Source organism: Lontra canadensis, unplaced genomic scaffold, assembly GCF_010015895.1.
Source record: "Lontra canadensis isolate GAN:19392208 unplaced genomic scaffold, GSC_riverotter_1.0 scaffold4, whole genome shotgun sequence".
Lineage (NCBI taxonomy): Eukaryota > Metazoa > Chordata > Mammalia > Carnivora > Mustelidae > Lontra > Lontra canadensis.
The window spans coordinates 29733886-29878064 of NW_022630998.1; the positions used below are offsets into that span (position 1 = coordinate 29733886).

Here is a 144179-nt window from a genome sequence, read left to right on the forward strand (position 1 = left end):
TCTCCTTTGGAGTAACCAAAATGTCAAAAAATAAAAACAGAAACTTGACTCTCTGTGAAACCTGAACATCTACCATTCACAAGTTCTCATTGTATCCACTAGTTCTGAGACACTTACATGACTGAATACCTGCAAACTTACCCCCATAAATGGTTAAGAGATTTAAATTTCAGAAGGAAATGCACCTCTCCCTACACCTAAGAAGTCTGCCATCTATCTTAATACTGAAAATTCATTCAATATGTGAGTCGACAGAAATTTTAATTTTTTTTAAAAGATTTTATTTATTTATTTGACAGAGATCACAAGTAGACAGAGAGGCAGGCAGAGAGAGAGAGAGGAAGGGAAGCAGGCTCCCTGCCGAGCAGAGCCCGACATGGGGCTCGATCCCAGGACCCTGGGATCATGACCTAAGCTGAAGGCAGAGGCTTAACCCACTGAGCCACCCAGGTGCCCCACGACGGAAATTTTAGAACAAGTTTTGAAATCTTGTTTGCGCTTTTTAAAAATTATTAATTTGTCAGTCAGAGAGACAGACAGCACAAGCAGGCAGCCCTGAAGGCAGAGGCAGAGAGAGAAGCAGGCTCCGCACTGAGCAAGGAGCCTGATGCGGGACTCGATCCCAGGACCCTGGGATCTTGACCTGAGCCAAAGGCAGCGGCTTAACCGACTGAGCCACCCAGGCATCCCAGAAACCTTCTTGCTTGGGAAGAATTCCTATACTTGTTTTTATCTCAACCAAAGGGATATGCTTAGTGGTCCATGAATATTTACCAAACAATAAGATTTCACTAAATGTCTCAGACAACAGAGAAGCAGCGTTCCCACATTCCAGTTATTGATGCCATCCAAGCAAAGACCTCTTACTAACTAGGTCATCAAAACTGGCCCTGAGAACCGGCCCCTGCTCAGCCTCTGGAAGTGCAAATGAGGAAGATCCAGCTCAGGAGAGGATGGCGATCCAAATCCAGCGATTTTTGCAGCTGCTCCCATCAAAAGGTATTAGATTACATTAACTATTTGCACCACAGAAACCAGAATTTATAACCAGTGCAAGCAAACACTGATAGAGGTAAAAAAAAGCAATTTCTACAGAACACTGTCATTTGCCAAGGTTAAGATCAGCAAGTGTTCTTCAAAACTGTCTCCACAAAAACAGAGGGTATGTGCTAGAATCTGCTGGGTTATATCCGTCCTGCAAAAATGATTCCCTCATTTCAGGACACATGAAAACCTCTCGGGAAGAAAACGGTTAGCGTAACTTGGAGTCAGAGCCCACGGCCATCTTGACATCTTAAGTCACTTACTGGTCCCAAGATTCCCCAAGCTATTCTCAGGGTCATTACAGGACTGTGGCTCTGGAAGCAGAGAGATTTGTATTCAAACCCTGGGCCTGCCACCAATCAGCCGTGAATTTTAGGTGAAGCCAGGTAACTTCTTCTGTACAGAATGGGAAAGGAATCCTGGAATTCTTTTGACTGGGAATGTCAAAAACCCTACTGAAGTTGGTTTAAGTAAAGAACAACAATGAATGGACTACCCTAAATTATTACCTCTGCTTTTTGGGGGGTTGGCTTCATTTACAGGAAGATTCTTCCCATGGAGCAGCAAAGGTGGGTCCTTATCCTTTAAAGTATACATATCCAATAGTAAAAAACCCAGATAAAATGGCAAGATGTCTCTGCCCTAAGAGCCACTTGAATGGATTTTAGATGACTCTTTTTTTTCTTTTCTTTCTTTTTTTTTTTTTTTTTTTTTTGGTGGGGGGGAGTTCTGTTCTTACCCTTGGGTAAAAACTGAGATTAGTGCAAACCGGCATATTTGATCTACATTACATAGAAATGATGGCACAATTACACCTGCACCCTCACCATTAAAACAGAAGCCATTTAAAATTGCAGAAGTCCCCAGCACAGCCTATGCGTACCTATTTTACAGAATCACCCTGACAAATACACAAGGCGACTTCAGCAGAGACACTGACACAATGACTCTCAGCAATTCTTGATTAAGAACCACATATAAGTCAGGTCCATCCAGGAGTTTCACTCACTTCCTTCAAAGTTAGGTTTTTGCCTTTTGCTCAGAAGTCTCTCGTAATCATCTAATCAGATGCTGTTTCTTTCATTTCTAAGCATGCTAAACACGATTAATTAAAGCTAGGACCCTCAAGGAAATAACCAAAAGTTCTTACTTCAAAAACAAAGTCTAAAAACCTTCGCCATCAAAATACAGATCGCAAGCAATACTGAAAGTCACACACTGCCAAAAAACCAGAGAGTTGCCCCACTTGGGACTAGGGAGCACCACTGAAGCAGTCAACTTTAACCTCCGCTTGAACTGGCTGAGACAAGAGGCCATCAACAGCCCTAGAAATGACTGCAGATTTGGTGTGCAGTAAAAATGCTGAATGGAGTCCTGAAAATGAAATCTAGAGGTTAAGAACTGCATGTTCTTGCTCTTTCAGCAAATATCATCAAATCCAAAAATTAGAGACGCTAATATTTTTTTCTAAGGTCACCATTCCAACTGCAAACATGGTTTGTACACCCGCTGCTTTAACCCCTTCAAGGTTCCCTCCTTGGTTAGTTGTAAGATGATGTTTAACAGGCAGCCACACAACTGTGTGTGATAGAATTTAGGTTGAACTTGGATCCGTATTTGTCTGCTACAAGATGCGGGTCATTAGGTCTACCATAACGAATTTAGGATTGGGTTGTTTACATACAGCAATCCTTCAGGATTTCTGATGGAAAGATAATGAGAACTGAGATTCAGAGGTGGGCAATTACACCAAGTGAACATTTAGTAGTTCAGTTTGCCTAGAAAAGAAATGCAAAACAGAGGCCATGGAAAATATTCATGGCATATTTTAATGAATGCCTGTTGGAAAGCAGTTTACACAAAATTGGATTCTAATATTTCTGCTTATAGATGAATCAATAAAAATGATTTCAGAGAGAGGATTCTATAGATCTTTGCAACTCTAGGAAGACTATCTCAATGCTGCTTTCAATATATAAGAAAGTCAAAATTACTTGCCATCTGAGAACAAAGGACTCTCTCTCTCTCCTGCAGCCACCGCATCATTTTCTGGTCAAGCTCTCCTACACTTTTTTCAAAAGAGTAAGTACTGCAAATTATGTGAACTGCTTTTTCGAAAACGAATTCCATGTATTTAAAATATTTTTATTTCATGCTGAAATTTAAGCAATGTGGCTTTTTTTTTTTTATTAGACAGTTGCTTTAATTGTACTGGTTTTCTTACTGCCAACTACCAACCTTTGCTTTCAGAAGCTGAAAAGGAGCCCACTGTGAGCTTAACTGTCAGCACACAACACGGAGTGGAAAGGGAGATCATTTCCCCTGACCAAGAAGACCACGCTGTCTTTCTGGGAAAAGTCTTTCATTGGTTTTTTTGGCCCCCAACTTGATCATGTGTAACTTTTAGCCTTGGAAAGGTCTTTGCTTTTACGGATTGTGATGGAAAAACCTTCTTAAGGGCCAGTCCTGAGTCCTTACATAGCTTAAACCCAGCAATTTTGCCTGTGGTTATACAATGAAGAAATTTGTTTTGCTAATTTCCTGAGACTGACTTTTTTGTGCACAACGATATTACTTACCAAGGACACATAGAGCCCTAGAGCTCTGACTACCCCAAGAGTTCCCCAAGAGTGGAAGAAAATAATGAGAGACTAAAACCCACATTGGCATTCACGTGGGGAAAAAACTAAGCACATATATCATCAGGAAAAACTCAACCCTTATTTTGTAGGTAGCTATTCTGAATAATAACTTTCAGAATTACGACTCATGGCAAGAAGGGAGATGAAAGGTGTTTATAATAGATGACATAATCTCCAGAGAGCAATCAGTAAACTGATTGGTTGTGCCTTACTATTAACTATGGAAAATACAAATCATCTCCTTGCCCGCATGTAGTTTATAATCTAAAACTAGAGATAAAATGTATTAAAAGATAAAGCTACCAAGCATCATAAAACCAATAACCAAAAACGTTACAGAACATGATTGAGTTTAAAAGGCAGCACATATCATTTCATGTTGAGTGAAGCTCATGAGAGGGGCTGAACTTTTCAGTTAGACCTTAGAGAAAGGTGAGATTTTGCTAAAGGATCATATTCAAGATCTCAGCATAGGGAGAACTGTGTGAACAAAGGCATGGCGGGGGGCGGGGGGAAAACAATGTTAAAGGAATTGGATTGGAATGGAAGGTTTGTGTGAGAAACCTAGATTAGCTCCAAAGGTATATAAAGGGTAAACTGTGCAAGCCTTCAGATGCAGTATAAAGAGATTTAGTCCCAAAGGCAAGGGAGATTAACCTTAAAGAAGATTGATATATGCAGGGAGAACTAGACCAGGGAAAGGCTAAAAACGCTGTGAGCATAAGCTAATCTTTGTGTGGCCTTTCAGATTCAGTCCAACTGATCTCGGGGCGGATGGAGCCTGCGTGGTATCAGTGGGAATGGAAAGGAAAGGATGGATGCAGGAGATACAGCAAAGGAATGTCTGATTAGAGGAAAGGCTATCAGACTTTCTGCGTCTGGATGACTAGAGAAGCGTGATACAGGACCAAAAATGTGACATCAAAGGAATGGTTTGGATAGGGGGAAAGAGAATGAGTTTGGTTTAAAAAAATGAGTTTTAGTACTGATGTCCAGTGAGGAATCCAGAGCCAGAGCTAGAGAAAAACATTTGCTGTCTGCCTTCATAACTAAGGACAGCCACAAGCCTAACAACAGCCCCCGAAGGGAGGGAGTACAAGGAAGAATATGGACCATCAGGAATAGCCAAGCTTCAGATTTGTAAGTTAGAGGAAGACACAGCAACGAAGAAAGAAACTAGATGGACAAAGATGGACAGAGGGGTGAGGAACAAGAAGTGAGCTGCTACAGAACAGAAATCAAGTGCAGACGGCCATGGGCACAGCTTTTAGAAGGGCAGAGCTCCCCTTGGGGTCACATGTCCTCCGGACACAGAGCATCCTCTGCTCTCCACTGTGGACGCTTGCAGGTACAAACTGCCCTCCAGGCTCGTCTGTACCGGCATCCACGTGCATAAGTCATTCGAGGGAGTATTCGAGGCCTCCTGGGATGCCCAGACAAAGCCACCATTTCCCAACATCCTTGTCTACAGCAGCAACATTTTAATCTCAGTAACTGAGAAGGAAAAGAGGAAAGGAAAGGAGACAGAGAGAAAGAAGAAAATGTTACATAAAGTAAGATGCTATAGAAAAGTTAAATAGGAGGGTTGTTACCTGAAAAAAAAAGGAACAAATTTTCTGAGAGGGCATCTGAGCAAGAGAAACACTGTATTCCTTAATGTGGTTTTGATAGTTGAGAAGTCTCCCATCTTCACTATAATAGTTCAGAAAAGAAGAACTTGAAAATTTCCTATAAACCAATATATTGATTCTAGTTTTGCAGATTTCACTAACTGTTATGGGGCCCTTAAAATTTATGTCACAAGATACACATCCACAGCCAAAAAGTTACATAGTTTTTGCGGCATTGATTTCGTGTAAGTAGAAATTAAGGGAATATTAATCTGTACTTTACCAGAAGTTTTCTTTTTACGAATTTGGAAGTGCTGCAATGACTAGAGTGGCCAATTTTTTTGCCCAGTGAAAGCAAATAAGCAAACAGCAACAGCTTCCTAATTGAACAGGCACACTGTTGTATTTTTAAATGTTCACCTAAAAATTTCTCGGGCTTGGAATTGAGCTACTCAGTGTCTCTTTCTTCCATATGTCCAGTAATAATTAAAACCTCAATTCCATTTTGAGGAACATTTAACACCATCTTTCTTGCTTTCTTCAAATAATAAATGTGGCTGCTAAATCAACCATAGACTCATAAAGCTAAAAGAAATCTCAGGGTCATCAAGTCTTAGAATCAGAAGAAAGAATATTACCTAAGCAGTTTAATCAGAGACATTTATTTCTATAGTTTTTAAAATAACTTTAGATTTTCAGTATCTATAGGCTTTGCAGTGGTTACCAAGACAGTGATTACAATACAGTTTCATTCCTACTGTTTCCCTAATAACACAGTTTCTGTGCTCATAATAAAGGGACTGACGTTTTTCTAAAACCTATTTTTAAATATTAAGTAAATGCATTGGTACCTAACATAAACCAGCAAGTATGGCTATGCCAAAATTAGGTTGGGCTCTAACAACTGAATCCTGAAGGAACAGTGCCTTAATTAAACAAGCATTTTGTTGTTCTTAACCTGAAACTCAAGGGATGAGCAGTACATAGGATTAGGCTTCTCTGCTCCCTACTTCTTTCTGCCCTGCTCCCTTCCTCCAACTTTTGTTTCACTTTATAGGGCCTCCATTTGCAAGATTTCCTCATGTTCCAAAATGCCTGCCTCAAATTACCTTTGCCCAAATAAATGGTTTCTCATATTATATTCTGTATTAGAAATAACTCTATAATGAATTCATTTAAACATAAACCTTGTTGCTATCTCCCACTTACCCTGAGTGAATTCTTAGAGCCAGAATACTATTCAGAAAGGGTATAACAGATTCTAAGCATACCAGCAGCCTCTAACAACAGTATCCTCTTTGCCAACACACGCCCTTGACCAAATTGAGGGTGTCATTTCCTCAATTACTTGATAGGTAAAAATGTTTTCTGGTAATTTTAATTTGTATTTCTTTGGTCATAAGTGACCTTGAATAATTTTTGTGAATATTAACTACTCATACTTATTCTCTTGTAAATTGTCCTGATACCACGGTAATTTGTTTGAAGCTGGATTGAGAAGGTTGTATGAAAACACTTTACATATTGGAAGATGCTCTATAAATATGAGATGCTTTTAGAGTCTGATGAATAATAAGAACATCTTCCCTTTCTTCTTTGGGATTATTGTTCAGATCATGTAAAATATATGTCACAATGCTTAAAATATTTTATACCTAAAATGTACTTGGATACACTCAGAAATTCTTTGGTTTATGATTAATTGGCACAGATAAAAGATGCAGGAAAGGAGCGTGTGCCGTTTTTCCCATGGTCGTCACTTTACTCATGACCTATCTGCACAGTGATATGGGTCTAGGAGCATGGAAAAAGTATGTTCTTCCAGTAAGTTCCTTCCAAAATCAGCATTAACAGGAGGGAAATCAGACTGGGAGGAGAGGGGGTTGGAAAGGAAAACACTAAAATCTGGAAAAGAAATGGGACTACTTTCCAGACTTCTAAGAAGGAATTACCACTATGGGTTTGGAACCGACCTCACCCTTCTTTTAAGAGCAAACAGAACAGGAATGATACAAGAATTACCTTAAAATCCCTCCGCTCTAGTTAAGTTACCTAATCTACACCCATCATTGTTTGCTTGCCTTAGGATCAGAGATGTTCCTCTATACATTTTTCCACGCAGGCTCGTTTATGGACAAGGCTGAAACTAATCTGTAGATTTTGGTCTCAAATGATACTTCCAGCTAATTCTCACCACAGGCCAGCTAACCCACACTTCCTTCAAACAAAAACTAAATCCATCACTATATTTTTTCATTCAGTGTCCCTTAAGCAAACACATTACTAACACTTTGCCAAATTCAAAACCTCTTTTCTGTGCATGACAATAAACTTTTCAAACACATATAATTTATGTTAATAGGATATGTAGATTTGGGACACAAAGAAAAGCAGTGATGGCAGTATTATCTTCCTCTACCTTATTTCTAAATTTTTATATGTTGTGATTATGCTGTTTGTTTCAAAGCAGTATATGATTTTAACAGAATTTAAATTAATCTGTTCGACTTACACTACTATTATTATTACACGTGTTTTATTTTTCTCTATCCCTCAACTCCTCACAGTTGCTGGTTATTTTGTGGGTTTTGTAAGATATTAATGCAAAAGAAATAAGAGGGGAAAAGACAGTTACTAAACAATCCCAATATTAAGTATGCTTCACAGGAAATGAACAAGTATTTCCAAAAATGAATATTCTCGAATAAATCATAATTATTTTTCTGGAGAACAGTCAAACCTAACTAAGCCCTGGCTACTGAAAATTCTATGTCCCTGTCAAGGAGCAATGAAATGTTTCCTGAATGGCAGAGCCCAGTAACTGCAGGAAGAATGGCTCTTTATGCAGTTGGGGAAAATCAGCATAATGATTCAAGTGCCATCTATAGGAAATGTTTAAGTACGGTAAGAAAGCTTGCAGAGTTGATTGGTAAGTAACCTCTAGAGAATGAAGCTCTTATGCAAAATATGTTAAGCCTTTAGGTCTTAATTCTGAAATGATTAAAACTTTCTCATGCAAGGCAAACTGGACTTCAGTTTTGACCTCTCCGGCAATTACTAGTGTTGGCTTTGTCTTAGACGGTCTCCGCTCTGGATCCGTCCCAGTGACTGAGTGTGGCTCGTTGTCTGATGCATCAGGAGCAATCCTCTTCATGCGGAGGATGTGTTCTGAGTGCTGCTGCTAACAGCTGTGACGGTTGTTTGTAATTATCTCTATTTTCCTCATAGGGGGTCTCTTGCTGCTGCGACAGCTCCTGAGCAATCATCACCACTGTTGATGTCTCAAAGCTGAGATACTTAGGACAGATCTGCCTCCCCCTTTACCCATCCCCATTAGAAAAAAGCCCTAATGCTTAATGACTACAAATATCAAATGTGTATTGCTTGAAGCTGCTGTCAGGCGCTATGTGAAATGGAAAATGTTAGTTACTACCTAGATATTGAAATGAAATCAACGTTGGATATTAAACTTATCTTGACTATATCTTGACTGAAACTTCTGATTTTCTTTGACTCTGTAATCTAACCAAAGCAGAAAGCAGTTACTGACTCATTAGCCGTGTCTACCTCAGTGCATGGGTGGCAATTCAAATCCATTCATTTGGGTGAAGGCATTCCAGATAAATCTGATTGTCATCAAGAGTTATTTTAGTATCTGTGTAGAAAATGACTTTTAAAATCCATCAGTAAGTAGGTCTTGTATGCTGGTATAGATCAGTTTTAACACTCAAGGCAGGGGCATTCAGTTACCATCTGAAAGATTACAGAAGAATCCACACTCAGGAAGTACACTTAAGCACTTCAAGTATTTTATCAAAATCTTTACAAGTTTTGTTGATCACAGAGAAATCTTAGCAGTAAATTTTTATTGCTAAAATGAATGGTTTCTGAAATACATGGTTGGCTAGAGGGGACAAGAGACTTAAGGAAGAGGGCCTCAACATTCAACAAACCCAAACTGGGAAGCACTTGAGACCCAAGACCCTGAAGGCCTTGGCCCATTCCATCTCGGGGACAACTCTCCTTTGACCCCAGTAAGTGCTGGCTGACGTGGCCTTCAAAATAGTCTTGCATTGGCCTCAGGCTAAATCAGGTCAGCTACCTCTCAGAGTTGCTGAGGACAGAGAGAGATGAATGTTCCAGAGGAAACAAGAACTGATTCTATGACTGTTTATTTCAGTTCACTAATAAATGTACATTAGGAACAAATAGGGTTTAACTAAGACTTGCTTTCATCATAAAACATCACCTGGTAACAGGAAGGCAGCACATCTATTTCTGTGACCTGACATTGTTGACCAGCCAGATTGCCTTAGATTAGTTCACAAAAGTGGTTACGCTCTTGTTGGAGACCGTTATCCCAGCTCCCTACCTTTCTTTGTTCCATTTTTCCCCCTCAAATACATTTTATGTGTAATGTTTTGTTGCAAATTATCTTCTCTTCTACCATCCTTCTCTGTACTTACTCCTTGCTGCTTTTTACCCATAGCATTTAATGAGGCATTTTTTAGTAGAAATTTCAAATGGAATAACAAATTCGCTCACAAGTTTAAACTCATAGGACTTACAGTTACCAAACTCTGCATTTAAGTGTCTCGATATGCTAAAGGAATACCCGTTCTTTGTTTGTAGGCCATAAGACCAGGCATCTATTCGTTGGGTAGCTAAGCCACTTGAGGAAGAACAAAAGACAACATGGGTTCTAAAACCAGGTTTTTCAAGACCAATTTTGAGCCACTGCCAACTCCAGAACACCATTGGTCACACAAAGGAAATGGCAGCTTCAGCCTAAGTCAATAGCTTTGCTGGCCGCACAACAAAATTTTAACCATGTTACTTTATCGGTATCATGCAAGACACGTATGAATTCTGCATTTAAATCTTCCACCTTAGCCTATTAAAGAAGACATTATTTGTTGTTGGGTAATGATCTATGATGTCTTTACGTGCACTCAGCCCTCTCCTTATATTTTTCAAGAGCTTCTGGTCCAACTAAACTTTGGACAAATTATTTATCAACTTTTTGAAAGCAATGGAGAGGGACCAAAACCAGGCAGAAACTGAGGGAAGGAACTGCTCTGTGGGATATCGATCTTTCCATGGCTTTTACTCTAAAGGAGATTCTCACCAGCTTATGACAGCCAGGAAGAAGCTGAGCAGAAAGAGGCAGGTCTCAGCTGAGGACGAGGGGACACAGGGCAGCATTCAGTTAAAAGTCACACTATTTTGTGTAGTTATTAAGAAAATTAAAGGCATTTATAAGTTTGTCATATTAACTGGAGATATTTACTATGCAAAAAGTCATCATTTTTTTATTTTGGAGAGGTCTTTCCTTTTGGACAAGTGAAATCTTTAAGAACCATATTGAATATATAGTATTTATTCTATAAATTTAGCCAAGTATATTTGAAGGTGAAATGGTGCCAAATACTATTCCCAAAATATCTTAAAATGATGGTTCCAAGGTGCTAGACTTAAAAATTCTAATAGGGAAATTTATAAGCTAAAGATAGAAACTCACTCTGCAAGTACTAAGTTTTTGAACCTATAACTTTAATAAATGGAATTCTAATTATTGGAACCAAAATTTAATGCCTAGATAGTGATTCTATGAAACAAAAGAAGAATCCTCAAAAATGCTGAAGACCTTACACAGAGACAGGAGCTTAACTACTGCAAGAAGGTGCCAACGGAGGTTCAAAGTTCAGGCAAATGGGCATGACAGGGGATCTGTGGAGCCAGAGGGAAGAATGCAGGAAGACACCAAATACAGCAACAACAGGAAGGCTCTTGATGCCACCGAGTCACCCTTTGTTTCAGTCAGGAAATGTGTGTGTGTGTATTAGATACAGATACTCAAAGAAAAACAAAAACAAAAACAAAAAAAAAAACACACAAAAAACTGTGCAGTAGCCAGCCCTTTCTTCCTTTTTAGGAAGCCAGAACACGTGGGATACTCCAATCACCCAGCTGTAGGGGAACACTTAGGGCTACAAGGAAAACCTACACCAGGGTAAATTAACGAACCCTACAGATCCATCATTATTTATTCGTAGAAATCAACTATTTCTGTTCTCCAGCAGAACGTTAACTGGAGTTTGGACAAAAACATGGAGAGCAAAGTGGTAAAGTGAGTTATCCCGTCAAGGAGATCTATGCAAGCTATTCAACTCTATGTCCCTTAAAATAGTAAGGCACCCAGAGCCGACGCCACATGCACTCGTACAGACTATCTTATCTCTGGTGAGCACAACAGCTCCTTTTCCTTTACCATGTGATTTCTCACTTCACTTTTTATCCTTAATGCTCCCACACAGAGGAATATACGTAAGAACCTATCACAATGAGGTACTTGTTTTAAAACCCACCTTAAGTTATGTTGGGGAGAGTAAGATTTCTTTGCAAAATTAAATAGTACAACAGAGTCCTGCCTGAAAATATTTCCATCTCAACTTTAAAGTTTTCTTCACATTAACATTTTTTTCTCCAAGATGTATTGGACTATTTTTGCTAAGTATGATGGAAACTCCATGAAAACAAACTCTGATTCACTTTTTTGGATTTACTCATACCTGTCAGTATGGCTGAAGATCCAAAAACATTGTTGTTGGAGCAATTATGTTTGTGCATAGTCTCCTACATGTGTCATCAAGTAAGCGGAACTTACAGGCTAGAGAGTCATTCAGGCCCATCAGTATTAGTTGTAATAAAATAAATAAATAAATAAAAACTAATGCTATTAACCAGTGGTTCTCAGACATTCTCCTTCCCAGCACTCCAGAGGTATGTGATGCCTCCCCATCAGTAGCAGTAGCAGGGGGTCACTATGGCTACACTAAGGGTAGGGGTCAGGAAGGATGAATTCTTAAAAAAGCCTAGATGAATTTTTATTATTACCCTTCACCCCCATTACCCTGGGAATAACTTGGACAAAGGGTAGCTTCGTGTTCAAAAAAAAAACCACAACAAAAACTTCATGCAATTTAGAAAAATAAAACTTTAAAGAAGCACAAGATGATCCTATTTCACAAACTGTTCTTTTAGCATAATGAGTAAGAGCTTGGGCTCCTGAGTCAGAACGATGTGTTCAAAGATGCCACCACTCACTTTATCCGGGACCTTGAGCAAATTCCTCAAACTCCTGCACCTCCGTTTCCTCATTTTGTAATGCAGGATAAACAATAACGTGAGTACCGGCTTAATGGCCCTGTGAGATTAGATGGGTTGATACTAGCAGAGAAACTTAGACTGCGCCTGCCCAAAAAAGATGAAGAAGCAACAGGAACAGAATTCTGCAAGTGTAAGCGGTTACTGTTTTGATAGTGGTTAAAAAAATAATTGGCCTGTTTTTAATTATTTTATGTGCTTGAAAGTACTAAAATGCATCATTTTAGAATATACATACATTAATCTGCTCAGGCTGCCCTAACAAAATTCCTCAAACTGAGTGCTTAAACAACAATTTATTTTCTCACAGTTCTGGCATGACTAAGATCAAGGCATCACAAATTGGATTCTGGTGAGGACATGCCTCTTGGGTCTTTCTTCTGTGGGCACAGAGGGGGAGGGTTCCGGGTGAGGAGGGCAGGAAGAGGGCAAGTGGGATAGTGGAGCTATCCTGCCCCCCCCCCGCTTTTTTTTAAAGATTTTATTTATTTATTTGACAGAGTGAGAGACAGTGAGAGAGGGAACACAAGCAGAGGGAGTGGGAAAGGGAGAAGCAGGCTTCCCCACCGAGCAGGGGGGCCCAGTGCGGGATCTGTCCCAGGACCCTGAGATCATGACCTGAGCTGAAGGCAGACGCTTAATGACTAAGCCTCCCAGGTGCCCCTATCCTGCTCTTCTTATAAGGAGACCATTCTTACCAAGTTAGGGTCCCTCCTTATGACTTCACCTAAGTTTAATTACCACTCTAAAGGCCTTATTCTCAAATACAAACCCACACATAGGTTTAAGGCTTCAGATTGTGAAGGGGGTAGGGGACACAATTCAGTCCTTAACAACATGTAATTCAGGTATTTCTCATTTTTAACCAGTCTCACCACAATATTCCTCCCCACTAATTAGCCCACATTACTTTAGCTGAATTACTCAGGAGAAAAATGTAATGATGCTTTGTAAAACTAAATTCCTAGTTCCTAACATCCTCTAAAAATAGCATTTTCTGTAGAACTGAATTAATCCTAACTCTAATCCAGCATTTACCTATGTCCTGCCTACATATTTCATAAGGGAGGGTGGATTGGGCAAAGAAATGGGGAGCAGCCCATAGATGGTGTAATAAGTCAGTCAGAATTATCTTGAGGAACTTCCTCAAAATATACCTTTCTCACTAACCTCCTCCTCTAAAAGAAATTTATGTGGCTATCTTTAGATACCGTGCTGAGAACTCCCCCAGATTTCTCCCATGCCTTTTTTCTCTTCAGAAAATTATACAACAAATATTTCCCTGCCAGACCCACTGGCTGCCAGAGCACATCAGCCCCCACTTCTCGGTGAATATCCAGCACAGTTATTTAAGAGTTTTCTAGCAATTGAGCCAGATGTACCTCCTTATCCTCCAAGTCTAGGAAACAAATTACTTTTCAGAAGAGAAATTTAAAAAAGAATCAGATGGTATCTGACATATTGATGCCACTTAGTTTTAGAAATATTTTTTTAGGGGTGCGTGGGTGGCTCAGTGGGTTAAGCCTCTGCCTTAGGCCCAGATCACGGTCTCCAAGTCCTGGGATCAAGTACTTGGGCTCTCTGCTCAGTGGGAAGCCTGTTCCTGCCCCCGTGCCTGCCTCTCTTCCTACTCCCTCTCTCCGTCAAAAAAATAAATAAAATAGGGGCGCCTGGGTGGCTCAGTGGGTTAAGCCTCTGCCTTAGGCTCAGGTCATGATCCCAGGGTCCTGAAATCGAGCCCCACATCGGGCTCTCTGCTCAGCAGGGAGCCTGTTTCCCTTCCTCTCTCTCTGCCTGCCTCTCTGCCTACTTGTGATCTCTCTTTCAAAATGAATAAATAAAAAATCTTTTAAATAAATAAATAAAATCTTAAAAAAAAAAAAAAAAGAAATACTTTTTTTAAAAATACCCTTAACTTCATCTAGTACTCATTGTTAGTTTTTCACCACTATTATAAAGGTCTCTTTGTTCCTTTTCAAAAGTGCACTGAAGATGCAGAATTCCAGAAAAGCAATCGAAATGAAAAGTGTACTGGCCATGTTAGCTTATCAAAATCATAATGATACACAATGAGCAGCAAAAGGGGACAAAAATACATGGGAATATGAATGCTGTCAGGGACATGGAGAAGAAACTACGTACTGTCCAATATAATAAGTAAATTACAAAGTTAACTTTGAAATCACAGATATAAATACAGTGGAGCTGGCTGATACTTGTTCGTAAGAATTGACTTATTACAATTTCAAGAACTTTGCTAGCGGTTGTTAACTCACTGGTAGCTTAAAACTGATGAACGTGGAAGTACTTATACCACACAAATCAGCAATGCTGTACAAATGCTATACAAATCAGGACTTTTTTCCCCCAAAAAGCTAGTGGTTCCACCTTTCCCAGCATACCACCCTAATGTTCAGTGCAATTTATCTATGCACATGTATCACTTTTTTTATTTTTATTTTTTTATTTGACAGAGAGAGAGAGATCACAAGTAGGCAGAGAGAAGGGGAAGCAGGCTCCCCACTGAGCAGGAGCCCGATGCGGGGCTCGATCCCAGAACCTTGAGATCATGACCTGAGCCGAAGGCAGAGGCTTAACCCACTGAGCCTCCCAGGTACCCCTCACATTTATCACTTTAGATATAGGCAGGCCACTATGTAAATACCAGATTTTTCCCCCTTCTTTCTCCTCTATCTGCTCTTATTTCGAAATAGCAGTGTATCTCTGTAGTCTTTGCCTAAAGAGGTATCTGCTTACCATGGAATATCTGCATGTTAAGTTTATGTCCGCACCTCCTTTGTGAAAACAGATCTAAATATTCTCCTCTCGGCACTATCGAGAGTAGACGATACTCTCTAATCAAGGATTCTGACTACTCGGGCTCATTCTAAGAACAGATTCTTTGGTTTCACCCTCAGAGATACCAATGCTGTACATGCAGGGTAGGACCTAGTAAGCAGACATCACACAGAACCCCAGGCGTGCAGACAACCATGCCACAAGGGGTCCTCAGCTGGCACCTGTCAAGTGCTAACATAAGGTGGTGTAGACGGTGATGGGAAAGTATCTGCAGGATTTTGGTCACCATGCCAAAAATTACTTTGAACCAGCCCACTCTAAGGAGAAGTATTCGTTCAATCTCTCTAGGTCATGCTTCCATGTCAATAACCATCTCTTCCAGGAGACGGGATCAAATTATCTCACCCTCCAATTGTCCGGATAGTTCTACACCAGCACATTTCTTCTCTGAAATATCTATTTTACTTGCCAGTTGATTGCTACTAAACAGATACTGCTGGGTTTCTTTTTTTTTTTTTTTTTAAAAACATAAAATGTATTATTAGCCCCAGGGGCACAGGTCTGTAAATCATCAGGCTTACACACTTCACAGCACTCACCGTAGCACATACCCTCCTCAGTGTTCATAACCCAATCACTACTGCTGGGTTTCTTGGCTAAGGATCAGACTTTTGTGTCCCACTTTTAAGTAGAAGTAAGACTGCTGGGTTGGGACTTCCCGAAGATCACACGACTTCTGTTCAAAGTCAGGCTTCCCAGTTTGCAACCTTTTCCTTGGAGCTCCTTAGAGATGCCTAGTAAGAAATTTAAAGGCTCAAACTCAGGACCCCGAGATCAAGAGTCGCATGCTCTACTGACTTAGCCGGCCAAGGGCCTCAAAGTCTTTTGAATACTCTTAAGGCTCCTCTGGTCTCCCTCAAGGAGTAGAACAGAAATTTAAACTACTATCAATTCTTCATTATCTATGGGGTTAATATTTGCCTAACCACTTCAAAGATAGTGACTGACCAAGCTTATCTCTTTATGATTGGAGTTCTGATATTCTGTTGCACACTGTTCATTACCAGTACTACAGACCTATTTCTGAGAGACTGAGTTTCACTGAATTAAGGGTTCAGATAAAACAAGGGACTATATGGACTGGCCACCATCCTAAGTACTTCTAAAACATTCTTTTGAAAGTGATTTCCAGCATATACACATGTGGCAATATAGTGTTTCCCGATTTTAATCTGTTTTTCCCTATATACACACACCTTCTCCGAACTTACTTCTCTGAACCTTTCCACTTGTTTCCCCCAGGGACATCTTCCCTCTCCCAAGGCTGCAGAGGGTCAGAGAGATGAGAATCAGCCACTGCAGAAACATAAACAAAGCCCAATAACAACGGAAAACAAAGATTTGGAGCTATGGCACAGGAAGTTTTGCACGGGTAGAGTCTCTAGAAGCAACCCAACGGGAGGAAGGCATACACCATGTAGAAAGGAGAAGAAAGTGGGGAGACCTCAAGTCCCTGGAAGCCGACTTTTCTGGAGACTAATTGTACAGCTGTTGCCTTTTGAGAACCACTGCCTTGACTGGTCACCCAGTTGCCTAAGTTTCCTTCAGTTTGTTACTGACTTGGATCTAGACCACAGGTAGCCTGGAGTGCAGACCTACCCTCTCCATCCACTTCTCAATCTGCTAGCTCTTGGCCACCTATGGGCAGAAAGTTCAGGATAGTTGGAGGCTTCTAGAAGAGAAAGTAAGGGATAGTAGATGCTTAGAAAATTTGAGTTAGAGATGATATGAAGAGAAGACCTCACCCTCTGATCAACAGTGCAAGGCAAAAGCACAGTAGCATTGTATATATTGCTTAATTTATACAAATAACTTGTATAAATGTATAAGTGCCCCTTCTAAGTGAACAAATACAAAAAGGAACCATTTTCAGTAGAGAGAGGACAGAAAGGTGCCTCCTCTAGGCAGATGAATTATAAAACAGCCTAAGAGAGCAAGTCAGAACATCACAGGCTAGGCTGCAGCACACAGCCCGCACACCTGCACTCAACATACTGGCCATGGCGGGACTTGGGAAAAAAAAAAAAAAAACAGATTGAAATTGCTCCCTCGTTCCAGGTGCAAGGACTGGCTCTATGACTCGCTTTTATCTTGAAAGATTGAGTTCAAACATTACCACACCTTACCAGATGGGGTCAATACTCTGTTCCCCAAAATGTTTGTAATGCTTCTGCCTCAATACCAACTTAAAAATTATATGAGATGAACTGCCTGTGGGTCTGTTCCTCTCTCTACACTATAAATTCATCAGAGACGGAAACCACAAAATATTGATCTTGGGCCCTCGGGCACCTACTCTAGGGATCCTTACATAGTGGGATCTTCGTAATGTTTAATGCTCTATCCCTTGCAAAGTCCTGGCATATTTACAGTAGCATTTGCTTCTCAGTTAAACACTTCTAAACAGAAGGGGAAAGCTAATGGTGCAGAGAGTTTAGTAACATACAGACACTCCACTCCACAGATTCAGTGAAGAGCTTTTTATAATTAGGCAAGTATAAACGGTAGCGTTTTGAATTATTAATGCACACGGTCTCTCCTTTAACCCAAGCACATATTCAGGTAGAGTCTTCAAAATAAACTAACCTTAACCCATTCTGCAAAGTCATGTGTTTCAGTATAATTTTCGGAAATACTATGAAAGTTACTAAGAAGCTAAAAGTGATTTTAATGTCTGTATTTACATTGTACACACAGAGCCTCTGACGATTTTTTTTTTTATTAAGTACCCAAAATACCATCATGACAATGGGGTGCGATTGTACTACAATGAGAGGAACAAGAATGTGCCTATTAAATTTGTAGGTTTATAATTTATAATACAATATTCGGGAAATGAAATAGTTGAAAGAGTATCACGTACTGTTCCAAAAAGTTAGGGGTTTCGAATTCCTAACAATAGCCTACCCTGAAACCTCACGATCTGCTAGAGTCTATAAAGCCAGGGAGGTGTAGAACCCAGGACGATTCTGAGATTTTCATGGGGTTTTCAGTTTTTCTAAGTAGTCATTTATGTCAAAAAGTCATGAAGCATCAAAGCAGAGCTGTGTGACAAGAGTTTCGCAAACCTGCCTCAACAATGAAATTAGTCAGATACCGCACTGTTTGATAGCGTATCTTTTTCAGTTGTTATCTAACTACAACTTTCAAAACCTCAGGGGAACAAAAGGCAGTTACATTTTAATTTTATGGGTGAACTACGGTAGGTTTAGTATCCATTAATTGAAATTCCTGTATGCTTGGTCAAGCTGATAGCCAATGATTACCCAGGCTTAAATTTTTTTTTAAACTTTTCTTCGTTTTTCTTTCATCAAGTTAAGGAAGAATGAGAAAAGAATTTATGGAAGTAAAACTATGTAAGAGTAATCATCAGAATATCACTTGAATAAGAAAAATGGAAGATATCCTGCATGTCCTAGAATAGGACATGTGTTACATAAGTAATGGTACAGGTTTGCAATGGAAAATATTATGCGTCCCTACAACAAATGCTGCAAAATATGTTTATTATCTTAAAGGGTGTAGATTTTTTGTTGCTCGGCGTAAAAGGCCAGTTTAACAATGTGTACACTATAAACCCTGAGAACGTAAAAAGTAGTAATATGCCTGACAAAAGTAGTATGAAGTTGTTTGATAAAAGTGGAAAATGTGTGTGCAATTGATTTCCTAATCATTTACAGCAGGCTTTTAATTGATACCATCTAAAGTTAACATTTTCTAAATGGCATTCTTTAAAAGATAACTCATTTTATCTTGGGAGCCGTGGGCAAAATTATGCAGGGACAAACTGCACAAAAACTCCTTTTATAAATGCCTCTTTGAAATATTGCCTATTTTTATACTCAAACTTTTTAAAATTGTATTTTCTTCTGATTATTTTTTTAACACTGGACTGATATGCTAATATACAGGCCGCCAAAGCTTTGGTCATAATGCAATCAAACAGACCAAAAGATAAAGTAGTTAAATCAATTGATTGCAATCATGTGCAAAACAGAGGGAGCTCCGAACTGCACATGAAGGCGATTTAAAGGAAATGGCAGAACTTGAAATCCTGAAAAATGTATAGGGTAAGGACAGAGAGAGATTTGAAGGTTATTTAAATAAAGGATGGGAGAACAAGAAAGAGCTCTGCTAACAGGGACCAAATGCTTTTACCTTTCTCTCAAGTAAGTAATGTCTTGATTCATTGATTCTGCTCTGGTTTGGGAAGGAGGGGGGAAAAGTCAGCAGGGTGCCAATGAGAGAGCAGAGATAAAGGAGAAGCAAATCCAGAAAATAAACGTAAATGGTTGAAAAACTCTCCACGTCCTATGCAATCCAAGGACAACTGAATGAAACGGGTTGACTGGCGCCAAACATTAATGACAGAGTAGAAAAAAGGACTATACAAGGAGAGGGGAGCTAGGATACAAAACAGCAAAGGCAATGACAGATAACAAGTATAAATAATTTTAACAAGTAAGAATAACTTCTGGTGTTTAAGCTAGACTTTGGAAAGATTTTAGTGGTGCAAAATCGACAAGAAGTACAGAAGAGGGAGGGGAGAAACAACCTCCCTTAACAGCCTACTCCAATTTGGGCACGATTGTCAACAGCTTCTTTTAGTACCTGCAGCAACCCCAAGAGGCTTACTAGAGTTTTCACATTACAGATGAGGAATTAGGGCTCACTGATGTTAAGTAACATGCTTGTTCAAGGTTGGGAAGAAAGGAGGATCTTTGGATACTGTTTAGGAGACAGGTTTCTGGAATGGTGGGATAAAGATCTCCTCCACAAAAGTAATGGAAACACGAACAAAACCAATTTACCAGAGTTCTACAAATTAATGAATGCTTGCCAGAATCCAGGGGTGTTTACTTAAGAAAAATAGGTAGGTTTTGGTAAGGACAGTGAACTTTGTGGCTAATTACACTAAACATTAAAAAAAAAAAAAAGAGTCTACCTATTATTCTCAAACTATTCCCAAAAAAATAGAAAAGGAAGGGAAACTTTCAAATTCATTCTATGAAGCCAGCAGAGTCTGACACCAAAACCAAATAAAGACCATTACAAAAGAGAAAGATAAGCCAATATCCCTAATGAATATGGATGCAAAAATCTTGCAAAAATACCAGCAAACCAAATCTAATAGTACATTAAAAAAAGCATTCACCACCAAGTGGAATTTATTCCTAGTTTTAAAGGGTGGTTCAATATTTGCAAATCAATCAGCGTGTTTTACCACATTAATAGAAGAAGGGCTAAGAACCATATGATTCTCTCAATGCACAAAGAGCATCTGACAAAGTCCAACATTCATTCATGATAAAAACCCTCAACAAAGTTGGTTTAGTTTACCTTTTTCTATTTTCTGCTTTCTGTCTGTGAAAGGTGATGTCTTCTCCAGTAGCTACCAGGCAAAAATCAGGAAAAAAGAAAGAACAATAATAGATCAATTCATCTCATAAATATTCAGGCTCCTATATCATTACAAATTTGAGTCAATTTTCACTTGTTTTCTTAAGCCAACTTTTTCTCCACTGAATAAATCGATGACATACCGATAGAGGAGAAGCCAAAGAATGAACCAGCCTTAGTTGGCTCATTTACTATTTATACTCAAATCTGAGCATGGCCTCTCGCTAGCAGTTCCCAAACAGGTTAACCTTTGTAAGTAGGTGATGGAGATGAAAGAATGCACGTGTTGTGATGAGCACCAGCTGCTGTATTTAAGTGCTGAATCGCTATATCGCACACCTGAAACTAATATGACACTGTGTGTTACTAAATGGAATTTAAATAAAAACTATACCCCAATAATGTAACAGCAGAAAGAGAAATTAAGGAATCAATCCCATTTACAGTTGCGCCCAAAACAGTAAGATACTTAGGAAAAAACCTAACCAAAACCTACACAAAGAAATGGAAAAACATTCCATGCTCATGGATTGGAACAACAAATACTGTTACAATGTCAGTACTACCCAAAGCAACCTACATATTCAATGCAATCCCTATCAAGATACCAACTGCATTTTTCACAGAGCTAGAACAAACAATCCTAAAATTTGTATGGAACCACAAGAGACGGCAAATAACCAAAGCAATCTTGAAAAACAAAGTTAAAAATATAAAAAGCATCACAATTTCGGATTTCAAGTTATATTACAGAGCTGTAGAATCAAAACAGTATGGTACTGGCACAAAACTAAGACCCATAGGTCAATGTGCATAGAAATGCAACCAATTCCTAGACGTTGATTTTATATCCTGCAACTTTACTGAATTCATGTATCAGTTCTATCAATTTTTTGGTGGAGTCTTTCAGGTTTTTCTACTCAAACAAGGAAGTCAGTAAATAGCAAAAACTCAGTTCAGTCTACTGGGGTAAGATTTCTGGTTTCTTTTTTCTCACACTACTGCCAGACTCACACAGAGCACTTCACTTCTAGTCACCCAGTGTGTGAAGGCTTTTCCCATACCACCAAACAGCACTCAATTCCAATAGGTGTGGGGGGGGGGGGGGGGGGGGGTCCCCCCCCCAAGCAAAGCTCAGAAGACCACATGACTGTCCTATAATTCAACTCAATTCTGACATTTTCTACCTGGAGAAAGCATTAGCTCCCACTAGTTTAAGAGTTCAATGTTGGCCCCTCCTTAACCCCCAACTTCAGATAACAGTCTCAAGGGCAGGTTGGTACCTGTGCTCTGACAACTGCCTATAAATCAGAGAGAGGTTCTCCCATCTCCCTCCTTGAGTTTGATTAATTTGCTAGAGCAGTTCACAGAACTGGGAAATATTTTACTTACCCAATCACCTGCTTATTTAAAAAATTTTTTTAAGTTTTTATTTAAATTCCAACTAACATACAGTGTAATACTAGTTTCTGGTGTGCTATATAGTGGCTCAACACTTCTTTGCAACAGCTGGTCCATATCACAGCAAGTGCCCTCCTTAATCCCCAACACCTATTTCACCCAACCTCCCACCACCACCCCTCTGGTAATTATCAGTTCAGTGGGTATTAAGGAGGGCACGTATTGGATGGAGCATTGGGTGTGGTGCATAAACAATGAATCCTTGAACACTGAAAAAAAAATAAAATTAAGATGTTAAAAAAAATTCTCTTTATAAAGGACAGAATGGAGAATATTTCCATCTGCTATCTTGGAAAAAAGGAGAATGAAAATATTTTAAAAAGAAAAAAGAAAACTAAAATGCTCCTCCTGGAGACACTTTAATGACAACAACACATGACTCCAATGATGGGAATTCCAAATACTGCGGTAGCCAGGTGGGGGTTATTTGTGAACAGACAGACCTCTCTCTAGCTGGCCCTCAAATTATACCACTAACACTGCCTCCCTCTCTGTTTATAAGTGGGATCACCCCAGCTCAAACGAATTCAATACCATTTCTTATTGACGGATTTGGAAAAAAAGATTTGTAAAGAAGAACAAGTAAATTAAGGTAGGAAAACATTTTTCTCTCAACTGTCAATGTCAAATAAAGATTCCATTAAGGACACTGTGGACATGAAATCTAATTTAGTTATGGGGTTTTTGCTCTTTTTTATTTTTATTTTTTACTTTTAAAATAAACTTCGTTTTTTAAATATTTGTCAGATATTTGTAAATAATATGCCACATGCTAGTCACTGAAGATAAAGTGGTAAACAAAATGGACTTAGGTGTTGCCCTAGCATAGCTTAAGCTAGGAAAGACAAGTATCAAACAACCCATAAAATTATAATGTAAAAGGGTTTAGGAAGCTACGGAAGTATATGACAAGAAAACTGAAACTATCATTCTGTGTGTGTGTGTGTGCGCACTTTGGTTCCAAAATTTATTGGTATCTACAAAATTTATTGTTATCCACAAAATTTATTGGTACCTACAAAATTTATTGGTATCCACAGCACTTTGGTTCCAAAATTTATTGGTATCCACACAGTGTATCACATTCAACTGAAAATTTTCTAAGCCACAATCCCTACAGAAATATTAATAAGCATAATAATTATAGGTAATGAAAGTATAATTCCTTTTTTTTTTAAAGATTTTATATATTTATTTAACAGGTCACAAGTAGGCAGAGAGGCAGGCAGAGAAGGGAAGCAGGCTCCCCGCCGGGCAGAGAGCCCGATGCGGGGCTCGATCCCAGGACTCTAGGATCATGACCTGAGCCAAAGGCAAAGGCTTTAACCCACTGAGCCACCCAGGCGCACCTATAATTCTTTTTTTAAAGACTACATTTATTTATTTGAGAGAGAGAGAGAGCACAAGCAAGAGAGTTGCAGGCAGAGAAAGAGGGAGAAGGTTCCCTGCTGAACAGAAAGCCCAATGTGGGGCTCGATCCCAGGACCCTGGGATCTTGACGTGAGCTGAAGACAGATACTTAACCTGTTGAGCCACCCAGGCACCCCAATAAAGCTATAATTCTTAAGAGGAAAAATATAGATATCAGTTACTTCCAAATCTATTACAGTGTCCACAGTTTATCATTCCTGACATGAAAAATACCATAAGAAAATAAAAGTAAAAGAGGACCTTTTTGAGAACCTGATTGAGGTCCTTTTCAGATTCCTGTTCTTTTAATTTCTAAAAAGGGTTAGAATGTGGTAGGTAGTAATCTTATATAGTCTAACCATGACAATTTAATACAGTTTGAAGTATAATTTTATAGAGATTGAAATTCAAAGACAGCATAGACAGAAGTCTTCCAGTGTTTTGACACATCAAATGGGTGGTTTTCCCCCAAAATTATTCCTCAAGTACAAATAAAAGTAGAAGTGATTACAGTCCCTTCTACCAGTACACCTGTAAACACTTAGAAAAATCATACAATGTCTCTGAGAAAAACCAACAGAAATTTATCTGGCAAGGCAATTGGGGTTCTAAAATTACTTCCTCTTACAACTTTTCCAAACACCAAATATTCACAGGTATAAACTTCTTCCTGACAGAACATGTGTTCTGTTGAATAGGAGAACACAAAGGCTTCTATAGAGAATGATTTTACCAATATATAAAATAGACGTCCCTCTAAGCATGTGGCCTCAAAATTATATGGAGGTACTGTAATGCTCACTTGTCTAAGATACATAAATACATATATATATATATATAGATACACACACACACATATATATATGTGTATATATATATGTGTGTGTGTGTATCTTTTATTCTATGAATTATTATAATTTTCATTGCATGAATAATCCAAACAGCCTGAACAATTGCTGATGAATATTTTGACACAAGAACACAAGCTAAATGACTCAAAGCATAAAGAACAGATTATTGTTACTTAATTTTATTGATCAGTCAGTTAATGTCATTGCTCAATCCATGGTTTGGGGTAAAATCTGCTTCCATTTCAAAATGAAAACAACAAAAATCTTAACCAACATAGTCATTGATTCAAAACAACAAAGACGGATTGTATCAAATTACCCCCTTCCTAGAGGTCAAGTAAAGAATGGAAATAACAGCCAGGGGTCTATTATTTTTCTAATTATTTGATAATACCAGCATACATAATATCAGAAAGATTACAGGCATTAAAATTAAGCATTTTATTATTTAAGAGTCATCTTTTTTCTCTAAACCCTAAGGAAAAAAACATATCTTTTGACAACCAGAACTTCGAAGAATCACTGAGACAAAATCTGCTTCAAATTCAATTATTTTTGAAAACAGTAGAAAGAAATCATTTTCACAGTTAACTTTTAAAAGAGTACTCACAAAATGACATACATATTTTACACTGAAATGAAAATAAGGCTATGAACCTTAATTTTACCGTCAAGAATATAGTTGATTAAAAAAAAACTTCATGATTTTTAACAGCAAAATTATAAAACAGAAAATAATACCACCACAAATAGAGTCAAAGGTTAATTATTGAATTAATTATCAGGAGTAGTGAAGGAGACTTCATGACAGCCCACTAGGTAGAAAGAAACTTTACTCTTATTAAAGGGCCAGGAACATAATTGTACTGCACTGATTTTACCTAAAAACTTTTGTTTATCCTCTCCTATATAGAAGCTAGACAATAATAGGAAATATTTTGAAATAAATTACATGTTTTCTAACCTCCCAAATGCGTGCTTTATTGTGTTTTCTAAGTAGTTGCTAGGACTATACATTCTCATTCAGGATGGGATCACATAGGCGCTCACTGCCAGCTTCTTCAATTATCTAGAAGCACCAAAAATGGAAACTCAGTCAGTGACTGCCAGGGGTTAGGTGGAAGGAGAGATGAATAAGTGGACCACAGAGGATTTTTAGGGCAGTGAAAATAGTATGAGTGATACTATAATAGTAGATACAAATCGTTATACTTTTATCCAAACCCGCAGAATGTCCACCACCAGGGGTGACGAAGGACTCTGGAGGACTTTGGTGTCAGTGTCATGGACTCAGCATTTGTAATCAGTGACTTACTACAGCAGGGTGTTGATAATGGGGGAGACGATGCATGTGTGTGGGAAAGGAGTATTTGGGGAATATCCATACCTTCTTAATTTTGCTGTGAACCTAAAACTGCTCTAAAAAAAAAAAAAATTTTTAATAGAGTCAAGAAGGCCACATACAGCTTTTTTGTTTTTTTCTTACAGATATTCCAGTTGAGGCTGGTAGCTTCTGAACTCTCTATATATTGTTCTAATAGTGATATTCAAGTAATAGCTCAAGACTGTAACAGTCACCAGGAAATCCACAAAGGCACCAAACCGTAATACAAAATGATCAAGTATACTTAGTGATCTATAAATATTTCTCAATTATTTTGGGTTTAGACACACAAAAATGGAGCCTAGTGATGGTCTATGAAATGGGAGAACAAAATTCCATTCAGCAGTGACCTATTTGTTTCATTTTCATGCATAGTAATTTAGGTAATCAAAAAACATATTTGGAGTTGCCAGAGTTGAATGAACAATTATATTCACTCAACTTTATCCAAAGATAGTTTCTACTTCCTCCAAACAACTTAATTAATTCAGAGAGTCAAGAATGCCACACTCAGGCCAAGTATTGTAAAGCAATGTAGATTTTAGCATTTAGGTCACAAAACCAAATGCACATGCCAGATTTTTAGAGCTTAGCTATCCAGCAAGCTTTGTCAAAAAGGTTTTGATGGAGGCAGTGCTATTTTCAGACCTTTGAGAGAGGGAAATAGTATTACGGGCACGTAGAAATGAACTCCCGAAGAGACCTAAGAGTCAAGGAAGGCAACCAGGATGCTACTTCAAGAGTAGGGTTCAAATAAAAAAGGGATATTCAAAATGAAAAAGAGGTGGCAGGTGTGAGAAACACCTCGGACTTCCTGCTAGAGGCAACAGGATCCTGACATGGTAATTTCCAACTCATAAGACCGATCAAATATTTGTGCCATAAGACACTCAGATGCTGAAGGGAGAACTTAGGAGGGAAGAGGCCAAAAAATGAGTCAAGTTGAGCCCCAAATCAAATCCTATTGTTACTGTTTTATATAGAAAATAAACCTGATTGATGCCTGGGTGGCTCAGTGGGTTAAGCCACTGCCTGCAGCTCAGGTCATGATCTCAGGGTCCTAGGATTGAGCCCCGCATTGGGCTCTCTGCTCAGTGGGGAGCCTGCCTCTCTGCCTACTTGTGATCTCTCTCTGCCAAATAAATAAAATCTGTTAAAAAACAAAAAACAAAACTTGGCTAGTCTTTTATTTTATTTGACAGATAGAGATCACAAGTAGGCAGAAAGGCAAGCAGAGAGAGAGAGAGGAGGAAGCAGGCTCTCCGCAGAGCAGAGAGCCCGGTGCAGGGCTCGATCCCAGGATGCTGGAATCATGACCTGAGCCTAAGGCAGAGGCTTTAACCCACTGAGCCACCCAGGCGCCCCTAGCTAGTCTTTTAAATACTGCATAGTGCCTGCCTAAAACTTGGATGTAAGGAGAGAATTAATTAATTCTGTATTTCTGGTGATATTAGGAAAAAAGAAGATTTTTACCTTTCAAGTTTAGCACAGACTTGTATATAAAATTTCAAAACATTTTGATGTTTATTCCAAACCAAGCTTAACTCAAAATTTACTAAGAAGCATATTGTCCCAAGTACTTATGTTAATATTCTCTTCTAGCCTTCTGTAGAAATGTCCCTCAGCTTGGCTTTAACTAACCTCTCCTTTTTAAAATTCTTCATAGACTTTGATACAATATAATCCTTTCTCTCCATCTTCCTGACAATTCTAGACCATTTCCTTCACTTTCAAATAATCAAAGCCCTACACTTCAGTTTCACTCTATGCCAACCTTGGTGCATTAGCTAATTCACCTAAGAATCAGCCCAGTTAAGGGCACCTGGGTGGCTCAGTGGGTTAAGCCGCTGCCTTCGGCTCAGGTCATGATCTCAGGGTCCTGGGATCGAGCCCTGCATTGGGCTCTCTGCTCAGCGGGAAACCTGCTTCCCTTCCTCTCTCTCTGCCTGCCTCTCTGCCTACTTGTGATCTCTCTCTGTCAAATAAATAAATAAAATCTTAAAAAAAAAAAAAAAATCAGCCCAGCTAGACTTGACATCCTTTTCTTTGAAGGTTATAAGAAAATACAATAAGGACTACATTTACTGATAGTTATAATTGGCTTAACTTTAAAATAACTATATAAATGCAAGCAAAAAATTAATATTCAAGGGTCTGATACTATAATTCTAAGACAATAAGCTTATTTGTCACTAACCTCAACCTAGTTCTTTAAAAGAGTAAAACAGTTTACCTTTGTTTGCTTTCATTTATACAATCACTCATCGGCCAAGCATGGAAGAAAAAAATATGTATTATGTTTCTTTTAATTTTGTGAGATCAACAGAAATGATACAAATTATTTTTTAAGATTTATTTATTTATTTGAAAGAGAGAGAGATAGCGAGAGAAAGCACAAGGGCGGAGGGAGGAGGAAGCAGGATTCCTGCTGAGCAAGGATGCCCATGCAGGACTCGATCCTAGGACCCTGGGATCATGACCTGAGCCAAAGGCAGATGCTTAACCAACTGAATCACAAATTATGAATCAACCTTTGATGATTTACTTTTTATGCCATTGGCTACTACTAGATACAATATACCCTGAACTAGCTTGTTCAAGAACTAGCTTTCCTTGTTTGTTTTTACTTTCTCTCCTGCATATAGAGAATCTCCTCATTATCTTCAACAATAACAATAAACGTTTTTTGATCAGCTTCTAACAGCAAGGCTGTGTGCTAGAAACTGAATATGCAAAGACATACATACTATTGTCTCTCAGAAAGTTTACGATATAGCTCATTTAAAAAAAACTGTATGAAAATACAAATAAAACGTTAAGGCAGCCTACAAGTAGCTCGTGGGTGATCTTAACAGTAACCGGGGATTGTGAAGGAGGAAGTTTCCTGATATTAGGACCATCAAAGACAACATGACAAAGGTCCTGAGATTGAATCTGGGCCTCGCTGCAAAATGAGTAAAGTCTGGTTAATAAAGACATAGACAGCCACTTACTGGGGAAAAAAAAATGAACAGTTTTGGGCATTCCGGACAAAAGAAACACATTGAGAGAACAATAGGTTACAAGAAAGGTGCTTTGAAACCAAAACCAGTCCAACAGGCAAGGAGGGGAACGTGGAGGCTCTTCTCAAGATATTTATCACTTGCTATGATACTCATATGGCCTCACTAGTTTCTGGAACAGCTCTGTTCTTAACATCTGAACAATTTATTGCCTAATTATTTCGTTTGCCCTTTTGAAGAGTCTCCCTGCAGCACACTTTGTGAGGGTGAGAGCACAAAAAGTGGGCCCTTGGAAAGCTACTCTTCCCCCATTGCATTAAAAGCAAAATAACCTTTTATCAAATGCTTTGTGACCATTTCGAATACTGAATTTGTATTTTAATCATGGAGTTCAACAGGAATATAGCCAGTGGGAAGGACTTAATTACAAATGATGTCCTTCTCATGGTTATGCCCGCAATCCCAGGGGCTGCTTTAATGAAGTTCTGAGCCCTCGGACAGGAAAGGTCAAATGGCTTTCCTCCCCCAATGCCTCAAAGTGCACAGAGCTGCACCTTTATCCTCACAGATGTTCAGCCAGGTATCATATTAGCCTGAGGCAAAAATTCCAGGAAACATGACTCACAGGGTAGGAGATCTTTGGAATTCAGTGGATAATAGAGCAGCCTCTTTCAGAGTTTGGAGAACAGATGAATTTAGATAATCACCATTTGAATTCAAATCTCTATTTCATTAGACATATAATATGCCAGGAGGAATACCATTCTGCTTGCAGACTTATCACATATTAAAGATTCATGATACTTTAGATTGATATTTTTTACATGCTGATAATGTGTCTGCTATGTTTATGCTATGCACATGTTTAAGTCTTATTAGGTTAAGCCAGTTAAAATTGCCTTTTTTGGTAGGTCAACAATGGTTGAATATTCCATTTTACTTGGTTCAACCTGATTACACAGGTTTTCTTACAATTGGCAAAAGAATGGAAAGTCACATTTTATAACACTATCCTGACCTAATTTTCATTTTAAAAAAATATTTTTGCATTATGGCTCAGCAAGATCTTTTCAAAATGTGCTGATAGATAGATATCCATTAGCTCTAAATTTGTGTTCAGTTTTCCTTGCACTGGCCTTGATTTTCAACTTCGATTTTTAGGTTTTGAATCTCTAGCACTAGTGAGAGAATTAAAGGTAGAATCTGACGTACATTTTAAGCACATAAGTCATTTTAAGAATTAATATTGAAGAAAATATTTGGTTTTTCTTAAAACTTAAAAAAGCTGGTTACCCTGCCTTCCCCAAAACAAAACTACTGCATATGCCATGAAAGACATGACTGTCCACATGTATTACTGATATTCATAATTAGAGGAATCTTCATATACAGAATACAGATATTTGGGTCTTCGCATTTTTTTTACAACTTACACCTTTATAAAATATTTGGTCATGAAATATATTTGTATTTATTTAGTTAATTACTTCATTAGGTTTTTTAACCAAAGCGTATTATTATGCATATTATTGTAATAATTGTATAATTATAATGCATTATTGTAACAACTGATCCAAGTAACGTCTACTTCTATAAAACATCATTTAGGTGAACATGAATTAATATAACCATTAAAAAAATGTTAAGACTCTTAAAGCTGATTCCACAATGAACTTTAAATAATTACTAAAGCATATGAAACTAAAAATGAGGGGTACATGGGTGGCTCAGTTGGTCAAGCGTCTGCCTTCCGCTCAGGTAATGATCTCAGGTCCTGAGATCAAGTCATACATCGGGCTCCTTGCTCAACAGGGAGCCTCCTTCTCCTTCTGCCTGCTGCTCCCCATGCTTGTGTCCTCAGTCTCTCTCTCTCTCTCTGACAAATAAATAAATAAATAAATAAATAAATAAATAAAATCTTTAAAAAGAAGTTGAAAATGAATGGAAACATAAATCATGTCAATTAAATTAAGGCTGAATAACACTTAAAACACACACTATTGGGGCACCTGGATGGCCCAGTGGGTTAAAGCCTCGGCCTTTGGCTCAGGTCATGATCCCAGGGTCCTGGAATCGAGCCCCACATTGGGCTCTCTGCTCAGCCTGCCTCTCCCCCTACTTGAGATCTCTGTCTGTCAAATAAATAAATAAAATCTTAAACACACACACACACACACACACACACACACACACACACATACACACACTGTTGGTAGGTTAAGTACTTGACAAAAACTAGTAACTAGGTACCTGGGAAAGGGAGCCAGGAAATAGGGGTAGGAAAGGACTAACAAGATAACTCTTGTCTGGAGCATCAATGGTAAGTACCTGTCATTGTTTCTGGAAGCTAATCTCAGTTGATGGGGTTATACCTGAAATTGAAATAAACAAAAATTCTAGAGTAACTCACTGTGGTCCAACAGAATTGTGAAACAGATGTCTTGTGTGGCTAACAATTTCTGAAGAGAAGGCAGTACATTCTCTTAATGCTCCGTTGGAATAAATGTATGGAGCAGACCACAAAATAAAGGGAACAAGTGCCATCCATGGGCCAGCTGATCTGATGTGCTCCCCGGGCCGCTCTCAGAAATTGGGTTTTTAAGTTGAAAGAACAAGAGTAGTGTTTAACCTGTGTTTATGCGACTTTATAACCGCGTACTACCAGCCTCGCCACCTTCAGGAAGCTTCGATAGGAAAATTGTAGGACATTTGTTTTTAACTCTAATTCCTTTATGTCCCTCAAAACACGTATCATTCTGAACATTTACAAGAAATAACATAAACACTCTTCTCATGGCTGAAAAGCTGCGATGTATCTTATTTTTACTGGCAGGTAATGTGGGGGCCTACAGTGTAACAGCTGTCTCAATAGCCATGAAATTAACGACAGAACATTGCAAACCCTTCAGCGGCTTGTTTTCTGCGGGGGAGAAACAGAAAAAATGACGAAAGAGGCGCCTTGCCCAGGTTTTGGAATGACTCCACAAGAAAGGTGTTGAACTGACTGCTGGAGGATTCATTCCTGATTCTCCCAGTTTGAATATAACTGTCTTCCTTTAGTCAGGATTTGTGGGTGTTGGGTTTGTTTTCGTTCCAAAACCTTTTCCAAGACGCACGTGTTAATTCACCACACGCCGGAATGGCAGGCACGACGCGTCTGGGGGCAAGAACCAGTGAAATACGGCAAGGCACAGCGGGGGAAGAATTTTTTGTTTGTTTCTTCATTTATTTGAAGATCTCTTTCCCGCCTCTCTCCAAAGGGGAAGCCACCACCGGGGGGTGAGGCTCAGGCTTTATCTCTAAGACAATAGCGCCTCTCGCCGCCTCAGGCACAGCTCTGAGCTCGCGCCCTGCCCTGCCCGAGCCCCCGTCCTACCTGTCCCCCTGCCCAGCCAGCTCATCTGCCCCACGAGTCACCTGCCCCACGGACGTCCCCGCGTCTCACCTGCGCCTCTGTCCCGCGGGCGCCCCTACTCCACTAGCTCGTCTGCGCTCCAGTCCCCCGGCCGCACCAGTCCCTCTGCTCATCAGTCCTCTGGCCCGCCCGACCCCGTGTCCCCCAGTCCCCCGGCCCCAGCAGCGCCCCGGTGAAGCGGAGGCGGCGGTCGCGCGGAGCCTGCGGTCCTTCCTGGGCACACTCCCCCCCCCCCCGCCCCAACCACCCCGCGCCCTCGGGCGGGCACAGGAGCGTTGCCGCAAGCCACTGGCCCTCTCCCAGCGCCCCGCGCCCGAGGAGCCCCGCACCCCCGGCTCTCAGGCTCGCCAGCCCGCGTCTCGCCTCCTCCTTGGCTCGGGGGCCCTCGGGCTTGTTTGCTTGTCCTCATCCCCGGGCCAGCCCCGCTCCCTCCCGGCTGCTTCAACAGCCGTTTGCTTCCTGCGGTGTGTTTCTTTTTTTCCCCTCCTAGGCTCCATCAAAGGTGGCTCTGTTATTGAAATATGAAGCCATTTCCTCTCCAAAACCCTTGGTTACTCAAGGCGGGAATCAATGGACCTATATACTCTCCCAGAAGTTATAAATAAACGTCTATTTGTTCAGGAGGCGTTTTCCCGCGTGTCCCAGCATCTTCCCCAGTGGTTATTTTAGGGTGTGTGTGTGTGTGTGTGTGTCGATGTGTGTGTGCGCACCCGCGCGCGCACCCTGTGCCCATCTGGTTCTAATCCTGGGTATGGATCCATAAGCCAACCCCACCCATCTCGTCTGCCCCTCGCATTCCTCACTCTATAAATAAATCCAGGTTCTTTGAGCTCTGTCACACCCGGGTACAATAGCAGTTGTTAGCCAAGATTCAAACCCAACATTGAGTCCAGTACACAAGAAAATACACTTCTTGCAATTTGGAAGTGTGGAAGTGGAAGGGCACCTCCAGTTTAGGAAACTTTGTCTGCTGTTGTCCTGTCTCTCCACCAAGTCACCCTGGATCTACTGGGGAAAGGGAGACCTCTCCCACCTTTGGATTTTCCTCTGAACGAAGGCTAAAAAACAAAGCACGAATGTACTGTCCTCCCGTTTCTGCCTCACACTGCTGCCCCATAGAGGATTCTGCTGACCCGTTGCCCCAGCATCTCTGTACAGACCCAGGAGTGGTGAGGGTGCAGGAGGTATGGTGTGAGTGGGGGTTTGTGGCTGTAGCTGCTGCTTTCCCTGAACCCCTGAGCTGGATGCTCCGGGATCTGAGCAGAGTGGAAAGTCATCTAAGAAGCTGCTGTTTCACAAGATCTGGGCACAGAGCTGCCCCTCCCTTCCTCCCTGAAGTTTGCATGAAGTGCACGTTAGGCTGTAATTAGGGGATCTGGGAGGAGAACTTTCCTGGTGACGCTTTGCTTTTCTTCTGCTCTTGGTGAGAAAGTGCCTCCTTCTTCCCAGGACCAGGACTTCTGCCATCCAGCGCCACAAAGAGACATTCTGCGCACTCACACACACACACACACCACACACACACTCTCTCTCTCTCTCTCACACACACACACACACACACACACACACACTTGCCCAGAGACAAACTTAAGGTGAGGAGAAAGAGCGCTAGCTTCACTTGATCTTCAGGCTCCAACCTCAACAGGACTTGAGAGCATCTGAACTTCTGGATTTCAGGACAAGGTAAAACTTCCATAAATTTTTCACTCTTCCTCTCAAACCTTAGTGCCTTGAAGATTTCAGAGAGCAATACATATTATGATGTATATATACATTAAAACAAATTTTCTTATTTTCTTCCATTTTGAGTTTAACATGACATCTCAACTCTTTTTTTTTTGAAGAATCATATTGTCAGGTAAAATCCTGGATTGCAATAAAAAAGCTCAGTCTAGATTGGGCTAAGGATTAACTCTAATATCCTGGCTTTTGCTCCTGGTACTATAAATCTGGCAGGCGCGTGGTTTCCAAGTGGTGGCTTTTCCATCTGTATTTCAACAAGCATTTTTATAGCACCTGAGATGAGAAATAGGATAGTATAGGTTGAAGGAAATGCTGAGGAATGGGAATGTCCATTCCAGATTTTTGAGTTTTGTTTTAGGGAATGTATAGGTTTGTGTGGAAAAGAAAGTTACTGTAATCATAGATAATACCAGTTAGATGGATAATCTTTGAGATGTTACGAATTTTGGTCCGCACGCCTCCAGTTAATTGTGAAATTAAAATTTTAGAGTTACGATGCCTTTCCTACATTGAATGATGTTGATAATTAATTTTAAGGTACTGAAAAATATTTTAAAGTCATAGTTTTTGAGATTACTATTAAAAGTTGCTTAAAGGATTTATGTGATGAGACTGTTTACCACTCTAAGCAAATCTGAACATTTAGGGCTTAAATGAAGTTGTTTTCTTCCACCGAATTTGACTGTTGTGTTGAAAATGAGATGGTTTATTATTTTGAAAATATGTTACTTTATTTTCATTTATCCCTGGAAAAACACACCGAGTGGCCAGTACATTTGGGAATTTTTAGGGTGGAAAGTGTTCCTGTACATGTTCCAATGTGATGTCATAAAATCAAACATACTGGCTGGCATCTTGGAAGCTAACGGTTTTTAAGAAATAAAGCCTATGAGTTAATTTCTAAGTGAAATGTAATATTTATTCATTACAAATGTAGTTTCTGGTAACATTCTATTTGATTATTTCAGTGTACTGAATTGCAGTAATTTTATACACACTTCTGTGACTTCAATATTTCAATGCAATCATAAAGTGGGAACATTTTTCTATCAAAAATGTATCATAGTAGTTCTCTCTGGTAACTTTTACAGTGATAATTCTTACATCAGTGTTTACCTTCATTTCCATTTATTTCTACTAATAAAGAAGGTTTTTATTCCATTCAGTAAAATAAAACATATGCCAGAGGTTTATTGAGCATTTATTAGTCTTCAGTCATTTGGTGGCTATCTGTTCTCAATAATTTAATTGTTTAAGCTGGGAGAATGATGTTACATTTTAGGTAACCTCTTCACAAAATTGGAAACAGCTTTTAAAATGGGAAAACTAGATAAGTAGAAGTAATTTTCCTTAAACTTAATTAAATGAGCAAGAGAAAACCAACAACCTCAAAAGATTGCTGGCCCCCAGGGAGAAGGTACCCAGAGGCCAGTGTTCCAGAGGTGTCCTGGGGGTCTGAGCTTTCTATGAGAAACAAAAAAGAGAAGACCGTCATGTTCTTATAAAGTGAGCCATTTATTTATTGTCAGCAGGCCCTGTCTCTCAGAGGAATGACTGACACTGTAATTTAGAAGTACTGAAGAGACTTTCACAAAGAAGAATCAATTCATTATATCCCTAGTGGTTTCACTTCCTCTTCCTTCCTTTGGGAGCAAGTAACACATCCAGGATAAATACATTTGGCAGAATATGCAGAAAGATACTCTATGAGTAGATAGTTCACCAAAGTCCTGCATTTTAACATCTTGGTTGCAGAACACTGTTATTTTCTGAAGAGTCGAAGAAGTTTCTGGAAAAGTGAACACAAATCCTTTTTCAGGAAATAACTCCCTTTTCCAGAAAACACTAGTGTTAGTTTTTCTTTTCATTTCCTTTTGCTTGTTTTCCATGCATGTTTTATTTTCCAGATTACTTTTTTTTAAGATAATGATATTCCACCAATTAAAATTCCAACAAAACGCAAAGCAAATTTGAAAATAACTTTTACATCAGAGTCTTCCGTTGCCTTTGGTTAATTTTCCAACACCCTGGATTCATTATTAGTAACCATGGTACTTGGTCTGTGTTATTTAAATGTACTTAGTCTTTATTTAAAGGTGACAAAATATTGTTGGAGGAAAATAGGGAGGGATGAAACCCGAATATACTTGGGATTTTAATCAATAGTGGTTAAGGGGAATTAAAGGAAACAGCTGGTTAAACAAATATTAGGTGTAGAGTGGTCGTGATGGCATAAATTAATAATGCAGCTCTTTATTTACACCATGAAAGGTAGGGTCTGTGAGGGTTCACTGTGTGAAGCACAGTCCCTGTGTGCCACCTAGTGGTTGAGTCAGAGAAGCCTTTCTCTCCAGCCTCCCACTAAAAACTTCTGAGACTTCTACTCTGTTGACATTGAACACTAGCTGCGTGCCAGACGTTGGGGTGGGAGCTCACAGCAGAAAATACAGCAAGTGACTTTTATATAATTTAAAAATCAAGGCACCACTTAACTGTTGATTAAGTTCCCGGTGGTTGCATTTAAAATCAGTTTACTCTTTCCTGGGTAATTTACCATCAACTCTCTACCCCCATGAAGATATAGTTTAATAACTGTAACTCACTTCTAATAGACAATGTGTTTTTTTTTACAGAGATGTCATGACCTAGTTCAAGAAAGGATGGGGAGACTTTGAATCTTGAATCACTGTTTCTCATATGGAAATACATTTCTGTAAAGTTCAGTGTTGCTGAGTTTAAATGGGTAAATAATTACTAGCTTAAAAGGCTAGCACACAGATACTCACATATATTATATATTCTCTAGATTTTTTTTTCTTTCAATATATAAGGATAATAGTAAAATTTGTTTGAGGTTACTAAAGGCATTGCCCTAAACATCAAAAATCAGCATAGAGAACAACTTTTTCAATACCTGTTGTTTGCATGCAGCTTTGAAGCAGCAACACTGCTTTCATTAAATTGACATGATAGTTAAAAAAAAAAAAAAATCCTAGAAAAGAACTATTCGGAAGAAAGCCACTGTTTGAAAGAAGTATCAGGATATCCTAGATTAATCCATCAGAATATTGCACTGAGAATTTTGAAAAACTTTTCTTCAGGAGGTATGTGAATTATTATTCCAAGGGGCTTTTTGCAAGATCTATGACTTAATGGCAACAGTGCTCAGCACATCAGCATTAATCAAGACAAGTTCTGAAATTCACATTAGAAGGTAAAATGCCTCCATAAGAAAAACAAAAATGATTAAATGATTAATGTATTACTTGCTGAGTGAGCTCTAGCGGTGTAATCCACAAATTGAGTTGGGCCTGTTGGTGTGGGATGGAAGCGTCCTAGTTAGGGCACTTCGGTTTTGTGTATGGCAGTGAAACCTACATGGCGAAAGAAGGAAACCCTCTCATTAAGTCCTTTTTCATTAATGCCACAAAATTATAGCCTGAGTCGATCAGAGGTGGTGGCTGGAAACACTATCAATCATGTAAAAGAAAGCATATTATCTTAATTCGTATTTCCAACAAGTTGTTATCCACCAGAAACAAACCATCCTGTTGACAATTTCATCAGACCATCCTTGTGATTTAGAATGAATCCCATACTTGTACTTCGAGGACCTGTCAGAGGCCGTGAAAGTAGAACTTGAGACGTGGTTTGGAAATGTGTCATTCATGGTTTCAGATGGCCTAGTGATACTAGACAAGAACAAATTTGTGAATAAGAACCCACCAAGCTCTCCAAAATGGTCGGCTGCTACTGGGCTCTCAGTGATAGAGTAGGGGCACCTGATGGCTTCTCCCAGCAATGGGGACCCGGAGGGGGCTGCTGGTGGTGAAGAGTTCTTAGCCACATGCAGATCCAGCCAGGATTTGTTTAAAATAGCAAATGGCGCTGGACTATTTTGAGCATCTATTCATTGTTTCAGTTTAACAGGGGAGTAAGAGAATGATGCCTGAGATGGGGGATGGGGGGTGGTGAGAAGGCCAGAAGGCTATTTGCAAAACAAGGCAAAGCAAAAACAAACAAAACAAACTCCCAAATGAAAGTCACGGAACATTGACTACCTTCAGTTCAGGTGTTGGTTCTCAGACTGGTAAGGGCAACAGAAATATCCCCTTTTGTCCAAACTACCTTAACCCAGAGAGAACACAAATCACTTGATTTGTTATTAAATTCCAATTATGGTACTCCAGTTACATTTACTGTATTAAATACAATCCAGTTAAGTTAAATAACATTCACATTATTTTTGTGGTAAATCTGGATTTTCCTAACTTTCCATACAGTTTCATGGATAATATCCTGGATCAGTCCCCACCTATACTATGTGATTTTCTCATTTTGACTCTCTTATTTTGAATTGGGGATACCTCATTTGATCATTCATGCACTCATTTGTTCATTCAAGAAAAATTTATGAAATACTTGCTATTTGCCAGGCACTGTACTAGCACTATGTGCCAGGACCCTCACTTTATACCATGAAAATTCATTCTGAAAAATTCAGAACATCAAAATTGATTGTAATAAGGAAACTAAAAGGCTACAAGATCCTGAGGTACACAGAAACAAGCAAAAAGTTCTAGCCTTACAGTTTTTGTATTAAGAGAATTTTGAGCATGCACCTTTAAAATCATTTTCCTTGTTTGTGTCTTGTTGAGTGGATAAGAACTTTGGTTTTTGGTTGTGTGGGCACAGATGGGCCTGGGAGGGCGGCTCTGATGCTGCAGACCTCCAGGAGGACAAAGCTTCCAATAATCTGTCTGCTTGGATGGACAGGAAAAGCAAAACTTCATTTGCACATAGTTGCTGTCTGCCAGTTTGCATCTAAAATTCAGATTGCACACAGAATGATTTAGTGCCTACCATTTGCACCAGGCACCATGCTAGGTGTTGCAGAGTAATTGGCTCAAGGACTCCACAAGCTAGTGGAGAAGACAGATGGATGCCCATCATGAATCACTAGTAAAATTTGCCACGTAGGTGAAGTTTGCCTTCCTAGTCTCCTGGGTCTCTTTTCTTTGCCTTTATCCAAACTTTCCACCCTGCCTCTGTCTCCGAAGTAATACTCCTGCTCTCCACCCCCACGCCCAGAGGATCTGATACTTCTCTGGTTTATTGATTTCTTGACTGACTGATTACACTTCAGTGTGAATGAGTTTCACTCATGCATTTACATTTCAAGCCTTTTATGTCTCTAAAGTAAATGTTTTGTTTTCTGTGAAAAGAATTTCAAACATTCAGGGGCCTTCCTATCCTTACACCAAAGGGTGTAATTAAGCTGATTTAGTCCTCCATGGTCTTCAATCTCTCACCCCACTCCGTATGTGAGGTTAGAGGGACTCCCTCAAGGCCCGTTCCTGGAAACCTGAAGGATCTTGGGTACTGTTAATGACTGGCTCCTTTTTGCCGAGCCTGATCAACCTGTCCTTTCACACTCTTCCCAGAGCTGTGCCCAGACCAGGTTTCTCCTCTCGCACCTGGAAAGCCCATCCGTTTGAACCCTTCCATTTACTTTGCCAAAACCTGCTCTGAAGTCCTCCCAGCCCTTCGTCCCCATGCTTGGGTTTCTGCTCCTGGACAGAGAGAGCACCTAGAGCTTTTTATATTCCACTGACTGAGCCCTTGGGCCACCCTAAGTGTCCAGGTCTAGAGGGAGGGATCAACAGGAAGCCACATATTTGGTCCAAGGTCTCCTCTAAATGAAGGAGCTGAGGGAGGAAGATGAAATATGCATAGGGTAAGCGTAGGAATTAGATACCATGTTGAAAAGTCAAATAAATAAAAGGGGACTTCACTACAATTGGTTACTGAGGAATTTTGACATTGATGTTGATTATAAATGCTAGAAAACTAACTATGGGGAGGGGGAATGAAGATCTGCTTTGCCTTTATATAAAGAACGAAATCAGAGCCATTTGTGTAATTCCTTCCCATTTTATGTTTGATTAACATATGGCATAACGAAAGCCATATCTTATTAGTTGTTTCAGATTTGTGTTCTCATTGATTGTGCCACCATAGTTTGGTACTCCTGCAAGGTACTGATCTGTTCTTACATGAAGATATGCTCACCACTTTTTAAAGCCAGGACCAATAACCCAGATTTAGAGACTTTCCTTACCCTTCTTCCCTGCGACCTAGAGGAAAGGGATCGTTGGTATGTATTATTCACCTAGCTGGGAGATCTAGATGCTGGAAATTTAATAGGTGCCCTACCAATGCTTACTATTGTTGTCAGTGCCCAGTACAGGGCAGAACATGGGGTTTTCAGGGTCTCCTGAGTGCCTATATCCCAGACGTCGGAACACTTCCCAACCTTAGGCCATTCCCGGACTCAGCCTTTGTTTCCTTTTTAGTCTTCTGATTTTTCATTGTTGTTAAATGCATAAAATCGTCCCAGATTCAGATAATAATAATTGGTATAAAATGAATAATGTAAATAGAATTGATAATTAAAAAAAAAAATCTCTAAATTTAAGGAAAGCAAGACTAGAGGCTGGAAATGAGTTGAGAGAGACCTTGGACCAGTGGGACAGCCAAGAACTTGTGTGAGCTGAGTGTATATCTTTATCACAGGGGAAAAGTTGTGGCTGAAAACAGAGCTCTGGAAGTCTTTGGTATTAAAATGGCAGTTGAAAATCATACAGAAGAGGGAAAGAGTTCACTCAGGAAAGAACAAAGGAGAAAACAGCTGACCATGAACTGAAACCCAGGAAAAAACTGATAAAAATTAGTTTTGCCATTGTTTGTGCACAATCTTAACTTGTGTTTTATCAACTATAAATGCCCACTGAGTTGGATAACACCAGTGTTATTAATCTTTATATCTCAGAGTCTTAGTCAGTCCTCTGCATATAGAAGGTGCCAGACATGTTTGTTGAATTAAATGAAATTAAAATGGCATTTCTGAACCTTGATACTCTAATGACTGATTTTCATAATGATAAGTCTGAACCTGGGTAAGACCCCAAAATGCCTGAATTGTAGTTATTTATTCAATTTTGCCCAATACGGAGCTGGCTTTAAATATATGTTGTTGCATTTTGTTGTTTAAAAATCAGTAATCAATGTGTGGTGTAGATGGTAATTCACCAGAGTACTGATTAACCTTAGCCCGTGTTGTTTAGTTTAGCATACAAATGAGCTCGCCACAGAATGCAGCCTAGTTCAGGTCCATTTATAATTCTTTTCCTAGTTCCTTGATCTTGAAGACCTCCGAATCTTATAGCAAATTTGGAGCCCAGAAACCTGGATTTCTCTGGTTTTCCCAGCAACTTGTTTTTTTCCCCCAGTTTTCCTTCCTTTCACTCCCCATACTAAAGCTGCCATATAAAATCCAAAGGATAATTGAATAATGTTTAGTATAAGTATGTCTCAGATATTTCATGGTGCATACTTATGCCAATGAAACTATTTGTTGTTCGTCTAAGTTCAAATTTAGCTGGGTGTCCTGTATTTTTTATTGGCTAAATGGGATATAACTCTACCCTACACTTGAAGTTACTATTACAGAATACGGCAAAGAAGAATTTCCCCATGAAACTTCTGAACACTCTCCCAAAAGTCAACAAATGAAGTTATTGAATCGATCTTCACTAGTTAAATGTATTGAAAAGATAATCAAAATAAAATTACCTATGATATACCAATCAATGCAAATGTATCAAACATCTATAACAATAGTGTTTTATATATATAACCTGTATACTAATGACTATATTAAGAATGCCATGAATGTATATTAGTGATCATATATTTTAGTTTATCTAAAATGTTTTAAAATAATATACATATTAGGAGCACCTGGGTGACTCAGTGGGTTGGGCCTCTGCCCTTAGCTCAGGTCATGATCTCAGGTCCTGGGATCAAGCCCTATAGCGGGCTCTCTGCTTGGCAGAGAGCCTGCTTCCCCCCCCGCCCCCGCTTGCCTCTCTGCCTACTTCTGATCTCTGTCAAATAAATAAACAAAAAATCTTTTAAAAAAATAATGCACATATTAAAAAATTAAACTTTTTAATTTTCACCTTTTCAAGTTGCAATAATAATAAAACAAGCAATTATTTTTAAATGAAAAAAACTTCCATTCATACATACATGTACAATGGGTATAAACTCCCAAATATTCTAACTGCAGAAATATCTGAAGGGGAGCCTTACCCTTGTTAATTATGTCAGACTGTAGTTATACTGCCACCTGGTGATGTGTTGAGGGATAATTCAACCTCACCAGTCCATCAACATGTTTTTGCAGATTGACCAAAGTTAAAATTATTCCTCAGGTGATTAATATTTTTCACTTTACCAAATAATGCCATACATTTTATACTTAGGACTCTCAAGTATTTAATTCACATATTTCCTAGAAGTTTCATGTATTGTCTGCAAATAAGTAAATGATTTGTAAGATAATAAATTATAAGTCATTTAGTACTGCTTTATGTTTTATGACTGAATTTCGATTGTATCTGCATGTATATTAACTTCACTTGACCTTTCAACCTGAATTTCTCATAAATACTGGAACTTAACATGTCCAAAACTGAACTTATTATAGTCTGTCTACCAAGCCTGGTCTATGGCATCTCTATATAGATACCAAGGCCATATAATTTATTAGCTGAAACAGAACACTTTGAAAATGAAATGGGGCATCTGACTAATTATTCCAGAAAAGTGATAGAGACCAAGACTCTGTCAACCAAACTGGGGGCCTTGTTATATAAAATAAAAATCATCATAGTCCCAGTCATCCAAACTAGAATACTTGGATTTACGGACTACTGGTCCATCAAAATCACCTGGAACTGCCATCCCTGACTTCTTTTCTTCCTTCTCCCTGTTTACTCCCTTTTACTTTCACTTTCTCCTCCACTGTCCATCAGCTTTCCCACATTCTCACTGCCTTTGTCCTATTGTCTGCAGAGGAACCCACCAGCCCCAAATCCTTTTTCAGGAAAGTCTAATTGCCCCACTTCTTCCACACTTTCTCTAAATTGCTGGGAACTGCTAAGAAAAACCCATATCACCCTGCAGAATGGGGCCACTAGATAACCACAGTATCTGACTTCAGCTGAATCTTTAATGCTGTGTGGCAGTTCTACCATATTTCTTAAAAGTTTTGTTTCTTGAACCCCCTGTAGCAGATGTCCAGGCCTCCCTAATTCATTCTGAAAACAGAAGCCACCTAGAAAGAATCCGGTCACTGTCCTGCCACCAAACAAGTCCTTGACCACCAGCACCCCCATATATTCTTTTTTCCCTTCTACTAGGAGAAAAAGATACTCTTTACCTCTAAGAGCCTAAAGCAGATATTACACCCTGAGCTGTAGATCTGATGTCCCCCAGTCTTCTCAGAGATAGTCCCTATTAATTAAGCTTTTTCTCTCTTACATCTTCAACCTCTCCCACTCTGGTTATTTCTTCCTAATGGCATTTAATTATGGTCATATCTTTTTGTCTTAAAAATATATAATTCTCTGGATGGGTCTGGAGGTGATTATGCTGAGTGAAATAAGTCAAGCAGAGAAAGTCAATTATCATATGGTTTCACTTACTTGTGGAGCATAAGGAAAAACATGTTGATGGACTAGGAAAGGAAAAGTAAATTGGGGGAAATTGGAAGGAGAGATGAACCATGAGAGACTACGGACTCTGAGAAACAAACTGAGGGTTTTGGAGGGAAGGGGGTAGGGGGTTGCGTGAGCCTGGTGGTGGGTATTAAGATGGGCACGTATTATGTGGAGCACTGGGTATGGTGCATAAACAATGAATCTTAGAACACTGAAAAAAATTAAATTTAAAAAAAAATATATATATACATATATATATATAATTCTCCCTAATCTCATATACCTTCTACCAATCTTTCTCCTTCCCATCAGAGCCACACTTCATGAATTACCTCTGGTCATTCTGTACCTCTTCACCCCATCCACCCCTCAATTCACAGCAATGTGCTCTCTCCCGCAATGATTCCAATGGAATGCTCCATCATTAGGATCACTGATGATTTGTTTTCAATGTTTTCTTTCTCTTAAATGTGAACTTCTCCCGGTTTTATCTACTGTAGTAAATGACACCATTTTCTCTCCACTCTGTTTCCAAAACCACAAAGAAGGGTGTCACCGTGTTGATTTTTTCTCATCGATATCTCTTGAATACATACATCCTTTTCTATCTCCATTAGTGTAAACCTTACCCTCTGTGACCATCCTCTCTTGCCCGAATTCCTGCAAACCTTACAGATTGGTTTCTGCCTCTCCTATCTTCTTGCTTTCTGATGCATTCCTCCACACTGAAGCTAGAGTAATGTTTCTCAAGATCAGGGAGAATTATATATTTTTTAAGACAAAAAGATATGAAACCTGAAAATTGTTGCCTGCTTACGCCCTTCAACACCTATCTACTGCTGTGAAAATTAACTTCAAACTATTTAATATCATTTGCAAGGTTCTCAGTGACCAGTAGCTTACATTTCCAGTTTCACCTCCCCTCACCTAAAATTACCCAGCACACCAGGTGACAGGACCAAGAGGATCAAATAAACACACAAACAAACAAAAATCAAGATACTAAATAGAAAATAGAGACAGATCAATAGGAGATCTAAATATCAAAGTTACCAGATACAGATTTTGTGTGAGTAATATGTTTAAGAAATTAGACTCTAAGAGGGGCGCCTGGGTGGCTCAGTGGGTTAAAACCTCTGCCTTCGGCTCAGGTCATGATCACAGGGTCCTGGGATCGAGCCCCCACATCGGGCTCTCTGCTCAGCAGGGAACCTGCTTCCTCCTCTCTCTGATTGCTTCTCTGCCTACTTGTAATCTCTGTCTGTCAAATAAATAAATAAAATCTTAAAAAAAAAAAAGAAAGAAACCAGACTCTAAGAGATTTTACCAATTAATAGAAAACTACAAAAAAAGGACTTAAATGGAAATTCTAAAACTAAGAAATTGTAATAACTAAAACGAAGAACTCAATACATGAGTTTATAAAACATTAAGACACACTGAAGAGATAATTAGTAAATGGAAAATAGGTCTGAAAAACAATAACAACAACAGTAACAACAGTAACAAAAAGCAGACTGAAACCTAAGAGGGAAAGGGAGGAAGGTACTGGGGTGTGGGGTGCACAGAGAGAGGGGAGTAAAAGATTTATGGGGTACAGACATTGCGATCTCAGATGGAGAAACAGTAAATGGGGCAGAAACAATTTTTTAAGAAATAACAGCTTGTGACTGTCCATGTCACAGATTCAAGCACCACAAAGCCACAACAGGATAGGTACCAGAATAAAAATAAAGCACCTACACCCAGGCATGGCATGGAGAATCTGCTGACAAAAACGAAGAGAGACTATCAATAGCTTCTAGCAACAAAAGACTTCAGGTAGATGAACAGGTAGCAAAATTAGCTAGTTGGAAATCTGGCTTTTCTTTCCCCATTAGAAAATGCCCAAAGTCAGTAGGTGGGCTTGCCTGGATTCTGGATAGCTCTTATCCTCTTGGCCTACTTTCTCTGAGAGAGTAGAGTCTTCGAGCCCACAGGGCTCTTAGTGTCCCTTGTTCCCTGAAGCAGCTGGACTGATCCATTGTCATGGTGACTCAGCTCCTGCAATCTATTTCCAGATGTTGTACAGTCCTACTGCTGTCTAGGAAAAATTCTGGACAAGAGTTTGGGAAGTTTGTAGCCATCTGTATCACTGTCTCATGGTATCTATGCATTTATTTTGATTATCTGGAATACCCCATTGTTGAAGAAGTGGAAAGTGCAGACACCAGTTGCCCAGAAAAAATTCTGAAGAGAATAACTGAAGGATGGAACTCAGTAGAGAGTCACGCGAAACACAAACTGTCACCTGCATTTTACAGTCACTTGCACTGAATCATGGACCCAATGGATCTTGTGAGCAAACCCAAACTAAGTATATGACTTAAAACATCATTTCTCTCTTTTTTTTTTTTTTCCCCTTGTGAGGGAAGAAGCTTCCTAACTTTGTAACTTTATCACTATGGAAAGTTACTTTAAACTGCAGAGAGGAAATCAATGTAATGATCACAAACTTACGATTTCTATAGGATATTTTACAATGTTATAACTATTTGCTTAACCCAGGAAAGGCAGGTCTTGGTAAATGCAAGTGCATTTACCAAATTTACTAAAGCAAATGCCAATTTATCATAAAGATGATGATAATTAAAGGCTCCAGATTACCTATCCTCTCTTTCCAAACTTTCTTTTTCTTTCTTTCTTTTTTTTTTTTTTTTCAAACCCACTTCGTACTTGTGTTCAAAGCTGGAAGCTAGTTGAGTCTGGCATTTTTTTTTTTTTAAGATTTTATTTATTTATTTATCTGACACAGAGAGAGAGACACAGTTAGAGAAGGAACACAAGCAGGGGGAGAGGGAAAAGCAGGCTTCCCAATGAGTAAGGAGCAGGATGGGGGGGCTCTATCCCAGGAAGCCCGGATCATGACCTGAGCAGAAGGCAGACGCCCAACAACTGAGCCACCCAGGTGCCCCTCTTTCCAATCTTCCTCTCAGTTTTGCTCTAATTCTTTGTGCATTCACTTCTCTCTGGAGGAATCCATCATACTTGAACCCTCCTACCTAAACTATGGCTCCTCCCAGGATCATTAATAGAAAACACTTCCTCCGGGCAAACTTACTTTGTACTGCTGACCGAAATAAGTCACTTTTTTCTCAGTTACCTCCTAATATTTTATTTGCACCACCATTACTCTACTTGGCACACTTTTCTATTAAATAAATTATAATTAACCGTTGATGCATCTTTCACGAATTTAGAGCCTCCTTCTTACTAGATCATTTTATCCATCTGACTCCTTAAGAGTTTTGACCTCAAAATGCTAGATTTGAATCAGATTCAAAGGACCCGATCTGTTCCAGCGTTCCACCCGTTCCAGGAATCCCTAGCATGACAGAAAGTGTTGATCTGCTTCAACACCTGCAGTGGCAAGAGCACTAGGTCTTCCTCAGGGCAACTCTTTCCACTTCTAGAGGACTTCCCAAAAAGTTCTTCCTGATATTGTGCAAAATGGAGTCCCTTAACTCTCATCCATTTGTTCTAGTCTGGTCCAGTGAAGCTACCTTGGGTAAGTTTATGATCTTCCTAGTTCATATCTGGGCAATTCACTTCTAAATGCAAACCAGTATGTTTTGTTCTATAAAAGTTTGTTTTGGGGGGCACATCACTTCAAACTCTGCAGATCACTTCATTTCCCCTAGCCTCCAAGTCACATTGCAATTATTCTTGGTATTATCTTTACAGGAGTCTTGAAACTCTATGACTAAAAGGAGAAACCTAATATTAACCAGACTTGAAAGCAAACCTCCTGACCGGTAGTTCTCACAGAATTATAAAAATGAAAAAGATAATGTTCTTGTCACTGGAAAGGTCTCCTTTTATTAAACAAACAGCTGGTGCATCAGAGAAATGGAAAATAAATGCCAATGCAGAGTTGAAAAACTTTATTTTCGAAATAGAAGGCATTGATCTTCTACACTCCCTTATTGTGACTTCCTCATTACGTGTTGTTACTATTTCAAATTAATCTTCAGACAGCAGAAGGAGAAGAGCAATGTATCATCATTTAAATATCTGCATCCATGAAATGTTAGGTCATATCAAAAGTTGACATGTAGCATGGTCTAATAGTTACCATTAATGGTAGCGCATGAATTCCCCAAAGGTAAACCAAAATGGTACAAGGAGTTTGAGATCTAAATGTTAAAGGGAAATACCGATTTACTATAATTGGTAAAAAGCAAAATGTGTTCTTAATTTGCATTACTATATGTTCTCTGAAAAAAAAAAAAAATGCACTGTCTCCCCTCATCCCTCTTTGCCTGCACCAGCATGAAAATAGCCATGCTAAGGATAAAAAGTAAATAATCTATGACTCCTAGAAAACAATTATTCTATGGCTTTTCTCTGGGCCAGTAACTGCCACCTCAAATGGATAGGAGGAGAAAAGTTCCCTCAAGGATGAGACAGCTGCAGTACCTGGAACACCAGAGTCCCCACTTTTTAAAAATCCTGGTTTCTATTCAGCAGAGTAGATCATTGTAGTTATATTTTATTCATTCATTCATTCATTTGGGGGGGGCGCAGAGGGAGATGGAGAAAGAGAATCTTAGGTAGGCTCCACCCCCAGTGTGGAGCCCTCCACGGGGCTTGATTTTAAGACACTGAGATCATGACCTGAGCCGAATTAGGAGTCAGATGCTAACAAATGAGCCACCCAGGCACCCCAATAAATGTAGTTTTAAATAGAGCATGTGTTGTTGCCTACCAGCAGAGGGAATTCTTGGGTTCTGCTCCTAACGTTAAAGTAGAAGTGTAGCTTGAACTATGCTCCCGTTATTATCAGCATTTTAACCAGTTGCTGATTAAGCCTATTATCCTAAAGTATGGAACGGGATTGATTTACTATTAAATATAAGAAGGATCTGTTCTTTTTTTGTTTATACATTTCATTTATGTATCAGAATGCTCTCATGAATTGCAAATCCAAATTTTTAGTGCATGGGTGAACACTACAGGAAATTCAAGTTTGAATGGACTATGTAAAAACATTTCCCTTTATCTGTGCCCTGATATACAATTGAAAATTATTTAAGCATACACAAAACGTCTTACAGTGTACTGACTGCCTGTGAAGTTGAGATTTTTATATAATTGCATTAGTGCTCTGTGTAATGCTGACAATCCTTTGATTGAGGAATAAAGTTCTGGAGTGGAGCAACTTTCTACACAGCCCATAGCATCACTCTTGAGATAAAACAAGGGCAACCTGGACCTTGGTAATTTACAGTTTGAACTATAGATTTGTTCCTTAAGGACAACCGTAGGGTATCATTCAGCACGAGCAGGCTCTATATAAGTTACCCTAACAATAGTGGTCATCGTATAAATTCACCTAAAATATCTTGGACACATTTGACAAAAAAATAATAATAATAAACTCCTTCAAGATTCTCTGCTCTTGGCAAACTACTAACTGGTTAAACAGCCAATTGAAAAGGGAAGGGAGATGAAAACAGACTGGATCTTTATTTATAAGGCCAGGTCTTCACCTTTGAATGCTGTAAAGCCTTTGCGTATGGACTGAGATACAAAGTGCAACAAGGATTGGAAGCTTCTTTCAAGGGGCAGTATGGAAGGAGATGGAGAACAGGAGGAATAAATTCTACCAAAAAAACCCCAAACCAAAAAATAAACAAACAAAAAAACCCTTCAGTAGTTTACTGATGGTAAGCTACACCACACTGAATATTTTACATGTGTTGGTTACTTCATGGTTCTTTCTGCATCGCCCATAGGATTTCTCTTTGAGGTAAACCAACGGCATCCTGGGCCTTGACAATTTGCAACTTGAACTGTGTATTTGAAAACCTCAACTCTATTTTATATATTCTGACAAAGTTTACATTTTACTGACTTAGCATTCTATTTTTAATCATTTATTGATAATTTACACGCAACAGTGAATTTGATTTTTCTTATCCAACATATTACATGGGAATTTATTTAACCTGTTTTTAAAGATTAAAATAGCATATTCTGTACTAAAATATATAATACTTTCACTTAATCGAAAGATTCTGATCCTTAAATAAAACTGAAGATCATGGATTAGAAAAGTTAGAATAGTTTGGGGGAAACTTTTATATCCACGCTGACAAAGCTCCAATTTAAGGTATCTTAGTTATTTGGGAACTTGTCCTATTGATTCAGGTAGACCTGCATTAAATTCCAACTCAGATTTTACCATGTACTTGCTGCTGCATGCCTTGTGCAAATCATTCAAGCCTTGAGTTTCATTATCCATTTTAAAATAGAATGATTGATAGCATTTTTCTCATAGTGTTTGTAGTTATGAGAATCTACCAAAAAAGTACATGTTAAGTACCATATAAAATAATAAAAAGTTGATAGCTATTTATAGTATTTTCATAAACTACTACTGGAGGGACATATAAGTGAATATTTGGCCAAGAGTGGCAGAACAAATCATTTGGGAAAATACTAATATATTTAGTTAACATAAATGGTTATAATTCTATTCATAAAAAACACTAGAGATCCAAATGAAGGGAAAAGGCTTTCAATATGCATTGAAGACAAAAGGAGCAGTACCTTAATATGCAAAAAGTTTTTAAAAATCAATAGCACAGTTTCAACAAGACTGTCAAGACAATTCAATGGAGAAAGTATATTCTTTTCCACAAATGATGCTGAGACAACTAAATAGCCACATAAAAAGAATTAAGTTGGACCTCTACCTCATACCATACACAAAACTAATTTAATATAGATCAAACACCTAAATGTCAGAGATAAAACTATAAAACTCATAGAAGAAAACAAAGGAATGGGTATTCATGATCTTGGGTTAGGCAATGGTTTCTGAGATATGACAGTAAAAGCATAAGCAACCAAAGAAAAAATAGAAAAATTTTGCTTCATCAAAATTGAAAATATTTGTGCTCTAAAGGACAATGTTAAGAAAATGAAAAGAGGAAGGTATGTACTATGGTGAGTGCTGTGAAGTGTGTAAAACTGGCAATTCACAGACCTGTACCCCTGGGGCTAATGATACATTATATGTTAATAAAAAAGAAAAAATGAAAAGACAATGCATAGATTGGAAGAAATATTTTCAAATCATATATCTATTAAATGGTATCTAAAATATATGAAGAACACTTACAACTCAACAACAAAAAGACAACTTAATTTAAAAATGGGCAAAGAATTTAAATAGACATTTCTCCCAAGAAGCTATACAACTGAGCAATAAACACATGAAAAGTTGCTCAACATCATGAATCACTGGGAAAGTGAAAAAAAAAAAAAAATGAGGGGTGCCTGAAGGTTCAGTCAGTTGGGTGACAGACTCTTGGTTTCAGCTCAGGTCATGATCTCAGGATCAAACCCCATGTTGAGAGGGATCAGTGTGGCATCTGCCTCTTCCTCTCCCCCCCACCACCCTACTCCTCCCCCGTCCACACAGGTGCTCTCTCTCTCAAATAAAAAAATAAAATCTTAAAAAATAAATTAAAAAAATGAGATCCTACTCACATGAGACACATAATAATTTGTTTAATTAAAACATGTCCTAGTGAGGACATGGAGAAATTGGAACCCTTGTGCATTGTTTGTGGGAATGTTAAATGGGTGAAGAACAATTCCATTACTAGTTCATATCAGCATTATTCATCAGAGGCAAAAAGTGAAAAAATAACCCTAATATCCACCAACTTCTAAATGGATAAGCAAAATGATACATATTCATACAAAGGACTATGAAAAAGAATGAAGTACTTACATATGTTACAGAATGGATGAACCTTGATGGATGAATCGTGAACCATGATGCTAAATGAAGGAAGCCAGTCATAAAAGGACCACATACTGTATTATTCCACTTATATGAAAAGGCTAGAATAGGTAATTCATACAGACATAAAATAGATTTGTGGTTGTAGAAGAACAGAGAATGATCATCATGGGTATAAAATTTCTTTTAGAAGTAACAAAATGTTCCAGAAGTAGGTAGCTGTAAAGGTTGCACAATTTTGTGGATGTATATCTTTAACTTAGTAATTTCACATTGTAGAATTGAGAAAATAAATTGACTCCTAAAAACTTACCTATAGTTATCACAATGTCTTATGAAAAACAATAAAAATATATTTAAATATCCAAAAATAGGTAATTGCTTAAAATATCTTTAGCATATATATTTTATACACATAAAGTTTTGGCATCCATGTAAAAGAAGATTCAATGAAATGGAAAGGTGCCCATCATATATTCAATTTTTAAAAATCACTTTTTAAAAATTCATTTTTATTAACATATAAGGTATTATTTGTTTCAGGGATACAGGTCTGTGAATCATCAGTCTTACACAATTCACAGCACTCACCATAGCACATACCCTCCCCAGTGTCCATTACCCAGCCACCCTATCCCTCCTCACCCCCCACCCTGCCCATTCCCCTGGAAACCCTCAGATTGTTTCCTGAAATTAAGATAATGTCTCTTATGGTTTGTCTCTCTCCCTGGTCCCATTTTGTTTCATATTTCCCTCCCTTCTTCCCACGACCCCCTGCCTCTCAAATTCCTCATATCAGAGAGATCATATGATAATTGTCTTTCTGTGACTGACTTATTTCACTTAGCATAATACCCTCTAGTTCCATCCACATCGTTGCAAATGGCAAGATTATAGCTTTTTGATAAGTGCATAATATTCCATTATATATATATCTATATATATATATCTGCTTATGTCCATCAGCAGATGAATGGATAAAGAAGTTGTGGTGTATATACCATACACCATACCATACACCACAACTTCTTTATCCATTCATCTGCTGATGGACATCTAGGCTCTTTCCATAGTTTGGTTATTGTGGACATTCTGCTATAAACATTTGGTGCGGGACGCCTGGGTGGCTCAGTTGGTTGGACGACTGTCTTTGGCTCAGGTCATGATCCTGGAGTCCCAGTATCGAGTCCCACATCAGGCTCCCAGCTCCACAGGGAGTCTGCTTCTCTCTCTGACCTTCTCACTCATGCTCTCTCTCACTGTCTCTCTCTCAAATAAATAAATAAAATCTTTTAAAAAAATTAAAAAATAAAAACATTTGGTGCACGTGCTCCTTTAGATTACTACCTTTGTATTTTTAGGGTAAATACTCAGTAGTGCAATTGCTGGATAGTAGGGTACCTCAATTTTCAACTTTTTGAGGAACCTCCATACTGTTTTCCAGAGTGGCTTCACCAGCTTGCATTCCCACCAACAATGTAGGAGGGCTCCCCTTTCTCCACATCCTTGCCAACACCTGTCATCTCCTAACTGGTTTATTTTAGCCATTCTGACTGGTGTGAGGTGGTATCTCACTGTGGTTTTGACTTGTATTTCTAAAAATCACTTTTTGAAATACCATACAATTTGGTTTTATTTCAGTAAAAATAAAAGGAGCATTTGTATTTGGCTAAAACATTTGGATAGGAATCCAATAAATATCCTGGTTATTGTAAATAATGCCTCAATATGTGGTGGTATTCATTTTGGGTTAGTATTTTTGTTTTCTTTGGGTAAACACTGACTAGTGGAATTACTGAATTATAGAGTTTTATTTTTAATTTTTGGAGGAATGTCCATACTGTTTTCCACAGTGAATGCAACAATTTACATTACCACCAACAGTGCACAAGTGTTCCCTTTTCTCCACATCCTTATGAAAACTTTTATTTCTGGTCTTTTTGACACTAGCCATTCTGACCAGTATGAGATGGTATCTCATTGTTGTTCTGATTCACATTTTCCTGATGATTAGTGATTTTGAGCATCTGTATGTCTTCTTTGGAAAATGGTCTATTCCAGATCATCTGCCCACTTTTAATCAGATTATTTGGGGTTTTTTGGTGTTATGCTGTATAAGTTCTTCATCTATTTTGGATATCAACCCCTCATCAGATATATCATTTGCAAATCTCTCTGCATATTCAGTAGGTTGCATTTTCATTTTATTGATAGTTTCTTTTGCTTTGCAAAAGCTTTTAATTTTGATGTAGTCCCAATCAATTTTTTTTTCTATTGTTTCCCTTCACTGGGGAGATATACCCATAAATATGTTGCTAAGGGTAATGTCCAAGAGCTTACTGCCCATACTTTCTTTTAGAAATTTTATGTTTTCAGGTCTAACATTTAGGTCATTAATCCATTTTGAGTGAATTCATACATATTTTATAAGAAAGTGATCCAGTTTCTTTCCTTCTTCCTTCCTTCTTCCTGCCTTCCTTTCTTCACATGTAGATGTCCAGGTTTCCCTATACATTTAATTGAAAAGACTCTCTTTTCTCCATTATATATTCTTACATCATTTGTTATAAATTAATTAACCATATAAGTTTGGGTTTATTTCTGGACTCTCTATCCTGTTCCATTGATCTATGTATCCATCTCTCCTTTTGCTATTGATTTCTAACTTAATTCTACTCTGGTCAGGAGTATATTTTGCATGAGTTGGATCCTTTTACATTTATGGAGAATTATTTTATGGCCTAGAATGTAATATCTTGTAGAATCCTGGTACATGCCTGATATACACTTGAAAGGAATGTATATTCTGCTGTTATTGAAAGAATGTTGTATACTATCAATGAGATCAAGTTGATTTATAGTTTCCAAGTCTTTTACATGTTTACTGATTTTTCTGACTACTTATTCTACAAATTATTGATAAAGAGATATTCTAATCTCTCCTTACAGTTGTATCAGGTTAAAATCTTCATGTTATTAGGGATATGCATTTTTAAGACTATAATGCTTTACTAAAGATTTTATCACTTTATCATTATGAAATGATGCTCTTTTCCTTGCTGATATTTTTTCTATAATCTACTTTGATTTTCATATAGTCTCCCCACCTTCCTTTTTATTAACATTAGCATGTTATATGGTTTTGTATCCTCTTATTTTTAATACATTTTTGTCCTTTAAAATGAATATCTTTTAGGAAATACACAGTTAAATCTTTCTTTTAAAGTCAATTGACAATCTCTGCCGTTTAATAGTTTTTCTTGGATCATTTACATTTAACATAAATATTGATATGGTTAGTTCTGAATCTGTCAGCTTGCTAATTTTTCTATTTGCCTCTTCTAGTTTTCATTCCCTCCCCTCTTTTTTCTTTTCCTTTTTGGATTAATTTTAGCATTAAAAATTTTTTCAGTGTGCCTGGTTGACTTAGCCTGTAGAGCATGTGACTTTTTTTTTTTTTTTTTAGATTTTATTTATTTATTTGACAGACAGAGATCACAGAGAAGCAGGCAGAGAGAGGAGGAAGCAGGTTCCCTGCTGAGCAGAGAGCCCATTGTGGAGCTTGATCCCAGGACCCTGGTATCATGGCCTGAGCCGAAGGCAGAGGCTTTAACTCACTGAACTACCCAGGTGCCCCCAGAAACAGAAGTTCTATATGGTTTTATTTTCATATTTTTGCTCTTCCTCATTTTTGTAGTTTTCTAAAATAATACACACATATGTTGGAACTTATAATAAGAAAAATATGTGACTTATTTCCATAAAGGTAACAGGATAGTATTAAAGGATTTATTTGGTAATTAATCATTTTAACATGTTTGAATATATAACAAATAATTATATAGTTTTCAACTTTTTTACCAACATCTGAATTATATCGGATAGCTTTTCCCTGAGAGGAGAAAATTAAAGGCACACAAATATCATAATTTAAGAAAGAAAAATTGGGGGAAAAAACTATAAAAAAAGACTTGTGGCTCTTTAGATATGTAAAACTCATATTTAAAAACCCTAAAATGCTACAATGGTACTTAAGAAAATAGCATTAACTTGGTTCTAAATATAAATTACCCAACATTTTTCTTATTCTAGGTTTCAATGTGTTCCCTCAATATTTTTTCATAAAGCCTTTTAGTCCTCATTTACAGATGTTTCTCTCATGACCAAACAGCTAATGAGAATTCCATGGCCTAAATACTCTACTTTGAATAACATCTTGCACTTTCCCCCAAACTCAGATTCATCACACTACTAAAAACCTGTTTCTACATCTGTGACTTTGGCTTTTATGATCTCCTTGGGTGGCTCGTTTATTCCTAGCATTTCTAAACCTCAAATTATGAAACAATTTCTCTGAAAAAAGCATCCGAGATTCTTAACTAAGGGTGCTTTGGGGTTTTAAGGGCAAAAAGAAAAGACCAAGGTATTTTCAAAATGATTATCCTTTGCATTATATCCAAATAGATATGAGAGAGAACTAGTGCCAGGAATGTGTCCCATGCAATCTTTCCTCTTAAGTAAGCTGAAGATTGCTTCCTCAATTAGTTCAAACTTCTGGGTGGTCTTTAAAAAAAAAAAAAAAATAGCTCTTTGAAGAAAATAGTGAACTAATAATACTATAAATATAAAATTGTATTAGTTCTTTAACTTTGAAGCAAACAAAGAATGAATTGTAATTTAGTGGGTTTTTTTGTTTATTAATACAGAATTTCCTACCTCTGTCTTTTAAAAGGGGAAAATTCTACACAAATCCAATGGAACAAAAAAATACTTTCTTAAAGATGTGTATATATTTGGGCTTAGAATTAGCTGAGTTTAATTGTGTGTGTGTGTGTTTGTGTAAAGCACTTGTGACAATTCAAGAAAACTTTGTCTTTTTAATTGAAAGCAGACTAAAATACTTTTCCAAAGATTTCCCTTCACAAACCTTCTAAAACTTTCCTTCGTACCAAGCCATTTTTCTCCAAACAACCAGTCTCATTTAGGACAAAATTACTTTCTTTTACTTTCATCAAAAATATATTCCCATTCCTTAGATCTTTCTTACACATACAGACTTGCTTCCCTTATTTCCATTGGACTTAATTACATTTAGCAGAATTTTGCACTTAGAAACCTTAGTCTCCAGTGAAAATAAGTAGTAACCAATTGTGAACTGTTACACCAGAATTCTTTAGACAGCAATTTTATGAATAAGTTAAGCACAAACATTTTTACCAATAGACCCAAATATCCTTAGTTTCTTTGCGACAGGAAGTCAAAAGCCCAAACCTATATCCACTAATCAATGCTTTAGCACTTTATCCTATTTTGGAAAGACCTAGATGTCCAATGAATTTTATCCCATTTATCACCCAAGCAAACTTTACAGTTTCAGTTTACCAAAGACTGAAAGCTTTCTTAACAATTACCCATGAAAACTCCAATACCAATGAGCTTAACCATCATTTTAAGTCATCTTTTTGCTAACAAATTGCAAGAGATAACACAAGCTTATCTTTCAACAAACGTAGATATAATAAGTTTGATGTTTAAAGCCACTAACTCCAAAGATATACCTATTTCAATTAACAACAAATTTCATTTAAATACTGAATTATGTTCTACCTGAGACCACTTAAAAGTCAGTCAATTGGGGGTTGCCTGGGTGGCTCAGTCAGTTAAGTGTCTGCCTTTGGCTCAGGTCATGATCCAGTTCTGGGGTCCTGGGATCAAGCCCCACAAAGGGCTCCTTGCTCAGCAGGGAGTCTGTTTCTTCTCCGTCTGCCTCTCCCCCAATCATGCTCTCTTTCTTGCTTGCTTTCTCTCAAATAAATAAATAAAATCTTAGGGTAAAAAAAAAAACAAAACCCAATCAATATGATCATGACCTGAGCCCAAAGCAGCCGCTTAACCAACTGAACCACCAGGCACCCAGGGATAGAGTAAATTTCTAAGGAATTTTGGAAGCAAGTTTTCCAGGAGCTTGAGGGGGCCAGCTATAAAAGTTCACTTATTACTATCTAATAAAACCTTAGGCATGAAACCCAGCTGTATATCAGTGGGCCATATGCTTAGGGGATGATTGCCAACATATACCTTGCATGGTAGAGATACAAGAAATTTCCAAAGGAATTTTTACATGTTAAAGTAGACTTATGGGATCCTGGGGGTCAGGCTAAGGTTCCTTTTTGGCCTTAGCAAAGTATTAAGGGTTTTTTGCCCTTAGCAAATTATCCTAAAGGAATGTCACACTGCCTATTTCAAGGACTTGTCATTGGGCTGTAGATAGTAAGGAAATTTAATGTTTCTGTTTCCCACATATCTTGGTTCACTTTTACATGTAAATAGATGCCTACACACACATTGCTTTCTATATAAAAGTCAATGTATGATAAATCAAAATATCTAAGGATATGTAGTAAATAGAGAACTCCTTCCACTTCTGAGAAAATTGTCCATTACTTGGTCTTCGTCTGCAAATTTGATTCCACTTTCAAGACTGAAATCAGCCAGATATTAACCACCCTCACACCTTGCCAGTTATAGCCTTCCAGAGGCAAATGCTAAATTAGTTAAAGTTGTTTTGGTCAGCACTCCATTCCTCCAAAGAGTCCTTTTTCCTTTTTACACTTCTTGTCTGGTCGGTGAAAAACAATTGTATTTCAGTTGCAAGGCCATTTATTGCCCGGAAAAAATAACCATTTAGGCAGCTATCCCCTCCAGAGAAACATAGGACAAGCTGACATTATTAGTTATCCTCACGACTCAAATACCCGTAACTGTGGTTGTCGTTACTACACTGGCTGTGTCTACCAAAGAGCTGGACAGTGAAACAGTCACCATTTAGGCTCAGAATGTTCAGTTTGGGCCTTGGCTAACTCCAGTGACTCCAAACCCTCCCTGCCATCCACCCCAGACAGGAAGGATGGTTAAGTTAATTTCATCAGGAAAAAAGAAAATCTACAAACAGGGACAGAATAGTTGGGATGATTGGCTAATGGACTGAGCAAATTTAAATAAAGTAGACCACGTACCCATTGTAGATTTTGCAAATCCTCCAAGCAAGCTCATTCTAAATGGCAGTTTGGGCTGTACTAATGCAACATCTGTACTAAGAATTGTACATAAGCCTGAATAAGTTCCCCACGGTGCTGCTAAGCTTCAACAGCTATTGGCCAAATGGACACTGGTTGGCAAAGGAATATTGCTGTGACCTTCAGCTTAGTTTTCTTGGGTTTATGGCTTTATTGGTGGAATTACTAGTCCCTACTTCTCACTGTAGATAAGTAGAAAGTGATAGAAGTTTTCTGCCTCTATCCATCATTGTCCTGAATGCATCACTTTCCAGTGTTATTGTCTCCCCAGTCTATATGAATGTTTCCATTTAAATAAGCTTTCCTCAAATATGCATTAGCCAAAGTTAAAAGGAAAAAAAAAAAAAAAAGACTCAAAGCTACCTGCATTTGGCAAATACTATCCCAGGAAATTATCCACAATCGTGGGTGCCCACTAAAGAGGTCAACAACCATTTGTTTTTCATTTGCATTTAGTAATTGGAGAGAATTTGCTTTGCCAAATTATGGTAGTATTTTGAAGCAACTTCATTTTACAGTTGAGAATGAGGGCTTCCTCAAGTGGGGATTCTGCCAGTGATTTCATGCCAGATCCACTGTGGATATGGAAAAGTTTAACTTGTGAAGAGAACCAAATAAAGAATGGCAGGAACTACTCTGTTACACGGGCATAAACATAGCCTGTGCCTCAGAACAGGCAGCCAAGGTGGACGGTGTGACTGAGTGGTCACTGGGTGACTTCTTGAGGGAAATGTTTGTCCCATTGCCTAAAACCTTCACTATGGGAGATAAAAATCAAAGGCATTGTTAGAGAAGCAAGAGACCAACAGAAGACAAAAGATGAAACACTGGTTTCAAGGGCAGAGGGGGTCAGAAAGGAGCTTTCCCCTGGGTAGGGAGAGCACGTCTGAAGAGAAAGCCTGGAAGGGTAGATCCATGAGTAGCTAAAATGTCCCAGACATCAGGGTGTTCTAATGAGAGAAAGAAGAAAGAATGGAAACAAAAGAAGGAATAGAAGAATACAAGAGCAAAATATTTTTTCGTCCCATTTGACCTATTTTGGGATTTAGAAATTCTTGTCTCTCCGGTATTTGTACCTTAATGAAAACTAATGGGGTAAAATCAGCCTTTTGATGTGTCAGTTGAAGAGCAGGAACTGGAAATGTTCTCATAAATGCATTTCCATAATTTAGATATTGGAACACCAAAGAACACAAAGAAAAAGTTAATCAATTCTTCTGATACTTTCTTTTTTAATTCCATTATCCAGATTAATGAATAAGATGTTCTAAAACATTAAAATTGACAGATAAGTTGAAAAATAGTATGAGGGCATTCTTCCAGCCTTCACGCTGGAGATTCGAGGACAGATACCCACTCTGGGCAAGGCAGTTGCATTCTAATGGTGGGGGGGGGGATGATAATCTAATCACATTACTATGACATCAAATGCAATCCAATGGGATTTAAAGAGGTCATTCCTGGTTTGGATTCCATAATCCTGAGAGATATTTGGAGATAGGGATTGCACTTTACATACTTGTCTCTGAAATATCGTTGAATAAAAGCTTTGAATATGATGCCAGTAAGTGGAGACTTATACAGTCTATGCAGATGACTAAACAAAATTTATGCTTTTGCTGAATGGGTTATTTCACAAAGACCTGCCTAAACTATCACTAAAAATGCAAATTGCAGTCAAAAGTTCCTTAACTGAGGACCATGCTATTCCTCTCCCTGGGAGAAATAGCAGATGGCTCCTCAGGCCATTCACTACATACTGAGAGAATATTTGCCAATTTTACAGTTTTTAAAAATTGATTTTGACTTGACAAGATCATTGAGGTTAATGATTCAATGAGATCATTGTCTTTGTCTCTTTTCCTGTGTTTTTTAAAAAATTCTTTTTAATAACCAGTTGCCCTTTCTATACCAGTTATGTTGTAGGCCTTTCATTGTTTTTAAGTACACTTCCTCTTTTGTATATATTTTAAAATGCCTTTCACCTTAACTACCTTAACTTACAAACAACCTACTTAAGCTATTAACTTTTCCCTCCCAATGGCATTTTTACAGAATGAAATTTTTCCCTTGAAATTCAGGAATGAAAAAAAAAAAAAACAACCACACACACACACACACACAAAATAAAACAACACACCCTTCCAGATGTGGAGAAAATAAGCCTTATCCTGCTTTGAATTTCTTGAAATGTAATGACCTTCTTTTGTTTTGTGTCACTTTGCATCCCACCTGCTTTACTTTCTTCTCTCACCCTTTGGCCCCGCAACATGGATTCAAAGCCTCTCCTAAATTCATTTGCTGAGTCTCTAAAATGGCCGGGTGCGGTGGGGGATGGGGCATGTGTCTGTGTTGGCATCGGATTTGCACTATCCCATTTTCAGTCAGCATTAGGAGAATGAACAGGTGACATGGTGGCCTCATAATTCATTGCTAGAAATTACCACCTGAAGTCCAATGATACTGAGCCTTTTCATTTGCTTGCTGCTCTTGATCTTACCAACTCAGTTAAGAATTCAAATCTGAGGATTTCACTGTCTTTGCCTCTCATTCAAGCCAAGGGAGGTTTCTAGAAGCTGTGTAGGAAGAGACAAGCCAAGTTCAGAAAGCCTCACTAAGGTGATTATATTAGACAGACTTGTCCTGTTCCCTCTTCTACCTTTTCACCACAAGTAGCAACTGCATCTCTGGCCTGTCACTGCCTTTCCCTTTTTAAGACAGAGGTTGGATCATCATGCAAGGAGTGGATCAAAGGGCACGATCCTTAAGTAAATATTAAATTAGCAGCTAGGAGGAAATGAGATAGACAATTTGGTCACAAATTCTTGTTCTTTCCTTCTCTCCCCCAACCCAATATTTGACTACATTTTAATCCCTAATCTTTGCTTGACACTGCCATTGGTGGTAGTACAACTTCAGACACTCCAGAGTACCAGGGTGAAGGCATACAATGGTATATACTGATGAAGTGTCAACCCACTCACGCTAAGCCTTCAGTGGCTTATGCTACACTTCTTTTCCATCAGCGTGAGAATATTCTCTCAATAAGATGGGCTAGAGATTGGCTCTGGAGGTAGAGGTCATGGACAGTTAGCAACGAGAGCCCCTATCAATGCCTTAATCACCTTTATGCTTTATGTTCTCCCACAAACAGACTACAAAAACATGTGCAGACATATTTGTGGGAAAGTATAGGCAGATGTATGCCCTTGGCCAAAAGCGTCTTTTTATGTTAGAGGAGATGAGGCATTTCAGATGAGCAGCAAATGTGCAAAATTTGCTCATGGCAGGCTAGGTTGGGGCAGGCTGGAAAGGATCAGATCAATCTAGTTAATTCTGGCTCTCCCTTGTATCAGCTATGCTTAGAATGGCAGAGATGCCAATCTCCTTTATTCCTTCATTGTACACTCACTGAAAACTCACTAGATGCTAGGAGTATCTTTATAAAATATCATAACTCATAAAAGATGGTTTTCATCCTCAGTCAGGTGTAAACTTTTGTAACATTACCATGGAATCACTTTGAGGTGTTTCATTAATCATTTGAAAATTATATGAGTGTTTCCTTCATTCATGTGAAATGTGATGATTTGTTCAAGAGGTAACTTTTGTGTCATATGTCAAATATGTAGAGGGCTACAGCATAGGGTTGCACAGATTGCATACTGTACAACACCAGGGGTTACCGTTCACTCTGCAGTGCACGGCACAAAACCAATTTCCTGAGCTCCTAGTGGGTCCCAGAGGATATCGTGGTACATAGATTCTACCTTTTGGAACCTGTATTCCAGTAGTTATGCACCCACGTCAGGGCTTGGTTTCTGCTCTTGAATCCCATACAATATTCCTAGAACTACTTTAAACTAGTTGGCAGTCTTTTCACAGAGCCCAATATGAAAATGTACTAAATTTTTGGTGTGTTCTGTGATTACAGTGATGCTGAACATACAGCAATATCTATTTAATCTGGCATTTCTGAAGAGTAAGTGAAAATCCAAAATTAAAAGTGAGCCTGATATATTTTGAAATTTTTACATTTTACTTTTGTAAAACATTGGCCGTCTTCCTTACTAAATAGAGTATACATGACACGATTAAGACAATCCTTCTTTGTAATGGGTTCTCAGTTATATTTTTAGGGTATTATTTTGAGATACGTAAAGATAAGGTAAACAACTGATGGTGGTGGTGATGAAGCGTTGTTTAAAAGACCTGCTAGCATCAGAAAAAGTGCAAAGGAGCGCGACGCGCAAGGCCTTCTGGTCCCTGGACTAGCTGCCTGTCTAACTCGGCCCCAGCTTTTCACGTCATCATCGTGAGTCTCCTCCTCCTTGGCAGTCACGTGGAGCTGTGTGCCGCCACACAGTCGCCCAGGGCCTCCCCGGCTCATTTCCTTGGCACATGCTATCCTGATAGACAACGGTATCTGTTGCCCTCTTCTCTATCTCCTTGTCTTGCCCATCCAGCTGAGCCATCATCTCCTTTGTAAAACCATTCCCATCCCCTCCCAGGCTGGTCGAGGTGCCTGCCAAGGCTGCTGCAATGCACAACCTCGGAGGGTACCATTCGCATGGCGTACTGGGGAGGCCCTCCCCCTTCTCCAGCGGTCTCCAGAGTATGTCTCCATGCACTTAGCATTCCGCTCTGTTCTACTCCTTCGCAGCCACCCTGAAGGGTGACTGCTTTGGGATCTGAAGCCTTATTTCTACTTGCATAAGTGGTGCTCAGTGGATAATTACTTGAATTGTGGCTAAATGTGGTACAGGACGTAATTCGGGGGCCCTTAAGCTGCATAAGGCTGGGTTTTCCCTCCCCGAAGCCGCTCAGATTGTTCACTTTGCCTATCTGGGGTGGGTTTTTCTTTGTTGTGATTTCTGTCGTTCAAGTCATTTCTCCCATTTCCAGGGACTGTTGCTGCTGGCTGCCTTTTTAGGTGTCCATTAGCACAAAGGGACACTCCTTCTGCTCTTCCCAGCTGCCGTGTTTTCCTTCCCCCTTCTCCTCCCATCCTCCCCCCTCCTCCTACCCCTCTCTTTCCTCTTTTTCTCTCTCTCTCACCCAGTTCCCCCATGCCTCTCTTGCTCCTCCTGGGCTTTGTTCTCTCCTTTTCTCTTCTGAGTGCTTCTCAGCAGTAGGGGCTTTTGCCCTTTTGCATGTTTTTTTAGAAGCCAGTCTCTGAACCAGCCAGTGACATTTTATTTCCCATGACGTTCGTATCTTTAGTGGCTCTCTTGGTATATGCTACAAATTATTTTCACTACAAATTATTTTTAGGTGTGCAGTTATTACCAGTGTCTGACTGCAGTGTCTGAGAGCTGTGTGTGAGAGGTGTATGTGCGGTTTTTGGATAGCAGTTTCTTTTTTGAAGAGTTGTGCAATACAACCATTTCTCTTGCTTTCTAGGTACTATACTCTCAGAATTACATTTCATCACCAGGTATAAAAACATCTGCGTACCTGCTAAAGTTCATAAGGTGAAAGAGAATATTCAAAGGTCATTACTACACAAATCATCCTCAACTCTACCTTGCTCAGCAGTGATGAAAATTTGGATCTTTTATGTTCATGGAATAATCATTGCTTTCTATGAAAATTATGGAAGAAAAGGTAGTTTTTATTGTTGCTCCTTTCCTTTGAACTTTGACAGAACGCAACCAGGAGCAATGGTACCTCTACACTGCTCTCACTAGTATGGACTTGAGACTCTCTTGAAAATTTACAAAGCCATGGTCACATTTGAATGGAAAAGACTTTGGCGGACTTAGTGTTGGTAACTCTAGTGGTGGGAAATTGGAGCCTGGTTGAAAGGAAGGGTTTTTGGGAAGGGTGGGGGTGGTAACTTATGGTGTTCAAGGATTGGAAAACCTTTGAGATTTAGGTGTACATACTTTCTCTACTTCTTGTAAGAATACCGCCCATATTTTTAGGTTTTGTACATGTAGATGGTTATTTGGTTTTGAGTGAAAGACAAACCTAACACTTATATATCTCAAAAGTATTAAATGGCATTATTATTTACAAAAGAAAGTTACAAATTATGTAGATATCTTTGGATCTAGAGTAGTCATTTCTAAGTGATTAAGTAAATCAGAGGTTCAGTGCCTGTAAAGAAGGTTGATTAAATGGTATTAGTTGTTTTCAGAATAAACAAATAGCTCAGCTAAAGAAGATGTAAATGAGGATTATTTCATTTTAAAAGCTTATAAAACACTTTCAAAGATCACTGTAACTTAAAAACCTACCAAGGTGAATTCTTGGGCTGTATCTCACTTCATAAAACCAATTTTGAAACTTAATTTAATGAGCTTAGCTGTTGATATCTGCCAAGTTAATTGGAGAGTATTATATTTTCCTTCTTTGTGCTGTGTAGACACAGCCTTTTGGACTAGAACAGGCTTTGTTACTCATAAGCCAAGGAACTGAATTCTGATGAGGATCATGCTTTGACGTAGGATGTGAACCAATCGTAAATTTGCTTCAGGGTCTTGGAAGAGATCTTAACAGTGACAGCCAAAAGAGGTGGAGTTTGCACCAAGCCCAGAAGAGACAGAAGTTTCTGCTGCTAACAAACATTAATGGATTTTTTTTGTTTTTATCATGACTTAGTAGAACCAAATACCTCAATAAATCATCGATCATAAAACTGTTCCTTGCATTTCGTTAAAAAAAATCAGAATTGACATATGTTTAAAATCTTTCTACACCTTCTCAGAGTCTGATCACCGTATAAAATGTATGTGAGTTACCTGATTCTTATTGTTTGTCAACTGGTTTAGAATTACATGGGGGGTCCAGTGGTGAGTTTAGAGTTGGATTTTGTGTTATGTAGAAAGCTTGTTACTGTTGCATCTGTGATGCCACCAAAGCTGTCTTGTAGATGATTTGCAGTGGTATTTTTAGATCCAGTGTTAATATAATGTTTACCTGGGAGCTGTTGGAATTTTGAACTTTTAAAGAAATGCTAAAATTGTGAATTAAAGACTTAAAATATTGTTTTGCTAGCTCAATTAGAAATACTTTCAAAAACAGTTTAAAGTGATGTTATGAAGTTTTTTACTCAAACCCTACTTCTAAATATTTTATTTAAAAACCTTTATTTCAAATTATAATGCCTGTAGAGCTTTGCATTCGTTTAGTTGAAGGCGTGTGCCCTCAACTCTAAACTCATTTTTACATAACCCACATTTAAAAGCAGTCCTCTCACTTGTCAATTTTGTTCATATTTGCACATTAAAATATAAAGAAGATAGTTATTTTCCATTTTAGAATGATGTCAATGAGTAATTTTAAAAAAATAGAAGTTTTATTTTATTTGCTGTAGTCTGTTTTGGGATTTGTTATTTGTTAGGGAAAGAATGAGTTAACAACCTAAGCTCTTAATATTCTTTTATATGTATATATTCATTCTGTTATAGTGTCTCAGAAAAACCTGTTTACTATACATTTTTGGTTGAAGGGGGCCTTTCAGTCTCTTTTAAATACATGTGCTTAAGTTCTATTTGAATTGCAATTCACTAGGGAATTCGTCTACCTTTGCAGAGTTCTTAATTTAGTGCCAAATTCCTTGTTAAGTGTTCAGAAATCATTTATTATTATTGATAATGACAATAAGTCATTTGATTTTATACATTAAGAAAAAATATTTTGAAGTTTAATTTTATATTACTCAATATAATGCTTTGTTGTTGACACTACTGAGATTTTTGATCATGGAATCAAAGAATAAATAATAAAATAAGGAAATAAGGTCTTTCTTACACAAGTAGGTCAAGCAAGAATAGTCTTTAGAGCATGCTTATTCACTTTTAGAGGAAACTTTCTTCCCCCAGAATGATGCTAGTATACACACACACACACACACACACACACACACACACGCTTTATTGCTGGTTTGGGAGGAAATTACTCTAGGCCAGAAGAAATGAAGAAAATTTTAGTGAAACTTTTATTTTAGTCAAAATTACTTCTACCATATGGACTTATTAGTCCCACAATCCGGTCATTGTTATAATGCCAACACACTGTGGCAGCACTGAGCATGTTAAAATGTAAAGAAACTGAGAGCCTGAGAAGTGGCCACATTGATAATTTCTATTCTGACTGATTTAATTATCTTTTAAGAAATTTTCATGACGTGGTTTGATTTTTTTTAACCATTTTCTTTATGTATAATGATAGAAAATGAATATTTTCTTCTGTATTCCATGAAGGATACACTTATAAGAGCATAGCAATATAATATTCATGCTGATGATAGTACATTTTTAATGTTCTAGGGTAAGACTATGGTTTTCAGGGCAGCAAAAAGTAGGATACATTCTCCAAAGATAAATAGAAGGGAAGAAATTGATGTTCTCTTAATATTACTGTCATCATCAAAATGCATTTATTGCTGATACATTAACAACTTATTTATCGACTTCCTCTACTAACAACTATCCGGTTAAGAAATACCCTGTTAATTGTAGAAGCCAGGTTCCTGCCCAACCTTGAAAACGTAGAATTCTCACGTAACTGAAAAGCTTTTTGAGTAGATGGTAAGAAGCCCTGCAGATAGTGTCTAGACAGAGCTGGCAGAAATACACCAAACTACTGGAGCGATTTCTACTACGCTCAAGAACTTTGAACATATATCTTCTCATCCACCTATTGTACCAGTTTTTGTCTCCAATATATTGTGAATTATCCACTAGAGTTCGCATGAGAATACTGGAATATACTGAGAGCAAGTCAGTGATATCCTGAGTGACCAGAGAGGAGAGTCTTACTGACCGCCCAGGTAAATGCACAGCGAAAGAGACATTTTTGGTATGTAATGTCAGAATGTAATGTCTGCGTACACCCGCTCTCCCACCTGTATGATGTGGCTACACACAAAAGTCACTAAGAACACACAATGACAAGAAAGCCCTCTTTTACAAGAATTACAACTTACATTCTTTCCTTCCTGTCATAGGAGTGAATTTTGACAACTACCTGTCCAGTGGTATTATCTCCTTTTAAGAGATTCCTGGCTGAAGAGGACACACCACAAAATTGGAGAGGCCTAGTTCACTCTGCTTACTGTTTTCATAGTAGAAAAATGAGTGAAATAAGATAGAAAATAAGTATATAATACTATCTTCCTTATGCCTAGAAATGCATCCCCCACCTCAGCATAAGCTGGGGTAGAGAACACAATTCTAAGTGAAGGTATTGCAAACAAATAAATTTTGAGTGACATGTTCGCAACTTCTAAGCATCACTTTAAGGTTAGGGTTTTAGACAGTTTGCAGCCTAGAAGGGTCAGAATCCTGCTGTATGTACTCCATTCATTATTCATCCAGCAATGCTAGACTGTTCCTTGGAAACAAGGAAAGGCCCTACTCTTGTTAATATATGTACGCACTGCTTCCCCCCCGCACACCCCAGGTATTCAACAAAAGTTTGCAGAATTGAACACTATATGGAACACCACACACAAGTCGTACTTTTATTCATGTACACCTTTTTTCAATTTGTTTTGGAAAACTTATAAACTAAACCACTGCAGAATCCTTTCATAAAACTGGTTTGGGGGAATTTAACTCTCATCTCTGGAATTATTTAAAGCAGGTACGGTTGGGTTAATGAACAAACGCACTGTAATTAAATGAAAGGATGCTGAGTTTCTCCCTAACTCCATCAATATTCTCTGAGAGAGAGAAAAAGAGAGAGCTGGCAAAGAATAGCCAGCCAAAAAGAGTAAGTGAATTGAACCACTATTTCAACAAGCATTACTGAATATTATCCCTTTAAAATCCATGAATTTATTTGCCTAGAAGGACAGTCCTAAAAAGCAATATGAGTAGAATAGAGGGTCTAAACACTTTGGTAAGAAAAAAATCACATAATAACAATAGTAACTAATGAACTAATGTGTATGAGACATTGACATTTGTCATTGACTATTCCAATTGATGGCTAAAAACACATGACCCAAAAGCAGCCGAATGACTTCTGTCAGGATCACACAACTAGAAAAAAGCAAGCCAGGACGGAAATGAAATTCTCTCCTTCCTCCCTTACGCAAACACCTTATCTCCCCATCTGCCTAGGAGAGCTAGAAATAGTTCTCCTGTTCCCTCTCTGCCCTGGTTTAGATGATAAATCATAGGATTGTGTCAGATATCAACTAATGTGATAAATATTATAAAACATAGGAAGAAGAGAAAAGTGGAGAGAAAAATGGAGAGGTTGGGTAAGATTCGCATGCAATGAATGGAGAAATGGCGAGAAGCAAGAAAAGATAAAACGATGGAAAATTCAGAGGGAAAATGGAAAGAAAGTAGGTGATTCCAAAACACGGAAGAAGAAAAGAAAAAGAAATAACTCATAATTTTAAAGATGCAGATTATTCTGAGAGTCATGAGGCTCCTAGAAAACAAAAGGTTGACCACGACCAGATTAGAAAGGGCCTATGGCTGGCCGTCTCCTGCAGGGCATCATAAATTCTCTTCAGCTTCTTCAGTAGCTCGTGCTTTCATAGAACAACGCGAGTTTACAGGGGAAAATGCTGTGTTCACCTGAAGTTTGCAAAGACTCACTCCCTGAGGGGAGTCCTATCACTGAACAAAGATTTTTTTTTCCAGTTATGGCTTCTCTCTGGAGCGCTGGCTATGTTCCAAAGCAGTTCTGCATTCCCCCCCCCTGTGCTTAGGTAAAGAACCAACTGTCCCTCCACACCCTGAACAATTCAAATGCATCGTTAGTCTGAATTCTTTAGCTATCATTTGGGTCAGAGGTGTGACCTCCAGATTGATTGGAGACTCAAAGCAGAAAACAAAGCCAACAACAGCAGAGCCCCTGAGGAGCCAGCACGAGGCTGTCTCTTTAAAAAAAAAAAAAAAAAAAAAAAATTGCTAAACATGAAAAAATATACAGTCTGAGCAGCCTATAATTTTTAATTCCATCAAATAAAGGCCATTCTAACTGGAAAAAAGGTTTAAAAAAAAGTCACTTCACAAAATCCCCAAATTTTTTAATGAATTAATGTAACGTAGTGAAGAAATGCACTTTGGCAGTCACTTCTCCTCTTTCTTTTGTATTTTTGTTTTCATTGCACCGCACCACTGACCAGTTGTTAAGAAACACTGATCATGAACCCTCTTCCACCTCTAACTAGATCAGACTTAAAAGATACCAAGGAGGAAAAGATTCAGTCTATTTCAAAATAATTCTGTTAACTGAGATTCTTACTCAATCTTGGGCAACCTCTGCATTGATTTTTATAATTTTTAAACTACATTTCAAGTGCTAAGTGGAAACACGGTTTCGTTCATTATGTCCTCAGTGGAGGAAAAAAGTAACTCTCACCATCCTCCATATAATAATAGGGGTAACTCTTGAAATAGTGTTAAACTCTCCTCAGTCTTGGCTGCTTTAGTCCTTACATCTGTTTCTCTCCCAGGTCCAGATTTCCATTCATTCTTCCTATTGGCCCAGGGAGGTCCTGGGTCCTGGGCACACAGTGAGGAAAGCATTGACACTTTGAATTCGAACATGTCTCGTGCAAACGGCGCTATAATAAGTGCTACTACTTATAACCCAGTGAGAGAGGCATGAGGGACAGCATTCTGACTTGGGTGAACTGTAAGAGATCTGACAGAATCAGCTAGGACAGCCGAAAGCGATCCTCAGGGCACACGGGACACCCCATGAATGGTGCTGAGGAGCGCAAGCTCTGGGGTCAGACTGCCCAGATCCCCAGGACCTCGCTTTACATCCTTGGAATGCCACCATACTGACTCTATTTCTGGAATTCTAAAATGTGTATAATAACATACTTCTTCGGGGCACCTGGGTGGCTCGGTCAGCTGGGCATCTGCCTTCAGCTCCAGTCATGACCCCGGGATCCAGGGATGGAGTCCTACATCTGGTTCCCTGCTCAGTGGGGAGTCTGCTTCTTCCTCTGCCCCTCCCACTGCTTGTGCTCTCCCCCCTTAAAAAAATAAATAAAATCTTTTAAAAAATAATATAGTTCTTGGGGCACCTGGGGGGCTCAGTGGGTTAATGTCTCTGCCTTCAGCTCAGGTCATGATCCCAGGGTCCTGGGATGGAGCCCCGCATGAGGCTCTCTGCTCAGCTTCCCCCGCAACCTCTGCCTGCCTCTCTGCCTGCCTCTCTGCCTACTTGTGATCTGTCAAATAAATAAATAAAATCTTTAAAAATAAATAACATATTTCTTAAATTGGGTTGTTTTGAGAAATAGTAATTAAATGGGTGAAGCTCCCAGGGCAGTGCCTAGCCATGTAAAAGCTGTTCAGGAAATATATGGCATAGCTCTCACAGTACAGAAAATAGCACACATGCCTTCTGCTTGGCTTAGTTCCCCATTACCTAAAACAGTAATGTTATTATTCTTATTTTTTAGTTGAAGTATAGTTGACAGACGTTACATTAGTTTCGGGTGTACAATATGATCTGACAAGTCTACATGTTACCTTGTGCTCACAAGTGTTGCCGCCATCTTAACACTAATTATAACATAGTAGGTGTTTAAGGAATAGCAATTGGCCACTTTGCCATTAGACTGTTGGTATGAACATATCTTTGTTTCTATCAAACTATTAGACTTCTATGTTGGCCCCAGTATCTTGCTTCTGAATAGTGATTTCATTATGGCCAAAGCAGAAATGTAATATTACAGTCCTATCATAGGTCTTTGACCAAGAACACGGCCATTTCCACGAGAACTGCTCGTGACCCTGGCTGTGGCCTCAGGCGGCAAGGCTCGGGAGGTTGGCAGAAGAGACCATCTGAGTCTGAGTTGCAGTTCAACTGAGCACTAGTTCAAGGCTGGTAGTAACTGGTAGTATGAAAGTCCCCCAAATTCCCCAGATTTTTACTTGTATCAAAAACTAAAAAATTTTTACCTAACGTAGATGGATACACAGAGAAAACGTTGTTACAAAATGCAAATAAACAGGACTCCATTCATTCGCTCCCACGACCACCCGCAAAGCCTGAGGCATCCCTCACTGAGGCCCAGCGCGCAGACCACAGGCACAGCCCTTGTCCTCGAACCTCCATCTAGATGCAGTACCTCCATTGTCCTGCTGTTTGCTTAAACAATGAAGATTGTGTCCCCAGGGTTTGTTTGTCTAGTTTTACCTCTTTTGGTAAGACAGTCGCTCCACTGCCAGGGTAGCAAAGATAACTCCCAGTCTCTTGTATCATGGGTGCCTGAGTGCCAGGCAGGGTGCTAGGAAGCACAAACCGACATGCGTCTCTATTCTAATCACAAATCACTGAAGGTGTGCAATATGCTTTAAAAAAAAAAAAAAAGATTTAATTTATTTATTTGATAGAGATCACAAGTGGGCAGAGAGGCAGGCAGAGAGAGGGGAGAATCAGGCTCCCTTCCGAGCAGAGAGCCCGTTGTGGGGCTCAATCCCAGGAACCCAAGCTCATGACCTGGGCCGAAGGCAGAGGCTTAACCCCTGAGCCACCCAGGCGCCCCTGCAATATGCTTTTTAAATTGAAGATGATGATGACGGAGTGTGTGTGCCTTTGTGTGCACATCTGAGCCACCAAGGCAGTGTTCATGGCACCCGATGGTATTATAGATGAGTAGAAATGAGGCAGGGCACAGTCATGTTAAAGAAAATACCATCTCACTTCTCCCATGTTAAGTCTAGGGGCAAAAAGTGTATATTCACCTATAACACAAGTTATGGTTTAGAGACCATAGTAGGTTCAAGTTAAAGAGCCTAAATAAACAAGGCAATTAAACAAAGAACACATTAAGCTTCGCTTTCAGAAAAGTCAGTGTAACTTAAAGTAGGTGTTGCTTTTGTTTGAAAGCGAATACAAACTTTACTGCTTACTAGGTATGTGACCTTCAGCAAGGTAACTGTATCAGGAAATATGGAAGTTTTGGTCTCACGGTCTCAAGGATTGCATGAGCCATCATAGGCACCATGCTTAGCATAGCATTGGCAAATCGACTTTCAATTAAAAGGAACCGCTGTTAGAATTATTATTTAGCCCCCCCACACCACCTGGGATATTTGCAATTAAAAACTGAGTCCTTGGACAGTTAATACATTAATTCAATGGGATGAACCCTTGGTGATATCACTTTTCATACTACATATGGCATGGGGGTGCCTGGGTGGCTCAGTGTGTTAAAGCCTCTGCCTTCCGCTCAGGTCATGATCTCAGGGTCCTGGGATCGAGTCCCACATTGGGCTCTCTGCTCAGTGGGGAGCCTGCTTCCCCCCTCCAACCCCCACCCCTGCCTGCCTCTCTGCCTACTTGTGATCTTTGTCTATCAAATAAATAAAATCTTTAAAAAAAAAATACTACATATGGTATGGAATTAAAGGAGATATATAAATTTGTGAATAATATATTTTGAGTAAAAGTGAATAAAAATCAGGATGACTGTAGTGGTAGGATGCACAAGTCTAAAAGTGGGCGTGTGTGTGTATGGGTGTATATGTAAATTATGTGTATGTAAATTATGCTGTAAATGACCACACAAATGGTAAAATTAACATAGCAACTTCTCCACCTCTGTTCTTCAGATCCCTCACTTAGAACTTCTCCTTTCTTTAACTGCTGAAATCGTATGCTCTCCTCACACTCTCTTCCACATTTCCCTTTCCTTTGATTCCTGCGACAAGCAGAGAGCGCCATAACCACACCTCTTGCTCTGGTTTGCCCATTGCTTTCTGTTTGTGTAGATAATTGCCACCCCAATTACACCCCAAATTCCAGAAGATCACCTTTATTATGTTTATTCACCCAAAGTGCAATTCTGGGCTAAAAACTGGTAATATTTGTAAGTAATATTTCTATAAACAAACATCTATAACTTCAAAAAAAAATTCATTTCCCAAAAGCCCTCGAAGGAACAAGCAAGTGCACGTCACAACATAAGATTAGCAAGTCAGGTAGGATTTTGAAGGTGACACTCTCAGTTTCCCAGAAAAGTGAGTTTCTTCATTTGCTCATCTACATGTTCTTTCTGTGAGACAAGGAAGAGAAAAAAAGGAGTAACGCTAACATGAACGACTGAAGCCATAGGCACCCAACAATGCCAAGTTTTAGTGGGGTGAATGCAGGGAGGTGCCTCCATCCCCCAAGAGACAGGGGACGCCCGTGACTCATGTTATCATCGGGCTCCCGAGTCTAGGCGGGCCTGCAAGGACCTCCAGGAACAGACTCAGAGCTCTTTAATAAGTATTCCAGAGAGCCAGTCTTTCCTGGAAAAAACAAATTAGTGTGAGAAGCCAGTACTGTGCAATTTCAGTTTTAAAAATAGCCAAGTGTTGTTAAGGCTGCTGTGTGCATGAGAGAAAAAGAAAACCCTTGTTAATATTTGCCTCAGCTTTCACGGTAAAACAGAGGAGCGGCCCTGAGATTCTTGCCTGACAAATACGGCCAAGGTCATGGGGTTCCCATCACTTGGAGTCCTTCAGATGACAAAATTTGGGGGGGACCATGTCTCCTTTTCTCAAATTGGTCTTGCGATAAAGGACAGCCAAACGAGGGCTCTGCCTCTTTGACTCAGGACTGGAGCTGTGCTTTGCTGTCCGGTTCTGGTCTTCATCTGCCTCATTCCCCTGGAGGCTGGCAAGGACGTGCCCTGCAGCCAGCCGTGCCTCCGCCGGCTGCAGAGACCCTACCTGGCACTCGAAGTTGGTGTGTCAGCATTTTAGGTAGAAATGAATGAAAAATCAATCAGGATGACTGCAGTGGTAGCATGCACAACTCTAACCTAGTTGGTCCCTCGTTTTCAACTCTTCACTATCGACCCAAGTCAGGTTTAAGATGGTAAGTGAATCTCGAATAAATGTGCTGCTTTTGCTTCACACCAGGGATTTTTTTTTTTTCTTTTTTTTTTTTTTTTTATTTAGAACAAGCAAATCTAACCTGCTTAGGAAGCCACATGTAAAATGAATGAGGATGTCAACTTCCAAGCAAATATTATTTGCCCCAGTTTAAGATTCAGTTCCTAATTAGACTGGGGATTACTCCTATATACATATATCAAATGGTTGTTTTGTTAAGTAATACTTCCAATTCAGAGATTTAAATATTTTCAAAGTCCTTCTGCATCATTGCCATATCTTTTTGTAACCAACTATAATTCTTCATACCAGAACAATACTGATGTAAATTTCTAGATTTAGAATTCTGCAAAGATAGAGTTAAACACGATTTGGACTCTGGCTACATAAGGGAAACTAGAATTGTTCAAAGCTGCAGTCTTCAGCTCCCAAAGACAGCTACAGTAACTTTCTGAACAGATTGGGTTAAATATTTTTACAGACCCATTCTCTGATGATAAGGCGGTAATAAGAAGTGCAGTGCAACACTCCAAAGGGTTCCAAATCTCACAAGCCTCTTTGTATGTGATGCTCTCGCAGTGAGGAAGATTCCCTGGGTTATAAAGATGAAGAGGCTACTTCTTCTGGTGCTGATTTCAATCTGCTGGGCTGATCATCATTCAGACAACTACACTCTAGATCATGACAGAGTGATTCACATCCAAGGTAAGAAAACACACGTTCTCTTATGAAAGTCAAATTAATTGCAAGTTCCTTGGAGTTGGGATGCTTGGTTGGTGCTTCTGAATTTTAGTTCTGCTGCATTGACTTTTTCTTTTCCTTTCTGTTAATTGGTGAACACGCTCTCCGCGGGCGTTTGACTGCCGTTGCATTTCAGTACGGCTAAGAATTGAGGACGATCAAAGTGGAATGGCTTAAGAATGTCCAGCTGCAGGGGGTCGATGCCATTGTTCAAGGCTTTTTAGCACAGTGGCTGTCTTCTAAGTAGAATGCAGGGCATAAAGTTTATTTAAATGTAAGCAAGAGCGGGGAGACAGAGGAAGTGAAACTTAGGATGTAGGGTCATTTCTGTGAGAGTAATCATTAAGAAACACAGTGTGAAAATGAAAGATAGACAAGCTAAGGTTCAGGAGAGTAACTCACCTTGTGACCATCTCCTCTGGTAAAGCTTCCGTTTCCCACGGACCAATATATTGCTCCTGCATATTTCTATCCAGCTCAGCTGAATCCTAAGGCTGAGAGCTGTAGCAAGATTGGAGACTGCATGCAGTACAATGCAGCTGTTTCCTCAGTCCCAGCTTCAGATGAGGGACATCCTGCATTAGGAAAGCTGAGAGACTTATGCAATAAGAATAGAGTTTTAAAGGAGCTGCAGCATCTCTCTTTGCCCTTGGATGCTGAATAATTAAAATAAGAATTATTTTAGACCTAAACAGTTTAAACATATGATGATATTAATTTTAGATGAACTCAGTTTGGGGACAAGAGGCATTATAAGTTTGCCAAGAGACATAAAACATGAAGTTGTATCTTCAAGGTCAAAAGCATAGTCTCAGAAAACTGCCATCCCCTGTTGGAAAGTATGGTTAGTGAAGGTCAAATGATAGTTTAAGTCTTGCTAGAAGTATTTCCCTGCATATATTACGACTACACAAATAGGATTCTGAATTTGACAGTGTCTAGCTATTTTAGACATCTTTCAGTTCTCTTTGCTTCCCACAGATTTAATGTTTTCCAATGTTGGACCGTGAAAAGGAATTATATAATCATAAATTTTACTATGCAAGCTGCTGACTCAGCTATTTCTTTAACGTGTATAGTAGAATCAAAGCTGTCTCCCAAAGGCTGTACGGCATTTATACACAGAGATTTCTTGAGGAAGGAGAACATCCTTGAACATCTAATCACAGAATTCAATTCAGCCAAAATAGTAATAACTCATCATTAACAGTAGCAGTTTTAAATCCTATGTAAAATAAATTTTGGCTGTGGTTTCAAGTAATTATTAAATTTGTTACATTATTAACTATGTACAAAACATTTAGTCCAAATTGCACCCAGAGTATGAAAATATTATTTTTAAAATACTCCTGAGGAGTCTATAAGTCAGACTCAAATTTTTTTAGCGAGGAAAACTTTTGTTGCTCCAGCCTTTCCAACCCCATATACTCTGCTGAAATTTAGTGCAAAGGAATTTTTGACACAAGTGATCAGAATTATCCAGATCATTTGCATACAATACCCTTTTTTTTTTTAAGTGACTGGATACTCCACTTCATTTTAATTGTAAATTCATATTCTTAGAAAGTTACTCACAGCTTTCAAGTAATAAAACTACAAAGCCTATACTTTGTTTGGGGAAGTTGATATTGAAATGTGACTTGAGACATGATCCTAAGTCCGGAATTTATTTTAAAATTGCTCTAAATACCCATCATTGTTATTTTTATTTAATAAAAAGTTTTCTTTTTCCTTTATGATTGCACTCAGATAGAACTTTCTTTTTCTTCAGTCCTTCAGAGAAACGCCTCCAAGTGGTCTGCCATAATTTCAGTTGTCTTTTACAACACAAAAGTAAACCATAGAGCACAGTAGATAATCATTGAAGCAGATGACCTTTACTACTTGCAGAAATCCTATATTATTTTCTCACATTTAAAACTGTTATTTTTCAAACTTGGCCCAGAAGGAATTTAAGGGAGCTGAAATCCTCCTAAAATTTGATATGAATTTTACAGTCAGAAGATTAAATTAGTAATCTAAATCTCAAATTCCTGAATTGGACTGATAAGCAGTATTAGCTTCTCTCAGTGCTAGAAAATTATTCAAAATTCATGTTACTACAGAAACACCTTTTCTATCTCCCATTTTTCGTTAAATTTCTATTTTTGTACTCTAAGTTCTCCAGGCCTAAATAATAGTGGAGGAATAATGCACCTCAACCTTGAATTCTCCTTGGCTGCCATGGTAGAGATGTTCAACGCTTTAATACATTCTTGAGTCTCATGCATAAGAGTCACCTAATTACTTTTCTGAAGACTTCCTCCCAATTTTGTCATGGAAGCTTCTATAGAGATACAGGCACCAAAAAACACTCTGGGTTAAAAAAAAAAAAAAAGGTAACCTGGGGGGGGGAAAAACAGCAAGTATAGGCCCCTGTGCAAAGCATTTCTAGTAAAAAGTATTTTCTTGTGATGAAAACTCTTCCAACTTCCTATGGGAAAAAACACAGCTTTAAATAAAATTGTATGAGTACCAATTCATTCCCATTATTTTTGTTGTTGTTGTTTAACCAGTTTGTTTACACAAGAAAGAAATTTCACTTGTCCATGAAGTCTGCTGAAAATGCACAGTCAGAATATTTGCTTGTATAGCATATACTGTCCTCAATGTAGGGAAGGGTAATTTCCTCAGTTACTTCTATCAGAAGAGATAGCTTTTGTTAATGTCTTCTCCATAACACTCTCAACTAATGAATTATACTCCTTATTTCATAAGGTGCCTCGTCAAACAACTTATAAATCCTTTGAAACTTGAGGTCATTAAGAAGAATTTGGGGGGGCGCCTGGGTGGCTCAGTCAGTTAGGTGTCTGCCTTCAGCTTGGGTTGTGATCTCAGCTTGGATCGCCCTGGGATTGAGGCTCTCATCGGCTCCCTGCTCAGTGGGGAGCCTGCTGCTCCCTCTCCCTCTGCCTGCTGCTCTGCCTACTTGTGCTCTCTCTACCTCTCTCAAATAGTCTTAAAAAAAAATTTTTTTTTTTTAAAGAAGAATAATTTTGTATAGTGTACCAAATCACACTGAAGCACAATTTTTAAAATATTTAGATCGGGTCCAAAAACACTCTGTGTAGACTTTCAATTTCTAGAAGAAGTTCAGAGATGATGAATATACTTTATAAAATACAAGTCTTAAGACAGCAGAGAAATGTTTTGACCATTTGCCCATTAACCAATGTGAAAAGCAATTATAGTTACACTGAATATTTAAGTGCTTGACCTTACACAGGTCAGAGAGTCAGCATTTTCTGCCTCTGGTGTTCAAGAAAGGGTCTTCTAATGGCAAGTTCAAGAATGTTAGACTTACTGCTACTTACTGGTTTTAGACCTTGGACAACTAACTTCATCTTTTCAGGGCTCAGTTACCGCATCTAGAAAACTGGGGATGATCACAGATTCCATAGAGCTTTGTGAGAATTAAATTAGATAATACATGGAAAACTGCCTAGTACTGAGCCTGGCACACAATAAGCTTCCAATAGATAACAGTTATTATTGTCATGGTTATTGCTTCCTAACCATCATAGAAAACTGACTTTTATGGGCTTGGGGGGGATGGGTTAAATGGGTGATGGGGATTAAGGATGGCATTTGTGAGGAGTACTGGGTGTTATGTGGAAGTGTTCACTCACTAAATTTCACACCTGAAACTAATGTTGCACTATATTTTAACTAACTAGAATTTAAATAAAAACATGGGAAAATATTAATAAAAGTAATGACAGCAACAAAAAAAATGACTTTTAAATATAAAAGGGAGCACAAATACTGGTGGGAAAAGGTCAACATTTCAAATTCATTTGTTAACAGAACCACGTCATTACCTTAGTTCTATGGAAGTAAATATTTTCTAAGTTGCCTACTTTGTCCTCTTTAATTTCACAATTTAAGATTTCCCCAATAGTATTACATGTCATCTGATCATTTTTACTTTCCTTGTGGGAACTGAAGCTTTCCAAACTTAAGTAATATTTAAGGTGAACACATAAAAGCTATTTTAAATTTTTTGAAATAATATTTAGAGGAGGGGCACCTGGGTGGCTCAGTGGGTTAACGCCTCTGCCTTCAGCTCAGGTCATGGTCTCAGGGTCCTGGGATCGAGCCCCACATCGGGCTCTCTGCTCAGCAGGAAGTCTGCTTCTTCCCTCTCTCTCTGCCTGCCTCTCTGCCTCCTTGTGATCTCTCTGTCAAATAAATAAATAAAATCTTAAAATAATAATAATAATATTAAGAGGAAAAAATAATGTATATCTGGAACCCTCACTGAAAGTGGATACTCCCACTCTGTGTGGTTGGCCCCTCCATCTTGTGTGTGACCCAAACAACCCTTCTGTTCCAGTGTAACATGTGTTGCTTTGTGCTAACATGCCTCCCTGGCCTCATCACACTGTGAGCTTTGGAATACCTCAACTATTCAGTACTGCTTGGCACATAGTAGGTGCTTAACATGTTTGCTGAAAAATGAATGAGTGTAATGAGATATTTCCAAATGACTACTCTCATGGTGAGAACTTCTGAAATCCTGTGGCAGTCACAGCATTTAGTGACACAGGACACACGGTGTGGGCTAGATGACATTATATGACTGCTTCCATTCTGTAATGGTTGGCATAAATTAAATCATCGCGTATGGGATTTAAGAACTTAAAAGAACAAGCATAGATCATCTAGATCAATATCCCATCATAGCAATGAAGAAATAAAGACCCACAGCTTTTGCGTTGCTTGTCCCAGGTGGCTTTGAGGGGAAGTTTCTCTCCGCTAATCTCTTCTCCTTCTTCAAATCTGGGATCATTTCCCACTTTCTTAATGAATTCTCCCTGCCAACTACATTCTGCCCCTCCTCTGGCACCCCAGTCTCTCTCGCCTTCCTTTACTTTTCTCTATAACACTGGTTACCTAGTCTACTTATTTTATGTAATTGTATCCATTTCTGCCATCTGTGCCCTTCAGCTCCACAAGGGTAGGTAGGGAATCTTGGTCTGATATATCTCAGTCACCTAAAACATGACTTGGCACATAGTAGGTGATCAGTTCACATTTGTGGAATAAATCCAGGACCCAACTCCAGGCACTTTTCCTAATCAAGTCCCAGTTGGTCTTTCCAGAGCTCAGAGATGTCTTTCTAGTTCGTGGAATGAGGGATGGCAGATGAGGAAGATGATTACGAGTTTGGGAGCAAATTCGGTCATATGCATGGCTCCCAAACTGCACACAGCACCTTACACGCCACAAGAGTGCACCCAGAGCAGGGGGCAGCAATCTGCCTGATGTGTACGTGAAGCTTTGAAGAGTATTCAGATTACAAATGGCCACTGCAATGCTATCCTGTTCCTTATGTAATATCTGCAGAGTCGGGATCTGGTGGTGCAGAGTGGATCAAGGGGAGAGGGAGTGAATTTAATAATGTATGATCACAAACCATCCACAGAGCCAAAATTTCATGTGAGAACTAGATAAGTGTTCCTCCAGCTTAATTTCCTCTCTTCCACTTAAAACTTATCTGTACTCTGAGTCTGTTTTCAAAGTTAAATTAATTCATTTTTGTATTTCTGAGGCAGGGTAATGCTATCTGCCACGATTGCAAAATCCACAACTATCAAGCGTATTTTCCAAATTGCATTTAGATAAACATATACACTATTAATAATTAATAATTCTATCTAGAAATTATTGGCTATAAAATATCGGCTAGCTTAATCATGACATTATAAAAATTAGCAACATCATGAGTATTGGATGACCTTTCTAAAATCTACTAGTTTTTGACAGGACATAAAGCCAAATATGATAATAAGAACCGATTACATTAAACACAGGCTTATCATTTGATCAAACTAAGACTGCCACCATATGAATATAATAGATGAGTCCCCCCATGAAGAAAATGTGTATAAAGGCATACACATACATACATAAAAATACTCATGTACTCCATACATACATATGTACACTTATTTGGGCTGCTGTAAGACAATACCATAGATGGGGTGGCTTATAAACAACAGGAACTTATTTCTCACAGTTCTGGAGGCTGAGAAGTCTAAACCATAGCAGTGACAGATTTGGTGTCTGATGAGAGCTAGCTTCCTGGTTCATAGATGACTGTCTTTTCTCTGTGAACTCACAGGATGAAAAAGAACACGGGACCCGTCCTGAGTCTTTTTTTTATAAGGGCATTAATCCCATTCATGAGGGTTCTACCCTCGTGACTTTATTACATACCAAAGGCTCTACCTCTAAAATCCATTACCTGGGGATCACTGTTTAACATATGAATTTTGATTCATATTAACATTCAGGCTATAGCGAGCTCCTATTCCATTAGGCACTGGGGATAGAATGATGAACAAAACACAGGGTCTTTGTCTTCATGCAGTTTTAATCTAGTGAGAGACAGACATTGCTAGGAATATGGAACTACTACTGCCTATGGTAACTGATGTAAAGTTATGGAGTACTACAGACAGAAGACAGCATTATCTGTTATTGATTTTATTTAAACAGAAACATACCCAAAAAAGCAGTTGCTTTGAACTATAGATCTTAGTCAAACATGGCAATCCTTTTCTTCAACTACATGGTTGCTACCCATGTAGAGTTACATGCATGTATAGTACATGCACACCCATGTATAGTGAACCATATATATGCATACATAGGGGTTATAAATAGAAAAGGCAAGGACTGAAATGACTATACATTAATATGTAATTTCTATAAATTCCTTCATCCGGGTTCAGAAATATGTATGTTTTCATACCAACTTTACATCTGATAGCCCTGCCCTAGTCTTCTCAGCATTTTTGTGTCCTTTTGAGAAAATCTTCAGTGACTTAATAAACACTGGCCTCTTTCATGCAAAGAATTGGGTTATTCTCTGAGGAAGGACAGACCATCTCCTTAGTGAGCTTGCTGACAAGAGTACTGGGCAAGAAAAAGGTGACAAAAAAATAAAATAAGTATTAAACAGAGGAGGAAATATGGAGAAAAGAGTAATAAGCTATTTAAAAAAAAAAAAACTCTTACTATTTAGAACTTTGTATCCATACTCATTGAACTTATTATCACATAGTAGATTTAAATCCATAAAATACATCTTAAGAATATTTCTAAACTAATAACACCTAGAATGCTGATTCTACGTTATGCTATAAAGCATATTAAAGCAATACATTTTAGACTGTTTCCAGGTATAAAAACCTACATTTAATAATCTCTTCAGGTAACAACAAATTCACACTACCAGCTTCGGCTTTCTCTGAAATGGGCAAATCATGCCGGAAGCCAATAATTATTTGGAAACTTTCCCAAGTATCCAGAAAATCCATTAAATAAAGAAGCCTTTCCCTTTGGTTGCAACTTTGCAAGAACCAATGTTGACTCAGCTAAAGCACTGACTTATAGTTTAATGGCTTAATGTTAAAGTAATTTTAACATGCTGTTTCTCTGGCTTTACTAGATATCAAGAAAAAATAGATTTAGATTTCTTTATTGCTTTGGCTTTTTATTTTAAACATAAAGTGGAAAATTCCTGTTTCAGGAAAGTCTTCTGGCAGAGAAAAATCTACCAAAATGCTAAGAAATTAATATATTCAATTAAGAGGTTATCAAAGTGATAATACCCAGGGGAGATAAATCTTTGTTATAGAAATATTTTTATTTCAAAATGAGGACATTAAAAGCATAAGAAATCTAAAAGTTCTATGAAATTTAGTCAAACATATTTTGTGTATGTTATAGCAAGAACCATGTGTGCCCCCCAAATGACTATCAAGTAGTTAATACAAATAGTAGCCATTTTAATCTTGTTTTCATTACACATGTTGTTACTTGACTTCAGTGTTTACTCAGTGACTAGTTACCACATGTGTAAGTTCTGAGCAGGATGTTTCCAGCCACTTTTGGATTACTCTGTGAAGTATATTGAACAACTTAAGTTAAACAAGAGTTCTCCCTACCTTTTCCAAACACTGTCCACTCAAAAGGGACAGGGACATTATGGGTAAAACCCAGAAAGTCCATAGTTCATCACACATGAAATTAACAAAGCATGTTAGAACAGGGAGCATTCACTACAGTCAAGTGTGTCAATTAGGTAAAGAAAGTGGGAAAAAGGAGTATCTTACCTTGTTTCTGAAAGAGATTATAAATTTAAAATAAGAACACCATTGAAAACATATCTTTGAAGCCAGGAGACTCCCATCTCTAGATGATTCTATTTGTAATGGTGCTCGCTTTGCCTCCTTGCTTTGCCTTGTTCCTAGAAAGCACTGGGAATGATGTTTGTGTATTTTGCTCAGAGTTACTGAATGGTAGTGAAGGCACAGGTGAATGAGAGGTGGGGTTAGGTAAAGTTAGGTAGGTTTCCTTATAAGTCGCAATAGGCATTACATAAATTTCTTATGTTCTTAGTTATATGACTATATTTTTTCACTATGGGTTTATGATTATCTGTGGCTAATAATTTTACTAGGAAAAAATAATATTTCACACAAGGATCTTTTTGTTTGTTTGTTTGTTTTTTGTTTTTAAGAGTAGAGGGGTAAATTTCAAAATTTGGTTCCCTAGTGTAATGTGGGTTATGAGTAATTCTTACTTTCTCTTGAAAGGTGTCATACATTATGCTGATAGGCTTTAAATCTCCAAAACCTGCACAGGATTATTTTGAATTCTCACTTTGCTTTGTCTTTTATGGCACAATCATTAACAAACAGTCTTAAGGCTTAAAGTACTGAAAAGCTGATTAGAGGGTTAGTACTGTACTTCACTGAGATCGTTTTCAGGTAAAAAGAATACTAAAAGATGAATAAAGTAACAAGTTTTTATAGACTGCCCACACATATTAAGATCAACATCGCTTCAAGACCAGGCTTCTTGAACTTTAGCTCCTGCATATGTAATTAAATCAGTGAAACAAATGAACTCACAAACAATAAATATAAGGTGTTTTTAAGGGAAAAAATGTTATGAGGGGGCCCCCACAGGGTCATGGCATGAATCGCTTTAGAGGGGAGTCAGAGTCAGGAGGGGTTCTATGAGCTGAGATATGAATAGTAAGCAGGAACGTGTCACATCAAAAGTCGGGGACAGAGCTCTCCAGGTGAGTGAGTAACGAGAGTTCTCTAAGAGGGCAGTAAACACAGTGCTTTCAAGCTTGAAAGAAGCTGGGGGGACTGCAGCCTCACCGTGAAGAGAGTAGGGTTTTAGATGAGGTGGACAGAATAAGCAGGAGTGAGGCCATAATGCTTTATATTTGGTCTAGAGTACAGAGTTCAGATTTTATTCTGAAAACATTGAAAAATGGCTAAAGATTTTGAGCAAGAGAGTAATGTAATATGACTTACAAATACAAAAGACCCATGATTACTGGATTATGGTGTTGCAAGAAGAAAGGTGAGAACCTTGGGGGGGTCTTGGGGTAGCTTAGGTGAGAAATCTTAGGGGTGTGGATGCTAGGTGCTAGGACGCTAGAAGTGGAAATGGGTGGTAGAGAGAGAGATATCAACCAATTAGGGGAAAAAGTAAAAAGAAGATAGAGATGGCAACACTTGCTGATAGACTGGATATAGAGATTAAGGGAAAAGAGTATATAAAACACACCTTCTAGATTGTGACTTGAACAAACAAATGGATGGTGAGGCATAAAGAAATTGAGGAAGATGGTGGAAAGGACAGGTGTGGGCAGGGGAAGAGGGACTCAAATTGTCCCTTGGCATCCAGTATATGCCCAGCAGGTAGATGGATTTACTCATTTGGTACTCAGGGAAAAGTACACTGCTAGAAAGTTTTGGAATCATCAGTACATAGTGCTGTTTTTAGCCATGGGCCTGCTGAGAACATCTGGAGAAGGGGGAAATGCAGGTAGAGATGAGGAGCTAGCCTGGTCTGGGCTTTGGAGACGTTCAGCTCCAATAGGTAAGGTAAAAAGAGGATGCAGAGGTCACATATTTATTTTTTTTCTCATGTAATTTTTAAAAAATCTAAATTAATTGCAAGGATTTAAAAATAGGAGACATTTGCATGAAAATCCACATTTCTGGCATCTGTTGAAAAGTCCAAATAACCTGCTATTTTTCAACCGGCATTCGCCTTGTGCATCATCAGCGGGAACCAGTACCCTGCTCCCGTTCAGAATGGAGCACGCGTACACAGCAGTGGCACGGTCCATTCCACTCCCTGGTGTTCTCAGCACCATGGTGCTCCCATCAGTTCCCTCAGCCCTGCCCACCTGGGTATTTGCGTTCGACTTAGCTTTCGTTTGTTTCGGCACTCATTACTTGACACGTTATTGGTTATCAATTTGATTGTTCATCAAGAAGCAAAAGATTTCTTTTGCCTCCAGGATTGACTCTGTGATAGTATTATCTTGAGGTCTTGCATACTAAGTGAAGACATTAACCATACCAGTATATAAAACCAACAATGTCTTTTCTGCAAATTATGGATAACTGGACCTTACATCTCACCACAAAGTGGAAGTGGTCTGAGCAGAGTCAAGTAGATTTGAGCTCTAGCCCTTTACCACATAAAGACACATTTCCAATAATTAAAGAGTGTGTGGTTAATTATAGCCAAATGAAGAAGAATGACTCACGCTAATGTTTTGGTTTCCCCGTACCCTTTGAAAGAAACCTGTATTACAAGTAAAATCTTGGAACGTGTGTTTATATTAAGAACGCCATTGACCATATTAGTGAAATATTCAAATGTTATTTTTCACTTTTTTCCTTAATCTATCACTGTGATAACCCAATTTGGTTTTTTAGTCTAAAATTATAGGAATCAATTACTATTTTTGTGCATAAGTCTTTGATATCATAGATAAATTTAAACTCTGAAAATTATTAACCAGAGCAGATAACCCTAAGATGACAACAATATTAAGACTGTCTCTATTTCTGGGGCAAGTTATATTAGCAATGGTAATAATATTAATTAGTGAATATTTACATTTAAAACCACTATGTGTGATGCACAAGAGAAAATGGACTACCTAGATCATCTCATATAGCACTGTATGAAGGTGGTTATCCCCACTGAAGCTAAGAGAGGTTCAAAGCTTGTCCCTACTCATATGGTTATTAAGTGAAAGCTGAGATTCAAACTCAGGCAGGCTGATTCTCATGCTCCTAATACAGCTTCTATCTAAAGCTTTTCTTAGAGACTGTTGAGTCTGTCAGTGTGTAAAGATTGGCTGTCATCTTCTATTCAATTGCTATAACTATGTCTCAGAAGAAATCAAATCACTATGAAAAAAAGTTTGATCATGGACCTTGAAGAAACTATTCTTACGAGTATTCCTATTTTTTTTTAAGACTTTATTTATTTGAGAGGGAGAGAGAGAGCAAGAGTGAGTACACAAGCAGTGGGGAGAGGCAGAGGGAGAAGCAGACTCAGTGCTGAGCAGGGAGCCCAACACAGGACTCAATACCAGGACCCTGGGATCATGACCTTAGTCGAAGGCAGATGCTTAACCAGCTGAACCACCCAGGCACCCCCAAATTCTGTTGTCTCTTAGTGTTCCATATAGTACCTTCCTTCCACTACTTTGTAAGTAGTCTGTCTTACAATTCAAGTGAGTCAGTTAGCCTGGATTTTGTGTCATGTGTGAAGATACATGGCCGGAGGCAGACCGTTAACTGACTGAGCCAGCCAGGTGACCCAAGAATTGTTCCTGTTTCCTGGAGAAACCTGGCCACCATGGGGATTCTTACAAGAAGGTAGAAGAGCTAGGTGGGCCAGCAGCTGTAAATGAATATAGGCCGTCCCTATCCCCAAATGAAGACTGTCCGGAATCCTCAGGGAAATGGAGGAGACAGGAAGAAGTTGGATTATATAGATACAGATTTGGGTTTTTTCAAAAAGGCTTCAAGGTGGTGCTCCTGAATGAGCTCCTGTCCTGGTGGATTAAAAGAATCATCCAAAGTTGATGAGATACGGATTTCTCAGAAACCAAAGCCTTCCAGAAACTGTCTTCAGAAAGAGCACAGGAGAGAAGTCAATGTCAAAGATAAAAGGCAGTTTGTATACCTAGTACACTCTGGACCTCAGTAAGTGTTGGGCAGTAAAAGCCACTGGGCACTCACCATATGCCAGGCATAAAGTTAAGTTCTCAGTGAATCACCTCATTTAACTCTCATAAGAAACCTAGGAAAAAGGTGGCTTAACTCCATTTTACTCATGAGGAAAATGAGTCACAGAAATGTTAAATGACACAGTGCAGGAGCCCATAAGCTTAACCAGTAAATTATGACTAACAAAAAACAAAAACAAAAACAAAAACAAAACAAAAAAACCCCCACCAGACTGCAAGGATAAGGAAAAACAAAGCCCACAAAGAACTTAGTCATCGGACAGAATTAAACACCCTCCTCACACTTTACTTCTTCCAGCTAGAAAAAAAGATGAAGACAGACTATTTTTCAGGATACTAACACAGCTTTCAGGTGTACCTCCGAGAAAAGAGATTTTTAAAGAGCGTTCAGTGGATTGCCTACAGTTGCTTGGAGGCTCCAGATGCCTGTTTCAAGCAAAGAAGCTCACCTTTGATCAGATTTATGTGGCAGACTTTTGTCTAAGACATCCTGTAGGAAGAAAAAGTTCCACCGTCCCAGAAAACAAAAACAAAACAAGCAAACACCAAAAAACCCACCTTAAAAAAAAAAATAGTGTCATAGGTCAACCTGTAGGCTCTAAAACGATGATAACATTTATTCTTATTTTTTACTATGAATTATGGATAAGAGAACAACATGGTACCCATTCATGATAAACATCACTGAGAACAATACTGTATGCTGGTGTTGGGCAGTTTTCCGTTACAGAAGCAAGTTAGCTCTAAGGCAAGGAAGGCAGACGGATACTGTCAATCCCCGAGAGCACGCACCACAGCACATCACATGCTTGACAGGAAGGACACTTGCCATTTAAGGACATTGTGAAAGCCCATTTTTTTAAAGATTTTATTTATTTATTTGACAGATCACAAGTGGGCAGAGAGGCAGGCAGAGAGAGAGGGGAGGAAGCAGGCTCCCTGCTGAGCAGAGAGCCTGATACGGGGCTCGATCCTGGGATCATGACCTGAGCCGAAGGCAGAGGCTTTAACCCACTGAGCCACCCAGGCGCCCCGAAAGCCCGTTTCTAAGCACTTGGGTTCAGCTGCAGATTGACAGCAGCGAGCGGGTCACAGATGATACCATAGTCAGAAGGTGAGACCCGGCAGGGGGCGGGAGCAGTATGGGGAGGGGTGTGTCCTTAGAGCCTCGGAGTCCAAAAGGCAAGGTCACCGATGGTGAGAAAGAGCAGTGACTTTACAACAAAGAGCAGCCTTCACTTACTTATTTTTAGCGCAGGACTTTTCTTTTACAATCAAAGCTAGACAGCAATCAGTTCCTTGGTCAATGGTTTCTTAAAAGAAGAGGGAAAATGAAGCGAAATTGGCATGTTTTTATTAGCAGAGCCATAGGTGATTGTGATCCTGCAATCACAACAGTATACTGGGTTGTGGCTACTGGTTTCTTGTGTATCTCTCCCGAGACACTTTCGTCAAGGCTTTGTGTTTACTTATTTGTCAGTTAAATTCCCTCAACTATTTTAATTATTGTGAGCGTAGGTGATATATTTGCATAGTTCACATTTTTTCTAAATATCTAAGTATACACAGTGAAAATCTCCAGGAGTCCTCTGCCAGATACCCACCTCACCTTCCCACAGGCTACCAAAGTCATTAGTTTCTTGTCAATCCTTTCTCATACAGTTTAAGTAAATGTAACTCTTTCTTTTGAATTGATACAAACAGTAAGCAGCACACACACACCCTTATGCGTCTTCAGGTCAGACTTTAAACTCCAGATGAGAGTAAAGGTGGTCTGAAATCCAAGCTGATCTGTAAGCCAGATCAATAGGTCTTGACAGAAAGGACACGTGGGAAAGGGGCAAGAGGACAGGGGGCAAGAAGGGATTCTCGCTAGAGCTCAGGTCCACTCTTCCCAAGCTGCTGAGTCCCAGAGAAGAGGCTCAGGGTCCTCCACAGCTCAGAAACAGCTGGGAAAGGAACAGCAGCTCAGTCTCTGACAGACTAAAAGCAACCAGCCCTCCGAAAGGACACTAAAGGCTGGGTGGGGAGAAAGGACGATAGCCAGGACAGCGGAAAGGGCCCTCATAAAAGTGTCTGATGCACAGCTGACTAGACCCAGCAGAATCATGGCCAAACAATGGGACCTTTGGACAACTGTTGAACAGCTTCAGGAAAAAAACTAGATTCATTCCTGTCTGAAGGAAACAAAATCATGATTCAGAGTTAAAGGTTAATGAGTAAGACGCTCCTTAATTTTTTCCTGAAGTATGTATTCTAGTCTAGTGTAACAAGTTACAGTTAGAAACACATGTCTATGTTTCATTGTTCCTTTAAAACGTTTTCATCTTTGAGCTACAGTATGATATAAAGTAAATGCAGCCATACCCACATCTGGTGCCGTAGGTAGTTCAGGCTCCAGGCAGCCTGACCCTGTGTCACACACAGAGACCTTGCACGCCAAGCACTACCCTGGCGTGGGAGGAACGGTGTTAACAAGGCATGGCCTAGAGACACAGGGATCATTTTCAGAAGATTAGGGTAAGCAAAGCCATAAGGATATAAACCCATCTTGGTTGCTCATCCTCCAGCAGGTTTGGCTCCTATCTGATATTTTTGCCGTATCTTTGCCACAAGCATTTTTGCCGCATTTTCATGGTATGATTAGTGGTAAGGCAATTGTGCCATAAAAGATAAAATTATAAGGCGCCTGGGTGGCTCAGTGGGTTAAAGCCTCTGACTTTGGCTCAGGTCATGATCTCAGGGTCCTGGGATCAAGCCCCGCATCAGGTCCTCTGCTCAGCAGGGAGCCTGCTTCCCCCTCTCTCTCTGCCTGCCTCTCTGCTTGCTTGTGATCTCTGTCAAATAAACAAAATCTTAAAAAAAAAAAAAGAAGATAAAATTATAAAAAAAAATTTAGAAAGGGGCATTCATAGGGCACCTGGGTCAGTCAGCTAAGCATCAGCCTTCGGCTCAGTTCATGATCCCAGAGTCCTGGGATGGAGCCCCACATCGTGCTCCATGCTCAGTGGGGAGTCTGCTTCTCCCTCTACCCCCACCTGTGCACAATCTCTACCCACCCCCCTGCCCCCATCAAGTAAATAAATAAAATGCTTTTAAAAAAGGACATTCATTTTAAAAGATATAATGAAACATGAAATATGAGTAACAAAATTAAAAGTATTTTATTATGAAATACAAAATATTTGAATATGTTTAAAATGTGTGTAACGTCATGGCAAATCTGAGCAAAGAACTAATTTTATTTTGTGGATTATACCTAAGTACTTGTCTTCAAAGTCTTTCATTCATGATATTATGCCTTTGTGTGCATGTGGATTTTATTTATGCATTTATTTATTTGGGCCTTGGTTCATTTCCTTGTTCAGCAGCTTATTTTTTCTTTCTTTGATAAAATTTGCTCCTTCATTGAGAGACTTACCAGTTTCCAAATACTTGGATGCATATTTATAATTAAGCTTTTTAAAAAAGTCTTATTTATTTTTATATATATATAGGTAGAGTACATGAGTAGACTCCCTGCTGAACAGAGTGCCCCACAAGGGGCTCCATCCCAGGACCCTGGGATAATGACCCGAGCCAAAATCAAGAGTCAGCTGCTTAGCCAACTGAGCCACCCAGGTGCACTTGTAACTGAACTTTGTGTTGCATTGTCGAAGACTGCTACATTGTTGTTTGTTCTTGGCTTACTGTGGATAGACATTCCAAAGTTCTATGGGAAACATGGGTTCAAACTCTGTGTCACTGTATGAAGGCTAAGATTTACACAACAGAAACTGGGAGTATTGCATCAATGGAGAAATGAAACCAAACTGTCACCACCAATTGATGAAACCAACAAACTGTCAAACCAAATGGGCAACCAGTTGTTTTGTTGTGTTCTGTCTTATCTTTTACGGCAAAATTGTGTAAGGCCAATGATTTATGCAGCTGAAGGTTTGCAGCAAAAACGCCTGCCAAGAAGCAAGCCTCCACTGTAACTACCTAGCACCAGTCTGTCTACCTGCAGGAAACTAACACCTTCCACAGTGTGAGTCTTACACATCCAAACCCGCCAAGTGACAACAAATACCACAAAAATAAGGAACCAATTTTAAACCTTGTACAGTTTTCTCAATGACTCATCATGGAGCTGACAATTGAGCCAACCAGGTTGGAGTGTCAGGAAGGAATTAGCTTTTTCTTCAGAGTGATAAAAATTCTGGTAGTTGCACAACACTGTGAAGGTAATTAATACCACTGAATTCTATACTTAAAATTGGTTAAAATGGCAAATTTTATGTTACATACATTTTCACCACAAAAAGAATTCAAATGATGTTGGTAGAGTTTTTTTTTCTTGGGAGAGTAATATTTTTTAATGTCCTTGTTTAGTCATCTTAAATATATTGCCCACTTTTGTCTTGTTTTGTGTTTTACATTTTATTAGTCTAGGAAATCCAGTCACGACCCTACTTCATTTATACCCCAATGAGAAAGTAACCAATGCTAAGACTGGTTATTTTGCACAATCCACAATTCACTGTAAAAAGACAAACTTCAATCTGTAACACTTCTTTTTTTCTGTCATATGTATTCCTTCAGCAATGAACTGCCATAAAAAAAATGATTATACTTTTAAAAGAACTAAGAAAAATAGGTAATAATCCAATCCATGGGATGCCTGGGTGGTTCAGTCGGTTAAGCCGCTGGCTTTGGCTCAGGTCATGATCCCAGAGTCCAGGGATCAAGTCCTGAATTGGGCTCCTTGCTTGGCAAGGAGCCTGCTTCTCCGCCTCTGCCTGCTGCTCTGCCTGCTTGTGTGTGCGCTCACTCACGCTCTCTCTCCCTCTCTCTCTCTCTCTCTCTCTCTCTCTCTGACGAATAAATAAATAAATAAATCTTTGAAAAAAAAATCCAATACCATATTTCTACATTGTTTTTCTGCAACTAATTAATTGCTTGTGATCTCTTGTTTGCAAGAGATCATCTAAATGACACAGCAATAAGAAGATGAGTTGTTTGGTCATGGAGTTGCTTTCATAATTTGGTGAAATTGAATGATGTCCCCTGGATTTCACAGCAGAATTCATAAAATAATAATGAAGCCCTGCTGTTTCCCCTGGAGACAACTGTGGTCTTTGAAGGGCATCAAATCTTTCAAGTCACTGTCATTGATACTCACTAATAGAAATATGACATTTCAAAAAAAAAAAGAAATATGAAATTTCTGTGACTTACAAATTAAACTTTTCCAGTCCTTTCGAAATAAGCATATGTATGCTGCCTAGTTTTATGTATTCTTTCATATTTTTTATTAAAATTTTTAAAAACACAAGAGTGCTTATTCTGATGATCAGGTTTATTTTTAGCTCTTGCATTTTATTTGCTTTGCAACTGCAACAGGTTGATTTAAACGTTAATTTCAAACCACTTAGGTTTTTGCAGTCAAGGATGAAATTCAAGACTTACTAGGCAAGCCAGGTGCAAAGTTGAACAATTGGGTGCAAAGTTGGTCAGTCGAGCACTCATGTTCCATCCCCTTTCCTGCTCTTTGTCCCTGCCCTCTCACCTCTCCAGCTGATGTGTTTCCTGGCTCACCCCCATCATGACTACCTGCCATGATGAGCCTGACAAAAATCCCAAAATCAATATTTTCATGAGGCAGACCAGTCAGTGAAACACCCTGACTCACAGGCCAGTGCTCCCTCCTATATCTTTTTTGTTCTGCATCAGGTCACTCTCACCAAAATGCTCAGTGATTTATGATCTGCAGTGCGGATCTTCTAAAAACAAGCAAACTAACAAAAAGCATTGTTCTCAATGCCATGCTGGTGGTTTAGATTAATGAACACTGATGACCCTCAATCACCTGATGTGTTACACATTACACGTCTTTCTTAACCTTCCAGCCATGGACTTCTGGCATTGATTACCTCCATGCCCAGCCTCCCCACCCCCTGCCGCCCCCCAAAAATAAGAATTACAGAATTTTAGACATTCTGGCAGGCTTGTTAGAAAAACTATTTTGTGGGAGATCAGTAGATTTTTGGTATCTGCTCTATTCTCAGTATTATACCATATAAGTCATCATCTACTCACAAAGTTGGATTATAAGCAAATAGTACCTAAAAAAATTAGAAGCTTACACTTCTAAAATACTACAAGATGATGTGTAGTTAACCACAGGGGGAAAAAAAAATTAGAAGTCTCAGTCCCTTGTACAAGAGTTTTGATCTTTGCTTTGACTCTTTAATTTATGAAGCACTCAGACCTTGTATTCATTCTGGAACACCTGATGATTATGTGGAACCACAGAATAATTTCTACGTCTCCTTTATCATACAGTTGGCATTTTATGTATTTTTTCAGCCCACATGGTTCAAAGTTTTATAAGTAAGTGGAGTTGATGAGGGCCAAAATTATGCTCAGTGTCAGGTGGTATCATATTTGAGAAAAACTGGGAGATCTACGCAGTAGGAACAGTTAACGGTGAGTGCACACTTACTTTTGATCAGACCTGACTGTGAGTGCTCCACATGTCTAAGAGGTCAGCTAGACAAGCTAGATATTACTATCCTTAATTCACAGGTAAAGAAATGAGAGCTTAGGGGGCACCTGGGTGGCTCAGTGGGTTAAAGCCTCTGCCTTTGGCTCAGGTCATGACCCCAGGGTCCTGGGATGGAGCCCTCCATTGGGCTCTCTGCTCAGCAGGGAGCCTGCCCCCACCCCTGCCTGCCTCTCTGCCTACCTGTGATCTCTGTCAAATAAATAAATAAATAAAATCTTTTTTTTAAAAAAGGAAGAAAGAACTGAGAGCTTAGAGCTTACACAGCTTGCTCAAGGCTACAGAGCTATTAATCGAGGAGGTGAGGTTATAACAAGGTATCACATCGCAACCCTTGTTCCTAACTACTGTAATATCCCTTGTCCCTGTGGATTTGGACATTAGCTTTGACTTGAAAGTAAAAATCTTGTGAGAGACATGAAACTGCAGCCTCCTATAGCCCTGTGTCAGGTTTCAGCTCAAGCCTTGGCAGGGGAAGCTCACCACCCAAGTGTCCTTCCAGGCACCCGGATAGGAGATGTTCCCTATACCCCTCAGGCATTACTGAGCAGTCTACAGCACTTTCCTCGCCCCTGGAAAGAAGACATGTGCGGATGCAACAGTTGGCATATTGTAGGGGGAAGATAACAGGTAGGGGAGCTACCTATGTATCTACCAATATAGAACTAATCTATATTGGAGAGATTTACCTTTCATCCCTTATGATTCTATGATCCTAAATAAAAAGATAATAAAATCTAAAGGAAATGCTTAATGAACTAGATTTAGGATTCATTTTAATTAAGCCATTATCCTCTTATTTATTATCTATTCCAAGACGGGGCATTAATGGCTTTGTTAAACTTTTCAGTTTCTGTGGATTGGGGCTGACTTATAAATGAAATATGGCCATTTTAAAATAATCATTCTGGGGCACCTGGGTGGCTCAGTTGGTTAAGCGACTGTCTTCGGCTCGGGTTGTGATCGGGCGTCCCGGGATCCGGTCCCGAATCGGGCTCCCTGCTCAGTGGGGAATCTGCTTCTCCCTATGACCCTCCTACGTCTTGTGCCCTCTCTCTCTCTCGCTCTCGCTCTCTCATAAATAAATAAATAAATCTTTAAATACGATCATTCTGATCGTATATGTTAAAAATATAACCACTGTGTCTCTCTTTGGACACTTTTTATTTTGAAATCTGAATTCTGTGTATGCCGTTAAATAAGTAAGTTATGGGATCTGTCTGGAGGTGAGTGGGTGCTCTTCCTGACCTGTGCATCCTAAATGATTCACAGCTGAGATTTACGCAGTCCCTACTTGCTTCAGGCAGGAAGGGCAGCAGAGGTTCATGCAAAGCAGTTTTTGGCAAGCTTCAAAAGCTGTGTGTAGATGGGAAGGTATGTCCGTGTCCAAGAGTTTTTATATTGCTTTCTCATTTTCCAATCTTGCATGCCCTCAAGAGACCTTGTCAAGGTCAAAGGCACAATAAGCTCACCGGGTGGTGGGGGGAACCCCAGGGAAAGCCAAGATGTGAAAAGCACAGCTGGCTCCCTGGGGAAGGGCAGCCCCAAAGACTTGGCAGGCAGGGACGATTGCAGTGTTCTCCAGGAGCCTACCTCGGTCTTGGAGTCGGGAGGAGGGAAACCAAAGGGCAAGGAAAAGAAAGGTGGGAATGAGATCTACTAGAAAACAAGGTGTATCGGAAAGCAAAGACAGGGGGTAGAAGGAGATTTAAGGGAACAAAGAAACAATTATTTGGTTAATCAGGAAATAAATACAACTTTGGATATACTTTCAGCATATCAGTTTTGAGGACTATATTTCAAAACCTGGAGGGATTCTTTGGCTTTTTGTTTGTTTAAGCATTGGCTAAAAATACCTTTCTGATGTCTAGTCTTTGTGTGAAAGTAAAATACATACATCGTGTGTGAAATGCTTGAGAATAACATATCACAACTGTATATTTGAATAGAAACCACAAATGTGAGTATATTTTCTTTGGCCAGAATAGTACAGTGAAAATTGATCACGTTGCTTTATAATTTTGCTACAATTAAAATAAATATTTATTGTATTAGAAAGCTCAGGTGGGAAGAGAAATTTGCCTACCTTGAAAATTTTCATTTGTATTGATAAAATTCATCATAAGATTATGTCATTTCACTTGGTCTTATTTCTGTATTTTTGATATTTAAATAGAGGAAAAAATAGAATTTGTTGTTAAATTATCAAATTTGATGACTGTGGAGTTTTATATTCAGTAATTTTCAGCTATTATAACTTCCTTCTTTTTTTCAGTGGTTTAAAAGGCATGACTACCTTGTAAGTGCCCTCTAGGTATTGAAGATATATTTCTATGCAGTTCAAAAAATATTACTGTTCAAGAATGCAAAGAAGCTTGTCACCCAATGCTAATCATTGTCAGATACCCTGTATGGATAGCATATTTTATTTTAAAAAGAAAGCCTAAAAGTATATTTATGTTTCTTCTTTTTTAATTTTTTAATTTTAATTATTTTTTATTTTAGCAGAAAATGGCCCCCGTCTATTCGTGGAAGCAGAACAAGCCAGGGTGTTCTCACATCGAGGTGGCAATATTACACTGCCATGTAAATTTTATCGAGACCCTACAGCATTTGGCTCAGGAACCCACAAGATCCGAATTAAGTGGACCAAGCTAACTTCAGATTACCTCAAGGAAGTGGACGTTTTTGTTTCCATGGGATATCACAAGAAAGCCTATGGAGGCTACCAGGGTAGAGTGTTTCTGAAGGGAGGCAGTGATAATGATGCTTCTCTGGTGATTGCAGACCTCACCCTGGAGGATTATGGGAAATATAAGTGTGAGGTGATTGAAGGATTGGAAGATGATACTGCTGTGGTAGCATTAGATTTACAAGGTAGGTATCTATAAATCATTTTAAACTTGGAAATGATAATTAATCATTTTCTGTGACGAGTAATGTCTAGTGGTAACCATAGCGATTAACGTGAGAAATCAGAAGTCCATGCATAGCAGGCTTCTTTTCTTTTGTATTTTGCAGTCTGTCGCTGATTCCAGCTTTCGTATTTGAAATGTACACAAAATAGTTATACACAAAATTGAAGCTATTTGCAAGTAGGAGAGACGTGCAGTGGAATTGAATTAATAATATTTGGAAACTGCCTTATGCTATTCAAAGTTGAAATCTTATGACATGGTTATTGAGAAATTCAGATTGGATGCATTTTTATTATGCTTCTAACATTATCTCAGTTTCAAATTAATGGCAACTTTTGTGAAGGACATCTGCTAACTAAAATACCTGTTATTGTATTCTATAAAGTCACTGTGAAATCTTAATTTAACAAAAAAGCGCCCTCCAGGTTTATTTAAATAAATAAGTAAATAAGTAAACTTTTTTAAATGATCCAGAGTCTTTTAAACACCAAATACCAAACAATATAGGCATTCTGGGGGAATTTTTTCCCCTGAAATATGTAATCTACCCAGTAGTTTCAAAAACCAAAATGTAGAGAAATAAACAATAAAAAGTGTCCTCGCTGCCCAAAGTCCACCCTCTATAGACCCCACCAGTGGGGAAACTCTTCTCTGTTTCTCATGCATCTCAGAACATCTTATATTCATGAATTTCAGTGTTTCTTTACACTGAAGGATGAATTTTTGGCTGCTTTGGTAGAATACTTTCCTTCCTTCTGCACGTAAACTAGAGGTGTGTGTTTGCTAGAAGTCCCTTTTATAACCTAGGACAGATTTGTGCTTTTGGAAAAGCATCTGTTTGCCCCAGTAGCGTATCCCTGAAGAGGTGACCTCCTGAATCCCACAGAATCCCATCACACACATGGAGAATTCTCAGCTTTAGGTATCTAATAAATTGCATGCTATCATAAAGTACATTTTTGGGATCTTCTCTTGTCTCTCCTTTTTCCTCTTGTCTCTCTTAGTCATAGTTCTTGGCTCCTGATTCCATATCAACTTGTACTTTCAGTTTTTATTGAGTCACATGAATATCCATAAGCATTGGCATTATTCAAGATGAAAGAAGTGATTGGTTTAGGGAAAACAGTTAATCATCAAATATGAATGACAACCAATTTTCTTTATCGAAGGGGCAGCAGGCAGTGGACAGACCCTCGAGCTAGTAGTACCAACCAAAACTTTCAGGTTAGTCTCAGTTCTACCAGTATGAGTTTTGAAACTGGGGCAAATTATTTAATCCTTGTACCTGGCTTCCTCATCTATGAAAAACAGGTTGAACTACATTATCTGTTCAGTTACTTTTTCTTCTAAAATTCTGTTTCTATACCATGCCATATTTACTATCTCCCTACATTTATTTTAAAATGAAATTTTAAGTGACTAGAAAGCAGTAGAACTTGCCAGAAAGAGAAGGAAACCATAAAAATAAATACAATGAATATAAGATATCCATATTCCACCTGGATCCCTGCTTGCTAAGAGCTTTGAGCATGGAGCCTGCTATACTTTTGTTTAAAAAGGAACTTTACAATGTGTCAGAGGATGTTGCACTCCAAGGTCAAACTGAGACTGTATTCAAGACATACTTAGAGGTGTTGAAAAGGAAATGTAAAAAGAGTAATTTTTCCTGCCTAGGCCCTTCCCCATCCCAAATCACCACATTTTCCATGCTTTTGGAACACTTCCCTACCATATAACCCATTAACATATGAGCCAAGTAAATGTGTCCAAGAAACCAATTTAACTGATAAATATTTTTGTAAGTGCTATTTCGGTGCCAGGAGATGTGAAGATTTCCAAATCTTGGTTCTTTTCATTCAACGGTCTGACAGGCTATTAAAGATTCTAATACACTTTCAAAAGTAAGTATTTTAAAATAAGCAGAAATTATTACATTGTAGGTCAACTACCCTTCAAATATAATAAATAAATAAAGGAAATAAGGTAGACTTAGGTTATAGAGTAAGCAGGTACAAAGCCATTGCTCTACTCCCGTGCACCCTGTTTGGTTCACCTCAGTAATCCCCCTTGACAGAGGAGACTTAGGGAAAACTCCTTTTCTATGGTAACATGGCCAGTAGTAAGAGCTAGAACTGGAATTTGCCAGCAAGAACACTGGAAGAAGCCTCTGCTTTTATCCACTCTGATCCAAGGAGGAGAAATTCTCTGTTGGAGAGAAGACCAGAGACTTCCAAAAGGCAGCAGTCTTTGGCAGTTTCTGGCTGCAGAGGATTCTTAAAGCGCCCAGAGTGACTCGGGTGATCATCTACTGGCTGTCTTTGGTCACAGTGCATTAATTGGTGTGCTCATGGTGGCTCATGGTGGTTCCATTCCCCTCCCTGCAGGTAGCGTTTTTCTGCCTTTCTTGTGTGCTGCTGAAAGGGTAGAAGCAGTCATTAACCAGAGCACCTGCCTTGAAACAGCTAACATTTTAACCTTCGGCATTATACACATGAATCCATTTCTGAACAACTGAAGAACATACACATCTCTCAAGAGTAAGATTCGAGTTTCACCCTGTCCCCTCTGCTCCATAGCTGCGAAGCTCTCACACCTTACAGAGGGTTCCATTATAACTCTCATCACACTTTGTTTTGCAAAGTTGCCGACGTGCCTTCTCCACCCAATACGTACAATCTAGTTGACGGCATCAGGTACCAAGAACAAAGTTGTTCTTGTAAACTACTTGTTTACAAGTAGTTTGTACTTATAAACTCCAGTTTGCAAGTGACTGAATGTTGGATACAATGGGTTTAAGCTTTCAAAGACATAAACAAAACATGCACACCATGGACGGACGCCATGGAAAGTACTGCAAAGCAAGGAACGCTTGATTGGGACCGCAGAAGGCGAACATGGTCCTTCCAAAGGGAGAGAGTGTGGTTAGCCCCTAATAGCTCCAACCCAGTTTTTGACTTTTTTTCATTATCAGTTACATTCTTACATGTGACCATCAGGCAAGTTTCAGTCAAAGTCCTCATCAATCTGCTAATGTATGTAAATAAGACCAAGGAAGCATATCATTTTAAATGTCATGATGATGCTTTTTCAGCTGTACTTGTACAATGTTTTAAATTACATTGGTCCTTTAATACATGCTAAATGCTATGTTCTCCAAAGAATTTCTCCAATTAGGACAAAAATCATTCTTCTTTAAGATGTCCAAATTATATGGTTTGTATTTATAGTACAAGATTTTATTCTGTCTTGGATTCAATCTAAACTAAACTAAACTAAACTAAAAATGTGACACTTCTTTTTTTTTTTCCAATCTCCCATTGTATTGGTTTTCTGGTAGTGACAATGGGGCTAGCTACAAAAAAATATAGTCTGAGAACTTTTAGAAATAGAAAAAAATAATTCAGATGTGTGTATAGCACTGAGAGGCACTAGAAAGGCCACTGAGGAAGGGAAAATTATACTTATGGTGTCTATTACTCAAGTTACTGGAATTGACATTAGCTTTCATATGGGCTATGGAATGAACATCCTTCAGATGTCTGACAAATTGACATTTGCCTACAACTAGGATGAACTGGACTGTGCAATTATAAATATTAAAGAGTATGTTTTCAAAATGTATTTCTACTGACTAAACCACTCACATTCTTCTCCATACGTAGATCATCTTTATTAATTACCTTTGTCATGATGCATACCAGCCCTTCATGGGAAAAGAGACAACTTCTGATTACATTTTGACATATGAGGATAAAATAATCATACTTGGAAAATAATCACACGCCCTTCATTTTCACCGATGGAAGTTTACTTTGTATTTTTGTAATGCTGGATGAAAGCAATATCCATTCCCTCTACAATTCAGCTACAGGAAGTGCACATTTTTTCCACAGAGAAAGATTTCTGCAATTACAGTCTTAGATGTTGAAATCTTAATTCGGGGGAAGTAAAATAAGTAAATAAATAAAACACTAACAAACATGCAGTTTCAGAAATGTCCCTGCTTGTAAGAAACATCTGATTATTGAAATGTGTGCACCAAATGAGCACAGTATGGTGAAACTTTTACAACTTTGGCTGAGACACAGAAATAGACCTTGATTTACTTGGGATGCATTCTTTTCCATAATCGTAAACATTAATTAAAATTCAAGTAAACGTTTTGAATTAATATAACAATAAGTTGGCCATTCATTCCTACAGTTGCAAAATAATGAAGTTTCAGTATTGGGTTTCATTATGACTTTTTTTTTTTTAAGATTTTATTTATTTATTTGACAGAGATCGCAAGTAGGCAGAGAGCAGGCAGAGAGAGGGGGGGGAAGCAGGCTCCCCACTGAGAGGAGAGCCCGATGATACAGGGCTCGATCCCAGAACCCTGGGATTATGACCTGAGCTGAAGGTAGAGGTTTAACCCACTGAGCCACTCAGGAGCCCCTAATTATGACTTTTTTTTTTTTTTCATTATGACTTTAAGAAATGTTTGCATGAAGTTATGTTAAATTTGAAAGGAACTTAAATAAAAATACATTACACTGAATTTGGAACTGAATCAATCATGGTAACATTCAACGGTTAATCAAGAACCAACTACTCAAGAAAATTTTTTCCTAATTCCCACAAGAGTCCACCAAATACCACCACAGTGAATTTAAAACCAGAAAGGCCGTCTAAGTCTTAAAAATCATTGTAAATTAAAATATCCTACAGTCTCCACTATTCCCTTCTTGAGACATTTGGGAAACGGACTCCAATCCAAATGGTTTTTCCCTCCAGACTGAAACACTTTTGAGATTTTTCTCTCACTTGGGGTCTAGCTGCCAAGGAAATCTTTCTTGGATAAATTAAAAATTTTTCTTTTCGTTGGCATTGCTGGGGTTCTGAAGAAAGAGGATGAAAGGCATGAGAGGACAGGGAGAGCTATAGCAGTTCCTTCCCAGCCCTAACTGGGTTCTTAGCTGGATGCCTGGAAATAGCTCTTCTTCGATAGAACCATCTCAGGCTCCCCCCAACCCCCATCACTGCAGGGGGCAGTGGCAACTGAGAGAGTCTTTTCCTCCTTCCTTTTGGCTCTGATTCAACTTACAGATCCCTCAGCCAAGAACCTGAGAAGGCAGGATGAGATCAGGAAGCCTTCCTGGATCGCTGCCTCTAGGGAACATTGCCAGCTGGACCGTCCTAGAGGGACAAACGTGTCCAGCAGAGGCCTTGGGTGGACATGACTGGATTTAGGCTATTGAAATTTCTTCTTGTAGAGGCTTCCAGGACAATTTATAAAAGAAAACATTTCCTGTGTCCTGGTTACACCATTAGTGAATCGTACATTCATCTTGAACAGGGTCTGTGGTCTCATAAAACAGCACTTGTGATATAACTCACCAATTACTGTGTCAGTGGGACAATTTATTATATTCCACAAGCTAAAGCATTAATTATTTCTAATTATAACCAAAAATCCAAGGCAAGGCCTTAAATAACCACTCTGAATTAATTGTCCTTTATGGGGAGATATTTTGAGGCAGGGGTCCTTCTGAAAGTCCAGCAAATGATACAAGTTTGCTTTCTGATGCTGTAAAATTTTTATCATTGAAAGAAAATGCGCAGAAAGTTAGGAGATGGTTCAATCACCTCCAGTGATTATCTGACCCAAAAGAAGGCTTTGGGGAAGCCATTGGATCTTCCCAGGCAAAGTCAAGTCACACTGTTCATATTTGTTAAGGGTTTTTGTCCTCTCAAATATTTAACTTAATTCTTTGGCATTAACTCAACCGATATTTATTCTGTATCTGCCTTGTACAGGACAAGCTTTGAGAAGGGTTTGTGGGGTTTTTTTTTCCCTATTTGCAAGAAAAATGTTTTTAAAGGCTCATTTCAATTTACAACATATGAATATGGACACTGAAGAATTATTTTTAAACAAAAGTTCTCATTTTTGTTGTGCATACAAGAACAGAAAAAAAAATAATAATAAGATCAAGGGCTACAATTTAAAGTTGAAATGGATAACCGAGCCAGGATACCCTCAATGGAGTATGGAGTGAGGTATGCTCCACTGTAAAGAATTGGCTTATTGATATGAAATAAGGCTGCTTAATTAGGTTTTTCTTAAATATGTGTAAAATGATTTTTGAGTTTCTCCAAGTAAGAAACCCCCTAAGTGAAAGTTACTTGGGTAAGTAAGTTTCTAGGAGCATATATAAAATAATGTATCTAATTTGAATCACTTGTTACCATGTTTGTTTACACATTTAAAAGGCTGTCCTGGGCACCCGGGTGGCTTAGTTCTTAAGTGGCTGCCTTCGCTCAGGTCATGATCCCAGGGTCCACTCTCTGCTCAGCAGGAAGCCTGCTTCTCCCTCTCCTCCCTGCTTGTGTTCCCTCTCTCGCTGTGACTCTCTCTGTCAAATAAATAAATAAAATCTTAAAAAAAAAAAAAAAAGAAAATGAAGAATGAATCTATCATAAATAAATAAAAATAAAAGGCTATTTAAGTGGGGCACCTGGGTGGCTCACTTGGTTAAGCATCCAACTCTTGATTTCGGCTCAGGTCATGATCTCAGGGTCTGGGATCAAACCCTGAGTCTGCTCTACACTCTGTGCCATGGAATCTGCTTGAGATTCCCTCTCTCCCTCTCCTTTTGCTCCCCCTCACTCCGAGGCGCTCTCTCCCTGAATAAATAAATAAATAAAATCTTTTTTAAAATAAGTAAAAAAATAAAAGGCTATCCTACGCTAATTACTAATTATATAACTACTAACAAAAAACATGCAAATTCTGATAAATTCCTTCACTCTGAGCACTATTTCTATTCCTTCCCCCACTATTAGTATTCAATATTGACTTTTTCCTAGCTGAAAAGGACTCAGTAGTAATCCATTTTAAAGTTATTAACAGAAGCAGCAGAAGGTAAATTCTCAAGGAGGCTATTTGAAAAATATAACCCATGGATGAATCATTCCAAAAAGGTGAATGTTAAAGCTTAAATTGAACTCTTAGTGAAAGGGTAATTCACTGAAGTCATCAAACCGCATATCTTAACTGTGAAATGCTCAGAGCTGAGAGGCTGTTTGTAGGGGAAAGGGACCACGAGAAACCCCTGCAAGCTGACCAAAAACAGTAACTTCATCTGATGGAGACTGTATTCTGTTTTCACCATTCAAGCGACATTTGCTCACGGTTGTTACTTTCTGTCCCACTAATCCCTTGGTCTCTCCTTTGGACAGGTGTGGTATTCCCTTACTTCCCACGACTCGGGCGCTACAATCTCAATTTCCACGAGGCACAGCAGGCGTGTCTGGACCAGGATGCTGTGATCGCCTCCTTCGACCAGCTGTATGATGCCTGGCGGGGCGGGCTAGACTGGTGCAACGCCGGCTGGCTCAGCGACGGGTCTGTGCAGTACCCCATCACGAAGCCCAGAGAGCCTTGCGGAGGCCAGAACACGGTGCCCGGTGTCAGGAACTACGGGTTTTGGGATAAAGACAAAAGCAGATATGATGTTTTCTGTTTTACATCTAACTTCAATGGTAAGCTATTAAGCTCTTCAGTAATAGTAAGATATTACTGCCTTCTTTCCTGTCCTGGGGACCAATGTGTACTATAACACCACACTCAATTTTTAATCTTACATGCTTTGATGTATTGCCCTGAGTTAGAAAAGATGAAAAGTTCTTTAACATCATAATTTAAAAAAATATTCACGGGAGCAAAAATGTCCATTTCCACTATTCCTAGGTATTATTGCATCTGATTGTAATTATAAAATGGTTTAAGTTGAAATATTCTACAGGGTCTGTTTGTTATTGACATAGATGATGCTGTCACTGTGTGTAATAGAGATGTGTGCCATGGGATACAGGTCTCTAATTGAAGGGAGAGTAGCCTCTATGTCATACTCTAAATTACAAAGTCAATTATGTTCATAGTTGATCAGTAAAACTCACAATAATGAGACAGCTCAGAGTAAAGAGGACTTTGCAAAACAAAAACAAAAACAAAAGCCCAACAACAACAAGAAACAAAAAAAGTAGCAATGACACTGGAGACGAAAGCAGAAGAAAAGAGATATAGGTTGTCTCCGTGTTGATGGTAGGTCTGTTGCCTTCAGTGTAACTCCCAACCCAGTCTTCCCCATCCAGAACCATCTACACAATTTGTGGGACCTAGTGCAGAATGAAAATGTGGGTTCAAAATTTATGTTCAAAATTCATGTTCATAATTATTTTCAAAATTTATGGTCACAATTATGTTCAAAAATTATGCATTTTAAGATGGTGACAGAAGTACATTCAACACACATGGAGCCCTGTGTAACTGCACAGGTCACACGCCCATAAAGCAAACCCTGGCCCCATCATTTTCTATGTTAGTTCCCTGGCAACATGCTTTGGGAAAAACAGGAAGGGATCAGGAATGAACCAACTTTCTGTAAAGGGCCAGATGATAAATATTTTTGGCTTTTGTGGGCCGCGCAGTCTCTGTCGTAGCTACTCAGTGTAGTTTTATACGTTGTAATGCAAAACAGCCACAGAGAGTATGAAAAGGATGGGTATGCCTGTGTTTCAACACAACTTCTGGCGACCTGTGTGCAGTAGTGTGCGGACCTCTGGTATGGATGACAGAGCCAACCTTCTAACTCATGCTCTGGTGGCCTCCACCTTTCCTCCAAATCACACTGTCTTAGTCTCACCCGAAAGAACAGGCAAGCATTAATTTATACTGCAGGAAGCTGTATGTAATGGAGGGCAAGGAGACGTCCCACTACAATGTATAATCAGGTAAGAGAGTCTGATTATATTCCACTGAGACTCAAAGTCTGAGAAAATCTTCCACGTAGCATTTCAGCCAGTTGATGTCCTACTTTATACATTGTATGCATATTTAATATACACTGAAGGTATTTCAGTAATTAACTTTATTCAATGAGTGGCTAAGATTAATCCACTCTTTCTTGTGCAATCAAGAAATGGTTAGGTGTCAGAGCTCCCACTGAATACATAAATTTATCCTCTTTGCTAGTAACTGAACAGACTCGGTTCACATTCTGAGTCCGCATTATTTATGGCAAGTGACTTCCTGTATTTTTTGCATTTTCATACTGTAGTCTTTGAATCAGAATAATGTCTTATTGATACCTGTAATGAAAAGGACTTGAGGGCTTTTGATTTTTTTTTAAATGGACTTTTATGTCAGGAATGTTTTTTGATCTTTTCACATTCAAATTTTGCCTCTCCAGAAACTTGTGCTAGGGTTCAGTCTTGTACAGCTAGAATTTAAATAGCTCTTCCTTTTAACATGGAATTCTGTCTTCTGTGGTGCTACAGAAGGGCCCTTTTAGTCACTAATTAGCTAACAGAAAGTGCATCTGTCATTTCCCTTCTCGGTTTCAAAGCTCTAAAAGGGCACGTCTGAACTTATATTAAGGGACAAGGAAAAAACTAATTTAATGGAGAATGACCGGGAGGCGCTACCTTTAACCCACAACCCTGCATTGCTCTATCTCCCCCTTCCATGGGGAACATTTCCTTTTGGGCTGCTTCCATCTCTGGGCGGCTCAGCAGCAGACGGGCGCATGACTCTCTCCCCTTCTCTCCGCAGGCCGGTTTTACTACCTGATCCACCCCACCAAGCTGACCTACGACGAAGCGGTGCAAGCTTGTCTCAACGATGGTGCTCAGATCGCAAAAGTGGGCCAGATCTTCGCAGCCTGGAAACTTCTGGGATACGACCGCTGCGATGCGGGCTGGCTGGCAGATGGCAGCGTCCGCTACCCCATCTCTCGGCCGAGGAGGCGCTGCAGTCCCACGGAGGCTGCTGTGCGCTTCGTGGGGTTCCCAGATAAAAAGCATAAGCTGTATGGTGTCTACTGCTTCAGACCATACAACTGAGCGTGCCCCTAGAGCACATCAGTTTTAAAGTCATTAAGAACATGTGAAAGGTTTTTTGTTTTTTTTGTTTTGTTTTGGGTTTTTTTGTTTGTTTGTTGTTTTTTTCAATATGAACTCGTGCAAGTTACCAAAACTGTGATAACCCTTTTTTACTTACTGGAAAGAGTCATTTTCATAAAGATCAATTCATGAATTTGTTTTTGTAAAGCTATCATTCAATATATATTATAAATTAATATAATTTTAAGGGAAGCGCTAGATAAGGAGGCTTTAGAGCCAAATTGTTTAGGCTACATCATCCCAGTGAAGTATCCTTTCATGAACGGGGCATGCAATAGCTTGAGGGTTGTGAGGGTGACATTAAGGAAAGTGCAGCTACTCAGAGCAGCAGCTTCCACAAGCACAAATTTTACACATTTGTACAATTTTAAAATGCACTACAATCTACAGATTAGAGCAACGGATTTGAAATACAGGCTTCTTTACATAAACTGAGAGGTTGCACAAAACTCAGTTTCACAAGGGAACAATCTACACTTTTCTAAAATATATTATTTCAAGTCTCCAATAAACAGAACATTTTAGTCTTTAAAATCCTGCCTTTTTGACCAAAAAAAAAAAAAAGAGAAAGAAAGAAAGAAATTCATATGGACTCCAATGCATACTGACAAGCACAGTTAAAACTCCTTAATAACCCCATTTATATGAAGTATGAAACATAAATGAGCAGATAATACTTAACCAATGAGAGACTCCTATCTTCTTTTAATTGAAATGACAGGTACCTGAGAAAATCATTAAATCTTTTGAGTAGCTTTACTGAGTTATATTTAAATTCTAAGGGCCGTCTGCTAAGCAGCATTAGCATCTACTCAGGGCAGTTATATAGATAAACTGCTGGACAGAAAAATTGTAAAATTTAGCAGCTTGATTTTATGTTAGCCTATGAAATATATTGTCCTATAAAAATAACTTTAAACTATTTAATATTTCCTTCTTATTTACCTTACAGGAAAAAAATTTAAACCACAAAAGAAATGAGTAACTCAACACTAGCCTAACCAACGACAGACAACCAAATACAGACCCAACTTTCAAAATTCTCATTATTCTTCTTTGTATATACTAGAAAGCCCAAATGGTGCCTGTGTGTGGGGAAACAAGAGAACAAAGTCGTTCTAAACCTTCCTCCAAATAGAAAACGTGGTCAGTGATGTCACTTTCCTTGCTGGTCATCATTAGGCTTAAATGAAATACAGAACCTCCCATCAAAGAGTTTACACTAAAATCTTCAGGGCTTTAAATGAAAGGGTAAGGCCAGCTTAGAAAAACAACTTTAGACATTAGCAGCTCCAATATTAAATAAAGCTCTGTTTTCCTATATTTTTATGACTATTGAGACCCCGCAGGGACCAATATTTGTATTCAAATTACATTTCATGGTTTCCCATTGTTTCACAATGAGTTCTAATAAATGGGATTTAGTATAATAATCCAAGTATGACATAGCTAGTATGCTTTCATGAATGTTTTTATGTAGATTTTCCTCCCATGAACATGAGTAAATAAATCTGTTTCCTGAATTGATTGTGGTTGCATTTAAAGCTCTGTAATAATTTTAATAAATTTACTCTATAGAGTTACATGTGTGGAAGGTATAGAACAATTGGAAGTCCATGAAACCATAATTATACCCATACATTATCTAGAGAAAATATTGTAAATAAAAGTAGATCATTTCTTTTATCAAAGCATATCTGGGAAATTTCAGATGCTTCAATATTAAAAGAGGATAGTGTTTGCATGCACATTTTTACATTAGGTTGGATACACAAATTGTACAAAAATATAAATCTAAAGAGGTTGTAAAGTTTAACTCAAACACGGCTGATACAACTAGCAAACTTCTAAATTAAAAATACCTGAATGGTCTAGGGTAAGATGAATACATCATTTAAAGAGGGGACCATCTCCAAAACAGCAACTTTAACACCTCAAATATGGGGGGTAGCATAATGGAGGGAGCCCATGTGTGAATGATTATGACCCACATTTCAAGAATTTTATTAGAAATGCAAGTGGGAACACATTTCTATTGAAGCAGGTATATAATTTTGAGTTATTGCTGCAGAACTCTACCTTTATAATATTAAGCATAGTAGGGTTTCTTAACTTTTGAATACTTACTAGTATTGGAATTGGTGCTGTTCAAAATCTCTGGAGTGACTGTTAGCTAATTAAAATCTATACTGATTGCACACCATTTTTCCATGCTTATTAAAAAAAATCTTAACAGAATGAATACTGCTGGGCAGAATTTTTATCTTCTGACTTCCCCAAAAGGATCAGAGTCCCCTAACTCCTTTGGACTCCTTCCTGAAGGAGGGTTTTTAAAATGTTTTTATTTTACAGTTTTTCCATCAATGTCTCTTTTCCTACTTCATTCCCCAAGATAGCTCACTGAGGATTTCTAAAAAAGAAAAGCTATCTTAATACATATAATTCCTAAAAGAAAGTCAGTGTAGCACTGACGAATTCAGATATTACTCCTCAGACTTGGGTTCCAAGAGTACCAGAGGCATGAGGTGGGAGTCTCAATTAGGAAATTTTGTTTTGACCATTTTGTCCATAATTAACAATTGTGGCCCATACAAGGAACAAAGTTGACTTGCAAATGTCAATGAGATACCTACATTTGAGAACACCAACCAAAAGAAATGATTCACGTGGAAAGAGGGAATAGGAATGAAAATAAGTCATATTAACACTGGAAACCATCTTTAAATGACTGCTGCCATATTTTATCATGGTAATCTTTAGTCAAATATGGTATTTGTAATTTTGAACCGTCTGTCATAGAAAGGGGGCCGGTACCTATGTTTAAGCTTTATTTTATGCAATAATGTAGTTGTTTATTATTTTGGCAATTAGAAGTAGACTCAAAGGAGATTCCAATTTGGTTGCTGGCAGCCATACTGGGTTTCTTCAGATCAGTGCTCCAAAGAATATGGTGGTCCCATAGAGTAGCTGACCACTAAGGAGGGAAGAAACTGATAAACCTATCAGTTTTCAACAAAGAACGCATCAAGAATGATCAATGGAAAACGGACAGTTTTGTTGAGAAGTGAACTGTATCATAGCTCACTACTGCCAGAGCAGCAATGATGTACAACAAAAGAAATGAGAAATTCAAGTCATTAAACCACCTGATTAAAAGAAAAACCAGTATTTAAAGGCATTTAATACCTACTGAGTACAAATCTGAGGAGAAGAACCAATCTGTATTACCCCCCACAAAATGTTTTCATTTTCTGTAAGATACAATGAACTGATAAACAAACATTAAAAGTCAATTTTGTGTTACCCCAGTATCTTTTGATTCGTCTGAGTTGTAGAATCTTAGCTATTAATCTTTGGTCAAACTCTATAAATATACATTATTTCAAGAAAAGACATTTAACCCATCCTTGTTTTGATACATTTCAGTTCAAATTGTAAACAACATAACAAAATTTCCATTTCTTATTATTTTTGCAAGGTTGGGGGGAAAGTGCCTATCTATGGTAATGCTAAATCACCCATAGTATATCCCAAAATCTTTTGGCTTTTTTTTTCCTTTTTATATGATTCAAATCTTCATTTATTTTGCTCACCATGTTAGCAATCCCAGAAATCTGTGGTGTTAATTAAATTAATATGCTTGACATGCTTTACGACCTCAATTATTAGTACTGAATTAAAAGAAAGATCCTTATTTTCATAGTAAAGTCCTTATACTCCAATAACAAGGAATATACCTTCCCTGAATTTTCAACTGGGAGAATACTTTCTGGAGATTGCTGGCATACAGAAACCACTTCTTGGGTATAAGAGTCTATAGCCAGTACAATGACTTGAATGCAAACACACCCAAAACAGTTTGAGCCATTGACATTCAAACACTAAACTACACTTTAAAAATTTTCCCATACTTATTTGGAATACAACAAAAGCCTTGGAGAAGAGAGAACAAGAGTAAATATGAAGTTAAATAATATTTAAGTGCTTAAGTTCTGACAGAGATGAAAGATACCATCTTTGACTTTGCCAGCAAATTTCATGTCTGACTAATGCCCAGTCAAATACAAAGCCCACTTGGTACCAGTATCAAAGAGTTGTATGGAATTTCAAAGTGCTTAAATAAGTGAAACTTTTCACATGTGATGCCCTTAGTTCCCTACCAAGTGATAACCCTTAATCCTGAGACTATTCTTGACTAGAACAGTCCCGGTCCGGGATGGTCAGATACACAAGGAGACTAAAAACAGTAAAGGATTATGGGTAGGATGAGGGAGAGAAGAAAGCACTAAGAAGAAACTGATACAAAAGTGTAAGAAAAGAATTTTTCTTTTCATGTCTCGATTTCTTGGGCTCTCTATTTAGAATTACTTAGAGGCACAGCTTAAGATGGCTCTACAGTCTTTACTTCTCTGTAGATGATGTATTTAGGACATTGTCAGCAGGCTACACACCCCAATCTGATGGAGGAAATTCACTACACACATATTTTTTTCACTAAGAAGCAAACAAAGCTTATTTATTTTCTCTATATTTCTTTCCAGCCAATAAAGTTTGTCACCTCCATAGCCACTCGTCATCTGAATCAACTTGGGTCAGCCCAGAGCATGATTCCATGTCTTTCTTGAAATCAACCAATTTTCCTTCTCCGCTTCTCTCAGTCCACTGGGGCTGTTCAGCATCAGCGGCTTCAGCTATTAAAAGATGGCTCTTTATTTAGCTGGTGTCTGACTACAGGCTGAGCTCTGTTTACTTAGGGGGATACTCCCATGGTGGAGAGAAAGCTCAGATTCTCCAGTACCTAACAGTGAAAATCTACTGGCTTTAACAACAAATACAAGATTCTTGGATGGCAAAAGAATTCCAGGAGGATTTAATTCCCATCTTTTTTCTTTCTAAGAAAGAGCCCCAATCATCAGCTCCCCAACCTGCTTAAAATATCTGGGTTTTAAAAATTTGTGTGTTGTAAAATATTTCTCCTTTTGATTTTGATCAATGAAAATTCTGCCTACTCAAACTCATACATATGTAGAGAGCAGAAAAAGATAAAAAGCGATTGAGTTTGAGGTTTTAGAGTCTTTAAAAGGCTCTTCTTTGAAGATGCTGAGAATCTTGTGTGTAAATCTAAAATGGAGCTTGCAGAACCACTCATTCATTATTCTGATAAATAAACAGATTCAAGTGCAGTGATTGCCATGAGCCCAGAGAAAAGATAAATAAAGTCCTTTGCGGTTCTTCCTGTGTTTGAGTTCTGCCAAACTGAATACCCTTATTCCATGGGAAGATGCTTAATCCTGTGATGAGAGCCAAATTTCAAATGGCTGAGATGAAAATACTGTTTTTCTGACAGAAATAATGTTTTTAGGGGCGCCTAGCGGCTCAGTCAGTTAAGTGTCTGACTCTGGCTCAGGTAATGTTCCCGGGGCCCTGGGGTTGATTTCTGCATCGGGCTCTGTGCTCAGTGGGGAGTCTTCTTTTTTTTTCAAAGATTTAATTTATTTATTTGACAGAGACAGAGATCACAAGTAGTCAGAGAGGCAGGCGGAGAGAGAGAGGGAAGCAGGTTCCCTGCTGAGCAGAGAGCCTGATGCAGGGCTCGATCCCAGGACCCTGAGATCATGACCTGAGCCGTAAGGCAGAGGCTTAACCCACTGAGCTACCCAGGCACCCCGAGTCTTCTTGTCCCTCTGCCTCTCCCCCTGCTTGTGCTCTCTCTCTCTCTCAAATAAATTAATAAAATCTATTTTAAAAAGAAGAAACAATGTTTTTAAAAGCCAACCTTTCAGTTTGATATACATGAAAATTCAGTAATCTATTAAAGCTGTTGTATTCAGTGCATTGCAATCACCTCGGGAACTTTAGAAAGACAGAGATACACAGGTTTCCCTAGATCATGCTGAAGGATGCAATCTGGACTTTGGAAATTTTTAAACCACTCTCCCAACCCCAGTCAATTCTAACAGGTAGCCAGGGTTGAGAACCACCTGCCCTTTTTTTTCCCTCTTATCTTAGTTAAAGATTTATTTATTTATTTGAGAGAGAGAGAAAGCAAGTGGGGGGAGGGGCAGGGGGAAGGGGAGAGAGAGTCCCAAGCAGAGCCTGCACTAAGCACAGAGCCAGATGTTGGCTGAGCTGAAAACCTGAGCTGAAACCAACAGATGGCTCCCCAACCAACGGGGACACTCAGGTGTCCCTGAGAAGCAACAGTCTTAACAGATTTAAGATGAAACACCAAAGCCATTCAATTGATACATGATTCAACTGATTATTTATAGCTCACAATTAAAAATGATTTTTAAACCAGTATAACTCATTTGAATTTATTGAACTTAGAATATTCTTCAAATATAAATATTTAATTCATTCGCCGTGCTTTTCCTTCTAGTGATGGTTCCCATCGTGTCAGCAAATATGTATCTAACAAGCTATTTTTCTGCCTGCCTGCCCTATTATCGTCACTCCTTCTAAAAAAGGACTTGAAACCACTTATATGTTATCCTATCTACAGTACTGCTGGTCAAAGACTAGAACAATAACAGTGGAGAACATTCTGAGGACAAGAAACTCCATGCTGAAGTCAATGGCTTCTGAGATTCCAGTTCTAACTCAGAAAAAAAGATCCATGTTCACCATGAACTTTACAAACATGGACACTCAGACCAAAAAAAAAAAAAAAAAAAAAAAAAGGAAAGAAAGCCAACACAATGCCAGTGAGGGAGAAAAGAGGCTGGGGGTACAGGGATGGAAGGGCACAAAAATTAAGAGAGATACAGGAAATTAAGAAGAGAAGAGAAAGAATTCTCTGCAACTGTGCCCTGAGTAAGGACATATGGTTCAATAAAAATAGCTTATCAAGTACCAGAGACAACTTTCTACTAAAACTCTTGAGTACACATTAAAATATAGAAATACGGCCATTTTCCAAAAACATGCTTATTCCATGGCAGGCATTCCTTAGTACTGTATCACTAATTCACTCACCAAATGAAAGATATAGGGCTATTAATAATCTGAAGGAAGAGTTCTACACAGAAGTTAAAGGCAGACGCCAGAGCGAGGGTGCTGCTGTTTGAATCTAGCTCTGCCGCTGACTGATTCTGGGAAAATCATACACTATCCCCATCTAAAAGTAGAGATACTAGTATTAATGATCTCATGCACTCCTGCCCCATAGGGTTATAAAATTTGATTGGGTTAGCACATTTTGGTAATAGTGAACATAATATGCCACACTATATTAAAAGCACTTTATGTACACAGTTTATTTAATCCACTTAGCCCCATAATATATGTATCATCACCTACATTTTTATAAGGAGAAAATAAAGGCCCAGAGAAGTTAAATGACTCGCCCAAATCCCAGGGCTTCTTAGAAGTAGCAAAATAAAGATTTAAAGAAAGCAGATGGTTCAAAGAGTTGGCTTCCTAACCACCGCACCATAATTGACCTCATGGCAAATGACAAAAACAGCTCCTGGCCCAGAGCCCAGTAGGTATTAGCTCTTCTCATGTTAGAGTCTATACATAGATTCACAAGTCAAATAGAGAAACAGGCCTCAGTTTCCTCATCTGAAAAAAGGTACCAACATTACAACTTCTTTTTTCTCATAATGAAATGAGATTTGAAGGTATAAAGTTCATCATCACTCATCATTACATATTATCTTGGAGTATCTTTGGTTTGTTCATTTTGTTACTATATAACTCTTTAATATATAATTATTTAAATTTTTATTTGCATAATCTCTTGGTCAATATGCTAAATTTGAAGTTTCCAAAAGCACAGACAATATAATATTACTTTAATAAGACTTCACGGCAAAGGCTAGCATAGTGCTCTACATGTAAATTGAAAAAATTAATGTTTTTGTCACAAAATAATACATATTTATAGTAAAAATACCAGAAAATACAGACAAGCACCCAAGAAAATGATGATCACTCATAATCCATATACCTGGGGATGGGGAAATCACTGTTAAATTTTGTTTTATTGTATCATATTTTCCCTTACGCATGTGAGTAGGTCATAATTTCTAATAAAAGTTATAATTCATTATAATTTTTATATTTTATTTCATCATAATTTTATTTAAATACTAAATTAATTGATTAATCATTTCTACAAATTATAAAATGTGTACACTATGCCATTAATAATAAAACCATAGGTGATTTCCTAATTGGCTTACGGGTCTGGTATAGCTACTTGAGTCTGCTACAACCCTCTGAGGCAAATGATAGCCATGAACAACATAGTTCGATGATAATTTAGCGTGACAAGTCCTTTAGCCATCCTTCAGCTTCCTTAATTCCATGGTTTATACAGAGCTTAGAGGCCAATGGACTGGCATTGGCAGAGGAGGAAAAGGCCTAGCCCTTCGGTCCCTAGCTTCCAACAAAACAAAGGAAAGATTAGGGGCAAAAGACAAGAAGACTTCTATCAGAATAATTCCTGTTCAAAAGAAAGAATAAAGTTCTATTTTGTATGCTCCCTAGTGGCAAGACTAAATCTAAATTTTAAAGAAAAGAATGATAACCAATTATCTGGCTGGATTAAAAAGAACAAACTTTAATTAGAAAGGCACACTAACCTTGTAACAGTTAGTTCCTACCAAAAGATAAAGGAAGTCACCAAAATCTGACAAATTCACTGAGAGCCGACTCCATAGTAAAGCTTCCATGGAGGGAAGTGGAGGCATCAGAGTTTGGAGGATTTGGAGGGTTTGGTGGGAGAACACTCCTTAGGATGTATTTTGGAAACAGAAATACCAAACCGGGGGCACCTGGGTGGCTCAGTGGGTTAAGCCTCTGCCTTTGGCTCAGGTCATGATCCCAGAGTCCTGGGATCAAGCCCCTGCTCAGCAGGGAGCCTGCTTCCCCTCCTCTCTCTCTGCCTGCCTCTCTGCCTACTTGTGATCTCTGTCAAATAAGTAAATAAAGTCTTTAAAAAAAAAGAAGAAGAAGAAATACCAAACCAGTAAACAGCTTAACAGTGTCTAGAGACAGCGGCCTATGCTTTCAAGAATCCGTGGAAGAAAGCTAATCAGGAGCAACAGGTCTGGAGAAATGCCTGCCTCTTACTGGCTCAAGCTTGACTGTACAAGTCCATTTTGACATGTAATGAGAATAAACTCCTCCAATCTTGTTTGAAATAATACAAGGATACATAAAACACTGCAAATATAATTAAAGCTTACTCCTCTCTGAAATGTAAACATTTAATGACTCTTCCCATATAGAAGCCTTCAAAAAACATTTACAAGTATACAGTACTGACTTGAGTTTATGAAAGTTCTTCATGTCTACACAAATAATCAAAAATATAAATTTTACAAAGTCTGTTGTCTTTATGATCTCAACTATCTGTAATCAACCAATCACATGCCTAGGAAACTACTTCATGGAGTTTCCACAACCAAGTTCTATTATACAAAAATTATTTAACAAAGTAACGTGCTACGATGTTAGTGCATTGGAGCCCAACCATTTCTGAAGAGAATTGGAAAAAACATTTCATATTTAATTCCATAGACTCCTCCCCGCTGCATCATCCTCTCTATCAGTTCTGAGATCTCTTGGTGATGGCCTGAACGACCTCCAGTGCTTCTCAAGAAATGTCACGGGCATTTCAGATACAGTAATTCTCTACTGGGTGGGATTATCTCACTTCTCAGGACACTTAACATTCCTTCCAATCATTATAACAACTCCAAACGCCACACATTTCCCTATATCCCCAAGATAAGCAGTAGCGCCTGAGAACTGCCTAGCTTTATTACTGATCTGAGATCTGAGTAGAAGGGGAACTAAAGTAACAGTCATGCTCCCCAGTGGACCTTCGTGACATCTGCTAGATGGCCACAACCAAACTCCTGCCTTAATGTCTACCAGAGCTAGTGGGGGTGCTCCTCCCTTAACCAGCCACCGCTCTGGGGCTCAGTCAAGGTGAACCGTCTCGGAGAAGCCCTGGGATATTTTACCCAACCCTAATCTTTTATCTGCTGCCATCCTTTTAGGAGTGCCCCCAGTTATGAAAGAAAGAAATTCATCACAGTATCCCACTGGTTAAGATTATTTGTTAATGAAATCAGCTAATGTGTGTAAGCACTTCTAGGTGTTCAGTAAATGTTATATTCTGTCATTACTAAGTGATTCATAAATGCTTTATTTGTCATCAGTATCATCATCATCTCATCATCATCATCTGTGATTTCCTTTTCAAGCTCATTATACAAAACAGCAATTTTGTCCAAAGACCCAAGCCCAGATGTTGACCATGTGTATCTTATAGTCTCCTATATGCCATGTTCTGTACAAAGCAGGTTATCTCCAATCTGGCAATGATCAGCTTAAGACCTCAACAGTTCTTGCCCAACAGTCAAAATTTGAGCCCTGTAAATTGTACCCATATTTCTAATAGACACAATGATTTCATCCTTGACAATGTATTTTTTTAAGATTTTATTTATTTATTTATTTGATAGACAGAGATCACAAGTAGGCAGAGAGACAGGCAAAGAGAGAGGGGGAGGCAGGCTCCCCGCAGAGCAGAGAGCCAGATGTGGGGCTCAATCCCAGGACCCTGGGATCATGACCTGAGCTGAAGGCAAAGGCTTTAACCCACTGAGTCACCGAGGCACCCCAACAACATATTTTTCAAAAAAGATTACCAAGCTTTCTAACAAATATGTTTTTACAGTTAGAGTTGTAAAATCAAGTAAAATGTCACATTTATGCATCCATGTGTTCTAACAGTTTTCTCATGGGCTGAACAGGTGGAAGTTTCTTAAAATATAAGATATATGACCTGTGAACTGAAAATATTTTTCCCCAACTTAGCAACTCCTCCTGAAGCTCTCTTTCATTGACTTAAGATCCTCCCTCTGGGATTTAAAATTAGAGTCAACTGTCTTGAAATTGTTCGCTGTCAACTATATGTATGGAAGGTTTGATATATCATTAAATGATAATCCTGAGACACCTAAGGTCTGGGTCTATGGTGGTAAAGGCTGAGGCCTCTCAGCGGAGGTAAATGCAGTTTGGGTAGTTAATGGATTAATTTAAAATCTATTTTGCAGGCATGGTTTAATTTTAGGGAAAGAGTCTTTAAATCAATATTCACAAGAGTTTGCATCCTTTCAGTTCTCTCTGAAGGAAAAACAACATGGTGGAGCATAAGGCTCAAAATAGTTGTATTCATTAGTTCTTGCTAAGGATCTGTGCATAGTCTGGGTTGCCACATTTTACGTCCCAATTTAAAAGTCATTCAAGTTCAAATTTTTTTCAGTTGTAAATATGTTCAGGATCCCTGGGGTGTTTGAGACTGAACCAGATGGCTGGCAAATATGCAGAGTGCCACCTAATCTAACTTTTTATCTCACAATAATTGAGCTTCTCCTCTTCATGTAGCTTTTAATGAAAAGCAAATTGTGTAAGGGGGCAAACTTAATGATGCCTGTTCGGGTTTCCTTGGGTGATTTAATGTGAGTTAGTCTTGGTAAATATGGGAAGATATTAGGGTCCTAAGATAAATTTGCTAGTTTGCAGGTGCTCCTCAGCTTGCTGAATAAATGAGTGGAAATGTACGCAACTTGTCCCAGTGGAACTTAACGAGAGCCCACAAATTTTCAAAGCAGACCCATTTTCCAAGTTGACGGGAAATATTCCTGACTGGCCTAGTCAATGTCACGCATTTCAGCAGCTCTCCCAACTATTTTTCTCTCACCTCACACACCACAAACAATACAGAATTTTGTGATATGGCACAATAATATTTTGAAGCAACGTTTGTGTCTTTCCTCCCAAATACAGAATGTGCTCACTTATACCCCCAGTGTTTCCTTTCTCCCCCAAGGGCTGGGAGACAGACACAAGTCACCTATGCAGAGCCTAAAAAGAAAGCAAGATACTCCATTCTTCAACAACACTCCGGCCCGAAAGGAGTCGAGAGCTTCAGACGAATGCTTACAGACAGGTGTACTGCTCACCAGATCAGAAACACGATGCAGGAGAGCATCAAGAAAGCCAGGAAGACTCTGGTCTGGGCCCAAGCCTGTGCAGAACCGACGCCGCCCATCTCCCGTGCTCAGCCGCGTACCCATCCACCCACCACCCATGACGGTTTGCACCTGGAGACTGCCCAGCCCCCTACCAGACCCGGCCACCACCCAGGAGACGGGCACACCTTGCGGCAGAGGGAAAGCCCCTTCCTCGAGCAAGGAGGGCTAAGCAGAATGGGACCTGAGGTGGAACACACAGCCCCCGTCCCACTCTCTTTCTCAGGACACACATGTGGTGAAAAAACCAACCAAAAACAACCTATTAACCACATACTAAAAAGGACAGCTCAGAATGTGACAGGTCGGGTCACTGAGGGTAGATGACATGTACCCCGGCATTCACAGAACACAGCACAAGTTTTGTTTTCCTTCACGAGTTCAATCAGGCGGGTGTTTTCTGCTCTTACGTGACCTAGCCGCCGAGGACACTCACCTCAAGCCTGGGTCTCGTCTTTTTCCACCATTGGTCTCAGCTGTTCTCACATTTCTGCTTCACGCGGTGGGGGCCGTTACCTTTCTCAAGCTCCGGAGAGCTGTCTTGAGAAGGCGCTGGCGCCGTCTCCCAGGTCCCAGTCAGGGTGTTCACTCCTGTGTCACAGAGTGAAAAACTACCCCTTCCTCAACTTTACGCTCTATTCCTCAGCCCAGCACCCTCAGAATCTGGTCCAGTCCATGGTCTCCCAGCTCCTGCCGGTATGGGTGGGCTAAGTCCCATGGTTTCTTGAAAGTATACTGGCTTTCCTCCCTGAGTAGTTCTGGCATTTTCTGGCCAGGTTAGGTCGTGACTCGACTGGAGCGCTTGATCTGGTTGCCAGTAGCAGAGGTGGGGTTACACCCTTAGTGGGCTGCTTGTGATCCCCCAAGGCAGAGACCTGCGTGTCATCGTCAGAACAAGAGCGGAGCTCGGGCCTCTCACGGGGAGTGGGTCCCTCCTGCAGACTCGGATGGTTCAGAGACGTAAGGTGCTTCAGTGCACCAAAGACCCGTCTCTGGGCCCCATGCTGCCCTGTGGCAGCCCCGACCTTAAGAGGCACACTTGCTGGGGGTGGGCGTCTCTTGCGTCTCTACAGCTTTGCTACCCTCGCAATGACGTCCTGAGCCGGATCCTTAGCTTTCCCTGCCTCACGGTAACAAGGCTGAGTTGCTTCACAGGCTTCCATGAACACCTGCTGACTCACACTTTGCCTTTAGGGGGTGATTAATCACCCTCAGCTGTTCTTTGTCTTTCTCTAAAGTATCCAAGGCCACTAGCCACCGCCATCGCCTCCCACAGCTTTTGTGATGATTATTTTTCTTGGAGTCTCTTTTGAGATAACGCACCCACGAGCATATTTCCGTAACAATTTGTTGCCACTGAGTCTTCACAATTGCAATACCTTAACCAGCCAGGGGCTCACCAACGTCTCCTGTGAGAGGAGGTTGGCTTTTTCCTGCCAGCCAGCGGTCCAGGACTCAGGTCCAATATTTCACTATAGAGTCCGTTTCTGTGGATCAGTCCCGGCCACAGCTGTCTCAGGTCTGCTTCTAGAACCATCCAGATTCTAAGCTGCAGATTTGTACACAGGAAGCTTCTAGAGCGGTGCTCTCAGAATAACACTGAGGGAGCAACAGAAGCAGAACGGAGCTGAGGGAAACGCTGAACTGTAAGGCAGGGGCCGCAGAAGCCTTGGCCAATGCCACCGGCACTTAAGAGCAAGGCTGGGCTTTTCTGAATTAATGCCTGCAGTGAATTAAGAAAGGGGCAAGGTCTACGTGTCCCTGAGCTGCCCAGTCCTTGGATGCAGGCTGCTCCAAGAAGTCCCTTCTGCAGAGATCAACTCCAAGGGAGGGACTCAGATGTGAGTTTTCCACAGCCAAGGTGCCCAGCTGCGGGGAGAATGAGTGCTTCCCCAAACCAGGTCCGCTCCTCTCTGTCTACGACCATTAGTAACAATCCCCACGCGCCCCCTTACCTCCTGGGTTTCTGATTACAGGACTTGCCAGTCTTGCCAATTTTTTTATGCCAGCTCTCTCCTCTCAAGTCACTGGATTTGTTCCCCTAGGGCATGCTGGGACCTAACTGTAAATTTGGAAAAACAAAGTGTCGAAGTTGGCCAGGAGGGGAAGGCAGCTTCACCTTTGCAGGCTTCCAGGTGAGGCAGAACCAGCTTCCCAGACAAGGAAGGGCTACTGTGCTGGCAAAGGAGGCTCCGTAGGGACCGACCGCCACACTCAGCACCATCCACACTGATACAAATGCCCCCTGCCCAGTCCCCGTCATGGTCTTCTTCTTTCCCAACCACAGACTAGCGATCCAGGGAAGCTTTAAGGTCAACTTCCTTAATCATTGGGAAGCCTCTGGTCTTATTTTAGCTATGACAACCTGGTGGTAATAAAAGATAAATTATTCTAAAATAATCCTGATCCTCTGACCATGCCTTGAGCCAAAACTTTAAAATTCTAGCTCATATCTTTTTTTCTCTTTGTAGCCTTGAAGAGCCCTTGGAAGCAGCCTGCCAGTATCATCACTCCTGCTAGAAGGGATTCTCTGGAAGGACTGCGGTGTCATCAGGGGCAGGTCTGCACCATCACTGTTTCCCAGAAATGATCTGTCCAAAAGACGGTTTTCCTGACTTCCATAGTTAATTTACCTTCATATTTCATCTGATAGGTCAAATGACTGTTTTTCAAGATTCTGATGTACCTTAGCCATGGCAATAAAATATTAACGTTTTTAAGAGCTCTTTTTTATGCATTCTGTTCCAACAAAAATCGAAAGGTATGGAATTGCACAAATAGCATCGTAGAATGATAATTCAAGAAATAAGCATTTTAAGTAAATAATTTCCCTATAAGCACTGAAGACGAACTTAATTTTTTTTTTATATATATACATTTTCTTTCAGCATTGAGAGCAGGGAAACTTTGTGAATTCAAAGTGAATGCAAAATTGGTATTGGTGACAACCTCATGATAATAGAGGACTGCTGAACAGAATGCTGGAGAAATGGGATTAAGGTTGGCAGAGATACAAGACAAGCATGCTCAAGGAATTCGAGGTTGAAGTAAGAAGAGAGAAGTAAAAGTGTGTGTGTGTGTGTGTGTGTGTGTGTACACGCTCACACCAAGATGCCCTGATTTGATTGCATTTTAAAAAATGACTATTTGGATTAATTTTGTTAGACTCATGTTTAAAATGTGTTCAGGTATCAGATGCCACACACCAACTGCTTAACATCCTTTTGAACTAGAATTGACAGCATCTTAGTCTTTAGAGAAAATTTTTTTCTTAACTAGCAACTAGGGTTTTTCTAATATACAGGGCAATAATGCTGCTGATACTAAGTTTGATCAAAAAAGGTGGTAATATTTTGACCTATGTCATATCCTATAATTTTATGTGACTAGGTTTCTCCACAATTTAAATAACTGTTTTTAGATAAGTAGTCCCTAGATAAAAGTTGAAGTTGTGATTTCACATTTAAATAAGAGAAACCTTTGAAAAGAGTTAAATTTCTAACTGGTAAGATTTCTGGTCAAAATGTTTTTAGCTAACAACATATACGCAAAAGATACGTAAGGCTCTAGAAATCACAGTAGAGTGCCAGTATCCAAAGTTAGTTGGTTATGACAATTTGTCAAATTGGAATAATAAATTGCCTTTTAAATAATAACAATCATAACTTGCCATATAAGAGGTAGGACGAAGATACTTTAAACCCCCAGGTAAAATTACTTTTTAAATAGTCTAGACAAAATTTCAAATGAGTTATCAAAAAATGAAAATAAATAGAAAAGCACAGTTGCAAACAGTGTCTAACTATTGTTTAATTCTGCTAAGGCCCTAGACACGATATGTATATTAACATTCTGATTAACATTTTAACATCTTAAAACTCTGCTTAAAGGGGTGAAGAACAGATGTCAGACACTTGCACATATTTTTATTCTTCTATTATTTGCATATGGCTCCGCTGGCCAAAAAGAGAGCTGTCTTAGCAACTGCACCAAGCCTTGGGGTACCCAGCTGACTGCATCGACTGTCTTCCTGAGCCAGGATGAGATGTGTCGTGAAAATTTCAAATCGAGCATTAGAGTATCTATTCTGAAGTGTTGTTTGGCATGTGTCCCCTTCAACCATGTCTCTGTTTCTCCTCTTTTTTTGTCTCCCTTCTCTCCAGACCCCAGTGCATTCCTAATGCCCAACCACTCCCCATCTCTTCATTTGCCTTCATGCTCTCATCTCTAACCCCGAGCCACTGCACAAATGATTTCCCTAAAGACGACACTTCTCTTTACCAGAAATTCCACTGTGGGTGGCTAAGATCTTTTCTTCAACCCACTACCCAAGCAAATATCTATAGCTTATAGAGAAATCTACCTAAGCGAGTTTCAAACAAGTGCACACACAGGATGTTCCTGGTCCACAAGGAGAAAGGCTTGGAGGAAGGTTCTGCCCAGGGCTTCATCTGTCCTGACTTTATGATCTTTATTTTCTGCTTCTCTTCTTCTGTGTCCCGAACTGGACTTCCCTGGGCATATCACATTGCCGTGTTAGGAATAATATACCAACTATGAAGAAATACTTTTCAGCTATTATTAACACAGTTCAGTTTTTCTGGAAAAAGTCTTGTTTCCGGTATGTCCAGAGTCCTACAGGGCTACACTCTGAGAAGCTCTCTGTCTGCTTATTCCCATCAGCAAATGCACACTCTGGGGAGGTCTCCAACAGGGACTCTTCTCTCTGTGGCTATGTTGGTCATGATCACCACAGACTGCTGTAGGTGTTGGTAAGAGGAGTGCAATTTTCAGGTGGATGCTTCTTCAAAAACCTCCCCTCACATCTAGCAAATCCTATGCTCTGTGATTATACCTGTAATACATTATGTATCCTCCTGCCTACAAATCCCTGGCATTTCTTGATTTAAACGTTTATATTAGCAGCGCACTTAGACAAAATCATCAAGGGTAATAATGGGAAGAAACAAGGCCTGTGTCATCAAGAAAGGTAGCTAGTAGATAGGACTTGGCAGAGAAAACAAAACAAAACAACAGCCTATACATTTTCTTTCCTTCCCCCCCACCCCATGGAAAAAGGGCCAAAGCCCTTTTATCTGAATAGAAGCCATTTTCAGACCAAAACTCTTTTCCCTAGTTAACTCTACTCCCTATAATTAAATCAAATATATTATCCCAGCACCTCCTTAAAAATACTTAAGTTCTCCAAACTAAAACAATGAATCAAATATGGCCTCTTTAATGTGAAAGCTGTCAAATTTAGCTTCTTCCACAAGCCAGTTCTCAGATATTTGCAACATTATCCTCAGGTTGTGATACATACAGTAAATTAAAAGCCCATTTAGTAACTTTATTTGACAGCTGAACAGTCTCCAAGCAGCCTAAGGCAAAGGATACAAATGTATGGTTCTTTCCCAGAGAGCCATAACTTACAAATAGCTTTACAATGTTTAGTCTTGCCTTCTTTGGGCTATAGACTCTGCCATCAGTAATGCGTTTATCAGTGAAAATACTACGTAGGCCTGTTTGCCAAGGCACTAAAGATGTCCTCAGAATAAAGTGTCCATGAACATGCTGTGAAAATGCAAAAGAATTATGTGAAAGTCACCTTTTCAAAAATACTTCTTTTTTTTACTTTTTACTTTTACTTCTGACCTGTACAAGCGAGTAATAGAGTTTCATTTAGAACGTAATTGCATGACCTAAACCGTGTGCGCTCTGCGCAATTGTCTTCACAAAACCCAAGATACTTCTTGATAAAAGAAGCCAAAAGTTCCCAGTTTAAATAAGCAAACTGAGAAGTGTTTAAGACTCTACGTTCATTGATGCCTTTTAAAGTGTTCATAGCATTCAACGGTGTTTATAGCAGCTTTGTCTTCTTTCCCTTGACAGACTCGAGTCCTTTTTTATGGCTCAGGGAACTGTCCCCCTAGCTCTCCATTGGACCTGAGGCTTTCTAGGGCTCAGATGCTGGATCACTCAGTTTCCAAATGGTTTGTCTGCTCACCCTCTACCTCCTCATATCTCACACCCTGGAAGTTCTTGGCAACTGAGCAGAAGTACATTTTCTTTAGATTTGCATATATATATATATATATATATATATATATATATGCACACACACACACACACACACACACTTAAACACACACACAGATACATACACATGATTCTACCTGGAATCCCAAGTCATTCACCTGGGATGGTTCACCTACTTCCAACATTTCCTACCAGTCACAGACCCCCTCACACTTGTTCATTTACCTTGGGTCCCACATATACCCAAACTAACCATTGCTCTCATTCCTGCCAAAAATGCTCATTCCCACTTGATCTACCTATAAAAATTCCCCAAGGTCTTTCAAGATACATTTTTTTTTTAAGATTTTTTTTTAAGTCATCTCTACATCCAACATGGGACTTAAACTTACAACCTCAAGATCAAGAGCTGTCCTGGGGGTACCTGGGTGGCTCAGTGGGTTAAAGCCTCTGCCTTTGGCTCAGGTCATGATCCCAGGGTCCTGGGATCGAGCCCCGCATCAGGCTCTCTGCTCAGCAGGAAGCCTGATTCCTCCACTCTCTCTCTCTCTGCCTACCTCTCTGCCTACTTATGATCTCTGTCTGCCAAATAAATAAATAAAATCTTAAAAAAAAAAAAAAAGAGCTGTCCACTATATGGAGCCAGCCAGGCACCCCTCAAGATACATTTGAACATCACCTATTTCAACAGGTCTATCCTAACTCTCCCAAAAAGATTTAAAAACTTATCAGTTTTTCCCCCCTAATGCCCCATATATATGTTTCTGGATTTCTGTGATGGTGGTGTTGAGGAGCTTTTTTTTTTTTTTTTTTTTTTTAATATGTCTATCTTCCTGTTATAAGTTTCTGGACAGCAAGAGCCAAATGAATTATCTTTTGTGTCATCATGCATCCTCATTGTTTGAAGCCATCATTTTAATTGAAATGTCTATTACCTAGGCCCAAACTGGGAGGTAATCCTCTCAAATGATAGTGAATAAAGGAGAAATAGTTTTTTTGAGATCTGTAATGCCTGGAAAGACTTGTTAGTGTATAAAGAAAAAAAGTGCAATGAGAGAAGCAGAAACAAAACAAAACAAAAGGAATTAAGTGTTTAAATAAACCACTGAAGTCCTACAAATTTTTAGTAATTTTGGAGGGGTCTTTGGGATTTTACAAATATGATCCTTTTCCTAGAAAATGCATCTGCTTGTTCACATGAACACATGTTCCACATACACACAGATACACACAACCCTATAAGATACTTTTTAAAAAAATATTTAATTTTTATTTATTTTAGAGATAGTAGGTGGTATGTGCATGTGTGTGCACACTAGGGAAGGGCAGAGGAGGAGGGAAAGGAGGAGAGAACGGGCAAGCAGCTCCGTGCTGAGCACAGAGCCCAAGTAGGTGCTTGGTCTCATGATGCTGAGATCATGACCTGAGTTGGATACTTAACCAACAGCACCACGCAGACGCAGCCAAGAGAGTCTTAAAGGGTCTTTTCCCCTTGAAATCATCTGTGGATTCCAGCAGTGAGCTTTTGCCCTAGTAACCTCAGCCCACAGATTAAGAACACTGAGACTCTGAAAATGGTATGAGAGGGCAGAACCCCATAAGACAACAAAGAGTGAGCATCAGGAGAAAGTAGAAGAAAACCACGAGAAAGGAAGAAGTTTCCCTTTGTACCACCCTGGCTCAAAGAGCTTTTGCTTCAGTGTTTGTCTGAATTGCAAGTTGTATTGGTCTTATGATTACACCTAGCTGTTGATGGAGTGTGGTTTTGATGTTACTGTTTTTGATTCCATGTGAAACAAAAAGATACCATTGATTAAAGGGCTCTATTCTTTCCCCTCTGGAGGTGAGAGCTGAGATCTTGAGGAGCAAGTCATTCTTGGGAGAAATGCAGGAGGCAGGGGGTTAGGCCGCAGGAAGGGCGACGGTTCTGAGAGAAAGGGATGGGATGGTAAGCTTATTTTCACCACTTAAATTCAAGTTCAGAGAAGCTTTGCAATCCTCAACTCTTCTTCGAAATAGGATTGAGTGGAAACAAGCAAACAAGATAGAATATGGGAGAGAAAAGGAAAACAAACAAACTTAGCAAATGAGATACAGAAAAATGTTAAAATTATATGAAAGGCTTACCATAAGAAACTACTACTTGGGAGTGGGGGCGGGCTCCTGAGTGGCCCAGTTGATTAAGTGTCTGCCTTCGGCCCAGGTCATGATCCAAGGGTCCTGAGATCGAGCCCCACGTCAGGTTCCTCTCTCAGCGGGGAGTCTGTCCCCCCCACCTGCTGCTCATCCTGCTTGTGCTCTCTCTCTCTCTTTCTGTCAGATAAATGAGTAAATAAAGTCTTAAAAAAAAAAGAAAGAAACTACTACTTAGAGAAAGTATGACATGTTAGTAGTTAGAAATAGAAATATGCTGTGTCTACACACTACAAGAACCACTGCGGGAGTAGAATGATTGGATTCTCATTGCTCTAAGTCAGCAAGCCCCAGGATCTCTTCTTGGTCCCATCCAGCTTGCCAGGAGACCTCATTGCTTCCTAGAAGAAAAGGGGATTCTGTTTTATCTTTCCCATCGAACAGCATAAACAATAATGGTATGGGATCGTTCATTTAACACTAGGCCAAATACTGAGCAAACAGCTTTCAGTAAACATGATTTCGCTTCATCCTAACGTCTGTTCCGTGAGGCAGGTGCTATTACTACCCTAGTTTGCTGATGGGAAAAAAATGGAAGTTCAGAAAAGTGTTATCTCTCTCAAGGTCAAATGGCTGATAAATGCAAGGATGAAAGGATTTCCTCTTCCAACACTCATTTTCCTGGAAGGCAGTTGCAGACCTTAATTAACTGGTTATCTAGTTAGACTGAGACAGGGAGTCTGGAGTGTAAAATGATTTTTCTAACACTATGGCAGACAAAGAAAGCATAGTCCAGCAACCAAAAGAAATTTCAGATTAACTCAGATTCTTTATTTGAGCAATGCTTCTTAAAATCTCATTTCTTCCCTTTTTCCTTACTGACCACAACTTAACTGGTCCTTTCTTCCTCTAACCACCCTAAAATCCTCTTTCCCCACTCTAGCCATTCTCGCTCTGTCCCTTTTCCTTCTGTCCTCTTGCCCAGAATTTTTTTTTTAATTTTATTTTTTATAAACATATAATATATTTTTTCCCCAGGGGTACAGGTCTGTGAATCGCCAGGTTTACACACTTCACAGCACTCACCATAGCACATACCCTCCCCAATGTCCATAACCCCAACCCCCCTCTCCCAACCCCCCTCCCCCCAGCAACCCTCAGTTTGTTTTGTGAGATTAAGAGTCACTTATGGTTTGTCTCCCTCCCAATCCCATCTTGCTTCATTTACTCTTCTCCTACCCCCTTAACCCCTCATGTTGCATCTCCTCTCCCTCATATCAGGGAGATCATATGATAGTTGTCTTTCTCCGATTGACTTATTTCGTTAAGCATGATACCCTCTAGCTCCATCCACGTCGTCGCAAATATTGCCCAGACTTTTTATGTTCTCCCAATTTTAAATCACAAAAGCCAACTATGCAGGACTTCTGTGCGAGTAAAACAAACTTGCCATACACGATAAAGCTCAGGTCCACTCCCCACTGTCCCTGGTGCCTTTGGGCAGTCGCCGCACTGTATCACCAGCCAGCGGCTATGCACAAAACACTGAAGAACCTTCCTCAAGAGAAAAAGGGGAAGAAAACCCCAAACAGGGCAAAGCCAGATAACTCTTCAGTTGGCAGGGAGAAGAAAAAATTCGTGAGTTCCCTATATTAGTCATTTGGGTTCGGGGACATTTATTTGTATTTTTTTTTCCTCAAGTAACCTTGAATGTCATGAGATTTGGGTTTACTTTATAGTAATAGGAAACCACTGATGACATTTGGTGAAGAAAGTGGTTTAAACCTACCCATATACATACAAGGTAGTCTGGCTGATAGCTAAAGGATAGATTGAAGAAATGAAGGGTTACACAGATGGCAAAAGAAAACTTTTCTCTCCCTTTTGTCCTCTTCAAGTAATCCCAAGAAGGAGTCTTTGCAAAGACTCATATACATCAGAGACTTGCTATGAAATAATGCATTAAAGTTGCATTGTGGGGACGCCTCGGTGGTTCAGTGGGTAAAGCCTCTGCCTTCAGCTCGGGTCATGATCCAAGGGTCCCGGGATTGAGCCCTGCATCAGGCTGTCTGCTCAGTGGGGAGCCTGTTTCCTCTTCTCTCTCTCTCTCTGCCTGCCTCTCTGCCTAACTGTGGTCTCTGTCAAATAAATAAATAAATCTTTAAAAAAAAAATAAAGTTGCATTGTGGAAGGAAGTCACTCTTAGCAAGAGAAATGTGTGTTTTACGTCTACTCTGTTTGCAGTCATGGCTAAGACACTCACTTGGAGCTATTAGACATACTTGGATGAGATTTCAGGGGTGCTAGCCCAGTGCCTGGCACATGGTCATCAATATTTATTCACTGTGTGAACAATTACCCATTGCAGGAGAGCATGCGTGAATGCGTGGGGTTGGCAGTCCTGAGTAGGCAGGTAGGGACATGGACATGGACATCTAATTTATTACTCTTACCTGACTTCACCTGTTCCAATAAGTTGGTGGTTCCAGGAAAAGTGCAGTTTTAATTTAATCATTGAAAAAGGAAAAGTGTGGTTTGATTTAATCATTGAAAAAAAGTAAAAGAAAATCAGGTTTGAGAGGATGATGGCATTGATATTGATTCAGGACGTTGGTTGAGCGTTAGGGCTAGAAGACTTATATTTTTGTAATTATCTGCAACTCCCACATGTAGATGAAGAACTGAACTACTATCTTTTACTTAGTCAACTAAATATTATTGGTGATGACTTTGGTCAGGACCTAGAGTAGGGATCATACAGAGATGACAAAGAAGGAGCGAAATCATAAAGAACCCACAGTCTGGGGTGAACAGTGTAATACAAGGTGACAGGTGCCATCATTGATGTAGAGATGGCGTCAGAGTAGGCCAAGGTGGGAAGGAGTGTAAGAGATATGGCAGAGCACTTCTCAGGGAAGGAAGGAATATTTTGTTACTGACATTGTTTAGAGTTTCCAGTGCAGGGTGATAATAAAAAGCCACTGACCCCTAGTCAGTTTTATTATTGTTTTTCAATTCTCCACAGACAGCATATCCCCTTTTTTGCTTGCTCCCAGGGCAGATGGCTGTCCCCCTCCCCCTTCTCCCAACATTAGTATGGATGACACTGATTCTCACTGCTGTGTGAGCAAAGTGAAAGAAGAGATTGACTTTTTCTAGGGAAGCTACAGAAAGAATAACAAGGCTGGTGACATTTAAACTGAATTTTGAAAAGAACTAGGAGTTCACCTAGTTACCTAGAATTAAATATTATGAAATATTAATTCCCTGCTGGGTTTTGGAACCCATTGTTCTGTGTTGTATATTACTATTTATTTACCAGTATTACCTTCAGCCATAGTCAGCTAAGAAGGTAGTACCATTGCTGGGGCGCCTGGGTCGACTCTTGGTTTAAGAGTCCAACTCTCGGTTTCAGCTGAAGTCATGATCTCAGAGCCATGGGATCAAGCCCTGTATCTGGCTCTGCACTCAGCATGGAGTCTGCTTGAGACTCTCTTTTCCTCTGCCCTTCTCCCCATGCTCTTTCTATCTCTCTCAAATGGGTAAATCTTTAAAACGAAAAAAATAAAAAGTACCACTGCTATTCTTTAACAAAACAAGTCAATTATTTGGCTTACTCGGTTTTCTCACTCTCGGGAGAGGGAGGGAAAAGAACCCTGTTTTCCATGCGCATGGATGCGGCTTAGTTTCTCTGAGAAGCGGACTCTGACGCAGAGGCTCATGAGTGGTAAGGATATAAGGAAGTGCCTGCCGAAAGGGGGAGAGAGGAGCAGGGTTAGTTGAGGGAGAACACAAGCTGTGACGTGGGCCTAAGAAACAGCTCCAGCTGACCCTGTAGGAAATTCTGGAGTTAAAATGGTCTTTCACTGCAAATGACTGAGCCTTTATATACCACCAGATGGGAGGTGGATGGGAGCCACCTCAGGGAAGTATGCCCTTGGGCAAGCAGCAACACTTACCTATAGCCAGCCCCAGCCCTGAAATGCTCTGTCCTTTCCCACCTTCTGCCCCATCATTCTAGCAAAAAGGGCCATTTGCCCTCATTTAACCAATTCTTGGCTTCTTCCACATTTGTTCCCTGTGAGAACCACACTAGATAAAGAGCCAGGCTGCCTATCCCGACTGCCTGGGGCTCCTTTGTTCTAGAGATCTTACTTGGTTTAGATAGCTGACCATTTGGACTGCTTATTTGTTTCTGTTTGCTTTTCCCTTCCTGTGATTTAAATTTCCTGTCTAACGGTTTAAAAATCACAAATATAAAAAAGTGAGCTCTCAAAACCCTAAGTTTCAATCCTCTATCCTCCAATAAGCAGACCTAACTCTTTCTCTCTCTATCCACAACCTCACGGTATGCTCGCAGTGTGCTGTATAATTTCCAGAAGTTAAAAGTAATAAGTACTTTTTAAAAAGTTCCTGATGTGGGGCCCCTGGGGGCTCTGTTGATTAAGCATCTGACTCTTGATTTCAGCTTAAGTCCTGATCTCAGGTTTGTGAGATGGAGCCCCACATTGGTCTCCACACTGGGCGTGGGGCCTGCTTAAGATTCTCTCTTTCCATCTCCCTCTAAACCCTCACCCCCATGCGTGTGCACTTTCTCACTCTTTACAAAAACAAACAAACAAATAAGTTTCCTGGTGGTTATTGCTGAGGGTGTCTTGCAATCGTAATGAGAACAGCAAGGGTGGGTCCAGCCACAACACTGCTTATGGACAGGCTGAGCCTGGCACAAAACACAAGAGGTCAGTTCTTCCCGAGTTGACCTAGAGATTCAGTGCAATCCCAGTCAAAATCCCAATAGGTTATCTTATGGATATAAACAAACTGATTCTAAAGTTTATATGGAGGGTGAAAGAGACAGAACAGCCAACCCAATATTGAAGGAGAAGAACAAAGTTAGACTGATGTCGCCCAACTTCAAGACTTAACTCTCCAGCTACAGTAATCGAGACAGCGTGATATTGCCAAGAGAATGGGAAGACAGACCAAGGAAACCGACTAGGGAGCCCAGAAATAAACATCTATAAATCTAGTCAACTGATCTTTAATTAAGGAGCAAAGGCGGTACAACAGCACCCCCACCTTACCTGTTGGGGATATATTCCAAGACTCTAGTGGATGCCCAAAACCACAGAAATTACCAAACCCTGTATATACTATGTTTTTTTCCTCTACATACATACCTGTCATAAAACTTAACTTATAAATTAGGCAAAAGTAAGAAAAAAAGTAACAATAATGAATACAATACAATAATGAATACAATACAATAATGAATAATAAAATAGAATAATTATCATCATATACTGTAATAAAAGTTATGTGAATGTGGTCTCTCTCTCTCTCTCTCTAAATATCATACCATACTTATTCATCTTCTTCCGGTGATAATGTAGATGATAAAAATGCCTTTGTGATGAGGTGAAGTGAGGTGAATGACATAAGCATTGTGATGTAGCGTTAAGCTTCCAATGACCTTCTGACATCAGAAGAAAGATCATCTGTGTCCAGACTGTGTTTGACAGGTTGACTAGAACCACAGACTGTGAAACCATGGATACGGGGGAGAGGACTGATGTACAGTATAGCAAAGGTAGTTTCTCCAACAAATGGTGCTGGAACCACTGAACATGCAAAAAATGAATTAGACACAGACATTACAGCCCTCACGAAAATTCACCCAAAATGGATCACAGTCCTAAATGTAAAATGCAAATCTATACAGAACCTAGTAGATCATATAGGAGAAAACCCAGATGACCTTTGGGATAGTGATGCCCTTTTAGATGCAACAGCAAAGACGTGATCTGTGAAAGAAATAATTGCTAAGCTGGACTTCATTACAAGTTAAAACTTTAGTCTGTGAAAGACAATGGCAAGAGAATGAGAACCATAAGCCACAGAATGGAAAAATATTTACAAAGGATACATCTGATAAAGGACTTTTATTCAAAATATACAAGAACACTTACAACTCAATAAGAAACCAAACAACCTGACTTAAAAGTGGACCAAATTCCTTAACAGACTCCTCACCAAAGAAGATATACGGATGGCAAATAAGCATAATGATGGAAATATGTCACTACATATTTGTTCAAATCCATAGAATATACAACAACAAGAGTAAACCCTAAAGTAAACAATGGACTTTTGGTGATAATCATGTGTCAGTGTGGGTTCAACCCTGGCAAAAATTGTACCATTCTGGTGAGTGATGTTAATGCTGGGAGAGGCCACATGTGTGTGAGCCAGGGGATAGTTGGGAAATTCTGTACCTTCCTCTCAATTTTTTTATAAACTTAGAAGTGGTCTGCAAAATTAAGTCTGTTTAAAATGTTTTGTTTTGATTTGTTTTATTTCTTCAAGAAGGATTATAGTACATCACCATCTCTCCTTGCAGGAGAAACACATGGAACAGGGCTGAACACTTCCCCATTTGTGACATCTAGTGGCTCTGCATCTGAATGACAACCTCTTAAAGAAGGAAAATCTGGCAAAGTCAACAGTGGCTCTGCCTGGGTTTTACCAGTTCCTGAAAAAAACACGAAAGCACTCCTAATTCCCCAGAAAAGTTCAGCGGTGCTCTAGTTTCACAGCCAAGTAGATGGAAATAGAAGGTGTTTGTCTGTCTGCCGAGTATTTATCTGGATTTAAGAAAGTATAAAAGCCGAGGTGCACCAAAGGTAGGAAATAATAAGGGCAGGGAAGGGTGGGAAAGCCAGTTCCCATCCTCAGGCTACTCCTTAGCGCAAGAAAGGCCATGAAAGAGCCTGCAATCCTCCACAGCAGCATCTTGCCTCGTAGTGGGAAGAAATGCGCAGAATGCAACTTCCGGCTAAATGGCTGAGGTCTTCCTGGAGGCTGGCTTCCTGGGAGAGAATGGGGAAACTGACCCAGTCTTCAGTCATTTCTGTGACCATGTTAACTTGGCTAGTTGATATCCTCTTTGTGCTTCTGCATAGGTGATCTCCCTAAATTTAGACCCCACAACAACTCTAGAAGGCAGGTGTTTTACTTCCTTGTTTTGGTAAGTGAGAACACAAAAATCTCAGAGTCTGTAACCTGCCCTAGTTACAGCTAGAAAGGAGCATTTTGTCGACAACTGATTCCATGTCTCTTTGGCTTCAGGAAGCCATTTTTCTTCTAAAATGCATTCATCCAGATTATAGCTTTCATAAACTAGTATTCTTTGTTTTTCCAACAGTATTTTCCACTTTTCTAACCCCCCTCCCTTGTAAAAAAAATAATCTGGGTTTATTGGCTCAGGGGAGGGATGTGGGGAAACAGAAAGCTGTGAACATCAGCAAATATTTGGGAGCAAAAGTCTAAGTTAGGAAGTTAGAGGATTCAGGGCATACAGGAAGAGCGTAGGAAGAGTACCCAGAATTGAGGTGGAGGGAACTGGGTCTACTTCTTTTCTGGAAGAGGTGGGATAAATTTGAGAGAAGACAGGTATGCATTGGAAAGAGAGGCCCTGAGGCTTCTTCCCTGGCAGAGCCATCATGGTAGAAGCATTCATTGTGGAAATGTCCATAACACCTCAACTGGTGTATGTGACTATAAACCACCTGTCTGAGAGTCTCACATCCTGTGGTAGGTTGGAAGCTGCTAGAACCATCGGATTTGGAGAGACCAAGGTCGCAGAGACAGGGCACGTCCCCGACAGCTGGGTTAGCATGGAGCGCAGTTAACACACAGCCCTGGGAGGTGTGGGGAATCTAACTGGACTGGGTTTAAGGGTTTACCCCATGGAAGAACTGAAGGACTAAATAAATTTCATGTTGGATTACAGAGAAATAAAGGTATATTTAATAGCCACCTTGTATTAGCTCCCTAGGACTGCTGTAATGAATTATCATAAAGTGGGTGGCTTGAGAGGACAGAAATGTATTCTCTCAGTTCTGGAGGCTAGAAACACAAAATGACGGGGGCAGCAGGGCTATGCTCCCTTTAAAAACTATAGAGAAAGCTCCCTTTTGGACTCCTCTTGGCTTCTGGTGGTTACCAGTGTATGGGGGGAAAATAATTTCCCCGGACCCTTCTAGGTCTTAGCTGAGATCCAAGGGTAACATGAGAGAATCACATGGAAGTTTAATAACATATGCACATGGGAGATACCCCAGGAAAATTGAATAACTTCCCCAAATGGCCCAAGCCACCCCCTTAAATACCATGTCCAGCTCAAAACAGAAGAAGATGTTGGGGGAGGGCAGTTATGAGAAGCAACCAGACAAAGCCCGGTAAGTGAAAGGAGCGAGCGTGGCTAAGCGGATTTGCGTCCTTGCTTTCTCCACTGGTAAGAGTTTCTAGAGATTTGGTTATCCTCCTCTTCCTGGTACAGACAGGAAGACACTAGAAACAGAGATTGCCCTTGTAAATGTAAATGTCTCTTACAAAAGGGTAACTTTGACTCAGGCTTCAGAGCATTCCTGTGGCTGCTATTGCTTAAAATTAATAAGCCTATTTCAGGGCTGTGTGTCCGGAGCCCCTTCACCAACAATCCCCGGCAGTCTCCTTCACACTGCCTCTTTCCCTCTGTGTGTGACCATCTGTGTCCTCCCTTCTTCTCATAAGGATGCCAGTCATCAGATCTAGGGTTCCCCCTAAACCAGTATGACCTTATCTTAATTTGATCATGTCCAAAAAGACCCTATTTCTGAATAAATTCCTATCCACAGATTGCAGGAGGTAAGGCTCGAACATCTTTTTGTGGGGCTCACTGCAATGCTCCACACACCTGAGTCTGTGGTCTGGGGTTCCTACCTGCTACACATGTGAGTTTGGTGTGAAGGAAGTGACACTGTGCAGGGTTCAGAGCCTTGAAGTTCAGGGGGCTGGTCTAGCCAAGTTGATGTAACATATGACCTTGAGCAAGGCAATTAGCCTCTAGTGGTCTTGATAACCTCAACTCTATGGTCGAGATTCTTTCTAGCACTGATGGTTGATTCTACTGGCCCAGAGTGGAGAAGTAGATGAGTCCTCCCCTTGGCCCAGATACAGTGTGGTTTAAGAGGTTGTCACAAGACTCTGCTGGTCCGAGAACACTACCCTCCACCTTATGATGCTTCCTTCCTGGCCTGCTTTTCTCATCATTAGGATCACAAAGGTAGTGAATGACAAATAAAGAAATACTTTGTGGATTTAGGGTCACTGCAAGGATTATCTAGATTCTGGAAAACCAACAGTTCTATTGACAACAGGATTCAGTCTTGAAATGCTGAAACTACAGGGAGACCTGCTTTGTGGGGGGTCAAGCTACATGGTTGCCAAGAGAAACGAGGACATGATTTAGAGAAAACTCTGGGCTTAGGGTCTGCACGATTCCTTTGTTATCATTGCAAATGCATTCTCAAAAGAAACCAAAGACTGAGGAGAACCAGAAGCCAAGGGGGAAGGCAGGCCAGCCCAGATTGCACTACTCCACATCTCTGGGGAGAGCTGGTGAGCCGCTCAGGTGGGCTGGCCCTGAGCCTGCACCAAGAGGAGGCAATGGAGATGTCTCACTCTGTCCTAAGGAGACAGTCTCAAGGATTTCCACAGCCAAAGCCACAGATGTTTTCAGAGGCAGAGGCCTGGCTGAAATCTGGGCTGCTTTTCAATGCCTAAAAGCTCTGTAAGTAAGAAGCAAGCAGCACTGAGAAAGGAGGAGGCATCTGAGTGCTGTGGCCAGGAGCTTTGAGTTCTGCCATCAGAAAGGCTGCCTGGGGGGCCATGTTTACTAGCTGTGTGACTTCAGGCAAGTTATTGTCTTCTCTAAGCCTCAGATAAAATAAAGATTATTATCCTATAGCCTATCTAGGTGTGCAGTTGTGACACGATGTAGGTCAAATGCTTCATAGAAGCATAAAGGAAGTAGCCAGTTAGTGTTGTTATATTCCAGACACAGAACAGGATACTAAAAATTAAGTGTACTAAGGCCACAAGGCTAAACATATACTTCCAAGGTGAGAATCCAGGGCTGCCGACTCCTTAATTCTTCCACAAAATAATACAGAAATGAAAAAGGAAAAGCCAGGCACACTTTATTTACTAGTTATCATCATGTTTACCCTGTGCCAGGTGCTATTCTAGGCACTTTATAAATACTAAGTCACTTAAGCCTCATAACAATCAATGTAGGCACGATTATTGGCAAGTTATAAATGAGGACAATAAAAACAGAGAAGGTGAGTGACTTGCCCAAGGTCACCCAGGGTCAGTGGGTACTGTGTTGTATCTCAGGGATCTGAGGCAAATTAAAAAAAAATAAATAAGAGTATCATTATATTTAGGTCATCTCTCTAGAAACTCATTAAAACATACTCTTCTTTTTTAAAAGTATTTTAATTTTTTTGAGACATTTAGTAAACTCGATGGCATGCATAAATCTGAAACTCCCAGTTATCCATGAGTAAAAATAAGCCTAAAATTTCAGCCTGTGGTACATAAATTGATAGTCCACCCAGCTGGTAGAAGTTCCACAAATTGCAAATGCATTTCTGTAAGACAGCTTGTCTTCCATAAAACAAGCCTTACAGAATTTACCTTATAAACCATATTGCTAGGCTCCAAATTTCTAAGTTTCTTAGAAGTTATTTAAAAATTAATCTCAAATGTTCTAAACATCTAACACAAATCATAGCACACATAAATTAATCTATATTTGATGACTTTGGTCTTGCCTATGATTTTCTGTATCTGTCCTACAGTGTGATTTCAAGGTTCACAGCACCTGAAACCTCAAACACCCTAACAAAAAAGACCCTGATGGGCTCCAGAACTGTGCACTTGGCTCAGGACAGAGCAAAGTAAGGTCGTCATCCAGCAAAGAGATGGACTCTCGTAAAGTTGAAAGACTAAGCAAAAGGTGAGCTATGGTATCCTGGTGTAATGTGATGGAAGAATTCATGTTATTCTCAAGTGCCTGGCAAGAACAACCAGGCGGAGCAGGGAGGCTGGGGAGAACCATGTCCTTTACTGAGACAAAGAACCCGGGAAGAGGTGGAGGTCAGCACATAGCACAGAAATAATTCAGCTTTAGACATACTAAATTTGGAAACCCTGTGAGTCATCCAAGTGGAGATTTTTAGTAGACCGTTCGATCTAAGTTGTGAAGCTTAGAAATGGGGCCTGGCCTGAGAATATAGACTGAAAGTTTCCAGGATATTGTGGCAGTCATTGGATTTCAATGAGACCACCTACAAAGGGGTTATGGAGTGAGGAGAAGAGAGCACCTATCAGAGGGTGTGAGGGGTCCCAACATGAAAACGTTGGATAAGGAAAATTAAGTCAACATATAAGACTAAGAAAAAATGGTCACAGAGGTAGCAGGAATTCCAAGAGTGTGTGGCAAGAAAGCCAAAGACAGGAATCAGTCAACTGTGTCAAATGTTACTAAGAGAGAGAGTCGAATAAGGACTGAGAGTACCCCGAGGAGAAACACCATGGAAGCCATGGGTGATTCCAGCAGGAAGCTTCACAGGAGGAGTGAAATGGAAATTACATGACAGTGAGTTGAAGAGTAATGAGGAGCTTGTTCCCGCCATGGCAGTGTCTCTCGTATGGGATTCTATGACTGGAGCAGTTATAAGAACTGGATAAAAGATACAAAACAATGGCTCAGGGGAGCCGGCAATATAGGTACTGTAAGCCTTGAGAAGAAAGCATAATATGTGAGCTCCACATTCCCCCTGCCTTTTTCTCTGAGGTAGTTTTCCACATTCAAGCATGGGGAAATAGGGCCCATGTAAAAAGTGGCTGTCTTGCAGGGGTGAGGCGTGCCAGAAGCAATTTCTGGACAGTGAAAGAAATTCAGAAAAGGGGCCCAGAAACTGATGTACGTATTTCCCACAAGCTGTTGGGCTGTGTCTAAGCTGTGCGGGAGTCCAGTGAGAGTCTGCCAAACCAGATGAAAACAGCGGCTGGAAAGATAAAAATCTGATCACAGATTTCAGCAACATGCTGTACAGAGAAAACAGAGGTTAGAATTTAAGCCTTACCAAGGAGGACATGCATTAGTAAACATTATAAAATTTTAGTCAAGGCTTCAGAAGGGGCATGCCTTAGCAAAGGGAACCCGCAAGAAATAAGGTCAAATAAGGTAAAAAAAAATTTAACAGTCTAGCCCTATGAAAGCCTAAAATCACACCTCAGCAGGATCTGTCTGCCTGCCAAAAACAAACAAAAAACCAGCTCTTTTTGAAAGAAATCACAGAGTCTCGACAGTTCTTTTTTTAATCCACGATATCCAAACTTATGAGGCATGCTAATACATGGGACACATTAGCTTTGCTAAAAACCAAGAGAGGGCAAAGAAGATCCACAGGTAATTCATATATTAGAGGAAAAAGTTGGTCAAAGAATGGAAAAGACTGAGCATGAAGCAAAAAAAATTGGAATACATAAAAAAATCAAATGGACATTTTAGAATCTGAAATTGGGAAAATGCTGGGTAGGTTTTACAGCAGACAGAACACAATATGAGCCAGGGTTGGAGAACTGGAAGACAGGTAGATAAGAATATGCAAAACAGAGGCATAAAAAGAAAAAAGAAATAAGACAGGACGTAAGAGATATGTACGGCACAGGCAAAAGGGATAAATCTGTGTAACTGGTGTACTGGGAAGAGGGGAGTAAGGGAAGGGGACAAAGGCAAAATTCAGAGGGAATAGTCTATCCTACCATCTTTGCTGCCTTATTTCCGAAGTCATCATTGTATCCTGAAGTGACAAGTTTTGCTCGAAGCCTGATATCTGGTAAATATTCTCTTGTATTTTTGAACACCTGCTCTCTTAGTCTGCATGGGTTGCTCTAAAAAAAAATGTCATGATTGAGAGGCTTAAACAACACATTTATTTCTTACAGTTCTGGAGGCTGGAAAGTGCAAAATCAAGGTGCCGGCAGATTCAGTTCCTACTAATTAATGATCCTTTCCCTGGTTTGTAAAGGTTGTCCTCTTGCTGTGCACTCATATGGTAAAGAGGAAAAAAGAAAGCTCTGGGTTCTCTTTCTCTTCTTATAAGGACACTAACCCCATCCTGGGGCCCCATCCTCATGACCTCATCTAAACCTAATTACCTCCCAAAGTCCCCAACTTTATATACTATTGCACTGAGGGTTAGGCTTCAACATATGAATTTGAGGTGGGGCGGGGGGAGGGCACAAACATTCAGCCCATAACACCTGCTGTGTGCACTGTGCACATAGAATTGAGCCTGAAGGACAGGTCCGTCTGATGCCAGTTTAATGATTGCTCCTTGCCGGGACCATGCAGCACCACTCCTCACCCACTTGTCCCTACTCCAAAGCTAATATAGCCTCCATATTCTGTCAAAAGGCAAGCAAACTAGAGCCTGTGGCCCAAATCTAGCCTGCCACTAGGATTTGTAAATAAATTTTTACTGGAGCCCAGCGGTGCCTCTGTATTTCCGCTCTATCTCTTGCTGCTCTCACACCACCACAGCGGTGCTGAGTATTTCCAAGAGACCGCCTATGGCCAGAGAGGCTAACGTTATTTACTCCCTGCTCCTTCGCAGAAGAAATGCTTGCTGACTCATGCCTTAGCTCACTGTAAAAAGGAATTTGACTGTGGCAATGTATGAAACTATTACTGCTATTAATTTCTTCATTAACTAAGTACCATAAACTTATCACTCCTTAATATAAAGTGAGTGATGCTGCTGATTCTCTGGGAGAGAAGAAAGTGGTCGGTGCTCAGGATAGGAAGTGGCACAACGTCAGTCATAATGACCAACGCACATAATTAATTTTCGACTAAGAGGGCAAAAAAGGTCTCCGAGGATAGAACCCTTTAAGAATGGGGAGGTAATTCGACAGACATCACCATGTCTCCACATTGTGGATCCACTATCTCTCTCAGGTCTACCTCTGTATTATCTCTATCTTTTTCCTCTTTCCCTTCTCTCTCCCACTGCTGTGCACATGGCCTTGCTGTTGTCCATCCGCAAGGAATCACTCATCTTAGAGCCTTTGTGCTGACCACTCCCTCAGCATAGAACACTATTTCTTCTGATATCACTGGAGTTGAATGCCTTTAAGTTTTTGATCAAACCATTCTTTTTCCATGTGATCTACCCAGATCCATTGACACGGCTGGCAGCTTGCCTGCCCCCACCATACTTCCTATTATTTTCCCCCAAAGTATTATCAGTTTCTCTACCTTGTCCTATACTCATTTATTATGTTTATTTGTATTGTGTCTACCCCCAATAGGACCTAAGCTCTATCAAGGCAGGAATTATAGGCATTTTTGGTTTTGTCTACTGATGCTTCCAAAAATCACCTAGAACAATTATTGAAACATTGTTCCTGCTTATTGTATATTTACATATATTTTGAATGAATGAGTGTACATTCACATTTTGTTCTAGGGTCCCAGAAAAACTTTTAAGTCGATTTTTTAAAATAAGTTCATTTATTAATTAATTTATTTTTCGAGTGGGAGGGAGAGTGAGAGAGAGAGAGAGAGAGGAGGGAAAGAGGGAGAGAGAGAATCTTAAGTAGGCTCCATCCCCAACACAGAGCCCAATGTGGGGCTCGATCTCAGGACCTAGAGTCCAAGACCTGAGCCGAAATCAAGAGATGCTGAACCATCTGAACCATCCAGGTACCCCTAAGTGAATCTAGAACCAATAATTTAGGACTGGCGCATGTAAGCTTGACTGAGAAAATGATTTTTTCCTTACCTTTCTTGTCATAATTCTCCCTTTGTTTCCTGCCCAATAATAACAAGTATCTCCCAGAGATTCCTGATGAATGAGATTTTCACAAATCAAGCCTTCTAAGCAGCTTATTAACCAAAATACTTTAATGAAGCTTTTAATCCAATTTAGTACCTAAATGCTGGATGCCAATGCCAGGCCATTGTGGTTAACCTAGTAAATTTCCACATCTATTCAATTTTAGTATTTAAACCTAGTAGTATGGAAGAGTACATTTTGTATTCTGTTAATATTTTTTTAAATAAAGATTTTTATTTTCACATATTTGAGAGAGAGAGACAGAGATAGCAAGAAAGCGCACCAGCTGGGAGGAGAAGCAGGGAAGAGATATGGGGCTCTTTCCCAGGACCCTGGGATCATGACCTGACCCAAAGGCAGATGCTTAACTGACTGAGCCACCCAGGCACCCTGATATTCTGTTTACATCTAAAACTCAAATTATGTTATAAAAAAATCATTAGTTGATATCCTCCACTTATATTAGAACTAGTTGTTCAGTCTAAATTAGATTTTTCCCCCTCCTTCCAGGGTATCATTATGTTCTTTATGCCTTACAAATATAATATTATAAATATAATAAAAAATACATTAAAAGTATCTAACACAACTTCTTGGAGCCAGATTAGGTCTGAATGCAGAAACTGGCATCACATACTAGAACAATTACCAAAAACAAGTTCTTTTTGTTCTTTATTTTGATGACACAAAGGATTAAATAACAAATAATTTTCTAGGCTATAATGATATTATCCATTTTCAGCCTTTTAACTGATGGAGAGAATTTTTTTGTTCTAAATGAAAATAGAAAGTATAATGGCTAGTGGATGACTTCATATCTAATTATCCACATCTTAGTTTGTAGAAGGCAATTCCAGGTTATTTAAGTTTAAATATTTTGCCTAGAAATCAATGTAATAGAAGCCTGATTTTTCTATTAAAAAAATACCCTCTTTTTTGTTTGTTTTGAACCATATTCAACACTCTAAGTATAGATCTAAGTATAGATTGGATAAATTTCCACATCTATTCAATTTTAGCATTTAAATATATTTCCAGGGTGGGAGGTAGGGGCACTCTTTTATAACAAAAACTTTAGTATTGACTGTCAGAACAATTAAAATCTTACTGAGATTACCTTAGCGTGTTTCATTTCTAGCACTGTCTAGTTTAGGGAAAGATTAACAAGAATTGTTCAAAGAACCACATAGGGTCTAGACACATGTTGGATTTGGGTCTCCCAGAAGCATCTACTCTGGGATCTGCCCTAATTCTCCAACCAACTAGATCTGAAATAACAAAGATGAGTGCAAGGAAAAGAGCAAGGAAATGTTAAATAGACCCTTCTAAGTTTGCATCCGTACAACATCATGCATGGTATCCCAAGATGGGAGCATATTGACTTGGGTATCAAGGATCTGGGGTACAAATGGAGAGAAAACAAAATAATCTGAATGAATTGCCTTTATCGAGATGCTCTCCGTTTGTTAAAGTCCATACAGAGAACAGTCATTTGGAGCCATAAGGGTCACATATATGGAATTATTTCGTTTCCCCCAAGACAGAGAAATGAGGACCAGATTTACTCTACAGTTTTAAACAACAACAAAACAGAGAAAATCTATAAAACAAGGGTTTCCAGATACTGAATGACAGGCTGCACCTGACAAGAGCCCCTGAGAGAGGAGAGACAAATGAAACAACTAAAATGATACCTTTCCACCTGTATGGCTGAAAGTGGAAATAATTCACAACCTCTGGGAAAACATCTTCAATCATTCTTCTTTCATTTTTCAGAATATGTAAAAGAATCCATATATTCTACAATAGGCATTGAGTCCCTTATAATCCTTATAGGCTGTCACAGCCAGTAAAGAAGACAAACAAGAAACAAGTAAACAATGAAATAAGTAACACAGTTTCAGCTGAGAAAGAGCCTAAAGCAAACCATAAAACAGTAAATGATTCGTTGGGACTGAGGACAGAGTATGTGCCTGTTTAGGCATGATAATCCTAAAAGTCATTTTAAAAAAAAAAATATTTTATTTATTTATTTGACAGAGACATAGAGAGAGAGGACAAGTAAGCAGAGTGGCAGGCAGAAGAGAGAGAGAAGCAGGCCCTCCGCCGAGCAGGGAGCCCAATGCGGGGCTCAATTCCAAGACTCTGGAATCATGACCTGAGCTGAAGGCAGCAACCAAGACCTGAGCTGCCTAACTGACTGAGCCACCCAGGCGCCCCCTAAAAGTCATTTTTAAGAGGGCATTTGAGCTGAGAGACCTGAGAAGTGATGAGCAGATTGCTATAGAACAAACATTCTGGATATGAAAAACATGACATCAAAAGACCATGAGATGAGAATGAGACTGAGACAGAAGTGCGTAGTAATGACAGGAACCTGGTAGAAAATGATTCCAGGGTGTCAGGCAAAAGCCAGATCATGGAGGGCCTTAAGGACCATGGGAAAAGCTTGGTATTTTATTCTAAGTGGATTTACTTTAAATCTAAGAACGTTTTAAGCAAGTGAATGACATGATTAAATTTCAACAAAAAATAATTTCATTACACTTCAACAAAAAATAATTCACCCTGACTTCTGGGTGGAGAATGGATTAAACTGGGTTTGGAGTAAATACTAAGAGCCAACATAGAAGGCAGTTTGAGGAACAGGGCAAGAAACAATGGCGGACCGAGTGGC

General features: G+C 39.3%; 1 protein-coding gene and 1 long non-coding RNA gene across 5 annotated transcripts; one reads left to right on the plus strand and one right to left on the minus strand.

The window, feature by feature from the left end:
- Nucleotides 1-28391: 28391 nt before the first annotated feature.
- LOC116860847 lies at nt 28392-52636 on the minus strand. The gene is made up of 3 exons (XR_004381351.1): nt 52616-52636; nt 29838-29843; nt 28392-28463 (listed from the first exon to the last, which is right to left on the minus strand). It is a non-coding gene; the product is annotated as an uncharacterized LOC116860847 (long non-coding RNA).
- On the plus strand, nt 33809-106540 carry HAPLN1 (hyaluronan and proteoglycan link protein 1). 4 transcript variants are annotated; one of them, XM_032847091.1, is made up of 5 exons: nt 33809-33928; nt 74829-74954; nt 96176-96547; nt 103813-104115; nt 106187-106540. In XM_032847091.1, the coding sequence occupies exons 2-5, from the start codon at nt 74855-74857 to the stop codon at nt 106474-106476; spliced, it is 1065 nt and encodes a 354-aa protein (XP_032702982.1). In that variant the 5' UTR covers nt 33809-33928; nt 74829-74854; the 3' UTR covers nt 106477-106540. The 4 variants fall into 4 exon arrangements, with proteins under 4 accessions (XP_032702982.1, XP_032702997.1, XP_032702989.1 ...); XM_032847106.1 differs by lacking the exon at nt 33809-33928 and adding an exon at nt 64979-65164; XM_032847098.1 differs by lacking the exon at nt 33809-33928 and adding an exon at nt 74097-74232.
- Nucleotides 106541-144179: the final 37639 nt, after the last annotated feature.

Coding starts and splice junctions, on each gene's coding strand:
- HAPLN1 (XM_032847091.1), top strand. CDS start 74,855: ATGAAGAGGCTACTTCTTCTGGTGCTGATTTCAATCTGCTGGGCTGAT. Junction 74,955..96,175: donor CAGAGTGATTCACATCCAAG/GTAAGAAAACAC, acceptor TTTTTATTTTAG/CAGAAAATGGCCCCCGTCTA. Junction 104,116..106,186: donor TTTTACATCTAACTTCAATG/GTAAGCTATTAA, acceptor TTCTCTCCGCAG/GCCGGTTTTACTACCTGATC.